The 134,273-nt window shown below is 51.1% G+C and overlaps 7 protein-coding genes across 8 annotated transcripts; 4 read left to right on the forward strand and 3 right to left on the reverse strand.

Moving 5' to 3' along the window:
• Nucleotides 1-22,387: 22,387 nt before the first annotated feature.
• Nucleotides 22,388-32,962, reverse strand: WDR93 (WD repeat domain 93). The gene is made up of 15 exons (XM_041418882.1): nucleotides 32,699-32,962; nucleotides 31,804-31,999; nucleotides 31,124-31,188; nucleotides 30,826-30,904; nucleotides 29,859-29,986; nucleotides 28,301-28,388; nucleotides 27,589-27,766; nucleotides 27,318-27,385; nucleotides 26,624-26,710; nucleotides 26,171-26,302; nucleotides 25,456-25,687; nucleotides 24,744-24,804; nucleotides 23,911-24,067; nucleotides 23,584-23,785; nucleotides 22,388-22,499 (listed from the first exon to the last, which is right to left on the reverse strand). The coding sequence occupies exons 1-15, from the start codon at nucleotides 32,960-32,962 to the stop codon at nucleotides 22,388-22,390; spliced, it is 2,049 nt and encodes a 682-aa protein (XP_041274816.1).
• A 785-nt stretch (nucleotides 32,963-33,747) lies between these two features.
• Nucleotides 33,748-39,150, forward strand: PEX11A (peroxisomal biogenesis factor 11 alpha). Its single transcript, XM_041418883.1, has 3 exons — nucleotides 33,748-33,865; nucleotides 34,360-34,475; nucleotides 36,060-39,150. The coding sequence occupies exons 1-3, from the start codon at nucleotides 33,810-33,812 to the stop codon at nucleotides 36,623-36,625; spliced, it is 738 nt and encodes a 245-aa protein (XP_041274817.1). The 5' UTR covers nucleotides 33,748-33,809; the 3' UTR covers nucleotides 36,626-39,150.
• Nucleotides 39,151-42,281: 3,131 nt separating this feature from the next.
• On the forward strand, nucleotides 42,282-48,326 carry PLIN1 (perilipin 1). 2 transcript variants are annotated; one of them, XM_041418909.1, is made up of 9 exons: nucleotides 42,282-42,372; nucleotides 43,001-43,059; nucleotides 43,682-43,880; nucleotides 44,011-44,093; nucleotides 44,459-44,711; nucleotides 44,896-45,248; nucleotides 45,737-45,883; nucleotides 46,544-46,777; nucleotides 47,261-48,326. In XM_041418909.1, exons 2-9 carry the CDS (start codon nucleotides 43,015-43,017, stop codon nucleotides 47,639-47,641), a joined length of 1,695 nt encoding a protein of 564 aa, XP_041274843.1. In that variant the 5' UTR covers nucleotides 42,282-42,372; nucleotides 43,001-43,014; the 3' UTR covers nucleotides 47,642-48,326. The 2 variants fall into 2 exon arrangements, with proteins under 2 accessions (XP_041274843.1, XP_041274844.1); XM_041418910.1 differs by having other exon boundaries at nucleotides 47,269-47,524.
• A 253-nt stretch (nucleotides 48,327-48,579) lies between these two features.
• Nucleotides 48,580-52,229, reverse strand: LOC121343525 (ras-related and estrogen-regulated growth inhibitor-like protein). Its single transcript, XM_041418770.1, is given in 6 exon segments — nucleotides 48,580-49,982; nucleotides 50,540-50,616; nucleotides 50,881-50,934; nucleotides 51,345-51,486; nucleotides 51,488-51,544; nucleotides 51,546-52,229. Coding segments are annotated over 6 exon segments (807 nt in total). The 5' UTR covers nucleotides 51,597-52,229; the 3' UTR covers nucleotides 48,580-49,556.
• Nucleotides 52,230-52,333: 104 nt separating this feature from the next.
• On the forward strand, nucleotides 52,334-63,256 carry KIF7 (kinesin family member 7). Its single transcript, XM_041418647.1, has 18 exons — nucleotides 52,334-52,634; nucleotides 54,039-54,239; nucleotides 54,859-55,270; nucleotides 55,837-56,368; nucleotides 56,664-56,801; nucleotides 56,947-57,171; nucleotides 57,586-57,785; nucleotides 58,079-58,185; nucleotides 58,490-58,645; nucleotides 58,949-59,151; nucleotides 59,262-59,459; nucleotides 59,661-59,786; nucleotides 60,260-60,436; nucleotides 60,690-60,905; nucleotides 61,110-61,316; nucleotides 61,785-61,983; nucleotides 62,075-62,224; nucleotides 62,424-63,256. Exons 1-18 carry the CDS (start codon nucleotides 52,334-52,336, stop codon nucleotides 62,789-62,791), a joined length of 4,116 nt encoding a protein of 1,371 aa, XP_041274581.1. The 3' UTR covers nucleotides 62,792-63,256.
• A 1,643-nt stretch (nucleotides 63,257-64,899) lies between these two features.
• TICRR (TOPBP1 interacting checkpoint and replication regulator) lies at nucleotides 64,900-82,184 on the reverse strand. Its single transcript, XM_041418944.1, has 22 exons — nucleotides 81,508-82,184; nucleotides 80,616-80,901; nucleotides 79,808-80,049; nucleotides 79,304-79,547; nucleotides 78,673-78,808; nucleotides 77,833-77,972; nucleotides 76,932-77,144; nucleotides 76,128-76,276; nucleotides 75,333-75,427; nucleotides 74,882-74,975; nucleotides 74,646-74,725; nucleotides 74,080-74,316; nucleotides 73,565-73,661; nucleotides 73,275-73,347; nucleotides 72,446-72,586; nucleotides 71,853-71,943; nucleotides 71,276-71,337; nucleotides 70,332-70,487; nucleotides 69,453-69,610; nucleotides 66,981-69,246; nucleotides 65,667-65,771; nucleotides 64,900-65,333 (listed from the first exon to the last, which is right to left on the reverse strand). Exons 1-22 carry the CDS (start codon nucleotides 82,144-82,146, stop codon nucleotides 65,215-65,217), a joined length of 5,823 nt encoding a protein of 1,940 aa, XP_041274878.1. The 5' UTR covers nucleotides 82,147-82,184; the 3' UTR covers nucleotides 64,900-65,214.
• Nucleotides 82,185-86,953: 4,769 nt separating this feature from the next.
• Nucleotides 86,954-94,825, forward strand: RHCG (Rh family C glycoprotein). The gene is made up of 10 exons (XM_041418945.1): nucleotides 86,954-87,156; nucleotides 90,544-90,730; nucleotides 91,183-91,333; nucleotides 91,672-91,819; nucleotides 92,191-92,357; nucleotides 93,032-93,169; nucleotides 93,525-93,661; nucleotides 94,244-94,368; nucleotides 94,548-94,621; nucleotides 94,717-94,825. Exons 1-10 carry the CDS (start codon nucleotides 86,970-86,972, stop codon nucleotides 94,780-94,782), a joined length of 1,380 nt encoding a protein of 459 aa, XP_041274879.1. The 5' UTR covers nucleotides 86,954-86,969; the 3' UTR covers nucleotides 94,783-94,825.
• The last annotated feature ends 39,448 nt before the right edge of the window (nucleotides 94,826-134,273 follow it).

Below are 134,273 nucleotides of genomic sequence, written 5' to 3' on the forward strand. Positions count from 1 at the left end.
GCCTTTAGGAGGATCAGACCCTTTGCACAGCCCCACTGCATTTTTGGGTGGCTGGATTCCAAGAGGAAACACAAAAAGACTAAGTTGACCTGGGTTCAAGTAATTTCCAGATTCAAAAATCACCAGTCCTGGCTGAACCAATTTGTATTTCCTCCTCCTGATGTCTCCTTTCTGAGATCACCAAAAGCTCTAAAAGCTGTACCACTCACAAGGGCAATAATAATTCCTTTAATATGTAATTTCAAACTACCCACCACACTCAGTCATTCAAGTCTTTGATACTCATCTGCTGCTTTACTGAGGCCCTTTGTTGAGGCACAATGGGATAGACCTGAAGCTCTCTAGGGTGAGCCAATTTTCACAGAATGTGGCTTTAACAAATTCTATGTAGCCAACTGGAAAATTAAAAACTGTCTTTTTTCCTCTGGAATTTATTAAGGTTGAAGTAGTCTTTATAAGTGTCTTCTCAACATGTCAGTGCTATCTAATCAATTGAAGAGAAATTAAGGGTTTGATCAGACTTTCTTTCACAGGAATTAACCTGATGAGTAGAGACAATACTTTGTGTGTTACTGCATCCAGTGCAAAAAGAACAAAAATCAACTGTACCCTGCTACAAGTGGCCAATTTTGGGTACTTGAGGCCACCTGACCTCAAGCATCACTCAGTACCCACTGCTGCCTAAGAATGACTGTACAACATACTTGCATTGCATTTGACCCTGAGGGATAATTGCCATAGCTATTATTTAAATAGCTTAAAATTAGGACAGCCTGAAGTGCAGCAGGGCAGACTGGACCATGAAAACCCAAGCAGTGGCACCCAAAGAGACCCCTGAGGTCACAGCAATGCCTCCTCTAAAGCCTTCTTGAGAGGAGAGACAAACTTGATATCTTTACTCAAAAAGACACCACCACAGTCTCTGGGTAGTCAGAGATCAGAGATAAAACCACTTTAAAATCACAGAATCCACAAAGGTTGGAAAAGACCTCACAGATCTTTGACCCCAGCACCACCCTGTTCACCACTAAACCACATTCCTCAAGTGCCACATTCACTTGGTGTTGAACTCTTCCAGGAACTTCCATTCCACCACTTCCCTGGGCAGCCTGTCCCCTGCCTGACCACCCTTTCAGTGCAGAAATTTTTCCTGACATCTATTCTGTAAATCTCCCCAGCACAGCCTGAGGCCATTTCCTCTCATCCCGTCACCTTCACACATCTGAATTCCCACTCCCACCATTTCCAAAACCAGGCAGGAAAAAGGCTGGAAAGCCCACATCACTCTTCTCTCCAGCCAGCTGCAGGGGCTGCAGAAATACCCCCACAGGGAGGGAAAAATCATCTCCACAGAGGCCTCTTTCCAGCACCCCAGTGCCGTGCTCCCATCCCTTCCCAACTGCTCTGCTTTGCTGTCCAGGAGCCAGGATTGCTGAGCAGCACTGGCAAACCTGCCCATATCCTTCACCCTGAGCTGCTTCTCAGGCACACAGAGCTGATGGCTGCCAAGCTCCCACACAGCCATAAAATCCTGAAACAACCAAGTATTCATTTCAGGGAAAATGTCAAAACAAGAATAGGAAAAAATAATCCACAGGAAAAAATAGCTTCCGTTTGAGTGTAATAGATGTCCTGGGAAGATGACAACCTTTGTTTTTGTTGATAGAACAAGCTGATGATGTGACTGGGCCACAAGAGAGGCTAATGAGTTTCTGCAGTTATTACAGAAGGTCTGCTCAGGAGAAGCTGAAGATCAGTGTATTGCTCAGGCCCAGGAATCCCAATTTAGGAAAGATCTCAGTCAGACTGAAACAGGTACAAAGAACCATACATGTTTAGTTAATCTCACAAAAGAAGATTAAAAATAACTCATTTCAGTTTGCAAATGAAAGTCTAGTGGTACAATTGCAGTCTTTGAATAGGTCAGGGAGATTACCAGCCTCAGACCCTGCCTATTTTTACACTGAGAGCTGGAGTGACCCCTGGCTCCACCAACAATGTGCAAGACAAAAAGCAGTATGGGCAGAAGAGGAATTTCTACATTTAATTTCCAGCACAAATACATTGGCTACTTAAATGTCTAAGTGTATGAGGGCATAGCTGGAAAACTTTCCCATAGGAGAGGAAGAAATAAGCACCCCTTACTAAAAGGATCCCACCTGCTTGCAAGTTCTCTGAGCAGGACTGGGATCCTTCCTTGAGCCAAGACACTGAGTTAAATTTTCAGCCACTTGCCTTCCTCCCTGACCCCACTCAAAAGCAATTTGAGTGGATACCAACAGCCCCAGTAGCATCTCCAAAGCTGTTCATGTTTTTCAGTCTCCTCGCCACTGAATATTTCCATGAAGCAGGTTTTTCAGAAGAGGGATATGGGGAAGGAAGTTTAATATACTGAAAAATTAAAAATTTAAGGGCAAGATAAAACTAATTGAATCTTGTGTTAAATTATACCACTGCAGGGATGCCAGTGCAATTTTATCATTCATACTTAGTCTAATAAAAACTCTCAGACCTTTAATTCATCTCACCTCCAGCACCATCCTGCACCAGGAAAGGGTTCATGCCAGAGAGCAGAGATCAGGCTGAGGAGCACCACAAGCTGTAAATACAGCAACTGCCTTCAGCTTCTTCCCCATGGGAATGACACCAGGATGCTCTTTTCTAAGGATAAATCAGAGACAAGAACAGCACTTGAGAGCTCTCTTGCTTTCATGCTCTGTACAACTGCTTCACTCTCAAAAGTGGCCATAAAACTATGTAAAACAAGGCTGGGGAGCCTCAGCTGGGCTTGGCCTCCAGCAGTGTCCCCCAGAAGGATAATTCAGAGCTTCTGTGGTTGTTGCTCATCAGGAGGAGAGGAGAACAGCTTTCCTTTCTCCAAAGCCATGATCCATCCTCAGGATTTAGGCAGTTTCCTCAGACCAGTCCCAAATTATTTGTAGAAAGGCAGGGCTGTGTACCAAGCAGTTGCCACATCTGACCCCAGCAGGCAGAGCAGACAGTGCTGGTGCTTGCATAGCCTGCAAAACATGCTGTACTTTTGTCCTCAGGCCTATAGGGATCTGTGACAGAGATTTTGTGCATCTTCTTTGTTAGAGATTTATTGCACAGTTGCCTGAGCTGAATGTGCCAGCTGCTCCACATTAGCCCCTTGCCCCACACTCTTTTGAAGCCCTGTTCTGAGTTGATTGTCCCAAGATGGGAACTTAGCAAGTTCTGGAAGATCTGTGTGGCTCCACCTGGGTGGACTTTGATTTCACATGAAGTTGCTCAGTGAAACCTTCCTACTCCACATCTATTTCCCAGCAGGGTTCACAGGACATTGCACTTGAAGGAGCAGTGATCCCTGCCAGCCACCCACCCCCCTCAAGCTCAGTCTGTGCACCATTCCCCCTAGAACAGGCAGGGTAAAATTTCCACAGTGCCTTTTAGGATAGTTTCAACTTTAAAAAGCCAACAAGAAAATGAACAGCTGACTAAACTCTTGCGTGGTTTTGAGGAATTATTAATTTCCCTTATTGGTACGAGCTATGCATTCATAAGCAGCTCAGAGCCTCACCAGACTCCTGCCAGACTGAATCATTCCAGCTGGAAGATGAGAAACTGCACAAGTTCAAGGTTGCCACAACAGCAATCAGGCTTTAGTTCAGGCTATAATGCTATAAACAAGTAAGCAAAAAGGCTCCCAGCCTCTAGATGCTGGAGATCCAATTCCATCTTACAGAGCAGAGATGCTCTGGAGGTGGGGATGGGAATTGGGGGAGCCCTGCAGTGGCCTCAGCCCAAAATGACACAGGAACACTGGGCTTTAGTGCCCATGGGGAGGAAGGCACCAAAGGGCAGCCTGGAGACCTCATCAATATAAAGAAATAAAAATTTTTTTGTTGCAAAGATGCCCTTCAGGCAGTTCTTTCAACTCCTAACCTATCCCAGGATGAAAAAGACCATTGGAGCATCTTCCCCAGGCTGAGAAAAACAACACAACTACTTTGTCCTCTGCAGGGATATCTCAGACAGCAACCTGTAGAGCTGCACTGAGTGGGTACATATGGTCAGGGACCACCTTCAAACGCAGCAGCTTTAATTATTCTTGCTCCTGTGCCAGACATATGGCATTTTACTTCAGTTTAAATGCCATCAGCTTCTATTCCCATATTGTTCCTTTCCAAAACTTGTCCCAGCTTTTATTCCCATATTGCTCCTTTCCAAAACTTGTCCCAGCTTCTATTCCCATATTGTTCCTTTCCAAAACTTGTCCTTTCTCCCCACTTTAATATTTTAAGCTGCACTGGAACTAGATTTTTTTCAAAGGAAAAGTTTGTAGCCAAGCAAATATGTCCATGTCATAAGATGAATGACTATGCAGCTAAAGCAGTGATGTTTTCAGGATTAATCTTGCCTAAATATTTCATTTCTTCATTTTGAATTATGAACATCTTTTTCATAAGTACTGATAGAGTTTATAGATCATTCCCAAAAGGAAAGTTGATTAAAAAACTAGAAAACCACTTGAGGAGGAGGACTTCAGTCTTATCTGAAGGACAGTTTTTTGCCACCCACTGAAGAGCCTATAAGAAGATAGGTCACTTGTTTTGCATAGAGTTTTTATTTTGAAAAAAAAAGAGTTATCAGAAGTCTTGTGCTACTTATTCATTGTTGGATTAACGTAACAAAGCCTTTGCTTGAGTCTCAAATCACTAGGCATTGCCAGAGAGTATCTGGGGCTCAGCACTCTGCAAGGTTTTGGCACGACGTGCACCTCCTTGTGCTATGGGATGCATTGAGAGCTGTCAATACACATTTCCTTCAGGAAATCAGGAAGCCTAAGAAACCTCGTGGCAGATAAGATGCAAGACTGATGAGCTGCAATCAGTATAAATTGGCACCTGCAAAGGATAAATCCAAGGCACAAGAAAATATCTATTATGACTAGCAGAAAAATTCCAGGTGCAACATGAACTTGAGACAGTCACAAGGTTGTTATTTACAGCCAGACCTCTTCAGCAACTGGAGCTGTGCAAAGAAAAAAAACCAAAACAAACCAAACCCAGAGCTGCTAAGATCTGAGACACCCTGAAAGTGGGTGTACACCCATCAGGGCACCATCCTTCCCAGCTCATGTTAGTTAACATTCCAGAACTCCTGGAAATGCTCAGCCCCCAGCTGGGAGGTGGTGGAGCGCTGGCTGGACAGGGAGAAGTGTTGGATCTGCCAGAGGAACAGTTCTGCAGGAGGTCACTTGTATGTTCTGTAGGAACAATAAAGTCCATTTTCCCCCATGCATTGCCGTGCAGCCAGGACAGAGACCTAGAGTGGGCAGGAGAAGATTTAACAGACCAAGCAGATGAGAGAAGGAAATTGGTGTCAAGGACAAGCACAGCCTGGCATCACCAGGCACCCCAGCAGGTCACACAAACCATCCAAGTTATGAATTTCATTTAGAGCTCCTTGTTCTTACTACACCTGCAAAATCCAGATACTGGTGTGTCGAACAGCATCTCTTAGCTAGGAGATAAGTACCATTAATTACCTGCAGGCCCAAGGAGATCTCCTTTCACTGCCAACCCACTCTGAAGTGCTTGGATAAATACGGAGTTTCCTCTTGCAGGGGGAGGGATCCTATCTGCAAAGTGTTAATGGCCTAAAGCCACTTTCAAGGTAGTCTCTACCAGCTGATGCGTTTATCCTACATCTCAGCACTTGACAAACAGCAGCTCCAAACACTTTTCCCTGACCAATTTTTCAAGATTTATATCAGATTTGGGTTCTCTGCTCCAGCTTGACTTGCCCAATATTTCAGCATTCTGTAATCAAACCCCGAGAGGCCCATGACTCTTGGGCATGACATCTTCTGCTTTTCAAGATGCTCCTCTGGTATGAAATAAAGAGGTAACTGTGCCAGGCAATAATCAGGAAGAAAATATTTCAAGAATACAAGAGAAATAATTAAAACTCAGCAATTTATTTGGGAACACGTATGTGCTTTTGTTAGCAGGAGGATGTCATCCATGGCTTTTTTAATCTTGGGATGCACTGATGTATTGTGACACTTTGTGCTTTTCAGTGCCCTGCATTTCCATCCATTTCCTTCCCTCAAGTGGGGCAGGCTTTCCAGTGGATTGTCACCATTTAGTAATTACAAATATAAATGTCACTGCTGTCAAATAATATAACACACCTCACGCATCAGGACACAAGCTGTTTAAAATCGAGCTATTATAGCAGAGCCACCGCTGTGTGAACACGCCTTGATTAAATTCATAGACATTCATCATTTTAAATAAAAACTGAATTTTGTCGAGGCAGCAATGAACTTTCCAGAAGATATAGGAGCGAAGTGATGCTTCCAGAAGGCAGTGTTCCTCCTGGCATTTCTTTAACACCGGAGCACAGTTGGAGTACATAATGCATAGCTGCAAAAAGCAGTTTTTAAGCACGAGTTCCATGGAGCAGTTCAGGACCACAAAACCCCTGAGAGCTGCAGCCCCCAGCATATGGCAACTGCTCACCTGAGCACCAGCAGAGCCATCACAATCAGGAGTGCTGTCTGCACAGGCACAGCCCCAGCGAGCCGAGACCAGGGTCCAGGGTAATTGGTTTTGCCACGCTGTCAATCCCACCCCCAGGAAGAGGTTTCCCTGCCAGCCTGCTCAGTGCCAAGACTGTTTCTATTTTCCAGACTGTCAGTCTCAAATCCTATCAGATTTCAGGCTGCAGAAGATAGATTATCTGGGCAGCATTATGACAGATGCACTGCTGAAGATGCCCACTTACTCAGAGAGAAAAGGGAAAATTTCTCCCCCTGCTCCTTTTCTGTCTGTGTCAGACCCATCTGCCATCTACTGCTGGGTTCATCTTTGTCACTCCCAGGAACAACTACTCCACCAAAGGGTCTGCACATGCATTAATTAGGATGAAACCTAGTTTGATGGAAAGATTTCGTTTCTTTATCTTCCCAGAGAAGGGATATCCTGGGAAAACAATCTATGATTATTCCCCTATACATTAAAGGGGTTATTCCACATAGGGATCAAATTGCAGTTGCAGAGTGGAACAGCCACTTGGCACAATGACAGATTGCTGTATCAGTCATACCTGCAAACCTTATTTACAGCAGCACCACAAAAATATTTGAGCTGGCAGCTGTTCCATTGTGAGAGCAAATATAGCTAAAAAGGTTTTCTATTTTCCAGAATTTCCAACCCTTTAAAAAAAAAAAAAAACCTGCATGTACAAAACACATCTCTCCTCACTACCATCCAGCTCTTGCCCACCCCTTTTGATGAAGGGTCTCCTAAGTATGAAGCATTTGCTAAAATGCAGACAATGATGCTGCTGTCACTATTCAGTCTACTTACGAGAGTCCAGCTCTGAGATCAAGAGCAGATGAAAGAGCAGAGAAATCTCATTTGGAGTCAGATGATGCTCAGCCCCAGCTTGCTGCATGTCCAGCCAAGTTTTTACTCCATCACTCAGTCACCTTGCACTTATGGTTTCCCAGGTGTGACTGAGCCTTGCCCAGTTTGGGGTGAGCAGACACTGGTGCCAGCTACAGGGACAGCAGAAGACCCCCAGGGCCATGTCAGAACCACAGCAAACCAGAATCTGACACCAAATTTCTTACCCTTCCATTTCAAAAGCAAGGAGAGCTCAGTGCCCCCACATGAACAGAGCAGAGCCAACACACAGCCCTGCTGCTCCCTCCCCTGCCCTCAGCCCTGCGCTGCTCCCTCCATCGCCCAACCTCAGCTGTACGTGCAGCTGGCACAGCAAAAGCAGACTGAGGAGCTGATCTGGGCTAAAAAAAGAGGCAACTCCTTGCAAATGAACCCTTAAATTTAGCTTCAGAATTTGCAGCACAACTCTCCTTGACTGAGGCTGGTGTTCTGGGAGTGAGATGCCTCCTGGCATGGATCCCAGCACGCTCAGCTCTTCCCTGGACATGAGGGATTTCTCTGTGCTGCTCTGGGACACTCCAGCATTGTGCACGGCCTGTGGTGCCCAGCTCACCCTGGGCAGTCCAGGCACAGCCTCACCAGACAGACAAGAAGCATTGCAATGCCACTCACCCAACTTGAGGTGCCAGGCAGCATTACCACAAATCCTTAAGCAACAGTAAAGCCCCTAGATTTTGGGGTTTGCAATTTTTTTAAAGCTGAAGCATGCATGTATATGTTCCAACTCTTTGTTGCCAAAAAGAGCCAGACAGGTAAAACACAAAAAGGTAAAGTTTGTTATAAATGTGAAAGCCAGAGCCCACAGCCCTTTCCATCCTATCCCTAAACCTGAGTCAAAAACATTAACCAGCTCTGCCACTCAGCCTCCTCTTCCTGATATAAATGTATAACAGAAGGGAACTTGTGCCAGGATATATTTGCCACCTACCAGAGTCAGCACTGCACTTCACACCAGAAAAAAATTCTCCTGGACACTCACTTCAAACTCAGGTCAACATTTGCCTCCCACAGCACCAAGCAAAGCAGCTCTACTGAAAGCTGCTTGAGCTACCCCCTCCACCTAAACTTGCACCCTGAAGAACCAGAGAAGCTCACCCTATCCAAGGAGATTTGCTTTCTCTCTTGCTTTGCCTGAATAAAAGCCCTCTGCTGCTCCTCAGCAGGAGATTGAGCCTCAAACAAAAGCAGCTTTTCCAAGCCCAAGAAAAACCACAGCAGACACCACTTTAACTTACCATCCAGCCTCCCAAGCAGCTCCATTTCCCACAGCCATCCTCTTCCTTTGCAAAGGCACTTTATCCTGCAAACTTCCAACCCAAACACTCCCACTCACCCACCCTGAGCTCGGGAAGAATCTTTTATATTCATGGCCCTTAATGATTTGTCAGGTGATCTGGATTCAATGGATTCAATGCACAAAAAAACCTCATCTTCCCCACCTGAAAGTTTTTACCCCACTCTCCTGGATTGCCCTGGAAGGAAATGTGTGAGTTTTGTGACAAAGCATTTGTGTTCCTTCACAGGGGACAGAAGACAGGCCAACCTTTTTCCATTTTGGCACAAATGGAAAAGTTTGGTGTTTGGGGCTTTTTTTTTTTTTTTCCTCTTTATGGATAAAGAAAACCTTTTCTATGCAGAAGAACTGTAAATGTGTTAGGGGTCAAATCACCAGCAAAGCACACTAAGAAAAAATACGTTTGTACAGATATAATAAAAGCATCAGAGCCTTGCTCTGCTCTTGAGCAGTGGAAAAACCCCTGGACTCCTCTTTGCCTCATAAATCACTGGCACAATTGTCCTGTGCTAAACACTCACTGCAGCTGGGCTTGGGGCGGCAGGAAGGGCAGGGCTTGGTGCTGTCACCCAGGGCAGTGGCCAGCAGGGCAGGTTTGCAGCCACAGCCTGTGAGAATGAGGCCTCAGACTACGGTGTGCTGTCTTGCCCTTCACTTTTCAGCCCGTTTTTAGCACACAGGAATAAATTCTTTGCATTGGCTTCAGAAGCAAGAGCATGTCCCCAGCACGACACACCTGAGAGCACTTGCTGCTGGGTGCAACGTGACATCCCCTACTCTTATCCACATATCTTGAATGAAATTCAGAGTAACAGCTCTGCTGTACAGCCGAAGGGAACCTTCTCGTGGACCACTGCAGAAACGATTCTCTGCAAAACATGTTTTTTCTTTGCACATGCAGAAGATGAGCTCACTCAGACCACACAGGCGCTGGAGCCTAAAAACCCCGGTGTGTGGCCAGTGGGATGGGGTGGGTTGGGATGGGATGGGATGGGATGGGATGGGATGGGATGGGATGGGATGTGGGCTCAGTGTGGATTCTCCCTCCCATGGCAATCCCAGGAGCACAGCACCCTACTCAGCCCATGAGCCCTTGTTCAAGAGCAGGAGGAGGGAGCAGTGAGGGCTGGGAGGGCTCCAGAGGTACCACAGTAGTTTTGCTGAAATCATGGCCACACACAGCAGTGGCACAGACACAGACCTGAGCTCTGACCCCCACAAACAGCAGCCTTCTGATCACAGCCTGAAACCCTCTAAAAACCCCCTTCATACACCTCAATTATTTTAACTGCTTAACCATCACGTTCCAGTATTGATTTGAACACAGATGAATTATTTAAGTCAATTGCCTATTAAAATTCATTTTCGGTGAAAGGTCAAAGCTGAAAATTGAAACCAGATGCAGTACATTATGTCTATCAGTACTGTGATCTGCACACAAGTTCATTATAATGTTTCTGCAGAAGTAATTTCTCTTGTCAAATTTTGCTCTGTAAGCCACTGTGGCTATTACAAGCTCTATTAATTAAGAGGCCTCTTTATTCTTATTAACAGAAAATTTTAAATTTTGCAGCCTCAAATAAAGATACGTAAAAAAGCAATAGGGCTTACCCACCTTATAGCATGCTGCCCCTGAAACTGAGAGAGAAAGGAAAATGAATTAATTTTGTAGCTGGAAGTGTATCTTATTCTGGTACAGGAGATCTGAGGAGCTTTTGGACTCCCTGCAGTGACTAACAGTGACAAGTAGCACCTTCCCCTGAAGCCACCAGCCACATCCCTGCATCCAGGACTGTGTTGTTTGAAAAGTGCAGTGACTTCTGGGCAGCTTTTAATCCACTTGAAGTCCATCAAGAGAAAAAGGCCTCTCCGTGTCACCTTGAAGCCTCCACCGACTCCTGATGAAAGGCAGCAGAAGCACAGCCTCTAAGTGTATACACTGCTCTCCTCCTCAGCAGCCAGAGCTGGGAAATCCCACCCTGACTTGATTTGGGTTGCATCTGCTTTTGAGTTCCTAGAAAAATAAAGGCCAGTTACTCGTGGCTTGCTCTGCCACTGCTTGCATGAATCCTGCCCCAAGACGAGCACTGCCCTTTGTGCCTTTCTTTATGTACACGTGGCTTATGCAGCAAAGGGGGCACTGGAACACAGAGGGGAACATGGCATTTTCTCCCAGTGGCAGAAGTGTTTTGTTGTCTTTGAGACTGACCCTGTAGCTACTGTCCCAAGAGAAAAATTAGCTTTCTTCCAAAGTGAAAATCATTTGAAAGGAAGGCTGCTGTTCCAGTGGGAAAATGAAGGTGCTCCTCTTGGGAAAACTGAAAACAAAGCAAAATGGAAATTTTCATTTCATTTTAAAACGCCAGCTTGAAATAGGACATTTGTATTTCTGCCCTCCAATAGCAGGCATGTTGTTCCTATTAAGATGTTTATAAAAAGATTGTGTTTTGGTAGAAGGAGGGGGTGTTTGATACTTCTGATAGGGAAAGCTGATCTCTGACCATCTCTGAACATCTGAAAGTGTTTTGAGCTCTTTGCAGCCTACATTGACATTTCAGAGTGCTGAAAGTTGCACAGATCAAGTCAACAAATTTCAGGCATCTTATGAGTAATTCAGTTCATAGAATCTCTCCCAACCCAGGGAATCACTTCACTTGCTCGTTGCACCAACACAGACCAAGGATGTACTTTAGTTACAGCATCTTCCACAGTTCTTCCAAGAGTTCTTTAAGACAATTGCCAGTGAAAAGTGAGACAGAAGAGCCAAGAGAAGAGGAACTGCCAAGCATATTCAGCAGTTCAGCAGACACACATAAACCCGTTTTTTCTTTGCCAAAAGTTAAACCTTTTCTTCTTAAAGTTTTCTTGTAAAAATATTTCTTTTCAGTGAAACTCTGTAAAATCTGTCCAATTTCTTTATACTGTGTTTTATGGAACAAGGAACCTGCGAGTCCCCAGAGGGTCACCCCAGAAGCTGATGCCTTAGGATTTTAGCATTTATTTTTTTTAAATCCTGTACTGCTTTAGGGTATAATTCTAAACTCCATATAGAATGTTAGTTAACCATCTTCACATTTTGGTCAGACAAAACAATCCCTCTAGGCCTGATCCTGATCAAAGTGACTGGAAGCTTGCGGGTGTCCCAGGGAGGGGGCATGGGTGTGTGCAGGGGCTGCACCCAGAGCAAATGTCTCTCTATGACACAGCTCATGGGAAATGAGAGTGTTTCCTCCCTGAAACTGGGATCATTGTGTGAGCACCCACAGAAAAAGGGCTGAGGATGGGAAAAGCATCAAAAGCAAGAGTTCTGTTTGAAGAGGTGCAGTGGTGGTCCTGCTTCTGGTTGGGTTGGGCTTAATTCCTCTCTCTCTGAAGGTATTTGAAAATGACTCTGTGGACACAGCCTCTGGGAAGGAGCAAGCTGCTGTCCCAGAGCCCAGCAGGTTCTCAGCTCAGCTGCAGAGGTGGCTGGTCTGCAGGCAGGGCAGGGCCTCTCTTGCAGCAGGATTTGTGACACAGGCACAATCCCACCGGGAAGGGAGCGGCGTGGCCAGGCCAGCAGCACTGGCAGATGGTGAGGATCTTCCATCTCAGCAGAAGCTGCAGGGCTCTCTCAGGAGGAGGGGAGGCTCACACCTGCTCTTCCAGTCACACATGGCTCTGTGCAAGCAAAGGGATGATCCACGGGCAGGACATGCACTGCCCAGGGTGCCTCCAGGCAGCTGTGGCTGCTGAGGCCATGGCAAGAGCTCTGCAGGGTCGTGACTTTTGGAGATCTCCACTGTTGTTTAAAACTGCTCCTTTAGTCAGAAGAAATCATGGCAAGGGCTAGTGCTGTGGGGCCTTGTAATCCAGGGGTTAAACAACAAATTCCAGTATCATTTCTCCACCTCTCTTCCTCACTTTCATGGAAAAAAGATAAGAGCCCAGTCCTGGGCAGGACTTCACAGTCAGTGGCAGGCAGGTCTGGGCTCTCTGATTCTCAGAGGGGAGGCATCTCAAATGAGGCAACTTCCAAATGACTAACATTGAGGGGTTCTCACCATTTGGCTGAGCTCATCCCTGTGCCAGTGTGAGCCATCCCAGGGCAGGGTGCACAGCTGATGCAGAACTGATGCTACTCTTGATCTCAGCTGAAAGGCCATTACAGAGGAATCAGAAGAGACTGGCTAAAAGCAATTTATGGGGTTACAAAATGATGTATTACATGCACCATGGCTCCAGGTTTGCAGTAATTTAGGCTGGTATTGATTGAGGAGAGACTGGGGCATATTCCACCACCTTTTTAATTTCAGTCTGATTTGGCCACTACTTGCAGGTCAGCAGGCAATTTGATGAGACAAAAACAAACGAAGCATTAGAGCAGCCTAAATCACATGCTTTTAGAAGTACCTTGTAAATAACTTTTAAGGCTGAACAAGGAGAACAAAATGAAAGAATTGGCTATTAAGGAAATCGAGACTGAAGTTTCAGGCTCAGAAAAAATGGTTTCATGGCACAGCTAAGAAAGAATATCCCTCACACCTACCATCATTGCCTGCCTGCATTTTCCCAAACAAATATGCTGTCTTTTTCCTCATATTATGGTGCTAATTCTGATTCAATGTGTTCTGATTAGATACCAAAATAAAGCCAAAGTTCCTACACTTTCTTACAAAGGACTCTAATGATATTATTTCAGCAATGGGATGGATGACTTGGTAGGATTCCAGATTATTCAAACTGTGTAATGGTGGAGTATTTTCTCTGCACTCCAAGGGAAGGCTGTAAACCTGAGTGTAAAACTCCTGTAAGGGTAAACCTGAGATTATTTTTGTCCTGGAGGTAATGATTACAGTATTAGTACATGGAAGGGCACCCATCAGTACTTGAGGTGGGGAAATTGCTCAGTGACTTCCATCAGGGAAGAAAACTTGTCACATACCATGTGATACTGGGGAGAAAAAGCACAGGCAGAGGAAGTGGGAGGGAAAGGTTATTCAATTCTTCATAATTTCCTTTTGATTCTAGGGTTGAAGAGGTCCTCTCCTCGCAAAATTACATTAAAGTGCATGAAATTCCAGACCCTTTTCCCTTTCCCTCCTAGGAAAGTGCCCTGTGACTTATCAGGCACAGCAACAGTCTCACAGGGTGTGAGGATGGTGGAGGCACAAGGTAAAGGGGGAACTGTTCCAAACCATAGAGTGCATCCCACTGCAAACTGCCTGAATTCAGCCCCCAGCTCACCTCTGCTGTGTTTGCATATTGATGTTGTGTAGGACATGGGCAAAGGTCTAAGCAAAGCAGATCGATTATGTCACTTACACCAGCCATCAGGTGTGGCTATAAATGGATTTTCTAAGTTTGCTGTGACTATCAAATCTTGAACTCTGATGTGCACAGGTAAAGAGAGACAGAGGAATCTCTGATTGGAGTAATTAGCACTTTCCTGCAGAAGGCTTCTCTGATCTCTAATTGCATGTTCATTTCAGTCTTTTAATAGCACACTTGTGAGGTGCTTTTCTACTTACTGCAGGTAAAGGGAGACATGACCTCGTATTCCATCGCACCTGCTGATGGAGCAGATGGGATGTCCAGACCAGCTGAAGCTTGGGAGGGAGCTGGAAAAATTCTGAATTTGCTTCAAACCAAGCAGCATCTGAGGACCCACTTCTTTATTTCTGGCTAGCAGGGAGTTTGTTCATATGCATACCAGGCAACATGAAGTGCCACTTGATGGTTTGTCTCATAATAAAATCAAGTTGAGTGGTGTGAGGCAGGATAACATCTCCTTCCACGGGCCTGTAGGAAATGGTAACCTGCTCCCAAATATATACATATGTTGGGAAGGCCAGCCAGGCCCTATGGACTCTCACAAGCATCACAGAAAGTGCAGGGCTCAGCTGCCAGTGAACTTGATTCCACCCTTCTAATAATTCATTCACAACCAAAGGAAACCACCTGAGCATCTTCCTTTGTCTCAACTCCAGAAGTGTCAAACACCTCAAAACTTATTGGCAGTTTTAATTAAAACTAGCTTTGAGACACAGAGCAACCTATAATGGTTATGGCTCATTCTAGATAATACTCTAATAACCTTCTCTCATATTAAATATAGCAGGAATATTGTTCACCAGAGATGAGGACATTAGCACAAATAATCAGCCTCACTGTTGTGGGGAGGGCACTGAAGCCAAGAGGGGGTCGAAAATGATTGCATGAAACACATTTGCTCCTGAAAAAGAGACACCCTGCAGCTCCCTGCACTCATCAGCATCCTTCCCAAAGGCCCCTGAATTTCCAGTAGATTTAGTTCAATCCCCCCAAACTATCTCAGCGACAGTGAGGTTTCCAGGTTCCTGCCCTGCCCGGCCCTGGCTGCATGGTCTCTGCCAGGCTCACTCACAGCAGCCCAGCCCAGAGCTGCAGCAGGAGGGCTGTGGCCTCAGTGGCTGCAGATGTGCTCACATTTCAGCCCCATTCAGCTTTTCTGATCCAGCCCAAGGGGCTGCAGCAATCAGGGCTCAGCTGGGAGAGCTCTGTGATGTCTGAGCAGGCTGACAAACAGAATCACTGCTCTGCTGCGTTTCAGAGCTGGGGGTCCGTGGCACTGCAGCAAAGGGGGTTTGGGTGGAAGGCCGTGAGGCTGTGCCTTGGGCTGGGGTGCAAGAGAGCAGGGCAGGTTATCACACCCTGGTTCTGAGGCACTGAAGCCAAATGTCTCTGCAAATGCAGCCCTAGTGCAATGCCTGAGGCATGTATGCAGGCACCTGCCTTCTGCTCACCTACAAACCTCAGCATGCTGCACTTAACTGAAGTTCCCTCCTGTTGATCTATGTAGGAAATAATTATTTTCCTTTTTTTTTTTTCTGGTTTTTTTTTTTTTTTTTTTTTTTTTTTTAAATAAGTGCTGCACTTAACTGAAGTTCCCTCCTGTTGATCTACGTAGGAAATAATTTTTTTCCTTTTTTTTTTTTTCTGTTTTTTTTTTTCAGTGTAAATGCACTGAAGTCAGCACATTCAAGGAAGCCAGAGGAGTGAATTTGACCCAGGGCAGTTCAAGTCACACACTCAGGTGTCCATTGAAACTGCTCAATGGCCCTTGCAGCTTCAGCCCAGTGCTACTTTAACAGGCAGTGGAAAATTTAATTGTTTCTTCACATGCATGACAGCCAAATCTTCAGTGCATTTTCTAGAGAGATATCTTAGGTTCATCTGAAAATCTCAAGACATTCTGATTTGATTTGAAGGAGGCCTTTGGAGGACAGTGAAAACAGTCCATTTGAGGAAACTCTAGTTGAGTACATGAGGTAAAGGCATCCAAAATCATTAATTTCTTTGGCAAACCACGTCTCTTCTTTCCTACAGTGCTGAGGATGTGCATGAAAACACTGAAACAAGTTTTGCACAAAAGACCATTTCAGTGAAAAGGATTGTCATTTTTTAAACTAATGAAACAAAATGCAGCAGTGTTTCTCCTTTGAGAAAAATAAAAAAAATAAACCTTCTTCCTTACAGTTCTTATTCCTTTTTCACCCTGTGTGTGTAATTAGATAATAAAGACAAGTGAAAAAACAGAGGAGTTGGATTCAAAATTTGAAACCCACAGGGTTCTTTACAAACTTCTTGGGGAAATGTTTATCTTTCTGATAGATGATACAAACCTTACTTATAGAACCATAAGCTCATGCTAACTTCAAATCCCTTACCTATGAAATGCACTTCAGTGGCCATTCTGCTCAGGAACAGCTCATCCTTGGGAAAACATTATTGCTGGAATGCTACGTGAGTCCACAGCTCAGAGCTGGAGGATGCATTTAAATTCTCTAAAGAAGCTTTAGGAATTCATAACAGCACTTGATCTACCTTTGGGGGAGGGAATATGGGGGGTTTTGTGCTGCAACAGCTGAAAGCATTAATTGGCTGATCTTTTCACCAACAATTCATTGTATTTCATTACGTGCCTTTTATGTTTCTGTTGTGTTGCCCCAGTGCCTTGCTAAATATTTCCTAGCTGCAGCATGGCATCTTTGAAAGAGGGAGAGGGGCTCCAGCCATCACTCTGTTCCCAGAGAATGAAAGCAAAGTCAAAATTAAATGGGAAAACAACTGTCACCACAATGATAATCAAACTGCAGGCTGCATTAGTATTTTTCCTGCAGAAGCTCTGGTATGAGGCAACACGATGCATGTCTTTCCACAAAATAATTATGCTGTAACGAGACTGCCTTAATGCATTCAGAAAGAAAAAACTGCTGTTAAGGCTGACTAAATGGAAGTACAAAAGAAGAACAGGTAACCTAAATGGCAGCTAGGCTTTATAGTTTCTTCCCCAGTCTGGAAGATTAGGATTAGTGTGATCATAGCGAGATGCAAGTGTAAAATCCAGATCTGGATTTCAGGTTTTGCCTCAAGAGGTGGAGAATATACAGAGGAAGGCTTCTGATTCAGATTCATTTTGTAAAGGAAATGTGTAAGTCTCTCTCTGTTCATTCTGGTTCCAACAAGTAAATAACTTCAGCCTCTCTGATCCCTGAGGAATGATGATTTACAACGGGTAATGTGCACTGAAGAAAAATACAACTTGTTTCTGAAAACCACTGATTAAAGTGATCATAGCAAAGCCAAATAACTCACGGCTCCCTCCTTACCTGCCTTACCCCTTGTTACTCCACTCAGCAGCACTGACTCTGATTTGATCTGCTGGAAGGGGGCTTGTCTGCAATGCTGATCAACACAATTCAGCCTTTGCAAACATTTGCCAGTGCCAAGGGACCTTCTGGCAATGCTTTTAGCAGAAATAATTTTAAGAAAATGAATTGCTAAAATATGAACTTCCAGAGAGATAGGACCAGGAGAAAAAATTACAAAACCATAATAGGCACTGCCTGCTCACTGGGAAGCATGAAGGATACAAGTTATTGAACCAGGAGGGAAGTACAGCCTAGCAGATCTGTTTAGTCCTGTCTCATTCACCATCGCTGCCCCAGTCTCTGCCAGGACTCTGTCATGGGGGAGATCCATAAAGAGCAAAAGCTGCTAGTGATGGAACTGAACATTCCATTCCCATTTGGACAATTGCAAATATTTTTTTCCTGGTTTGTAGCCCTGCTCCTGGGGTGCCTCTGCACTGTCCTAGGAATTGTGTGAAATGTTTTTCTCATTTCCTTCTGTATGTTATAGCCTTCAAAGAGAGAAAGGACCCAAATGCAGAATGTGTGGGAAACACTTCAGGAACACAGTCGATTTCATTTCTAGAAACTGAGAATCACTGGGAATCTGGGCTACAAAGAATTCAAGAGTACCCTCTGTCCTCCTGAATCTCCCTGGCCAGGAGGATCCCTCCACTGATGGATGCTGCATGACTCCCCAGAAATCTACACTTATGCAGCCTCCACAGCCAGTGCAGATTTCCCCTCCCCTCAAACCTGAACCCACTGCTAAGGTTCTCCATGGATACTGGAGCCTGTTCAGTCTCCTACACCTGCTTTACACACACACATGGCTTCTAAGTCCCTCCAGCTTTTCCTCCCGGGCTCTTCCACCTCCCAGAGACCCAGCAAGCTGGAGGCTGGAGCGTGAGCTATTCAGATCAGAAACAGGGTGCAGATTTAAACAGCACAGGTAGTTTAACAACTGTGACACCTGACCACAGGCTGTGCTGGCGTCAGCGACGGGCAGTTTAAAATTAGGATGCCGGATGTTTTTAAATGATGGCTGTGTTTCAAAAAGGAATTAATTCAGAAGCATCCTCCATTTAGTGTTTACCCTGTATTACTGTGCTATATTATCCTATAATTGGTTGTTAGGTCAGGATTGCAACCTAGCAGGTTCCTCTTCCTTGCCTAATTAGCGTATATTCCTCATTGCTCGGTGCAGGACTTGTTGTTTTCCCCCTACACATCTGCTTTTCCTATGAACACCCTCCCAACAACACAAATTTATTCCCTCTCCCTCCGACAGTCCAGCCCTTCATGTGCAGAAGAGCTGCTGTTTGCCCCAGCAGGCTAACCTGAAACTTCTAACAAAACGAGCTGCTTAGCCTGAGGAGCTTGAGGCAGTGGAAGTGTTTCAAACTTGGCAGCACAGCCAATTCACTGCTCAGACGCTGTACATTTCCCTCCTGTCTGATCTGCAGCCCTGCAGTGACATGAGTCATTCTCCTTCCCCTTCTCTTAGACCATGGACTTTGCTGGGGCCGAGGCAGCACACGGCCCTGCACAGAGGTGTGCCACGTGAACACTCGGTTCCTCCAGGACACGTCCCCCCTACAGCACAACCAGGCTGCTCCTCCACACCCCAGCCCAGCACTTGGCTTGTGTAGGGTGTGAGCTCCTCAGAGCACAAGCACTGTCTGTCCTGAGCTGCATGGAGTGCCTGTAAATCCACGGGCCAAGAGCCAAAACACAGCATCACCCTCGTCACCGTGCAAATCTCTTCTCTCCCCAGCACCCTCAGCTAAGCTCAGCCAGCCTCATCTGAATCTTGGCCTTGAAATCGTGGCTCGTTTCTCATCCCAGCCAATTGTCCTGCTCTTGCAAAATCTGGTGTCAAGGCCAGCAGAATCTGGCTCCCCGTGTGAGACCACACGTGAATATGCACAAGGTCCTAGACAGATCAGCACAAGAGGCACTGTGCACCATCAAACTGGAATAGAAACAGGCACAAACTGGAAGGGTTTGCAGAAGCCCAGAATTAAACCAGACTGAGATGGCTGGCACAATGCATTAGGGAAGATTAAAAGGGTTGATCTGCATGGCTTGGCTGAACAGCACAATCCACCAGCCTGGGCTCAGGGGATGATGAGAAACTGCATCCTGCTACAGGGAACTGGCATTAGAGGTAATGAGGCAACACTAGTTTGGACAATGAGAGCTATTTCAGAAATTAGGAATGGGATGCAGTACTTAGTCTACCTATATCTAGACACAAATTAATAGAGCAAGGGGGCAGCTTGACCTTCCCTTGCTACTTCCAGAGCAAACCAAGCAATTGCTGGGGCTGTCCTGCCCAGGCACTACTGCATGTCCCACAGTGTCTTGCAGGGACTTTATTTCCCCCAGGTAGGACACAGGGGTCTCTGCATCTTCCTCCTCAGAATGGCTTCAGTTTTATGTGGTGAGACACTACAGGATATGTGGATGATTGCATTAAAATTGGCAACACGGGCAACAAGGAGTGCAGATCCCAGAGCACACAGCACTTCAGCCCTTCCGAGGACCGAACTCCATCCAACAGACACAGACGTGCCTTACCCAAACAGCCCAAACTTTTGCTGGCCCCAGGAGCAGGGGAAGCAGATCAGATCAGCCTCTGATTTCCTCTGCCTTCACAGCACAAGCAAGTATGCAAAGAAGTAAGATGACATTTGGCTTCTTGCAGAGAACAGCAGATAATTTAGCGAGATTAAACGACAGCCTCGTCTCCCTTCTCGCGGAGAAAAGCCATCTCCGCCCGGCTGGGCAGGACCTGTCTCTGCTGGAATGATGCTGCTCGAGCGCCTCTCTGTGGATCTGAGCTCCTCTTCCTCCCTTACAGCCTTCTCTAGCCATCAACTGATCTTTTAACTGTCTTTTACTTTTTTTAAAATACAGAGCCAAATTGCTCCTATTATACCCTGAGCATCTCTGAGTTCACTGAACTTGGCACTGAGCTAGGAGCAGGCCCAGCCAGAACTGACAATTTCATCTTTTGATGGTGAGATACACATATATGATACTACTCAAGGCCTTCCTATAGCTCCCAGCAGCAGAAATTGGAACAGACCTACATCTGCCTAGGGCTCACAGAGTGACCAGGAATGAAGCGTGGCTGCCAAGGGCATTGTCTTTGAACGAGCAATCAGGTGCCTGTGCTTGTCTCCAGAACATGCTGTGGAGCTCAGCACAGAGCTCCATCACTAACACACATGTCAACACACTGATCATGCCAATTTTTCTGTATCCGTCGAAGAAGCAGGAACAAATGGTCCCCTGCTGAAATCATGAGTTAAAACAAAGGCTCTTCATCAGCCTCCTGCAGCTGCTTGTTGTTTTCCTTTCTCTGTGGAGCCTGCCAGCTCCTAGTTATCTTGGCCAAGCACATGATTAGAATCTTAGAGCAAATTCTAACTGCAAAAAAACAAGTATGTCTTGAGAGGAATACACAAATTGGTCGATGCACAGTACATCTAACTGTTCAGCAGATCCTGTCCTGCCTCTTCTGATGCCAGGCAAGCTCTGCTCCTCTTCTGGATGAAAAGCAGATGGAGTAGGATTAATGGCACAGATCCCCAGGCCCTTTATATTTGCACAAATAGCAAGAACTAGACCCAGTGCTGCTCAAAGGGCCACTTATTTGTTGTGCTGGCTTTCTGCAGCATGGGAAGCAATGTAGGAATAGGAATTCCTGCCCTGAGTAATCCCCAATGCCTGACTATGGCAAAAGGTCTATTGTTTCTGAAAGCACCATAGAAACAAAATAATTAAGCTCTATGGCCACCAGAGCAAAAACAGAAGGAAGGATCAAGGAGTGCTCCTTGTTCACTTCAGTGCTGACCCAGGTGGCTGGGTTTAAACAGGCACTGAGGGTGGTTTGGGCTCACCCACCCAGCTTTGCACTGAGGCAGATGGCAAGAGCTCACACAGCCCAGTCCCAATATCCGTAACAATCAGATGAGCTGTGAAGCCGTAATCTGTGGCAGATGGAAAATGACAGCACAAAAGCTTTTACTGCAGGCCTCAGAGCCTTCACAAAGGTAGCAAATAGGAAGGTTTAATTCAAATAGCTTGTCCTTCTCCAGAGTAAAGCCAGGCATCTGAGTCTGTGAAGCAAATGGAATGCTTCTCCCTTTTCCTACCTCCCCAACAGATTGGCTGACTTCATTTCCAGGGGATGAGCTGAAACCCACCATAAAAACTCAGCCCAAAGCAAGACAACTTGCTATGAAAAACTGAAATGGGACCTTGGATGGGAGCGTCTACACAGCACAGTCTGTGCTGATTCCCTGGCACCCTGCATTGGTGCTCCCTGAACCTTTGTGGGAGGCACTAGAGGAGGCACTAGAGGAGGCACTGGGGGGGGAAAAAAGTCCCCTCTGCACACAGACTGGAGTTATTCCTAGGAGATTTGTCAGATTCCTTGTGGGTTAGACAGTCATCCCAGAAGCACCATCAGTTGTACGAGACTGAAGGTTTCTCATGGGCCTTCCAGGCTGCAATTCCTAAGCAGTCTTATCCCAAAACTGCCTGCTTTGAAGTCAAGAGAAACAACTGCAGAACATCCTGTGTCAGGCCTGTCACACCCTGCAGTGTCACTGCTGCTTAGCACTGCTATGCTTTGAGGGAAGACACCTCCAAGGCAATTTGCTGCCTCCTTTGAAAGGACAAGGTTTCTGGTTAAGCACAAGGATGCTGATGGCTGTCCATCTGGGTAGGAACAGAAAATGGTGACCTCCACTGGTGAGCTACAGCAACACAAGGACAGAAAATCAGAATCTGACAAAATGCCAATCCTATGAAGAGCAAGAGACTTTTAATAGAGGAAAGGCTTTATTAAGGTCCACCCTATTATTGTAACATACCAGATTGCTCTGATGCTCCACGTCTCTGGGAGAGAGATAATTGCAATAGAAGGTCTACCAAAATGTCAGTGCCTGGCCCTCAGCATGCAAGGCTGGCTACTGCTTCTTCTCTCCCTTCACTTTCTCTCTCTCATTGTCCATGGCAGCTGCCTGTGCCTGCAGACAATCCCAGTATTCCTGCTTCTCCATTTCCAGCAGTACCTGCTGCCTAAAATGGTGGGGAAAGAGTGGTTAAAACAAAAACAGTCCCTGACATTCCCCCGGAGCTCAGACAACACCCCCAAGGGCCCCTGGGGCTCACTACCAGTTAAGCAGTTCTTCTTCCTGTGTCCAAAAATCTCAGTGATTCCCTTATGCCAATCAATAGTAGAGTTCACTGCTCCTGACAGCAAGGACCTCTGAATTTCTGTTGTCTCTACATCTCTGCAGACACAGGTCCCACTGCAGTTTTATTTGCACTACTCTGGCTTCAGCTCTCAATTCCCAGGAAGTAAGATATCCCTGGAGCTGGTGACTCCCCAGTTTTGTGGTATAAGGCAGACAGGAGTCTCCAGCATTTTGAGAAGGAGGGACAGAACTGCTGGCTGGTAACATAGGATGGAACTTTTCTGCACTTAACCAACCAGACAACTCCACAGGATTCACCTGGAGACAAGGAATTAGGGAAGGCTACCAGGTAATAAATATGTGCTATAAGGTCGCACCTGCACCCACCTGTTTCGTTTCAAACTGGAAAATTAAAGCATAGTGAAAAGAAGATACAAAATACTGACACAGATCTAGCTCCAGGTTCCCAGCAGAATTCAAGGCAAAGGACCCCAAAAAGAGATGTCACAGTGCCATCTAATGATGGCAGCGGCGCGATGCACCAGGAGAGGCTGAGGGGACCTGCTCCAACCGAGGAACCTCCAACACAAACCACTTAAACACCACATGGAGCCGGGAATGCGGGGGTCGAGAGAGGCACAGAGAGATCCCGGCTCTGCCTGGCTGTGGGGTCTAAAGGAGGACGCAAACAGTGAGGATCATACTCCCTGACAAGCTTGCACAAACTGCGTTGCACAAAAACATTTTAGAACTTGCATCCTGACTTACAGCTGAAGCTGTTCTAGGAAGGACAGAAGGGAGAGGGAGGGACAGTTCTGGGTGGCTGTCAGGAATCCAGCTGCCTGAACACCAACGTTACTCAGACACAAATCTCTCAGAGCACACAAAACAACCCAGAAGCTCCAGGGTGAGACCCTGCATGAACTCAGTGACACCACAGCTGACAACAATGCAGGTGCACTTACCTCTCAGGCAGAAAGCGAAACCTATCTTGTAAAAAAATGTTACATCTCTCAATCCACTGCAGTTCCTGCACGGGTTTGAGGGACAAATCTGGTTTCTTTGGGAAAGCCTCCTTCAGTGGGTAGGAGTTGAAGTCAAAAAGGAAGATGGTGCTGTGAGTGGCTTTGCTCTGGACCAATTCATCTGCCTGCTGGTGCTCATCTCCTAGACAGAGACAAGAACAGTGAGCTACTGCATCAGGAGTCACCCAACAAGAGCAATCAAGGACCAGTGCAAAGCTGAATGCACCCATGATGGTGTACCTATGGCCACCTCAAGGTGTCACCCACCTCGGAGCAGCAAGCAGCAGTTCTCACTATCCACTGTGAACACTGGCTGCCAGGCAGGTGCTACAGCATGAGAAGGTGGAGTGCAGAAGTAGTAAAGAGTCTGTGATGTGTCAGTGTTCATCAGGGACACCGTGCCATCCCAGCAGAAGATCAGGACCTGAAGCAGCAAAATTGACAAGTAGGGGTAAAACAAGTGAAAAAACATTTTCTGTAAAGGACTTGAGATGACACCCAGGACTTCACATCCCTAACTACGATGCTGTTTTCTTTGCCTGCCCCATAGTCATAGGGTGACAGAGATGAAGAACAGCCCTTGCAGAGAACTTGGACTGAAACTGCTGGAGGTTTAGATTGGAAAAGGGCAACAGGGTACACTAGAAATGAGCTAGATCCAGCCTTCTGCATGGCTGCTATGGTGAGTGGCTTTCCTCTCCTCCCCATGCCTGCAAACTTTCTGAGGCCACTTGCAAGGCTGTGTTTGTACCTTCCTCCCCAGGAGGCCCTCTCATAGTTGACCCTGATGCCTGAGGCTTCATGGCTGAACCCTCCCACCTTCACCTGTCCATGTGCACCCCAGTTAGAGGACACAAGTGCAAGGGGACACTGAGTAAGATCATGGAAGATAAATCCTTTGAGCATTACCAGCTACACACAGACGTGTAACTGGTGCAGGAAATCTTCACACCAAAAATATTTGGAGGCTGGAAAGGATGTGAGGATGTGAAGATCTGATTGCCCTGCTCATTATCTCTAGGCACCCAGTTACTGTCCTTGCTGGAAACAAGATCCCAGCACAGCTGGACATGAGTTCCCACCCAGTTGTTAATACTCACTGCACTGGGGAAGGCCAGGACAGGCATCACTGCACTGACAATAAGATTTGGATTTTCAGGCCTGTGAAAGAGACACAGGTTTATGCTGCTGTTGCATGTACATGGCCATGTACCTGGCACATACTGAGAGGCTGAGATAATGCCAGTGGCAATTTGTGGCACACTGACTGCAAATAGTCCCAGCCAAGCTCTTTCCTTATAGAGACAAAGCCTGTCTCCTCCCAGGCAGTAACCCCCGAGGCCCATCCCTGTGCAAACCTGCCTGGGAACTACACTGGAGATACAAATCCCTGGCTGCCATGGAGGCATGAACCCAGAGTCTTCAGAGCAGGGGGATAAGTGAACACAAAAATGATAGAAAGATGGCAATAAATGCTTATTCTGACTTCTAGGGGGATGGTATTCTGTTAGGGCAGAGGAGGGAAGAAAAACTTCCCCTGGGTATCCAGCAGAGACACAAATAGTTCAGCACCAGCCCTGGAGCTGTGCTAGAGGTATTTGTGTTCTGGTGCACAGAAGAACCCAGCAACACCCCTAATTCTGACAAAACATTGAATTTTAGCACTACCAAAACCACACTTGCTGCTGACAGCAGCATGGCAGAGCCATCCTGGTAAAAACAGCAGGAAGTTCTCTACTTCACAGAAGTCTGGGGTTCTCTGTCAGACTGGACCATTAAAACCTTGGCTTCTTTGGCTGGAGTCCACCTCACCTGTCTGCCAGGAGTGTGATGCTGGATTTTCCAGCCTTGGGTGCTTTCACCAAATAGAAAGAGCTGTCTGTACACAGCACTAGAAGCTGTATGATGGGACAGACAGGATCTGCACCACAACAGACAGGATCTGCACCACATGTCTCATCACTGGCAGCTGCAGAACCATACAGAAAGTGGATACTACGGATGAAACGTTCCTCTAGAATGGCAGTCACACACAGGGGGTATCCTGAGGAAGGAAGGAAAGAAAAAGGAACTGATCATTTATCCAAGCAAAGCTTAGTTTGGAGTGTGGCCCACTCAGAGGGAGAACAAGCAGATGGCAGAAGGAGATTCTTCTGCCAGGAGAGTTCCTCCATCATGGCAGGATGACACTAGCACTGATGGCAGCCTGAACTGTGGTGCCACAACAGTCTCAAAAGTGACCTTAGAGTGCAGTGGCAAAGCAGTGACTGTGACTGTCTCAAGCCTTGGGGCAAGACTGATCAGTCCTTGCTGAGCAGCTCCAGCCCCTGCATTGCCCTGCAGGGGCCAGGACAGTCATGCTGTGCTGGCAGCTTCTGGCCAAGCATCCAACAGATGACTGAATTCAAAGTATTTTCAGATTTCCTTTTAAACTCACCACCAGCCCTTTATTCACACTCAATCTCCTAGGCAAAGGTGCAATTTATGCATAGTGATCCCAATACAGAGTCCCAAAGGGCAAGCTCACCTAGGTGCTTATCCCAAATAGTTATTGTTGCATCTTCACCTGCCAGTGCCAGGTACCTGGAGCAGGAACTGACAGCTGAGCATGCAATTGGAGATGCACACGGCCACACAACATCAGGTTTCAGATCAGAACCTAAACAGAATGGCATGAAGAGAAACAACTGTAAGAAGGTGCAGAACATTCTCTCACATAGTACTGGCATCCATTTTCCTCATCAAACATGCACCATTCTGCCACCTCCTGCCAGAGTGGCTTCACTAAAAACACTGCCAGTCTGTGCAGCACAGAGCCCCACAATCCAAATGCCAGCCTAAGCCACAAGACATGAGTCAGCTTCCCTGCCAATTCCTCATTTCCCTGAATCATGAAGACCTGGCAGAGTGAGAGCCCCTGGCCACAGAACACTCCCACTCCCCACAGAGTGCTCTGCTAGAGAAAGCAAAACTTTCTTACCTGCTTTGTCCTTGAGTGAATGGTTGAGTAAGTACAAGCAGAAATTGTGGTTTCCATCCCAATGCACACCGATGCCAACTGGAATATCTGGTACAGAGAAAGGGATGGAAAAAAGAGAAGAAGACTGGGGACAAAGAAAGGAACAATTTGGGACACCAAAACACCATTAGAAAGCTCTCATTAGAGCTTTCATGGTACTCCTGATAGAAATTCTGCTCACACAGAAACTAAACCAGAACAACCTCTCCCTTTGTTGGTTTTGGGTTTTGTTTTTTTTTTTTAATCCTTACGATATGCCTCCTTTTTTCATTTTTTGGGGGGATTGTTTTGATTTGAGGTTTTTTTCAGGGGGAAGATTGTGTAGTTTTTTTAACATGAAGATAAGTGGTTTTTTTCTTTACAATATGCCTCCTTTTTTCATTTTTTGGGGGGATTGTTTTGATTTGAGGTTTTTTTCAGGGGGAAGATTGTGTAGTTTTTTTAACATGAAGATAAGTGGTTTTTTGTTTTTTGGTTTTTTTACTCCATGCCAGTAACTGACTTATAAGTCTTAGGGCTGACAGGGTTTTTTTAATGTCCTTGGAGATGGAACTTAGAGTGGATGCCAGCCAGACCCACTGAGCTCTCACTGGAGCTCAATGTCATGCAATGACTGTGCTTCACAGATTAACAGCTTTTTGTCCCTCTGGATTACCTGGCTGTTCTTTCATTTCTGGTCCCATCAGGATCTGGCTAGGAAGGAGGAAATGAAAGGTAGCATATCTGAAAAAAAAGGAAGAAATGTATGTAAGAGAAAGGCTGTGATAAGTAAGCAGCACTATGACAAGACCTGGAATGGCTCCAGCCCCCTGCCCTGAAGCCTTGGGATGAAGGAAGCAAAGCAAAGACAGAGGCTTCCATCTACACAGCTCAGTGCCCTGTGTGGATGACTCATGGACTGAATCCTGGCTGGTGCTGCCACTCACCTGGGGATCTCCTCCTTGGTCACACCCTCAGCCTCCAGGTACTCCTGGTAAGTGCTAGAGAAGATTGCTTCCTGCAGCTCCCACTGGGAGTCCTTGATTAGGTGGTTGTACCCCAAGCCAAGCATGCTGCCATCATCCACTTCCTTCAAGGCATCCAAAGGACCTTTAAAACTAGTGCCTGGATTGGGAACACGAAGGGAAAAGGCAGTCCTGGAGAAGCAGAACCCATGAAGCAAACACCATGGAGGCATTTGGGGGTGGCATGGTCTTGAGGCAGAAAACACTTTATCTGGTGTGAGACTTTCCATATCACAAGTTAATTTTCCAGTATTTGAATGCAGGGATTAGGGCAAGACTTCTGAGCACCCCACACACCTTGCCTTTCTGTGGCATTTTCCAACATAAAGTCTGTCCCCTCCTCATCCTTGGCATTTCTCTATAATTCCAGGACTCAGGAGTGCTGCTAGATCTAGGAAGCAGCCTCCTCCCTCCCCAGTGACACCCACTCTGAAACGCTCTAAAGCACTCTGTGCTGGCAAAGGTGACATGTGAGATGGTCTGGGAGGAAGCAACTCCCACATGTAACTAGACAGACAGGTCAGGAAAGGACCAGGGATCACGTTACTGAGACTTTCTGACCTGTTCTGTATTTATAGGGGCCATGCTGCCTTTGCCACCTGAACCAGGCTGCACATCCAGACTCAGTCCTGACCTGTAATGGGTTTGGGTGGCCTCACTGTCAGCAGCAGCTCTGGGGGATCCAGCTTTACATCAGCCTGGATGGCAGACACAGGAAGCTCCTGCAACAGAAAAGTGCCCACCTGAGAACTGTGGTGTGTGCTACACTGGTGAGTTTTCACCTGTTCATGGGAATCAAGTGGCTTCCTAAAGAATTTAGGAAAAACTCCTTTGTGTATGCAAAGGATAGCTGGCACTATCTGGGACATACTGGGTTTGGGCTCATTCTTCAGGCCAAAGCACAGGAGCTTGAGGGCATCACTACTTTCTCAACTACATTATAAGGGTGTCCTGCCCAGACTCCTGCCATCTCTCAATTATTCTTGTTGCAGCACAGGCCTGTGTGAGTCACAGCAATGCTCAGAAAATAAAGGGGAAAAAAAAAAAACCCAAAAAAAAAACACCAAAAAAGAAGCAAGACTAAAGGATGAAGAATGTCTCCTGACAGCAAGAACCAGATTTTACTTCACAGAGCCCAGGACTGGAGGAGGTCACATATATGCTTGGCTGGGAACAGGAAATTGTAACAGGGGGCCAACACCAGTGTGTGCCCACCACCACCACCCCATACACATTTACACTGGACTAAAGAGAAAAGGTCTGGCTTAATCAGCCAGTCTGAGAAGGAAGGGGCAGGCATTTGGATATTTTGCACAGAATCAGCAAAGGTGGAATGCTTAAGTGTTTGGTTTTGGCTAAGTTAAGCAGGGTGTTTGCCCTGAGGACAAGGCTGAAAGCAGTGCCCTCTTAAATGTCCAGGAAAGTCTTTGCTGAAGGAAGAGGAAAGAGTTGGGAGGGTGCTATGACAGAGGGTTGGTTGAAGGTGCTGGGAAGGAGGTGTCTGTGTGCTGAGAGGTGAAATCCCACAGGGTGAAAGTGATAAAGGGGAGGGTTAAGCACTGAGTCAGCACTTAAAATTCCCCATGGCAGCTTAGGACAGTCCCTGAGGCCAGAGACCATCTCTGCAGAGCTGTCTCCACGCAGCTCCTCAGTCCAAAGAACAGAGCTGACCGTGGCTAGTGCACACAGGCAGAGACTCTGCCCTGCTCAGGTGGGTGAGGCTGTGACCCCACCAGGCTCTCCTTGTATGTAATCTAAAACACAAACCCTGCTGCAGGGCCAGACTCCCAAACAGAGGCATCCTGCCTGATTCCCACTCCTCCTTCCCCCAGTAACACACGGGAGAAGCCCTGTGGGAATACCCTTACACATGCCCTCAGATGGAGCAATACTTCTGAGAAAGGAGCTGCCAGTTTCAGGGAGGGGCGGCAAGAACACAAACCCTGGGACCAGGAGAATCTCTTCAGAAAGCCTGTCTTGGGAGGGTAAACATGTCCCAATAGCACAGAGGCCTTATGAAATGTGGGATGGGCAGCTGCAGCAGCTGCAGACACACACAGCACCCCCTTGGGCCAACAGGAGGGTTCAGGCTGTGCCTTGCTGTCACTGCAGCAGCAAGCCTTGGGGGAAGAGCTGTGGGCAAAAAAAGCCTAAGAAAAAACAGCACAGAGGGAGATGGAATTGTTTTGTACCACAGATGAGCAGCTTGACCTCCTGTCACTGCAAGCCAGCTCTTCTGCAGCTCCTGCGTTCTTTTCCATCTCTTCCAGCCAGGAATCCTTAGGCAATTGGTAGACCTCCAGCCAAGCTTTTGAGCTGTCTGCATTGGGAAACCATGTTAAGCAATTGGAAATGAAGAGGAAAGGTCTTTCAGGCAAGCAGCTTCTGTTATCTTTTATCCTTTATAAAAAGATTTGTGTATTTTTTGAAATATAAAATCTCTGTGAACTCCATGCAGCCGACCTCTCCTCCCACTTAAGGCTTGACATGCTTGATTGAGACTGACACCCCAGCCTCCAGCTCAGTCCTCAAGGTCCCACATCCATCAAAGAAATTCCATGAAGCTACTCAGTCAATAACCTGACGTGGAGCCTCTGAGTAGCAGAGGAGAAAGTAGAAAATGAGGCATGGTCTCACATTAGTTCTCTGCTACATGACTCATTCTCAGCATGTGTCCAGGCAGATCCCACCAAACACAGGTCCAGAAAACCTGCCTGCCATGGATTCAGCTGCCATGAAACAGAAGAACCTTGTAACAAGGAGTTTCTTGCAGTGTTTTCAGAGGCTCTCTATGCTCTCCAGGCTATACCTGCAGAGAAAATTCTTCAGGTCTACATCTTTTCAGTGTAAAAGTGAGCCATAGCAAACCAGAGGAAGAACTGAGTTTGGTACTTCTGGAGAGAGGGAAACCTGCTTCCACTGAGCCTCCTGGGAGCTGGGGACTGCACTGACAGCTCCAGACAGCTCGCTTTTGGGATCAGCCCCAGTGTTTTGGAAGGGACAGGGAGTGGCAGGGGCTGATCTTCAAGCTGGAGGAGAACTGGGAGGATTAAAACAGGATCCTGGGTACCCAGACCACTTGCAGCATTCTCAAAACACTGCTGCTGCCTCTCTGTTAGGACACAAGAGTCTCCAAACACAGCGTGTTCCTGCACTTGCCTTGCAGCAGGATTCCTGCATAATCACCTCCTCGGGACAGCACCACCTCCACACAAGGGCTTCGCTGGCTGATGTCCTCCTGCCAAGGAAAAACAGGCTGATCAAAGCTAGATCACTGATTCAGAGAGCTCCATGCCCTCACACAGCTCTCACACAGCTCTCAAAAGGCTGAAGACTGTTGGGAGAACAAAAGTAAATACTGGGCAGCAGTCTTGGAGAGCTACTGCCTATGAATAAATTTCTGAGGGCAACTGGTACTTCTCATGATTGATTACTTCCCAATTAGCTCAGCACTTACCACTTCATTCAGGATTTTAATGAGCAGGAAGCTTTCCTTGTGAAAGCAGAAGAGCCAGGCAAGCCCTGAAATAGAAATACAGAAGCAGCAGAAGGAGGGAGAGAAAAGTGAATGAATGTTAGCCATGCTCCTGGGGATGGCTGTTACAACATGTGCAGGAGAGTGAGCAGGATTACATTACCTCCTGGGCCCAAGGAACAGTATGCCACTGTTTCCAGCACTAAACTTTTGCTGGCTTCCTTATGTGAGCACCAGTAAACCTTTGGTTGTGCACAGAGATGGATAAGCCAGTCTGAAAAGTGACAACTCTCAGATGCACCAACAAACTAGTACAGGTGCAGGAGCAGCTCACAGGCAGGAGGCCATTCCGAGCAAGAGCTCTTTCTGCCCAGCCCAAGATGCTCCTAAACTTCACTGTGCTTCACCCTCAGCTCTGCACCTGCCTCTGCTGTGCCAGAAAAGCCACCAAAGCCACAGCCCCTGCCAATCACAAGGCCCTAAGGCCACTCTGCCACCCTGCAATCTGCTAGCCGTCCAACGCCCTCTCTGCAGGGCTTTCTAGGAAACTTCTCAGCCACCCTAACGCTGCCCCGACCCAGCAGTGCTCTGTAGCACCGCCAGCTCAGCTCCAGAGCACAGCTAATCCCCAGCTAGGGCAAGGAAATCCACGGCACACTGACCCATTTCATCCACAGCAAGCAGGACGTGGCACTCGCTGCCCAGATCCGAGGCATGGATGGCACAGATCTCTGTCTTGGCTGCATCCCAAGCACTGACATCCTTGAAGTCACACCTGTTGAAGGCAGCCAGACCCACAGACAGACCCACAAAGACGTATTCTCCAGACACTGCAAGGCAATTGGCTCTTTCAGTTACCTACCAAGAAAGGGAAAAGATGAGTGTACCCAACTGCATTCTCATCAGCCATACTACTGATATATTCCTGGCCTTTTCACCAAAAAATGCTGATTTATTCTACAAGGGAAACCTTTTGACTCATTCTTTCCCCACAAGAGCAGGGCAGGGTCTCTCATCTCTGTCACAGAGATTGGTCTGTGTTAGGAATGAGAAAGTTTTCTCCCATCTTTCCCCTTCCCACAAACAGAAGGGGCTTTAAAGGCCAAGAGCTCAGGAGCATCCCGCCCTTCCCTTCCAGTGCAGAGCTGTGACGGGATGCTGAACTCCTCCAGGCAGTCACAGAACACCAGCAGACACCAGAGTATCCTCCTGGACACCCCCACATAAGCACGGGGAAGGCAGCACTGTCATCCTGCTCCCACTGGAGGATTCAGCAGAGCACAGAGCTGGGCTTGCCCACTCGTGTGCCACTGACTAATCACCTTCTCCTCAGCAAACAAGGGTGGAGCCAGCCTGGGAAGGTGAATTTAGTGTTTAATACCTAGAGAGGTGTGATAACTGGGTGGGAAGCAGAACCTGTCAGACAAGCTGAGAAGCTGCAGGCTTTAAAACTGAACCAGTGAGATGGTGGTGGCATTCTGAGGAAGGTCACGAACAGGAGAATGACAAGATCTGCTCTGGTGGTTAATGCTGTCTCTGCTGGGAGAGGTTCTGTACCTGGAATTCAGCTGTAGGAAAGCATTTTATGGGCTGGACCTTTCGTTTTTGTGCTTCTCGGAGCATCTCCCGTTTTTCAATGATTTCCACAGCACTCTCAAAAACCTGCATCACCAGTTTGTTGATCATCCTGAGGGGCTGCGGCAGCACATCACGCTTTCGATCGGGATCCAGCAGGAAGAAATCTTCCTCCTCTTCCTTTGGCCATTCCTTTCCAGATGGTGGGGGAATCTCCAGGAGATGCTTCTGGGTATTCACTGCCATGGTTCTCCCTCTGCAGATGCAAAACGAACCACGGATGCAGGAATCACCCTGGATGCAGAAGAATAAAGAGTCCTTCAATACTTTCTCTCATGAGGTAATGGGGGAAAACTTGATTAATGATGTCTAAGGGGGTTTCTTTTCAGTTTTGATAGCCAGAGCAACCCTGCTCTGCACAGCTCAATTCTCCTTGTATCGCCTGTGTCTCCCGGGGGTTTTGTCCTGCTCTGGGGATCTCAGCCACATAGGGATTTGCAGGCTGCCCACAGGCAAAGAGAGCCCAAAAACTTTGTCACAAGCGTGTATAAGAATTATGGCAAAGCATTCAAAAGTATTCAAAAATATTATCTTGTTCTTCGTTAATTACCCAGGACTTATTCTTCCTGAGTAAAATCCCAACGATTAACTTTGAGAGCAGGTGCTCTCACTGGAAGTTTTGTACTCCATTTCCAAGACACCGGGTGGTTTCGAGCTTCCCCTGCGCGGGGGGGCCGGGCGCACCCCACCGCCGCCAGCCCTCACAGCGCCTGACCTCGGAGCGGGGCCGGGGGCCGAGGGGCCGTGCCGGGGGCCGAGGGGCCGTGCCGGGGCCGAGGGGCCGTGCCGGGCTCCTCTGGCTTTCCCGGGAGGATCCGCCGCAGCTCAGCCGGCGGCTCCGAGCGGGGGAAGCCTTTAGGGGTGACACCGCCGCTGCTCCGTTGTTGACGGTTGCCGTGGTAACGACCCCTCCGTGCCGCAGCCCGGCCGGGAACGCGGCGCGCAGCGGAGCGTTCCGCGGCGGGGCGGGGCCCGGGCGCGGCGGGGCGGAGCGGCCGCGGCCCCCGCGCTGCTCCCGCCGTGCCGCCGAGCCATGGAGGGCTTCGTGGGCTTCACCAACCGCTGCCAGGGCCGCGACCAGCTCTTCCGGTGAGTGTGGGGGCAGGCGTCCTCCCCGCGACCCCCGGCACCCACCCAGGGCCCGTCAGCGGCGCCGCTCCCGCCGGGCCGCGGCCCCTCAGCCCGCCGGGCCGGGGACACCGCCCGCTCTGCCGGAGGGTGCTGCCGGTCTCCTCCGGTGCCAGCGACAGGACGAGGAGCAGTGGCCGTAAACTAAAACATAAGTTTCACCTCAGCTGAGGAGGAACTTGTGCGCATTTTGGGTGGCGGAGCGCTGGAGCAGCTGCCCAGGGAGTGTCCCTGAGGGCCTGGAGTCTCCCTCTCTGGGACACTCCGAACCCGCCCGGACGCGTTCCCCTGTCACCCGCTCCAGGTGATCCCGCCTGGGCAGTGGGGTTGTACTGCATGGTCTCCTTCCAGCCCTGGCAGTTCTGAGTCTGTGGAATGAACCTGTCCTGCTGCTGCCATCCTGTGATTGTCTGTGTCTCACCTGTGTCCCCCTCTCCTCGTTTTTTCCCTTCCAGAGCCACTCAGTACACATGCATGTTGCTTAGCTATTTAATAGAGAATAAAGCCGATAAAAAGAAGCTGGTAATGAAACTCAAGCAGTTGGAATCTAGCATGAGCTCTGGCCGGAAAAGTAAGTACCCAGTATCTAGAGGGATAAGACCTTCACTTGCTCCTTGCACTCCCAGCTCCTGCCCTTGTGTTTCCTCTAGTTAACCTACCCTGAGCCACAAAACCTCTTTTAATACATTTACAAAACTGTCAATAGACTTATCCCTGCCATGGCTTGCCAGGCTAGGTAGGGCTAAATAGATTTTTTTTTTATTTTACTTCTTCAGCCTCCTCTTCAGTTAGACAATCAGAATTACTGCTGGAAGGATGAGAGGAATAAGTTCACAGTCAGCTGTTGCTGTAGAGGCCAACCTGACACTTCTGTTCAAGGACAGACCAGGGTTATGAGGCAGGGCTGACTCACTGTGTGCTCATTAGTCCTTCCAGCTGATGGGTTGAGACAGCCCAGTGCTGAAAGATCATCATCCCACAAAATCACCGCTGAAAGATCATCATCCCACAAAATCACCGCTGAAAGATCATCATCCCACAAAATCACCTCTGAAAGACCATCCTTCAATATGGTTTTTATATCCTACTTAACATATTAATCTCTTCAGCGTTTATACCCTACTAAATCACATACCCTTCCATGCTTATAGCCTGACCATTTGCATCACTCTGGTCTGTGTCACGGTTGCATCCACGATGATTACACTGTTACTATGTGTGTATCACTGGTTTGCAGCTTGGTCTTCCACCCACTTGTCAATTGCTCAATCCTGGAACAACTGCAACCCATGAGACAAATATTCTAGTCTATCGGATTGCCATGGATTTGTTTATTATTCCATTAGCTGTAGAGTTATGGTATTTTCTAGTGGAGAGGCCAACTGGTTTATCAGCATGGGCATAATTCTTGTGCTTCTGCTAAATGAATCACTAATAGACACCAGGCCTAAATTCAGGGCTCTTGTAGTTCCACCAGGCTTGGGTGCTGTCAACATCTGTCACTGTGACAAGGCAGCAGGGTGTAAAAAGTGTTTTCAATAATATTGTATTAACATTCAGGGGGCAAAACCCAAACGGTGCAGCGGGTGAAATCAGGTTTGCCGTATGTTGCAGCTTGAAATGGAATACAGTGTTCCACATGGTTTGCAGGGAGCTGCTACATGTGCCTCTGGCAGATTCCTGGCTGAGGAGGGACTTTGGTCTCTGTGCTCAGCACGTGAATCAGCGGCTTTCACAGGCACAGAGGCAACCTGTGTCTCATGGCTGCAGTAGGATTAATGCAGAAACATCTTCTGTCCACAAAGTGAGGTAAAATGTACAGCTGAAATTAGAGGCTGTTTGTGTTCTTTGTTTGCTGGCACTGACTCCTGCAGAGCCGAGGGTGATATTGGTCCAGAGGGCCCCCAGGTGCAAGAACGGAGTGGCAGGAGAGGCTGCAAGTCCTGGCTATTGACCAAACCTGTGTGCATGTCCTGGGCTGGTGATGTTTACACAGAACTGAGACGTTTACACCCCTTTCCTCACTAATCCTGGGAAGTGCTCAAGCATACAAATGCGCGGAGCCCTCCAGGCCTTGTGAAAGTACACGCGCACTGCGGCAGGCCGAGCTCTGCGTGAGGCCGGGCCGTGCTAACCTGTCTGGGGTTTCTTGCAGTGTTCAGACTGGGCAATATGGTGCACGCCTTGGTGGCAGCCAGGAGAGCTGCAGAGCTGCCAGAGGTGGTTCCTCGCCTGTGCCTCACAGCCTCCCACCTGAGCCGGGCCCTGTACTTCGTGTGCGACGCCGTGCTCTGGCTCAGGAGCGTCGGGCTCCAGCCGCACGTCGACAAGCCCAAGTGGCACACCTGGGCTACCAAGTGCTACTACTGCTCCCTCCTGATGAATCTGGCCAGGGACTGCTATGAGATCTCCTGGAGGCTGGAACAAGCTGCACTGGAAGAAAAGACAAAGGAGAATTCCGTCTGGCAGAAGCACAGCGAGGAACTAAACGGTGTGAAAAGCGATGGTTTGCACAATTTTCTCTGCCTGCTCTTTCAGATACTGAAAAGGAATCCTCCTTTGCTGCTGGACTTGGTGAAGAACCTCTGTGATCTCTCAGGCCCTTTGGATACGCTGGGAATCTACAAGACCAACCCAGGAGTGATTGGTTTCTGCGGCGTCCTGTCCTCCCTGGTGGGGATCCTCACATTAGCAAGCCCACACCTGAAGCTGAAACAGTGACATGAAAGGAGCTGCATAGTATAAGGCTGCAGCTTTGATCCTCTGACAAATTTTTATCTTCATATAGCACTTTCGAATGAACATGTCTTAAAATAATCTCAAGATTAATTTTGTCCTCTGAAGAAGTGAATTCTGCCACTTTTCCTTCCCTGTGCCTTTGCAGATGAGTTTGGTGCCATGACACACTCACTGATGGGGTGGAGAGAGGAAAAGGCTGAGTAATATTTCACAAACAAAAAGAGGACTTGGAACTTGGCTGCTAGATAAGAAAATATTCCTTTATTTTAATACAGGGTTGTGAAATAACTGCATAAGCAACTGTAATAGGTATTATGATTCATGACTGCACTAATCATGTTTACACTGGAACGTTTCAATTCACTAATCCAAGGTCCCTGCAGTCAGATTGCCTCAAGTGGGCTAAGGTGGGTTAGGAGCTGCATTAGAGCAGCCTGAAGTCAGGAGTGAGTGTTCTGATGAGTTTGGGTTGCTGGATCCTGTGCCCTGCAGGCACTGAGCACACTGTGGTGGTACCTGGAAAGGGTCTCTGTGGTGTGTGCACCGGTGGTGCTGGAGCTGCAGTCTAGTGAGTGCCAACTCCTGTCCCAAAAAATCTGCACTTTCTTTGTTTCCTTTGATACTGTGAGCCAGGGACTGTTGGCCAGTGACTCTGACTGCTCCAGCAGGCCACAGCTGAGGGCTTTGGTGCAGGACAGTGTATTAACTCCCAAACCCCTGTAATTGCAAGCACAACTATTTTCCATTAATGATATCGTGATAAGGAGCTTGTTTTTCTCTTTTAATTTTACATGAAAAATTCCAGTCTAATAAGGAGTTTGGAACATGCAGTTAAGGAGAGAAGCCTGGCTCAGAGCTTGTTGAGTCACAAAAACTGCAAGGACATGTTTGTAGTTGTGTAAGCTCCAGGAGGAAAGAGAGTGGATTTTGTCGTGATAACATCAGAATCCCGTGTGGAAGAAAGCTTTTTACTGGATTTGGGCATTCATGGTTTAGACTTTCTTATCTGGTGCTCCCTGTCCTCCCTGCTCATGAGCACATGATTGCTTGTGTGTTCCCTCCCTGGCTGAATGGGTTCAACCATTTGAAAATGCCTCATTTTGTTGCCCTGCAACTGTGTTATTGTTCATCACTGACCTCACTGGCAGTGATGGCTGGCAGTGTAACTGGGTTAAAAGAGAATTGCTGTGTCCAGCTCTCTAGCATGGCATGCAGTTTTTGCTGCTCCTGACTTTGCAGAGTACCAGTTTGACACCATCTGAGACAAAATTGCACATTATACAGGAGATAAATTTAACGTTTTTCTTCATCAGAGTTAGGCCTGTGTGTTCTGCTGCTTCATGGTGTAAGAAGTCCTTGTTTAATCTGTCAAGGAGATGTGAACAGACTAACCTGGACCAAAGTTCTCATTTATTATTTCTGATGCTATCTAAAACCAGAAAATTAAAAGGTGTGGGTCTCCTTTATTAAAAGGCAAAGGATGTGGAATTAAGTAAGCAGGTAAGGCAGTGCTCCAGTTTACCTGAAGTTGTGCTTGGGCTTGGAATTACTTCCAGTTTGAATATGAAGTGATAGCCTGCCAATGAAGTGTTTGAAAAGAAAGAGGTTGCTGGGCAGGATAATTAAGTGTGTTTGAAGATCAGATGTGGCCTTCAGCAGCTCTTCTTTTCAATATGGAAATGAGTAGCACTAAAAGTAGGAGCATACTGGCAGCTCAGGCCAAAATGGAGCATTGTGTGTGGGATACATATTGTAGGCTATATTCTAGGCTTCCTCTCCTTTATAACAATGGATTTGTTTGTTTGTTTGTTTCTCCATTTGTTTCATCTCCTGGCAATGTGGAAGCCATCCCTACCTTAGTCAGAGTTGATCATTATCCCAGTGTGTGGCAACCCCTAGAATAAAGTAAGAGGAGTCTCTATCATCTGACAGTGGAGGTTTGATCAGCTTTTGCCTACAGAATTCCATCTTATTGCTGAAAATGTGTTTTCGGTCCCACTCAGGGGAGCTCTCAGATGCAAAATACTTCACAAAACACTTTCACTGGTTTGCCAGCTGCTTTCACTCTTATGCTTTTCAGGGAAAGCCATTGATACAGCCCAATCTCCACCTCCCTGTGCCCTGCAGGCAAACACTGTGCAAAGCCCTGAGCCAGGCTTTGATGTTTCTGGTAGGGCCTGATGTGGATTAGCTTGTACAATTTTATTGAGGGAAATGGGAGTGAGTTTTCAGCCTTCCTCAGCCCGGCCTGTCCCATTCTCCATTGCACAGGCTGGAACACACAGGAGTACCTCTGTTTACTGGATGTTAAGCACTAATATTTGCCTTCTGCTCCCCAGCTGGAGGCTGGTGATTTAAGGTACCTTAACAAAATGTGACTGAAGCCATAGGATTGTGATCATGTGGAGAAAATCCGTTTAGTGCCTTTTTTTGTGTCTGTTTCTAGTACAGCACTTGGAGTAAGAACAAGTTGTTTGAACATAAGCAATAAACTGTGATGAGTGTGACGCTGTGTCTGTGTATAACTTGGAAGGTGGTGTAAAGAGATGCTGAAGGAGGGAGAATTCCTCCCATCTCTGAATTTCATGACGGGTGACACTCTTAAAGAGACATTGCCTGTGAGCGGGTTCTAGAGCTTTTGTTTTGCAGTACCCACTTGGCAGCCAGATTCATCCAGCTAATTTAGAGTCACAATTTCAGCTGCAAAACCATTAAGAAATACCTGAGTATCAGATGAAACTGCATCCTTAGAATGCCCTGAAACAAGGAGGTGTTTTGGGAATTGCCATCAGCTGCCTTTGAGTACCAGCAGTGAGGGCTGGAGCCTTATGGCCGGTGTGAAAGGGACAGGGGCACCTGCATTTCAGTATCTTATAAACAGCTTTTCATTTGGATGGTCGTGGCTTAATGACAAATGCCACAGGGAACAAAGGGTGACATCTTGGGCAGAGGTGGCAAGAGATGGAGCCAGGATAACCATTAAACTGAGCTTACTGTTAGCTCCTACCCCCTGCAGTGAGAGTTTTGCAAACTTGGAAGCTCCAAAATGTCAGCTCCTGAACAATGTATAAAGTGTGGCATTCAGGAGTGCTTTAGCAAGAGTTTCCTTCTGGATTAGTGGCCTCATACCCATTTTGTAATGGAAACAGTAGGAGAGTGGTCATCTTCTCTTTTGCTTACAGACAGGGCCTTCCTAACATTAGCACTGCTTGCCATGATATTTCAAGGAATATGTGAGCCATTGGGGATTCCCAGGTGAGCATCAAGAGCAGGCAAAGGTTAAAAACCAACATCTCCAGGGAGATACCAAATAAAGCAGTTCTGTAGAGGAAGTGTCACTAGGGGAGGGTGTGAGTAGTATTCCAAGTGTCTAAAAGCTTTTCTGCCTAGAGCAAGGCAATAAATTGGTCTCCAGATCCAGGAGATCATATTGCCACAAAGAATTAAATTACACTTTTTTTTTTTTTTTTACTGAAAGTAAAATAAAAATCTAAATAGCTTGCCTAGGAGGGCATCCTTAAAAAGAAACTGGGCAGACTGTCAGCAGTGGTTATGGGGTAGCTGATCCTGCATGGAAATAGATCAGATACTTCTCCAGCGCCTTCCCAGAACAAAGTATAAAGGTGCCTTGCAGGGATTTGGGGATCTGGCTCATCCCCTCACCATGGTATATTAAGGAGTACGAAGCAGACTGCAGAGTCAGGGGTGTGAAACTGCTTCCCTGCACCCTGTGGATCTGTGAGCTCTAAACATTGCCTGCAGGAGCACAGGAGGTGCTTCTGGTGGAAGCTGGAGTGGTGGGGCAGGGAGGCCGTGGTTCCTTTGCCCTGCAGAGCTGGGGCTGGCACAGCCTTTGCCCCAGAGGAAGGGGAGGGGATGAGCACAGGCGTTAGTAGGGCAAGGGCTGTGTTGGCTCCTGACTCCAGCCAAGGCAAGGAGGAGGTTGCTGTGCCCTCTGCACTTTCAGCCAGGCCAGCAGGGCTGGAAAATGTCTCAGTGCCAAGAGAACAAACTTCCAAGCAGGCTGGTGCCCTTTGTCCCTCTGTCTCAAGGGCAGTGGCTGACCCCAGCACCAGCTGGAGGCAGCCCAGCACATTCATGTGCCTCTGCACCCAGCCAGCAAGGCAGGCACAGCCCCAGGCTGCGAGCAAACTCTGGGCTCTTTGGGAAGCAAAGGAGGATTTTCTTTCCATCTGTGGCTTTCCCATGTCCCAGAGAAGCCTCCCACCCCCATGCAGGAGTACTGCAGCCACAAACAGGGAGCCATGGAACTGTGCTGGGTGCTCACCTCCATGTGCTGAATGGGAATGCTGGGCAGCTGTGGGCATTGTGTGCCACATGCCAAGGGGCTCCCTGCCTCACCAGCTGATCCAGGACACACAGCAGCCCTGGACTGTTGCCTTGTCCTCTGGCGTTTGTCCTCTTTCCACCACACTGTCCTGGTCTCATCAGTGTGGCTCATCTGTAGTCAATAACCAAAACTTGGCATAGCCCCACACAGGTGGTGTTGTCTTCTTTTCAACCAGTACCACAAATGGATTTGTTAATGATGGTGTGAGTCCTGAGTGTGCCTCCTGTGCACTGAGGCCATGGAAGAGCAGCATTTTAGTGAGGGCACTGCTGGCTGGTCAAGGAGGGCAGTTGTTCCTCTACAAAGCATTTGTGAATCCACATGTGGGGAACCACGTCTTGCTTTGGTTCCACCATCACAGGAGACATCTTGGATAGTCTGTCAGAAGATCACTGAGAGGGTAGGGCATTCAGGGGCATGGAACACAGGCTGCACCAGCACCAAGTGGGGCACAAACTCTGCTCAGAGGTGCACAAAGCAAGAATAGGAGATGTCAAGTACAACGAAGAAAATTCCAGCTGGACATTAGGAAAAAATAGTTTAACCATTAGTATGGTTAGCACAGGATCTGGGCCCCAGAGAGAGGGGAATGCTCTCACTGGAAGTTTTTAAGACTGGATATGACCTAGAGCAACCAGATCTGGCTTTGAGGGTAGCCCTGCTTTGCGCAGGAATTGAATGAGGTGTTCTTCAGAGATCATTTCCAAACTGATCTTTTTCTCCATCTACCCCAAATGCCTAAAGCTTTCCTAATATAGTGTCTGCCCTGACCCTCAGCTAAAGCCTCCTCATCAAAAGTTTCATGAATCATCTTAGAAATTGCAGACCTGGCCAAACCAGATTGCTTCTAGCAGAATATGTCCCCCACATCTGCCTTCTCCTCCTTGTGCCCAGTGAGCTCTCCTGAGGAGAAGCCATGTTCCTGGTCTGTGTTAGGTTTCCCATAGCAGGGCTTACAGAAATACAGGAAGGTTGTAATCTCTTAGGAAACCCTGACTCTTCACCTTCTCCCTGTCTGCTCATGGATCTGTTGCTTTCGAGGTGCTGAGGTCCCAGGGCAGCTTCTTCTCATCTTCTGTGGAAGGAGTGGTGTTAAACCCTGGAACGTTTCAGACGTGCTGCGGCTTCTGGACTCTGCAGGGAAGGCGGCAAAGGGGATTTTCTGCCATCATCTGTTCCAAATTACGGTGGTTTCAGGGAGCTCCTTGGCCCGTTTCCACCACAATCCCTCAGCTCCCGAGCCCACGCAACTGGAGGTGGGGCCTCGTGGTGGTGGTAGTGGCCAGAGCACGGTGCATCACGCTCACAAGACCAGGGTGAAGGGACAGTGCAGACACCACTCTCTGCTCCTGCTCTGCTGGGGACAGGCTGGCTCTTGGTGAGTAGTCTGTGCCCACTGGGTGCTCCAGGACAGCTTCAGTGGGAGCAGGGAGTGAGAGCAGGGATCACCCATTCTCTCTAGATTTCTAGAATTTCATCTGCTGCTAAGAAAAAGAGGTCTGTGCTGGGGCTGGAGCTGTGTTTTCACCAGGATGAGTGTTGGCATTGTGAGCAGCAGATACGTGCAAGGGGGATGCTGACCTCAGCTGGACATCTCACCATATCCCTGCCCCCCACTCTTCTATCTGCTCCTGTCCTGCCTTCTTACCCCTTCTCAGCTGAGTCTATTCTCATGCACATCTGTTAGCATCCTGGTTGCTCTGAGTTTGCTTTGCCAGCATACTTTATCCTGCCTTTACCATAACTTCTCTAAACCAAATGCCTCTCAGCTAATTTTTTTGGATCTTTGGGTGTTAAGGGACACGAGCAGGGCAGGGCTGCATGGAGGCTTTGGTTTTACAGTTTAACTGGTAAAAAGTCAAGTGTTGGGCAATGCCACGTCCATTGCACCCACAGTAGGTGTGTGTCAGCCCAGCTGCTGTGCTTGGGAGTGCAGGATTGAGGGGGGAGCTCAAGCCCAGCCCTGCTTTCAGGCAGAGTCTGCGGTTCCCAACTTTGCTTTGCAGGTGGATGCCCCACAATGACTGTGAAGAAGACTCAGGCTCTTCAGGATGGAAGTGCCAAGGTGGGTAAAGGGAGAGAAAAAAGGGCAGAGATGTGCCAAGGGGGCCAGGTAGTGTGTATTGACAGTGCTGGATGAATACCAGCCACACCTCATGCTGTCTCACATGTCCCATTTTCTCTTTATATGGATCTTTACCTGCAGTAGTATGGAGTATCATCAAAGGGAAAGGACAAACCTTTTTGTTTGCTTGAAATTAACTACTTCAGATTCAAAAAAGTTAACCTTGAGCTGATACAAGCACTAGGTGATAACTGCCAACCATACCTGTCCTTCGTCTGTGCCCCATTTAGTCCCCAGACCTCCAGCACGGAGGTTTCCACAGGGTGGAAAGCCAGAGGGAGCATCTGAACAGTTGGGCTTGGGATACTGGAGGAGTGGAGACCGACCCCATCAGACACTGCCTGCAGTGTCCCTGCTCCCTCAGTGGCAGCAGCCAGCCTGCCTGCCCTTACTCAGCATACCTGGCAGACCCTCAGTGGGGCTGGAGAAACAGCCTCCTCCTCTCCCCATGCAAGCCAATCTCCTCTGGTCACCGCGACCCACCGAGAGCCAGCAGTGTGCAGGCAATGGGGCGCTCCCCAGGGAAGGGCTGCTGGCTCAGCCGTGTCCATCCACCCTGCAGGAGAACGTGCTGCAGAGGGTGCTGCAGCTGCCCGTGGTGAGCTCCACGTGCCAGACGCTGCAGCGCAAGTACAGCAGCACCAAGGAGTCGCACCCGCTGATGGCCTCGGTGTGCGAGGTGTACGAGCGCGGCGTGCAGGGCGCCGGCGCCCTGGCCATGTGGGGCATGGAGCCCGTGGTGCGCCGGCTGGAGCCGCAGTGTGAGTCCGTGTGCTGGGGGGGACGTGGCAGGGGGGCCCAGCAGAGCTTCCCCTGGTGGGGCAGCGCTGGCACAAGCACGTGCCTGGCACGGCCCAGGGGTTTTTCTTACCATGTTTTTGCCTGAGGCAGTCGCTGTGGCCAACAACCTGGCTTGCCGGGGTTTGGACCACCTAGAGGAGAAGATCCCTGCTCTCCAGTACCCTGTTGACAAGGTAAGTCACAGGCAGGACAATGTGGGACCCCCCAGCCCCTCTGAAAAGCCCACAGTACATCTCCTCTAGTCTTGTTTCTGGATGGTGACAGGCTGCTGGCTGGGAAACAAGGCAGTAGCTCCAAGTGAGGGCTCCTCCAAGGGATTCTGCAGCCTAAACAATGGTTGGGGCTCCCAAATACATGTCAGCAATGCCCTGTGTCCCATCCCTGCCAGCTACCTCCAGCCCAGGTTGGAGAGAGCTATTATGCCCCTCTTGGAGCTGTTTACTGGCAGGGACATGGCTGGTGTCCCTGTGGTTCCTCTGGCTGTCCTATGCCACCCCAAGCACACCAGGGGGGCTGTTCTCCATCTCTCTGCCCACAGCTCGCATCTGAACTGAAGGACACCATCTCCTGCCCCATCCAAAGTGCCAAAAGCACCATTGGCAGCTCCATGGATAAGATCATCGAGCTGGCAGCAGAGGGCTATGAGGCCACCAAGAGCACGGTGGAAACGACAGCCAAGTACACAAGGAAGAACTCAGTGACCCAAATGGCAGCTGCAGGGGTCGACACAGCCCTGGGAGGGCTGGAGAAGTTGATGGAATACTTGCTGCCAGAAGAGGATGAAGAAGCAGGTAGTCCTGATGCCCAAATCCCCCCTGAGGGAATCTGGTGACACCTGGCCGGGTGGCTTCTCAGTTGTGGGGTGCATGGGGCAGGAGGTAGCCCCTGGTTTTTGGCATAAGGCTGCCTAGGAGGGTTGTCCCACCAGAATGCAACCTTCTCACCATTCTTCTGCCTGTACTCTTCCACCTTTAGATAAGAAGCCCAAAAAGAAACGTCTGTCAACACCAAAGGTGTCCCAGCAGCAGCCCAGCACTACCACCACTCCCAGTGCTGCCAGTGCTACCAGGGCTCCCAGTGCTCCCAGTGGTACCAGTGCTACCAGGGCTCCCAGTGCTCCCAGGGCTCCCAGTGCTCCCAGGGCATACAGCACAACCAGCACTCCCAGCACTCCCAGCACTCCCAGCACTCCCAGTGCTCCCAGCACCCTGGGCCGGATTGGCGCCTTGGTCAGCACCGTGTCCCACCGCGCTTACCAGCAAACCACCCAAAGCCTCCAGCGTGCCAAAACCAAAGGGCAGGAGCTGGCATCCTGGATCCCCATCCTGGTGAGTGCCAGAACCCACCTGCTGCTCCCCCATATCCTCTTTTGAGCTGATTTTGCTTTCAGACAGGACATTTCAGGCTCCTTGGAGCAAATCTGAGCAGAGTTCACTTCCCTGCTCAGCAGGACAAGCTGGGGCTAGCAGTTCCTGCGTGATGTTCACACATAACCATGTACCACGTTAGTGGGACAAGCTATTTTTATCAGGTTCCCAGCATGTAATTGTTGATTTATGGCCTTGACATAACATCCTTCCTAAAGCAAAAAGCCCCTGCAGAGACACAGAGGGGTCGGGGAGAAGGTGGTACTTTTCCTACCCTGTGCTGCAGTGGGAACAACTTCCCTGGCCTGTGCCAAAATCCCAGAGCTCCCATCTGCCCTCAGGATTTCTCCCAAGATGCACAAATGAACTCCCTGTGTACCTCTAAAGAGGATGGAGTGGATGGGACCAGCCAGCTCCCTCTGAGTGGTGCCTTTTTGCTCCCCTTGCAGGGAAGCCTGGCCAAGCCGAGTGCCCCTGCGGCCCCTGCAGCCTGCAGTGACGGGCAGGGCAGCGCGGGCTGGCTGACCCGGCGGCACAGCAAGGCACCGGAGCAGAAGCAGGAGAAGGCAGGCAAGAAAGACACCAACCACACCAAGGTACGGAGAAAAGCAGAGCAGTGAGCTAGGAATGCTCCAAAGCATCTCTTACCCATGGAACATCGAGGATGTCCCCCATACCTTTGGGGACCAGGCCCCTATCCCTGCTCAATCCTGAAATGCAGCTTGGAGGATGCAAGAGCGGGTTGGCAGTGGGGCAGCCCCAGGAGTCACCTTCCCTTTCCCCAAAGCTGGGAGCTGTGGGCAGCCTCTCTGCCTGGCAAAATCACCCTGGCTTGTATGTTCAAAACTCCTTTGGAGCTGTGGGATGTCAGCACTGAACTCCCTATTGAAGCTCTGAACAACCCTGAAAAATCCCCAGCCGTGGTCCCAGCAGGGAGGGGTGGTCTGAGCCGGTGGGGCTGGGAACAGTCCCCTGCGTGGCTCCGCTGGGACCTGGGGACGGGAAGCAGCAGGTTGGGGTCAGTGCCCTTTGCCTCTGCCTGCAGCGGAAGCACAGCCTCGAGCAGAGGGTCCCCTGGGGCCCGGAGTGGGGGGAGCTGGCAGGGACAGGGAGAGACCCTGCTGCAAAGAGCTGCGGTGGCTTTTGCAGAGCAGCGAGCAGAAATCTCTCAGGCTTAGAGCTGGGGAAACCAGGGCCACCCCTCTCCTGCCTGGAGGTGGGGCAGCTCCAGGAGTTGATCTGGTTTCTCTGGGCAGGCGGGACAGGACCCCGGGCTCGTGGGCAGCGTAGCTCACAACCTGCAAAGCGCCTGCGCCTCGGGCATCTCCAGCGTGAAGAAGGTCCCAGCCGTGGCCTGGGATGCGGCAGAGGGCTTGATCCTCTTCACACCCCGCAGGCTGTCCAGGGCCATGGAGACTGTGGATGCTCTCGGGGGGACCCTCGTCAGTGCCCCTAAGCATCTGCTGGGCACCCTGTACAGCTACGTGCCGGTGAGTTTGCCCCCAGCCAGGCCCTGTCCAACTCCAGCAAACTCCATTTTGCTCACCCTCCTGCCATGAGCACCCCACAGCTGCAGGCAATGTCAGGGGGGACCAGACTGGGGAGATGGGGTGCCATGAAGACACCTCAGTCCCACCCACCTCTTGAGCATCCCCAAAGCCATGACAGTGAGTCCCCCAATAGAACAAATGGATCAGACAGCGGTGACACCTTCACACAGTTCATGCCCAAGCCAAGGTGTGACAACGTTCCTGGGAAGGTGAAAGTTCAGGCTGAGACCCTGTTTTCTCTCCTTTACCTCAGCCTGTTTTTCCCCTGGGAGCATTTCTCCACCACAGCTGCTCGAGGACACCCACTCCTCTCCACTCTGGGGGCAAACTGACTTCTCCTGAGGTTCTCCCAGTTTGAGGGGGGCTGTGTAGCACAGATGGAGCGGTGGATCCATCTGGCTGGGCGCTCACCACATCTCTCAGCTCCGCAGGCAGTCGGTGAAGGAAGAAGAAGCATCCAGAGGCACCAAGACCAACGCGGAGAAGAAAGAGAAGAAGGAGGAGGAGGAGGAGACCAAGCCTGCTGCCCCCTCCACTGAGGATAAATCCCAGCTGAGGAGTGACTGGCGGCTGTACCGTGGCCATCACCCCCTCTCCTTCCTGGGGCTCGAGGACCCGCTCTTCCTGCGGCACAGCTACTACCGCAGCCCTGCCTTCGACCCCGACTACCCATTCCCGCGGAAATCCGCCTTCTCCCCCTACAACAGGCGGGTGAGCGAGGGCTCCTACCGCTTCAGCCCCGAGTCCATGTACAGCCGCGCCTACTACGGCAACCTGTACACTCCTGTCTTCAAGAAGGACTGAGCCAGCGGGCGGGACAAGCACATCCCAGCCCCTCTCAAACCCCCTCAGCACGCTTTGCCTGGGCCCCTGCCAGCTTCCCACACACACCCCTGTTCCAGGACAGGAGCTTAAAGTGGTAGACAGGCCATGGGATAGCTTATTCTGGAGTGCATCAAGGCCAGGATGGGGGAATAAAAACAACCAAAAGCCCTGCTGCCAGAAGGAGAAGGCAGGGGAAGGTGGGACTAGGAAGGTGAAGGAGATGTGGAAAGAGCAGTGAGACCAGAAGAAGGGACCACCAGGGCTGGCACTGGGCTACCTTGGACCCTGCTCAGCAGACAGGGTGAACTTAGATGGGCTACACATTGAGAGAGAGAGAGGGGAGGATGGCAAAGCTGTCAAACACCACCACAGAGAGCCTACTTCCCCATCCTTCCTCCCTCCATCCCCCCTTGCAGGACCCATCCCTAGGTACAGATTGATCCTCCATGGAGGTGCTGAAGATCCCCACCAACCAGCAGGATTCATGAATGGGAAAGCCCTGGGCACTTCTCTCCCAGCTGGTTGTGGGATGGATGGTGGGGTCAGGAAAAAGAACAGGTGGAGCTCCTGGAGCCCCTCTCCCACGGGATCACCTGTCTTCCCACGACACCTTGTTGTATCTGCTGCAATAATAAACCTGCAATAATAAACCACCTGCCGCTCACCCCATCTGCTCAGCTTCTTTGTGGCAGTGAGACACCAAACCAAGGGAACACAGTGGGGTGAGACCCCCAACTCAGGGCCAAGGGCGTGGGTGCAGGAAGCATCCTGTTACATTCCCTGTGGGTAGCTGCCACTGGGAGAGTGGGTGTTCATGCCCAGCACTGTACGTGTCTCTTCCCATGCCCCAAGTACAAACTCACAGCTCCAAGGAGCCGGGGCTTCCTGCCAAAGACAATTTATTGCATTTCCAGAAGAACACAGCAGAGAAATCAGTGTCCCTACAGCACGCACAAACCCTCTTCCAATACACTGCTTTCCCAGGGCACAAAGAGAAGGGTTTGGGAGAGGCAGGGAAAAGCCAGCCTCCCAGCAGCAGAGGGTTCAGTGAGGAGCCCAGCGACCCCTTTCCCCACCTCCTTTCCTCCCCGGGGACAGGCAGCCCTACAGAAGGAGTGGCTTGGGAAGGCGCGTGGTGCAATTCCCATCCTGGGAACGAGCCCCGCGCCTGGCTTTTCCCAGGCACAGCCTGTACAGCGCTCGCCCGCACAAGGGAAGCGGCTGTGATCGCTGAAAGGCTGTGGGGGAGAGGGCCGTGAGCACGGCTGTTCAAAAGCACGGCGGGGGGATGGGAGGCACCAGCCCTCACCAAAGTCCCCCAGGATCACCAGTGCCCTGGGCTCTGGGACACTCTCACCCGGTGATACACAGGTGGGAGCTACCAGTGCCTCCCCACGGAGAAAGCCCCACCTCTCCAGCTCATGGGTGCTCCAGGGTTACTGAAGAGAATCCTGATGAGGGTTAAACAGGAATAAAGATCCCAGAGTAGGAGTGGAGAGACAGGGAGTCGTGTGCTGTACAAGAGCAGGATATCCTCCCTAATTGCTGACAGCCTGGGTAGCTCCTGCTGCAGGAGCTGGGGATGCTGCTGCCTGGAGTTTTGGCAAAATCCCCCCGTGGTTTCCAGTGTTGGAGGATGGACGGAGAAAGCAGGAGGCACCTAAAGAGCTGGTACAGCAAAGAGATGAGACTGTCCCATGGCAGAGCCAAGAGTAACCCACCACAGTCCTCAGCTGCACTGGCTGTGCATGGCAGGACACCCAGACCCTGGCACTAGGAGGACAGCAAGGAACGCGTCATACTTATGGAAAGACACACACATCTCCATGGGCACCCAGCGAGGAGGCCTGGCCCAGCTGGGCAGCACAGAGAGCAGCAACACCCGTGCAGGAGCTCAGAGGGAGTCTGTTCGCTTTCGGCCAAACACAGCCGACATGGTCTTGACGATGCCACGGATCCCTGTGCCCTTCTTCAGGGCCAGCTTGGTGTCTGGGATGAGCTTGGCCAGTCCATGGAAGACCATGAGGGCCCCGTGATAAGCCTCAGCTGCAGAGACCTCATAGAAACCACAGTCTAAAGAGAGGGCCAGGAGCCGCCCCTCCTCGCTGGACACCACCCGCTGGTGGTGCAGGTCCCGTTTGTTGCCCACAATGACAATGGGCACCTTCTCCTGACTCTGCCCCTCCTTGGCAGCCTTGATGAACTGGATTTTGAGGGGCAGGATGTTGAAGCTGGCACGGTCACAGATGCTGTAGACCAGGACAAAGCTGTCTGCCCACTGGATTCGCTTCTCCTCTGAGGAGCCATCCTCTGCCTGCTCCTGGGGAAAGAGAAAATAAAGGGTTGTTTTATTGGGCTCCCTCCCTCCAGGCCTGCCTGATAGAAGAGGAAATCCTGAGCCTGTCGGAACAGGGACAGCTAGAGAACAACAAAAGGGCAGAGAGAAAGAGGAGTACTGAGGAGGGCAGAGCAGCACCTGGCAGAACTAACCAAGGGGGGATGATTCAGCCTTCAGCATCATAGCCTAATCCTAACCCTCACCCAGCTGCCAAGCACTGCAGGCTGTAGGTGATAACAGTGTGGGGACCTCAGAGCAGCACCTCTACCTCTTTAGCACAGTGCTTTATGAACATCAGAGCTTCAGCTCCAGTGTTCCCAGCCAGAAGGCCATGGGCTACGGTAACTATTGCTATCCTGTCAGCAGCATTGCTGTCCTGTGCTTGGCAGGTGAGAAGAGTTCAGTCACTTATGAACCCTCCGATTTGAAAGCCTTGCTCAGCTGGACCTCCCAGTCTGTGGTTCCCCATAGGTAACTTCCAGTAAAGGAGATTTTTGTCCCTGGGGTAGAAACAGGTGATAGGAGTGGAGCCCTCTCACCTGGGAACTGGGGACGTCCCAGATGTGTAAGAGAATCTCTCGGCCATCCACAGTCAGGTTGTGGCTGTAGATGAATTCTGTGCCCCCAAAAAGAAAAAAAAATAGTCATCTTCATGGTGTCACCAGCTCCCACCCAGGACCTTTTGCACCCCAGAGAAGCAGCTCTGGAGCAAAGAGATGTGTCACTGAACAAATACAACACTGAGCCCCTGAGAGCAGGCAAATGCTCTGGAGAAAGGCAGGAGAGGATGGGCTGCAATGAAATCCCACAGGCAGAAGCAGGGTTGTCTCTCGACCCCAGTCCCTGCTGGGAACTGGCCTGGCCCTGGCCTGGCACTCACCCATGTCTCCATACTCTCCAATAAAGCGCCGGGTCAGGAAACGCACGGTCAGAGCTGCAGACGGAAGGACGGGAATCATCAGAATAACCCAAAACCTGGAGGATTCTCCTTTCTAAAACCAGAGCAGAGTGAGGCACCATGCCCTTGTAAACTCCTACAAGCAGCAACGACCTCTGAGTTTCCCCAGCCACCAGCAGGTCTGTGAGTGCAGCAGAGGCACAGCACGAAGCAAAGCATCTGCACGATCTGGACCACCTGCAAACTGCAGCTCAGTGGAAAATACCTTCCCCTGTCATTCCCCGGCTGGCTACAAGGTTGTGCTCAGCTTCCCCACCTTGAATCACAGCAGCACCCCAGGGCTCAGCTCCATCTCACCAATTTGCTCCCCGCCACTGGTTCTCTCCAAACACCGCTGCAGTTTTCAGCCTGCGAACCCCCTGTTCCAGCTCACGGTCAGTTCTCACCTGATTTCCCCACGTTGTCTGCTCCCATGACAAGGACGTTTGCTTCCATCTTCAGCGGGGCAGTGGGGCCAGGCACCTCCATGAGGGCAGGGTGGTCGGGGGTGAAGCTGGTGCTGCGGCGCAGCGGGAGCCGGAGCCCCATGCCGAGCGCGGCCGAGCCCCTCGCACGGTCCCAGCCGTGTGTACAACTCGGCTCGGCACAGCCGACAGCCCAGCGCTTCCCACGGCACCCGGGGGACCCACGAGGCCCATACCCCTCCCCGCAGCCGCAGGGGCGGTGCGGAGGGAACTGCAGGCAGCCGGATGAAAAACTTTGTCATCGCTCAGATTGTCCTGAGCATACGTCAGCGGCTGAGCCGGCCCTGCCAGCCCCCAGCACGGCGGGCGGCCGGGAAGCACCAGCTGCCGGCACCGGCTGCTCCGCAAGCTGCATCCCAGGAGGTGCCCACGCCCCCACCTCAAAGCACTTTGTGCCTCGGCAGGGCCACGGAGCCCCTTGTCCCTTCCCAAGGGTGACCGTGGGAATGTCAGCCGGGGGTGGAGCAGTGTCACCGGCGCTGGGGTGCCTCGTCAGGGATGAAGCAGCCGATGAGAGACGTGAGTCCCCCGCCACTGACGGAGCCTCTCACGGCTGGGGGAACTCTGTTTCACCAGCGATGGAACACCTCGCGGGTAACGCAGCGCTGCCTCGCACGTGACGAAGCACCTCTCGAGGGACGGAATCCCCTGCGAGTGAGTGATGGAGCATCCCAAGAGCGATGGAGCATCCCAAGAGTGATGGAGCTTCTCTGGAGCACCGGGGAGCCGCCGCGCAGCTCCCGCAGCCACGGGCGTCCCCCCGCTGCCCCCGGCCGCTCTCCGCGGCGTGCAGCGAGGACCGGCCGCATCCTCCCGGCCCTCCGCATCCTCCTCCCGGCCCTCCGCATCCTCCTCCTCCCCGGCCCGCCGGGAGGAGCCGCTGACGCCATCGCGGCGCGCCCGGCGCGGCCATGGCGGCGGAGGCGGCGGTGGTGCGGGTGGCGGTGCGGGTGCGGCCGCTGCTGCCCCGGGAGGCGCTGCGGGGACACCGGCCCTGCCTGCGGAGCGATGCCGCCACCGGCGAGGTGGCGCTGGGCCGCCGCCGGTTCCGCTTCGCCGCCGTGCTGCCCGAGGCGGCGGGGCAGGCGGCCGTGTACCGGGCCTGCGTCCAGCCGCTGCTGCGCGCCTTCTTCCGCGGCTTCAACGCCACCGTCTTCGCCTACGGACAGACCGGCTCCGGCAAGACCTACACCATCGGGGAGGCCAGCGTCGGTGAGTCTCGCCGGGACTGGAGGCTCCTGCCCGCCAGCATCCCTGCTCCGCCAGCATCCCTGCTTCTCCAGCATCCCTGTTCCTCCAGCATCCCTTTCCTGCCAGCATCCCTGCTCCTCCACATCCCTGCTTCTCCAGCATCCCTGTCCCGACAACATCCCTATCCCACCAGCATCCCTGCTTCTCCAGCATCCCTGTCCTGCCAGCATCCCTGCCCCACCAGCATCCCCACTACCTCCCTGCCCTCCCCACCAGCCCCACATCGCCACCTCCTTCCATCTCCTTCCATCCCCAGCCAAGCCCACCCACACCACCATTATCCCAGCCATCTTTCCCAGCCCACCAGCCTGGTGCTGCTGTCCACACCCATTTCAGCACCTTTGCTCTCTTTACCCAAACCCAACTGCATCATCATCGTCTCCATCACTTCCAGTTTCACTCCCAAACAATGCTTCCACCCTGCCAGCCCCTCCAGATCCAGCCAACCTCCCCCCACCATCCCACCACCAGCAGTCTTTCCTTTCCCCCTACCTATGTTTCTGTAGTCACCCCCCCAAAGGTGTGTCTCCACACCCTTAAGATCACAGTGTCTAGGTTTCTCCTCTTTCACTGCAGGACAAGTGACAGGACCTGGTCCCCCACCAGCTCTGGAGGTGGTGGTGATAGCCCTAGGTTCTGAAATAAACCTGAAGGAGAGGGAGGTTTGCAAGTGTTAATCCTGTTTGTTTCTTTATATGAAGGAAATGAGGAAAGAGACAACTTTTTTCATTCTGGTTTAATGGCATTGTGATTTCTTACAGAGGATGTACTGTAAACATTTCAGTCATCTTTAGTTAATAGCATCATTTGTAAACATTAAATTGTTTCATAGTTTTAATGTACATCTGTTTTCAATCTCTCAGCTCAGGCTATCATTGCACCAAATTAGAGAATTGCCATTTTACATGGCTGTTGGAGACAAAAGAAAAAACATTTGAAATTCAGGCAGTGGAGTGCTGTGGCCAGATACAAGCAAGCTACAAGCACAAAAATAAATAAATAAACAAATAAATAAAAGCTTCTCGCAGTTGGGAAAAGTTGTGGAGTCATGCTGGCTTCAAAGGACAGCACACTGCAGCTGCAGGCATGGTGTTGGATACTCACTGAAATGCTGAGGTGCTTTTTCCTTCTTGAGGAAGGACTGGAAACAAGCAGCTTAGCTGGAATCCAGCACAGCAGTGGGATAGGATTTGCCCAGAGCTCTTGTGGGATGTTTAATCCAGGCTGCTAGGGCTGAGCTGTGGGAGTTGTGAGGCTGCTCCTTTCCAGCTGATGTGTGTTGCAGGCAGGCTTCTGAGCTCAGCTCTGTCCCCAGCCAGCATGGGCTCCCTGGGTGCTCCATGAGTGTGTGCCTCTCTTTGCCAGCTTCCATCAATGAAGATGAGCAGGGCATCATCCCACGAGCTATGGCTGAGACCTTCAGGCTCATCGATGAGAATGACCTGATTGACTACACGGTCCGAGTGTCCTACCTGGAAGTGTACAAGGAGGAGTTTCGGGACTTGCTGCAGGTGGATACAGCCAGCAAAGACATCCAGATCCGGGAGGATGACAAGGGGAACATTGGTATGTGTGTCTGTGCACAGGCTCCTTTTCTCCCCATGTTGTAGGCCAGAGCTGGGTTGTCTATCCATGAAGGCAGAGCCAGGTCTTCTTCCTCCATCCCTTTGTCTCCTGCAGCAGTTTGCTGTTCTTAATTTGGAAAGCTGGTCTGGGCAAGGCCCAGTACAGGCAGGGTAGCAGCACCAGGCTGTGCAGAGGAGCTGCATCCTCGGGCAGCCCATCCCTTCCAGCTGTGGGATCCACATTCTCTGAACCTGAGAGAAGCAGAGAAAAGAATGATCAAAACAATTCTTATCTCATTCGCTGCTCCTGTGTCGTGCCAAAGTAGAATGCAATGTGGAGATTGTTTACCCAGATGATGGGGTTTTGTTTCCTTGGCTTGTCAGGGCCAAGCATGTGTCTAGACTGTCGGTCAGGAGACAGTCACAAGATTTTGTTCAGTTGAGTTGAGTGCTTGTGCAGTTTCAGTTTAGATGTAGTGTAATATAGTGTAATGTAATATAGAATCTTATAAAGTAATTAATTACCCTTCTGATATCAGTGGAGTCAGATGCATCATTCTTCCTTCGACGGGGGTCGCCTGCTTTTACAATACCCAGCCACAGCTGCCTTTGCTTTGCAGTGCTCTGCGGGGTGAAGGAGTCAGAAGTGGAAGGGCTGGACGAGGTGCTGAGCCTGCTGGAGATGGGGAACACAGCCAAGCACACGGGAGCCACCCACATCAACAGGCAGTCGAGCCGCTCGCACACCATCTTCACGGTGACCATGGAGCAGCGGCGTGGCGCTGGCCGGCTGCCCCTGCACCACCACGCCCCCGCTGTGCCCGCCGCCGGACAGGTCCTGGTGTCCAAGTTTCATTTCGTGGACCTGGCGGGCTCAGAGCGAATTGTGAAGACGGGAAACACAGGGGAGAGGCTGAAGGAGAGTATCCAGATCAACTGCGGCCTCCTGGCCTTGGGCAACGTCATCAGTGCCTTGGGAGATCCTCGGAGAAAGACCACCCACATCCCGTACAGAGACTCCAAAATCACCAGGTACCGGGGGGGAGCAGGACCCCCCACATCTCACGGGCTCAGCTTACAGGTCTGCCCTCTCTGCAGGTTCTCATGTAGGGCATCTCAAGGAGCAATGAGGCCAGGATAGGAATGCAGGCCTAGCTCATTGCAGTGCTGGAGACAGTGAGGCTTGCATAACTTGTGTTGCTAAAGCTAAGATGAGGTGTTGCTGTGGATTATCCTGCCCTTCCTGCCCATCAGGGAATAAAAAATACTCCCAGTAGACTTGTTTAATGGTCCACAGTTAGTTCTTAGCTTGAGCAGGCGGCCTTTGCAATATCCAGCAGGGCCCCTGGCAGCACATACCTAGCAGTGATCACAGAGTCAGGGAGCTCCCAACTTCAGGAGTTATTTGGATAGAGACTTGCCATAGTGCAAACTGTTAATCCTCTGCTTAATGATGCCATTCATCTCACTGATGCCAAGCCAACTACAGAGCAAGGAAATAATTTTCCTTGGGCTTAACCTCTGAAAAGGGTTGAAAACGTTCTGTTTCCTGTGTTATTTTGTATTTGCACTATTTTAATCCCTGTGCTCTTCCTTAGGATCCTGAAAGACTCCCTGGGGGGGAATGCCCAGACCGTGATGATAGCCTGTGTCAGCCCCTCATCCTCTGACTTCGACGAGAGCCTCAACACGCTGAATTACGCCAACCGCGCTCAGAACATCCAGAACAGGGCGGTGGTGAACTGCCGCAAGGAGACGGAGCACATCGAGGAGCTGCACCTGCAGATAAAGAACCTGCAGAAGGCGCTGGAGCAGCGGCAGCGCTCCGAGACGCGCACCATCCACCGCTCGGGCAGCGCCAAGCGCGGCGCGCCCGACGCCGCGGCCCGGCTGCTGGCCGAGTGCGCCCATTACCGCACCTGCACCGACGCCGCGTACCGGCTGCTCACGGAGCTCCAGGAGGACAGCAACCTGACCGTGGAGCAGATCCTGCGCGTCAAGGAGTGGCTGTGCGCCGTGGAGAGCGAGAGGAGCGAGCTGACCTCGGCCGGGCTGGACAGCGGCATTGAGAGCACCTCCATGGACGACCAGGGACCGGAGGCACAAGGTTCAAAAGGGGCGAAAGGCCAGGTAATGGTGGGGTGTTACAGCTCTGAGGTTGGGTTCATCTCCTGGCCACAGCAGCCCCAGCACAGCATGATGGAAGAGTCAGGAGAGGAGGGGGAGGAGAAGTAACCTGTCCAGGAGGCCCTGGGAAGGCAGAAGGACATGGTTCTCACAGCAGGCAGGGAGAAACTAGATTCAGCTGCAACTGAGAGATTTATTGCATAGGAAGAATCTGGGTCTGCAGAGTTGTTGTGTCCTTGCAGAGATGGGAAGGCAAGGACAAATGCTGATGCTGTCTCTCTTTTACTTTGGGGAGCAGGTGAGCACTGAGAAGAAGTGTGAATCCATCAAAGATGAGCAGGTGGCCAAGCTACAGAGGCAAGTGGAACGTCTGGAGGAGGAGAACCGTGATTTCCTGGCTGCCCTGGAGGATGCTATGGAACAGTATAAGCTGCAGGTATTTATGGGCTCTGCTCTCTTTGTAGGGACCTGCCCCACTCCTCTCCTTCCTGCCCAGGGGTGCTCAGCCCAGCTTTCAGGTTCCTCTGCAGTGGGTCTCAGATCAACATGTATGTAACTACATTTTTCTCATTGCTTCCTAGAGTGACAAACTGCAGGAGCAGCAGGATAAGATCTCAGAGCTGCACGTGCGCTTGGAGATGGCAATGCCAAACCTGTGTGTGCCAGGACTGCTGGAAAATCTTCACCTGGTCACTGCCAGCCAGAGACCTCACACAGCCCCACTGGATGCTGCCCTGTCCCATGGCTTTGGTGGGGTTCCCTCGGGGCTGCTTCCTGAGCAGAGTGGAAGAGCTCTTTGCAAGAAGGTGAGAGCATAAGGCCGTGCCATTTGAAGAACTGCTGCCTCTTCACTTGGCTGCTCTCCACTGCAGGAGAGCTTTTGCCCTGCTGTTTAATGTGATCCTTGTCAGAAGTGTAGTCCAGAGGACTGTGCTCAGTGTTCAAATCCAGAGTTTTACAACTCTGGCAAAAACAGCCCAGCTTCAAAACTGAGGCTTTTGCTTTCATGTCGTGGGTGAGTCCCAGAATTGTTCAGTATTTGAGCAGCAGAAGCACAGGCAGCTGGGTCTGGCAACACACTGCTTCTCCTGAAAATACACTCAATCCATTTTGTTGCTTTTATGTGTAGCAGTGATGCTCAGCTGGGAGCTGCTTTTTCTAACACTGGCTCTCACACAGCTTGTTTCCTCACTTTCCCATTCCTCTCTTTCTGTGCCCAGAAGCTCAGCAGCAGCTCTTTGCAGAAGGAGGAGCTGGCAGGCTGGCACCCGAACCACGCACAGCACCCCACTGGTGATCCCGAGGTCAGAGAGGTGGTGCTGAGGAGGGAGCTCAGCCAGGACTCAGAGAAGCCATCAGAACTGTCCTCAGGAGAGGAGGTGGAGGAATGGGAACAGAAGCAGTCCCTGTCCCAGTGCCGGTGAGTTGGGGCTGTCCCAACCAGCTGTCTCTGTGCCATGTCCCTGTCCCTGTCTGTGACCCTGGCTGCCCCACCACTGCAGCTCAGCTCTCATGTCTGATGCAGGGCAAATGCCTGTGGGGTCAGTGATGCTGCTGATACACCTTACTGTTCCCTGGGGAGCTCATTACCATCATTCCTGACCACAGCTATTGTTTCCATCTCCTTCTGGAGCCTGTGGATCATGAGGGTCCTTACTGAGAACAGCTTTAGCAGTGCCCAGACCAAACTGATTAATTTGCTTCTCCTTCTAGAAATGGGATCCAAAATTTGAGCAAGAAAGAGATTTTCAAGTTGGGTGAGGAGCCAAGTGGAGGCAATGCCCACTCAATTCAGGAGGAGCAGCTGGAGCTGTCAAAAGGCAAGTAGCATCCGTAGGTTGTTGGACAATCTTCCATGGGCTGGTGGTGCTTCACTGGGAGATTTTGGTGTACCACCTGGATGTGCCCAGAGGACAAAAATGGAGCAAAAATGGAACCCAGCTGCTTTTGTTAGGGAGAAACTTGAACTCTTAGGGTCTGGCAAGGGTGTATGTTATGGCAGGAGCTTGAGGTGACTCTGGGCAATTCTGTGCCAGACTCCAGCTACAGCTCCAAGATCAGATTGTCCTTCTGTCACCCATCTGCTAAGATAGGACTTTCCTGACTTGGGAATCTGTGTTCCAGAGGTCTGTGAGAAGCGGGAGTCGCTGCTTGGTTCCTGGAAGCGCCTGCCAGGGAAGGACTCTGAGTGGAGGCTGGTGCAAGCACAGCAGAAGATCCGAGAGCTGGCAATCAACATCCGCATGAAGGAGGAGCTGATCACGGAGCTCATTAAGACAGGTGCAGAGCTACTGGCAGGAATATGCACCCATTTCCCATGAAACCTCCTCCTAGTTGTGGTGCTTAGTCTCTTCTTCCATCCTCATCTTCTCACCCTGTGTTGCTTGTGCTCAGTCTCTTCCACTATAAGCAGCAGGGCCTTGTTTCTCCATCCCTCCAGCTGACAGAAACCCTTCCCACTGGTTTGTTCCTTCTCTGGAGTGGCTGAGGGAAAGGGAACATTCAGTCTCAGTAGCCAAAAATACTTGGGGAGAGGGAGGAAGGGTCAGGATCCTGGCTGTGAGAGAGGGGGCTGTGTTGCAGGCAAGGATGCCCAGGCTCTGAACAAGCAGTACAGCCAGAAGATCAGTGAGCTGGAGCAGGAAGCAGAGCAGGTGCGGGCAGAGCTGAGCGACAGCCAGAAGCAGCTCCAGGAGCTGGAGGGCAAAGAGCCGTGGGACCCTGGGGAGAAGCGCAAGCTGCAGGAGTACCGCACACGCCTGGCGGCCGTGCGGAGCAAGGCACAGGTGAGGGAAAAGGGCTCTGCCCACCCTGCTGCTGAGCAGGGGCAGAGCTGGGGGTATCTCTGCAGAGAGGGGAGATGCCGAGGCCAAGGGTGGTTTTCACCCCCTGGCAGGTTCTGTGCAGGAAGAAGCAGGCGACGGAGAGGCTGGTGTCGCTGTCGGCGCAGAGCGAGAAGCGCGTGCAGGAGCTGGAGAGGAACATCCAGCTGATGCGGCGGCAGCAGGGGCAGCTGCAGCGGCGGCTGCGCGAGGAGAGCGAGCAGAAACGGCGGCTGGAGACAGAGGTGAACAAGGGACAGCACCGAGTCAAGGTAGGAGAGGGCAGGAGCAGCTGTGCTGCTGTGGGGCTTGTGAGGATGACAGTGGGTGGGCTCTGATGTGGTTGTCTTGGAGAGCATGGAGACAGCTCTATCCGAAGAGCTAGAGGAGAACATAACCTGTCCCTCAGCCCCTGGCCATAGGGCAAACACATCCCACTCCCCCCATGCTCACGGCTGCTCTTTCACATGCAGGAACTGGAGCTGAAGCACGAGCAGCACCAGAAAATCCTGCGCATCAAAACAGAGGAAATTGCGGCTTTCCAGAGGAAGCGGCGGAGTGGCAGCAATGGTTCTGTGATCAGCCTGGAGCAGCAGCAGGTACAGACAGCAAGCCTGCCTCTGCTTCCCTGTTCAGAGGGGATGCTTGGCAGACTGCAGGCTGATGGGAGACATGAAAACAGGAACCTGAGCCCATCCCACCCTTGAGATGGACTGTCCGTAATGTCATTTGTATCTGGTAGCAGAGGACTTCAGATGTTTTCTTACCCCAGAAACAGGATCTCATTCAAATTCTAGCATTAGTAAAGAAGTTTTGAAGTTTTGTCTGTTAGCAGAAGGGTGGTGAGAGATGTGCCCTCCAAGAACTCCTTGACAGCTGGGAATTTAGTTTAGCTCTGCCTCTTGGAGGAGCTGGAAGGATAACACCGGCGAGGTCTGGGCTATGGGGGTTAGCAGAGATGGAATAAGGACCTTTGTTCTGATCTCAAACCTGCTGCTCTTTAGTCCAGCAGTCCTGGGCACTGCTGCTGCTGTCTGCACACACACATGCCTTTTGCTTCTCCCTCCATCAGAAAATTGAGGAACAGAAGAAGTGGCTGGACATGGAGATGGATAAAGTTCTCGAGCAGCGCCAGGCCCTGGATGAGCTGGAAGATGAGCTGAGGAAGCGGGAAGCTATTGTGGCCAAAAAGGAAGCCCTGCTGCAGGAGAAGAATGGCCTGGAGAGCAAACGGCTGCGCTCCAGCCAGGTAAGACACCTCAGCCCTTTGCTTGATTTCCAGCAGAGGTGGACCTGGAAGACCTGGGTGCCATCCTGGCTCTGGCTGCAGGCCAGGATGAGGTGGTGCTGGGAGGTGGGTAGGAAATCTTGTCTCTGTGAAAGAGTCTGAGCTTGTTGGTTTGGTGGCCCTTGGCTTATGTCTGTCTGGGGGGGTCACTTGACCTAGAGAGGGAGTAGAACGGGGCTGAGGAGCAGACCCCCTTGAGCATGCTCTGCTGCAGGCCCTGACAGATGACATAGTGCGCGTGTCCAGCCGCCTGGAGCACCTGGAGAAGGAGCTGAGTGAGAAGAACGGGCAGCTGCGCCACGGCAGTGCCCACGACCAGCAGCAGATCCGCCAGGAGATCAACAGCCTGCGCCAGGAGAAGGACCAGCTGCTCAAACAGAGGCTGGAGCTCGACAACAAGCTGCGTCAGGGCACGCTGCTGTCCCCAGAGGTACCTCTGCTGGGGCTGGGGAGCAGGAGCTTGTAGGAGACAAGTAAAGACTGAGCATGAGGTTGTTGGCAGATTCTTCCCCACATCCCAAACTCTGCATGTCCCAGCTTCTCACCAGCACCACTGGCATGACAAACAAGGCTAGGGCAGGGTGAGACAGAGCAAACCCTTTGCACCCCGGTAACTACAGCTCTGCCCTGGCAGGAAGAACGGATCTTGTTCCAGCTGGATGAGGCAATTGAGGCTCTGGATGCAGCCATTGAGTACAAGAACGAGTCCATCACGTGCAGGCAGCGAGTCCTGCGGGCCTCGGCCAGCCTGCTGTCACAGTGTGAGATGAACCTCATGGCCAAGCTCAGCTACCTCTCCTCCTCTGAGACACGAGCTCTGCTCTGCAAGTACTTTGACAAGGTGGGAGAGAACTGCCCTCTGTGCTGGTGGGAGCTGTATTTCATTTACTGGCTGTTAGTGATTGCGTTATTAGCCAGCCAGAACACGTAATAAATATAACACAGCTTGAACACACTTGTTAACACAAATTATGACCTGACCACACTCCTGTTTTCCTCAGTTTCAAGCTTTCTCCTTGCATTATATTGTAGTTTTCTCCTGTAAAACAAGGCCACAAAGCCTTAGCACCGTGACCTCTGCTGGGAGAAGGGCTTAACTAGCCATGGGATGCATGGATCCCTGCAGTGGCTCTGCCACATCAGTGCAGCCACACCTTGCTCTTCCCTCCACAAGGCAGCTCTGACATCCCAGCACTACTAACCTTTGTAAGCTGTACCAAAAAACTAACGTGACCGGGGCTCGGTGGGGCAGGAAATCTTCCCAGGCACGAAGGAGCTGAAGTGTTCCTTGCTCTTGGGCCCTGGCCAGGTGGTGACACTGCGAGAGGATCAGCACAGGCAGCACATTGCCTTCTCAGAGCTGGAGATGCAGCTGGAGGAGCAGCAGCAGCTGGTGTACTGGCTGGAGGCGGCCGTGGAGCGGCAGCGCCTGGAGATGGACCGCCAGCTCACCCTGCAGCAGAAGGAGCACGAGCAGAACATGCAGTTACTGCTGCAGCAGAGCCGTGGTAACCCCCAGCTCTCCAGATGGGCAGCAGTGCTACTGCTTTTGTCTTTCACAGGGCTCCCAGGCTGAAACAGCCTTGTTTTTGCTTGTAGAGCACATGGATGAGGGGCTGGCCACCAGCAAGCTGCAGTATGAGGCGAGGATTCAAGTGCTGGAAAAGGAGCTGAGCCGTTACATGTGGGCAAACCAGGAGCTGAACCAGAGACTGAGTAACATGAACCTCCATCCTGGACAGACCAAAGGTGAGAGGAAACCCAGGCCAGAGCTTTGCTGTTCCTGCCAAGTTAAAAGGGAGGTTGAGTTCCCACACCTGGCAGTGAGAGCTTGGAGCAGTCCAGAGCAGTGCATGCATAGGTCCTTCAGCAACTGCTATACCAATTTTGATGAGGAAAGTAGAGATCCTGATACTCTCCTCACCGTACCCTCAATTTTTCCCTGCAGGGATGGAGAGAAACATTCATGGGGACAGAGCTGCCCCTGAGCTTGGCACCTGTGAGGAATTCATCCTCAGGGATCAGCAGCCCGTGCCTCCAGCTGAAGAGAGCCCTCGGGCCAGGGATGAGAGCAGGGACCTGGTGCACGCCCCTTTGCCCTCGACGTGGAGGCGTTCCTCGCTGCCCAGCGACAGCCCCGGCGAGCCTCGGCAGCGGGACACGGAGCACAGAGCGGGGCAGCCCCACGAGCCGCTCGCCCCTCGGGGCCTGGCTGCTGCTCCCAAAGCCCGGCGGGAGCTGCGCAGAGCCAGCCTCAGCGTCAGCCCCGTGCCTTACCACCCAGCCATGATAGACGTGAGGAAAAACCCGCTCTAGAGCCAGGCTTAACGCTGGCCTGGCACAGGTATTGCTGACCTGAGCTTGAGAGCCCTCCTGCCTCACACGGCAGCCTGGCTGCAGCCCTGTTACGTTTCAGAGGCCTGAGCAAGAGAAAGATGTGACTTGTTGTCGTGAGGGAGTCGCGTGTGAAAGGTGTGGGAGCACCAGCCTACGTTCTCCATGTTGCTGCCAGTCGAGGCAGCAGTGACAGGAAGCTTTTCCTCTGCTCCCTCAGCAGCTTGAACACTGTGAAGCAGGGGACACCTTGCTTCCAGGCCTCTTAACACTAAAAACTTGTTTACAATGTGGAATTCTCAGCTGAAGAGCTTGCTCAGCCCTGGCAGCCTCAGAGGGAAATGCTCTGCAGTCCTGCAGAATTTGTACATAGATTTTTGTAGTAACTTTGGGTTTTTTACATTTCTACTATAACTTTTCTAATAAAGCAGAGTGAGTTTTATGAAATGGTGACTTGTCAGAAGGGCTACTTACTCCAGGTGTGTAGGAAAGGAGTTGTATTTAAATCTCACTGCACGGGAAGACAGCTGCTGTCATACTTTTGGCCCAATGTTTAAATATGTTTTAAGTAGTCCCAGCCACATCCAGTAGGCCTCCTACATTAAATTGCCACAGGAAGAACACATCCAGCCAGCAGCAGAATTGTCTGAAATGTCCATGATAAAAGGAACTCTGGTTGTTTTTTTCTTGCAGCCTCTAAGCTGCTTTAAGCAGGGTTTTCATATTCTTGAGAGAACTTCCAGTCTGGATTTAAGAGCGGCTAAATGCAATCCTGCAGCTTTACACTGACAGCTCAGGAAGGGGAACCAAGTTTAACTCTAGCAGAGCAAGAAATGAAAGCCCAGATATCTGCTTTAAGAAGGGCAAGGGGCAGGGGCAAAGGGCTGCTTGACCACTTGATCCTAAAAATCAAGCCACTCCTTCAGCCTGAAATGAGAACAGCTATCACAACCACTACTTAAGGAGTAACACACCAAGTTAAAAGCCAGCATTTGATACAAGAACCATCTTCTGATCTCCTACATCCTTGGCCTTGCCTGCAGTGGTGTGACAGTGGCTATTACTGAGGGCTGTAAGTGGCTGAGCTACACAAGATTAAGTTCAGACACTTTATCTCCTGCTGTTGAAAATAAAGACCTTCAATAGGAAAAATAACAATCCATCCTCTTTGGAAGTAAGTAGTAGATTTGGAGCTCCAAGCTTGTGCCACTCCACATCCTTGAGGCAGGTACAGCTCTCCCAGAAGCAAAACAATCACTGTAAAGGACAAATTCCATTCCTCTTCCCAGTGGGAAATTAACAGCTTTCCTGCAATAGTGTGTCCAGGAAACAAGCTTCACTCAATCCCATCTAGCCCCTCAAAGCCACCTACCAAACCTCTGGTTTCCCATGCCTTGTTTTAGGATCACCTTACATCATCTTCATAGCTCTCCACCTCCTGTGCAGTCAGTAGACACAGTGGTGTGAGTTCCCTGAGATCCTGCTATGCACAAACAGCTCACTATCTCAAGGGAAAAAAAATCAGCCCTTCCAATATTATGCACAATTTTAGCCTCTTGTAGGCTACATCTCAGGCACTGAACCACAGCTCCCGCTCTCTTCCACAAATGTGTCCCAGGGAACTAAATTGCTATTTAATCCATGACTCAGTTTGGTAAAGAGTAGTCTTGAAACTGTCATTTCCAGTTATTCCATCCAAGTTTTACTTCTCAAGGACATTTCCCCAGCCAATTCTCTCTGGCTTACTGCAAGTTTGCAGAAAAGGACAATGAAGTCACTCCATCAGCATCTGCTTATCCAGCAGTAGCCAGGAGCGGATACACCAAACCATTCATGATATACAATGTTCCCAGTTAAATTATCTTTCCCCTTTTCTGTACTCTTGGCACTTGGCTAATTAATTAATCTGCTTGTTATTTTGCCACTAAGCTGTGGCAAACTGGAAGCAATTAACAGAGGGATGCATTTAGTATCAGGACAAGACACAGCAGGAGCACGCAGCTTGTTCTGTACCCATTCGCCCCCAGCATCCTCCTTCCTGCAGCCCACATCCCTCAAGCCAAATACAGATTTTGGATTAAAGGACACAATGAAAATTCAAATTACTTTATTTTACAAGAGCTGTAGAAAAGTGACAATTCTCCCTCTTAACCTGGGAGAATTGAACCTTCACTGAAGAACTCACTCTAAGGTTCCACTAGCAAAAAGACCAAGCTAGGTTTTGAATGGATGGAAGAAACCATAAATTTTTGGAGTGGTCCTTATTTCTACTGCCATGTGCTTGCATCCAGTGTCCTACCAACACAAGGCAGCTCCAGTCTAGCACCAAATACCAGTCTTTGTTAAAAGGTGTGTTGTACAGCTGGGATAATACGAAGTTTCCCATGCTGGCCTGGCTCCAAACTTCAGCTGAGCAGCTTTTTCCGTGAGTAAGTCCTGCTAAGGCGAGGCCTCCTAGAAATCATGATGTGGAATGGAGACAGCTCCTGGTTGGCAGTAATTTGGACAGCATCAGATTCCTCTTCTACAAAAACAGAAAAAATACATGAAAGCCACAGTTTACCAAAATTTACTGGTGATTCCAAGAAGCCAAGTGGAGAGAACTGGGAGTTGCACTTCCCATGTAGCTACTCTGTCTTCATTCTTCAGCTACTCTCTTCTCCTTCCAAACTTCCCAGTTCACGCCAGGTTTCTTGTAAGCATGTGAGATCGAGACACTGAACAGAGCAGTGGCAGATACAGGTTTCCTGCCCAAAGCCCAGCCCCCAGCACAGCATGACTTTGTTCTCATTAGCTGGAGGCAAGCAGAGAGCACAGGCAGTGTGCTCGAGCCCAGCCTTTCCTCTCCTGTGCTTACCTTGAACGCGCCTCCTCTGAACCGGCGGTGGGGACAGCAGGGGAGACTGGGTCAGGGCTCGGAGGCTGCTGGCAGAAAGTCCACTCTTCAAGGGTGGAGTGGAGCCTGGCAAAGCACAGAGAGATGCTGCAGCAGAACTACTCAACAACTCAAATGTTAAGTCTCACACACAGCCTTTATGCTACCTCAAAACTGACATCAGTGTAAGTGATACTTTGAGTGTATCTGAAATAAACTCTAGGCTGTGACAGTGGTGTTTTAACATCTGAGAAAGGTAAATGGCAGTCTGGAATCAGCTCTTAGCACATTAAGTTTTCTTAGCTGGTTTAGCAGAAAATCACTTTACTTGTCTTCAACACAGGTAATTCACATTTCCTGGAAGAAAACTGTTACAACCACAGTGATATAGAAATACAAACACAAGGTGTGCAGGTACAGAAAGTCTCTTACAGGACCATCATAAGTCTTATTATTTCATGTTCTGAATATGGATTAATGTTGCTTCAAGGTTTGGCCTTTTTTCTGTGATAATGTTGAGTAAGACACTGGCTCTGTATACAAATCTTTCCTTGCAAGAGAAAACACACCAAAGCTTAGTGCAATGACTACAGACCAACACCTGCCACAGCCCCCTGTAATTTCTACAACAATACTGGATTAAGTATTTGAAATTCCCAAGGCCTTGTTAACAGAGCTGAACAGCCTGTTTCACCAAGGTCAGCTGAATTGTCTGTACCCACAGCAAAAGCAGAGAGGCAGCTTAAACCTATACACCTCCTGATACATTATTGCTAGCAAGGGAATGATTTCTGGTAGCACTTTCAAGGTGCCCACCACCACGAGCAGAGACAACTGGAGCAGCAATAAACACCAACATCCACAGGACTAACCCCCCCAAGACTCCAGTCTGAAGCACTGAAACAGCCAAGCTTTATACTTAAGATTGTTGGCTTGTGTTGGCTTCAGAGCTGAATGCTGGGCAGAAACAGGCAGTGGCATCAACACAAACCTGAACAAATCACCAGCTGGATGCAACAGGGATCCTCTCTCCTCAAATTCTCACACTTTCCTTTTAGTTCCTCCAGCTTTCTGCTCTTTCATATTTCTCTGATCTCTCTTCCATCGTCAATACTCCTCATATCCAGTCTGCCTCTCCACATAATTACCTTCCACGTCATCTACAAGTCACTCCCCTTTCACCTCACTCTCACTCAGATAATTACACAGGAAACAATTGTGTTCTCCTTTTAGTCTAACCCCCATTTTTAACCACATCTGAATTTCAGTGAAATGTCTTTCATGCCATTTAATTACCTGACAAAAGGAAGACATCATCATCCCCTAGACAACTGTGCTGCTCCAGTGTTTTGAGGGCACATGCTCCTGGTTTCTCAGGAAGTACAGAGTCTGTCCTTGATTTAATTCTGTTGCCCTCATCTGTGGAAAAGCCAGTGAGATCCAAGCTGCCCCTATCAGGACACGATCTCTTGGCACTGTGGTTCTCCTCCTTTTCTGGTGACAGGTAAGTAAAGACCCGCTTCCGAGATTTCAAGCCAAAAGTTCCCATGGCAGAGTCCTCATCAGCCCTCGGTTCAGAGTCACTGGGAGATGCCTGATCCTGGAGCCTGCAAATCCCTTCCAGTTCAAATTCCCCAAGGGTATTTGTCACTTTGCTGCTGCAGTGTTCTGAGATCCTCATGGCTCTCTCTCTGCCTGCTGATGCCCGTGTCCGATCGTCGGCACTCCTCTCGCTCTGACCACAGCTCACACTAGCAGTGCTGCCTGCTGCTCTCTTCCTCCGAGGCCAGTCGTTGATGGCATCAGGAGTAGTCTTCCCCTTCTGCTTTGGAGAAGGTGTCTGGAGAACTCCTGCTTCCAATGGGAATGGGGAGGTGACAGCAGAGGCGCAGCTTGTTGGGGTGTATGACTGGCATATGTAGGTTTGTCCTGCACCTTTCCCAGGTGTACTATGGAAAGAACGGCAGCAGGATGGGGAAACACAGGCAGCTGCCAGTTTTCCTGGGTGCTTGCTGCACCAGGTCATAGCAAAATCACTGAAGGGACTTTCTCCTCCCCTGGGTTTGCTGGCACTTGCTTCAGGTTGAACTTCCAAGGACGAGCAAGAGCCAATTTTCTTAATGCGAAGCTTGGGCAGGCCTGAAGCTTGCATTTCGATTTCCACCTCGTAGGTCGGTGGGCTGGCAGAAGGAAGTCTGCCATGGCTTTCAGGAGACGAGAACTTGGCAGCAAGCTGAGGCTCTCCCATGCGAGCTGCAGCCTCCCGCTGCCTCCTGTCTGCAGTGCAGCGTAAGGAATAGGCAGGAGGAGACTTCTGCACAGGGGGGGAAGCATTCAGGGCAAATCTGGAGCGTCTCTTGAGACTTGGAGTCTTCACTCCCATATATTCTTCCCTCAGCACAGTTCTCGCTTCCAAGTCGTCACTAGCTGTTTGCAAATCGCTTAGGAAGGACTCACAGGTGTTTGCACTGCGGTTCTCCCCCTTAACTGATGGCTCACAGTCTCTCTCAGCATTCTGTGCATGTTCCTGCCCTCCAGCAAAAGGCTTTGGAGACAAATGGTTTTCCAAGTCCTCCCTTGAAGGAGACTTTTGAGACACTCTATCCATCTGTTTATTTTTCTCCAATACAGAAGTATTTTCAGTAACTTGGGACTGATGAAGCTGAAGGCTTTCCACAGAACAGTTACCACCACTATCATGACTGTCCTCATTTTCTGTAAGTGCTGCACATGCGAGGCTCTCTCCACTAGAACCTGATTCACGTTTGGCCTGCTTGGATGTGTGAAGCAGGGACCTCACTGAGGTGCCAGTAATACCTGGAGTCTTTTGAGAAGATGGTTTAGATGCACCAGGTTCCTTGTCAGACTCTGTGTGGGAAACAGAGCAGCTTGTCACAGTGTTTGTGGAACTTTCACAGAGTGGAGAACTGCAGAGAGGCTCGGGCCTCACAGCAAGCTGAGGTATTTCTGTACTCAGTGGGCTAGTACATAACTTTGAACCTGGATCTTCAGGTTTCCTAGGTGTCCTTTTAGGTGCTTGAGATAACTGATCTGACTGCACCTGAATTTCCTTTGTGAGGATTTGCCTCCGAGCACTAACTGGAGATGTTAATTTTGAGAGGTATCTCAAGGAACGTCTTGGAGTCTGAAGTTCTGTACAACACCTTTCCTGGGTGGCAGAGGGGGGAGGAGAAGCAGTTGGATTTGAATCTGTTGGAGGTAATACAGAGGCTGTGAACCCTTCACGTTTTGGTGTTTGCCAGCCAGGCTCTCTGCAAGGAGGGGAAACTGTTAGAGCTGCACACCAGTCCTCAGCAGTTACTTGCAGTGAGTGAACCCTCCTGCCGTCAGTTAGCACAGATGGAGACTTGACCCTTTGTGCAGGAGGAGAAAAGCACTTTCCCAAACATTTAGCTACAGTCTGCTTAGCTGCTGGACTTCTGCCAGGTGTCTTCTCCAGCTTCTGTGGCGTCCTGTGGACAGTGCGAGGAGATCTCCTTGGGAGCTTACTGGCAGAATTTATTGGCTTCTGGGCAAATTTACGAGGTGTTTTCCTAGGAGTCTGCAGGGGAAAAATAATATATTAAAGAATCATGCTTGTTCTGCTCCAGGAGTATTATCTATCCATCTCCTATTTACTTCCCAAGACTTGAAACATTAAAAACCCATTGGATGAGACTTAACGAACACTAAATTTAAGATGCTGATGAATGGAGGAGAAAATAAGGATGGGAAGAAACAGAAAGGGAGGTAGATAACTGTTTCTACCTGACATGAGGTGAGCTCTTCTAAGTGTAAGGAATCTTTTCTCGTTCTCCTCCTTCCAGGTGACTGCTTCCCTGCAGGACTACACATGTCAATGACTGCACCAAAGAAAAACCTCTTGGGACTCTGGATGGGGGGGGTCTCTGAATGCTGGTTAAGGCCTATAAAATGGAACAGTACAATACACAAAGTAATGTGCCACAATTGTCTGAGTCACGTCAGATGTGTGGAAAAGTAGTGTAAAAAGCTCATATCCCTGGCATGTTCTTTTCTAACCAAGAGTTAAAGCTTCACCAGAATTATTCTTATTTCCCATTATGAAATTAATACCCATCTTTAGAAAGAGTGCTCCAATGGTAAAAAAAGGTATAAAATACCTCGGCCTCTTATTCTATTTATAGCTTGTAGCTTTAGATAGTTCTGGTTCATGACTAAGGATTCTAATAAGTAGAATATAAAGAACTAAGTGTCACCATTTTTAGCTGATAATCCTACTGAGAAAGCCTGCAAAGAAGATCCCATCAGTCATTGCTTTATGCTGCCACAGAGTAAGCTACAGGATTTCTGTCCCACATTTTACAAGGATTTCACTGCTTTTAAGGAATGCAGACTGACAATCAGTGGTATTCTGTTAGATGGGCCTGACTGGTTTGTTAAGTTGGCAGTGAATTCATCATAGAAATAGCTGCCTTACCATCCTCAAAATTCAGATTACCAATTAAAAAATAATTACTGAGGATGAATTTCTGTCTATGGAAGACATTACATGACAGCTCTTAGCTTCTTACAGTCTCTCGTAGAGCCAAATCAAATCAAACTCAGAGCTATCCATGCCAGCTTTTCAGATCAGCAGTATCAGTCTGTTCAAATCCTGCTCAGTACCTTCTACATCCTGCAGTTTACAGCTCTCCTTTCCTTGTCCCTGGTGGAGGTGCTGTGAATTTTTTGAGCTGGGCTGTGTAGTGGAATAGAAAGCACCAGAGCAGGTCCTGTTCAAAGACAGCTGTTTGATGCGTGGGCTTCTTCTCAAACCTGCTTCTGAAAAGGCAAGGACATGGGAGACTGAGCCTTCTTTCCCCCTCAGCAATGGCACATCATCAGGAACAGTTCACAACTGCAAGGAACATACTCTCAGAAGAAACTTCTCCAGATACCTATCTCATCCAGGAAGGCAAGCAGGTGAAGCAAATGTTCCGTTTTCTTAAGGATTTTGAAATATTTATGCATTCAAATCTCCTAAAGTATGATGCCCCTCCTCTAACTCATTATTAGTCTCATTCCTGTTTAGCAATTATGGAAAGGAATGCTAGAGAAACCATGTTCAATGCAGGTTACATCCAAGTTAAAAGACGGGTTAACGCTCTTGTCTCTTTTCACTAACAATTTCATTTTCCTGCTTGCCCAGACATGCTGGTTTTTTCTTCCCTTCTGGGGAAAAAGACCAGCAGTAGCCAACAGAAGAGACACTCCCCAGAGCCAGGTGGCTGTCTGTTACAGCAGAAATCAGAGCAGGGTCACAGCACAACATGGTGAAGTTACATTAAAAATAAGCATATGTGCTGGTTTGACAGTAATTATAGCAGCTCAGAATCTTGTTCACCCTTCAAGCCCTTCACATTTTTTCATTTAAAAGACTTACTATCTACCTCTCTTTCTTAACTTAAACTGTACAAAGCTGTTAAAGCAATGAACAGCAAGTGGTTCTGTCAGAACACAACAGTACAACACTTTTGGACTGACTTCTAATGAATTAGCCAAATCAAAGCACACTCATCTTACAAGCTACGAGACACACAAACCACCTTTAATGAAAGATCAGTGCTTACCATATATGGCCTTCTCTGGAGATTCTTCTACAACACCAGTGTCACAGCCTGGATCAGAAGACCTTGAGAAACAACAGACATTTTGGGCTTAGCATACTGAGCACATTTACAGGAACAGAACTTGCCACAGAGACTGAAAAGCAGTGCTCTATTCCACACCAATATATTGCTTTGTGGGCTACTCTAAGTGAGCAACTAGTAAGAACTTTGCCTCCTATTGACATGTAATTAAAGTATATGTAGCTCCCTAGATGTACAGGTAACAGTTCTACATGAAAGAAAATGCTACAATTCAGCCTGGAGCCCACAAAATACAGCAGGAGCCTTTTCTCCATAAGCCCTTGAATCAGTAACAACCTAAACAGACATTAGGTGCAGGAAATTAAACCCATGATGAAGCAAGCAGTATTTGCCCCCACTTAAGCAATGACATTTAGCCTCCACTGGTTCTCTTACTGCCTTAAGGGAAGATCATCTTTGACTGCAACGATACCTGGTAATTCTGCTCATAGCCATTAATTAGGCATCCATTAATTAGGCAGCCAATAGTTAGTGAAGAAATTCAGAAAGAACTCACCGGCCTTTGATCTGCTTGTGTAGGAGTCTCCTGGACACCTGCTTGTGTAGTGGTGTTTCTGCAACCCTCTTGGTCAATAACTTGCGATGATCTAAAAATCATGTAAGAGCTGTAACATCACACCATCATAAAGCACTTGGAACAAATAAATAAATACAGTTTTGTACAGGCTTCAGCTTAAGAATGACAATAGTCATTTTTAAGTCAATATAGAAGCACTGTGCTGTCTCCCAGCACTCACAAGCTATCATTATTTCAGCCCAGTGTCTACACCTCCCTCCCACTCCCTCAATATTGTACCATTGTCAGACATAGTTGACCTACTGAGATAACTTTCATTATTCATCTTTATTTCACAGATCCTTTTTCAACCAAGCATTTTTAATTTTCTTTGTGAGATGTAAAGGGTTCAGTAAAAATAGGTTTCAGTTTCAATACCATCATTATTCACCCTCTAAACACCACAGCAATGTCCTCCTTTTATCCTTTACTAAAAACAGATCATAATTGTTTCACAAAATTGAGAATGCAAAAATAGGAATTTTAGCACAAGCTCTTCCACAACAATCCTACATGTGCAAGTCATATCCTACCTTTGTTGCCCTCACTGGTGCATTTGTATTTTAGGCCTTCCACAGCAGACACTGACTGGCTTCTAAGCATCTTTTTCAGCGACCTTTTTGATGGTGAAAGTATCTCTTCATTGAAGAGATTCCTCCTTACCTTTGTAACCTCTGTGAGACAAGAAAAGCAAGAAAAGATCAGATTATAAGGAAAAGAGAAGAAAAAAAGAAAGGAAAAAAATACAAAGGTAATTTTGTCAGATGACATGGGATAGAACAATATACCAGCATGGAAAGACAACTTTTTAGAAGCTAAAAAGCTTTGAAAAGTTGTTTTTCCTGCTACTAGAACATGACCTCCTCTAAATCCATTCCAGCCTTCTCTTCTGAATTTGTTATTATTTGCATAATTCCAGCAATAAGCTATAAGCAGATGCCATAGCAGAAAAAGCAGTCAGTATCCCATGTGCAACATTAGGTGCACTACAAAATCTCAACCAAAGCACATCTTGGTTCAGAGAACACATGTGAGATTTATTTTTATGAAGTATTTGTGGGGACATATCCTATTTTCAGATATAATTCATTCTTGTCCCCATTCTCTTTTCCGGATAGAGAAGTTGGAAATAATTTCAAGAGTCAAGGTTTTCTTTTGAGGACACAAAATTTAAGTTTTCTGTGTATGAGTACACAGAATACCGCATATTTTTTTCCCCTCAAAGTTTTTGCACAATTCAGCAAAACTTCCTTCAGATTTCCAGCATGCCTCAGCATAATTTCATCATGGCTCAGTAAAATTTACAGGGACAACATGTGCTGAAGATGCACCTTTCCATGAACAAGCCAGAAGTCAATATACCTTGCACTGCCTCTTTCTGCAACAAAGGCATCTGCTGGGACTTCTCAGGGGCAAGGTAAGAATGCGAGTTCTCCTGAAACAAATGAGAAATCAGCCTCAGCAGCAGTGCAATGTTACGTTAAATACCAACGTTAACTACAAGCTCTGAACCACACTTTATTTCAATCTTTCCTTCAAAACAATTTGATCTCTGTACAGCTGATACGGGGCACACTTACTAAGGGAATACAGAGCAAGAGTTTTTGCAGTCAAGCATCACAACTCAGACAATCCTTCTGGGAGAATTTTACCTTTTTGATGGGGTTCTTGGCGACCCTGGGAATCTCAATTTGACGCAAGTTCTGTGGTGCTTCTGTCATGCTCCTGTGTCTGGCTAACACATTATTCCTTCAGAAAACACACAAAAATTAAGTTAAAATAAGATTAAAAGCACAGTTATCAACCTACTGACAATTAAACTCAGGTGTAACTCAAGAGATAGAAGTGTTTACCTAAATTCAAATTGCAAACTACGTTGATACCTCACTTACTACAACATTGGGATATGATTTGAAATATAAAAAGCTATTCCTAAGGTTGATATTGAAATTCATTCACAATTTGCTAATATGAACACAGAACTCCCAACACAGAGATCTCCAGTAAGTCACTTTAACAATATAGGTCAGCTACTGCACAGCACAGCATGCTTTTCCTCTCATGGAAGATGCTCCTGAAATCTACTTCTGCATAAGATACAAATACAGAATCAAGACTGTATTTTTTTATAGTCAACAAAAAGCTGCCTCCTGTTTGGAATCACTACCTTCTCTTTTTGGCAGATCTGGTGCGCAGCTCCTCCAGCTGATCGCTCTCAGTGCAAACAGCACTGGGAGTTAAGATAGATGATAAAGAGCGAGGAAGGCCTGGAGATTTGCTATCCAGGGTCATGGAGTCATCACTGAAGAAGTCTGAAGGCAGAACAGATGCTAGCTTCGGAGGTATTTGTGTACCCAGACCATAATAAATATCTCCAAGGGTCTTCGGTATAGAATTCATATACCTGGAGTACCAGAAAGAACACACATGAAATACAACCCTCCTCAAAACTTTGGTATTTCAAACCCAAGGTGTGAACTAAACCCTTGTTCTTACTTGTCCATTTAAAAACAACAAACTGAATATCAACTGGGTTTATATTCAAGTAGTTTACTTGCTTATCAACTACTGTTTCTTTAACCAAAATGTAAGCATAAGAAAGAGAACAAATGGAAATTTCTGAGAATTACAAAGATGCAGTAAATCAAAGCTGTTGGTTGCTCCCTACTCACCAACAACATCTGACCCAAACCATAGTCCCCAGCAATACATAAGTCATGCCAAATAACTTACACTTCTAATATTTCCTCTAGAAACTTTGTAAGATAGGCTGGGTCTTCAGTCAGACATAAGATGCGCAGCATATCTGTCACCTGGAAGAGAATGTCAGGTGGCAAAATGGATTAAGGTGTGACAGATGCAGCACCAGATATTTTAGTAAGGAATGTAAATTGTTAGTGTAAAATCAGGTTCCAGGTCCACATTTTTAGTGCCATGCAGAAACACAACCTGGTTGATGCTTTACTTGCCTCTTCTAACAGCTGCTCCATTTCCTCAGCGGTGCTTTGCAGCGAAGGGCACTGAAGGCACAACTCAAGGCGCAAAAACACCTGAAGTCGGCACCTAAGAAAACAAGTAATTACCCACCACTCTTTTTCTACTGGAAACAGCAGATTTACTGCAAAAGGTGTGCTCAAAAAAGCAATGGGAAAGGAAGTTGTTCCTTTTGACAGCAATATTTAGTTAGCATTTCATTTGGGTGGCAAGGGAGATACCTCACTCCAGATATAGGCTGCAGTGCTTATCACACAGTACGGGTATATTTGCATTTAATGAAATGGTTTTACTGCAACCAGAGATTACCCTTGAAATTTTTGTCCCAGGTAAATACTTTTCCAGTTGTACAAAAAAGCCACCATTAAAAACTGCTAACCAACTCCACAGTATCTCAGAAGCTGAAGTAAATACAGGGTCTCATACTCTCTGACTTTGGTCTCCTTCTGTGAGCCATGCTGTTGTCTGAGCATTTTGCTGGTCTTCAGGAGATGGTTTCTGACTCTTCCCACACAGGCCACCTGCAGACACATAATGACAGCAAGAACTTCAAAACTGTTCCCCATCTGCAGGGCAGGTTCCTCCCTTGTCCCCCAATTACCACCCCAACCTATTATTTTGGAAGTATAGTTTTTTCCTTTTATTTCAAAGAAATTAATTACCTTTTCCTTTCAGTAGCACAGTTATGACATAAAACAATTTAGAAATCACAGAGGTCTCTTGCTCATAGCTTCAGACCTTCTTCACTCTGGATTCATTTTGGATTTGTCTCTCACAGTGTTTTTACTAAATTAATCACAGGTTTACCAGTTTTGGTTTAAGATTATTGTAAGCCTATAAATAGTGCTAAAGATTGCAAGAAATACCTTGAACAATTTCTCTTCCCTGACAAAGCCAGGCCTAGATTTGCCATGTAATGCCAAAACAAATGTGTTTTTTAAATACTGTCTTTAAAATCAGAATTTGTAAAGAGGTCAATGTAAAGAAAAGACATCTTGCAACATTTAGCAAAGTTGTAAACTGATAACTGAAGTGGATTTTCCTACATTTTTTACAATCCAGTTTTTCACTATTGAGTCATCACAGATAGAAGCAGTCAGTGACCATGGTGCACCTCCACATAAAACCTCAGGGAACATGAAGGAAAGGTAGCCCAAAATAGTAAAAATTCTAACTTCCAGATTCCAAAAATTCTAACCCTGCCCACATGCTCTCACCTACCTCTTTCTCTTTGGCATCTTGTATTTTCAAGAACCTTTTAATGGCCATGATCATATTCTGGGCACACACAGATGAAGGAATTCCCTCAGCAACAGCCTTCTGGTAGCTTGAAGTCAGATGGGACTGCAGCTCCTCCTCTGTTTGGAAGTCTGCAAGGAAATGCTCTCCATTAACTAAAGGCATGTTCACCACACCTCCATGATAAAATACTCCCCCCAGCTGAAGCAGGGAACAGAGGAGGTATTAATAAATATTTCCTCCAGCAATGATGCATCCAGACCACAGCACACTAACAGAGGCTGTCCCAGGTCCAGGCCCATGACATATTATAAGATAAATCAGTCCTATAATCAACAAAGTTTGCTTACGATCAGCAAACTTTCAGCCTACTGAAGCAGTCAGGAAATACCCTTTATTTCTGCTTAATTAATAAATAGGACTACATTTCCAGTTATACCTTGATGAGTGCTTCCCTCTATTTCTTTTGGTTAAAAAAATTTAAAAGGTAAATCCCTATTGTTTTTTTCAGATGGATACAAGGCAAGAAATTAACCCCAGAAGCAGCTGTAACATTAATTTGTAAAGAATCAGAAACTAAATGGCAGAAGGGTGGGAAAAAATGTCTACTCTTTGCCATGCTGAAGATACAGAAACTCAAACACTGATGTGCTCCTAGATACTGAACATTCCATTATTATCCTTTGCTCTCCCTTCCATAAGAATCCTCTATGACTCCTATATTAGGATATCAAGAGTTCATATGGGATGTAACAAGACATAAAGATAACAGGACTTAATACACACCAATTGATATTTTAAGTGCTTTTGCCTTTCCTTCCACCTTTTCATCCAATCTTTTTGCTGAAAGCTTCTGTGGAACCTTCTCATTCACTGCTGGTGGCACAGCATCAGGTTGAAACTTCTGAGCTTTTACATTCAGTCTTGCTACATTGAGCATCTGCAGGGATCTGGGCATGGTCTTCATCTTCTGCCTGACTGGAGTTCGGGGAACCCCACCTGCAACGCCACAAGAGAAAGTTCTGCCATCAGGTACACTGGGGCAAGGAAGAAAACAACACTAAATTCTGTATTACTGTGACCTTAGTAACCTCCTAGAGTAAAATATGGCCCAAAAGGTTGGTATTTCTTCATGAAATCAACATATAGGCAAGGTAGCAGGCAGCTACTTCTCCAAATAAAAAGTGAGGTGCATATTGCTCTGCATAAGAACTTACACAGGTTTAATCAGAAGTTATATATAGGCAGCAATCTTATGTCACAGAAATAGAAACAGCTGACAGCAGGACTTGCAGATACATGAGTCTAAGGTAAAGTCAACTGTAGTTAGTGTAGAGAAATGCAATGATTAAACTCTTCTAGAAGAAAAGTGGTTTATTTTGCTAATTAGAACAAAATTGAGAAGTTGCAATATTTACTAGTAGATGGAGCAGTCCCTGTTTCAACAGCTAATTAAACTGCAGAGCTCTGCATGCTGCTTTTAACAGCTCTGTCACTCACTGCACAGCCCCGAATTACAATAATTTGGGTTCTACTACAGGACTAACCTAATATTAATAAGGAAATGAGACTGTCCCTAAATAAACAAAATATCTAAAGCATAGTGCTACTTAAGAGTACAAATCTCTGGAGTTCATGCATCATCTTTTACTGACAAGACACACATATAACCCCAAACTATACATACGTCTTTTTTTATTTCCTGCTCCAGCTGCAGCAGAGGTTTCACTGCATTTTCTCTGGTACAGCTCAGATAGACTTTCTGAGAGCTCCACATCAGATTGGTCTGCACCATCCTTCCTGTTAGCACAAGGAACCTGCAGGAGCCTGCATGAAAGAACAATACAGTTATCAAAAAAGGTGGGAGAAGGAGGCATATCCCTTCCTTCCTGTGGACAGAAACAAGGTTTTTCTACATTCCAGCCTGCAGCAATATAGTGTAAGTAGCACACACTAGTAACTCTTCCAGCACCTGCTACCCAACACACAGAGGAGATGCAGAAAACCCAAACCCTCTGAAAATGCTGGAAACAAGCATTGATGTGCAATGGCTATGGCACTGACCTGTACCACAAAACTAAATGAGCAGCTTTGTGCTTTCTAAACTACCCTGCATTAGGCTCTTGTGTTTCACTCAGCAAGCTCTTTGAAGAAAGCAAGCTTATTCATTCCAAATAAACACCAACTGTGAGAACACAACCACATCTTCAGTATCTTGCACTGGGATCTTACCATCCTGTGAAGCTAAAATTTGTCATTTCCCAAGTAGCTTAAGGTTATTTTAAGTGACCTTATAACTCCTGAAACTACCAAGATTTTAATCCATGCAATCTGATACCCAAACATCCTGTTCCCAGTTTCTTGTGTCTATATACCCCACCAAGAGATAAGCCACCAGTAATCTGAGTACAGAAATAAAAGCAGTAAAATCCTAGAACTCTAAGCAATGCTACAGCCATACTCCCTTAATAGGAAAAAAAAAAAGCAGAAATCCTTGATTATTGCTCAGAGACATTCAGAAAAATACCTGAATGACTCCATCAGATCTGAGCTTGCTCCACAAGCATTGGATGCAGGATACCATGCTTCCAGCACTGAAGGATGCCAGCCACCTGTATGGGACAGCTCCCGTTGGACCCATTCTGGCACTGGAGTTTCTTCTCCTGTACAGACACACACATAGCCAAAAATGAGAAAAGCTGAACTAAGTGGCAGAAGATCCCAGCCTCCACAGAAGCTCGAAGACAGAGGTTCACAAACTTTTGATCCTGGAGAGACAATTTCATAGACAATACATCAGAAGAAGCAAAGACTCACTCTAACACAAAACATGTGCAGCATGTAGTCCCACCCAAAGGCATTAGTGGCCAGGGATGGTCCATGTGACACATTTTAGGAAGCCTCCTTCTAAAAGCATGTCCTCAGGCAAATGTAGCTGTGCTTTATCTGCAAGCTAATGGAAACTAATACTTAGTAATAAACAGAATCCCATGCAGATTTCTTTCTGCATCACATCATAAGGCCTTAGCTACAGATGACACAATTAACAAGTCCCAAAATGAGACTCCTCAAGGACAAAATCAGTAACTTTAGGTTTTTTCTACTGCACATCTGGAGATGATCAAAAGATGGCAAGTTTTGCATTTCCTGACACCTACCCAGACTGGCCAGAGAATCTCCCACTGACATGTCAATTTTACTCAACACACTATTCACAATCTCTGGCAGGTGAGTAGCAGAGTCTTGGGAAGAGTCTTCCACTACAGCTCCTTCAAGGCTGCATCCCTGAATTCCAGCAGCCTTCTCAGGACCAAGCACAGTCAGAACTGCAGCATCCCCAGAAAGAGGTGACAGAACAGCAGTGCAGGGGCACCAAGTCTTAGACAGAGATACTTCAGCAATCTGCATTTTAAAAGGAAAGGAAAAAAAAAAAAAAGGGAAAAATAGAAGATATTATATTATCTAGAAATACAGAGACCTAAGGAGCATGGATACTTTACAAGCAGGTTGTAGAGTTACATGATTTTAAAAAAAGTTCTGAATTTAGCTTCAAATGAGCAATGTGCAGTGTCTATTACTGTCTTCACAACATGATACTGCCACCCCTTCTGTCACAGTTCATTTCAGAGCAGGTATAGTTTAAGGCAAAGAGAAAGATTTACCACATGCAGTCCTTCAGCCAGCAGACTCCTCAACAGCTGATGAAACAGAGACCTGCTATACTCTCCCTGCTCAGCCTGTGAGCTCTGCAGTATCCAGCTCTCTGTGAGGAAGTGGCCAGCCTGTGCCAAGCTCCAACCTGTCAAGCTTCCTTTCACGACAATGCTGACTGGGCAATGCAGCTGTCTTTGGCTCATGGCAAGAGGTTCCAGGGTCACAGCACAGCTTTCCTGCTTCTTCTCTCCTGTGCAAGGATAGGATAAAGAAAAAGTCTGAAAGCAACCCCTTTCCATCAGGGTGAAGACTTCAATGTCAAAAAGTGAGTTCCAAGATTAAACAGGGGATATACCCTACAGTGTGCTGCAGAACTGACCTCCTCCCCATGCTCCCAAGGAGCTGAGTGCATGGAAGCACCACTAAAGAAAGACCCCATGTATCCTGCATGCTGCTTTACAGCATCTGTCTTCTTTGGAAGGGGTTTTTAATCTGTGTTCTTATTTTAGCTAAATCAAATAATTGTATGAGAAAAGGGAGTACACCTCTACAAAGTGGGACCAGCAAAGAGCTCTTCATCCAAACATCTAGGAGCATGGCAAACTGAAGAGGCTAAATCAGAAACATGGGCTCACAGCCCTCAAGTCAGAAGTAGAGCACAAGCAGAACTTTAAAAGAAAAACACCTAGGCTTGTAAATATATGAAGTTACTTCTACACACATTATCCACAAAGGAAGCTCATCAAGGACCCTGCATGAGAGATCAGTTACTACCATGCACATCTATATTTTTCTTTTTTTTTTTTTTTTAATTACCAGGCATGCTGAGAAACAATGTTCCTTCTTGCTGAGGAAACACTGATCGATACAGGGAAGGCCTGGAGAACAAACAGTTCAAAGTCCCATCCAGGGGCAGAAGCGTGGCCCAAGGCACAGCCTGTGGCTCTGGGAACCCGGAGTCTCCAAGGAAGCCAGGAGCAGCATCTGCCCCGGGGTGACTCAAACAGTGCACCAGGGTTTCAGCTGGCAAAATGGTGCCTCCCATCTGACAGATCACTTCAAACATTGTCCAGTAGCCACCATGATCCGGGCATTCGATCAGCTGAAATAAAAGCAACAGAGAGGTCTCAAGTTAAGGTTGGCAGTGAGAGAGCTTTCATGCAAACAAATAAAGATTGCACTTTTCCAGAAAAGCTGGCACATGAAACATATCCACAGCATCTAAACATGGTACCTTCTGAATATTTTTATGGGCTTCATAGGAACCTAACAAAGTAAATATATTCCCAGGGAAATAAAAGCTAGCAATGTATTTTTATGGGCTTTATCAGCCTTCATAGGAACCTAACAAAGTAAATATATTCCCAGGGAATTAAAAGCTAGCAATATTTTCAAGCCGATTATTTTTTTTTAATCTGGTATCTACACACCTGAATTATCAGGCTGCTTATCTGCAATTCTGAACAACTGTAACACCCTTTTAAGTCAAAGCACAAGACATCCCATCAATAAAAACCGTACAGCCACTCCACTACAGATGTATCTCAGTCTCCATGTGGATGATTCCCCTCCAGATTTCAGTGCCTTGCTGAAGATTATGTGTCAGTGAGTGAACCTCGGCGTGCTTCCCTACCGCCCAAAGATTACTCATGCCACAAAGCAGCGTGGCAGATGTCCCCTAGAAAGCTGTGCCGTGTAACCCCGTTACCTGAGCCCAGTCGGCAGTGTCCACCCAGAACAGGCTGATTTTCTGTTCCACAAGCAGCTCCTGCACACTCTTGGGCAGGAGTTTCTCGGCCAGCTCCCGCGCCGAGGGCGGCTCTCCAGAGAAGGGGGCGTCGTTCCCCGACACGAACTGCCGGAGCTCCCTCCGCGAGTGCGGGCAGGGGGAGAACAGGAACACGGCGTTCACGAAGCCCTCGGGCGGCGCCTCCGGGGGCTCTCGGGGGGCCAGCCCCGTCCTGCGGCTCCTGCGGGGCGGCTTGGCGGGGGACGCGATCTCCGGGCGGTCCCACTGGAAGTCGAGCAGCGTCTCCTTGAGCCCGCTGTGCGTGAGGGCAGCGCGGGGCGCGGGGCCGGGCAGGGCGGCGGGGGCCCCGAGCCGCTCCGCCAGCTCCTCCTCGAAGCGCTGCCAGGCGCGGGGCCCCGGCGGGCGGAACCCACCGCCCCGCGAGGCGCCGCCGCGGCCGCCGAGCGAGTCGAAGAAGCGGAAGGCCCAGCGGAGGCGGGAGAGGCCGAAGCGGCAGCCCAGGAGGGTGAGGAGGCGGAGGGCGCCGCGCTGGAGCCGCTGGCGGCGCGCGGGGCCGGCGGTGTCCAGCAGGAACACGGCGCTGTGCGAGCACGACATGGCGCGGGCCCCTCACGCCGCCGCCGCCATCGCCCGCCCGGGACGGCCGCTCGCGCCCTCACCTAGCGCGGGCTGCCATTGGCTGCCGCGGAGCGCCCGCCACGCCCACTCCCCTCGCCTCCCTCTCCCATTGGCGGAGAACGGGGAGCGGGAGGGCGGAGCGGTGCGGGGGAGAGAGGGGTGCTCGCTGCCGATTGGCCAGCCGCGCGAAGAGCGCTGCCATACCATTGGCGGGAGGCAGTGACGGAGGGGGGCGCGGCCAGCGCGCAGACCGAGCCGATTGGACGCCGCCACCGGTTTAAAATTTAAAGCCGGCTGGGCGCGCGTGGCAGTGACGTCACTCAGTGTGTGTGGTATGACGTCACCAGGGCGGGGCGGCGGTAGCCGGGCACGGCGGGGTCCCGGGGCTGAGCCGCGACCCCGGCCCGGTCCTGCCCAGCCCGCACCCGGCAGGCTCCTCCGGTGCCGCTAGAGGACCGCGGCTGCCCGCAGACCGGCACCTCCCCATCCCCGGTACCGCCCCCGGGCAGCAGGGACGGGGTCAGCGCGGACAGAGCCTGCCCGGAGGGTCCTGCCGACGCGGCATCCTCCTTGCCCAGCCTCCCTGGAGGACAGCAGGGACAGCCCAGGGCCCGCATGGGGAAAATTCAGTTTTAAATTCAGATTACATATTAAAAAAAAAAAAAAAAATTCTGGTGGGGGGGTGAGGCATTGAAATAGGCTGGGCAGGGGAGTGGTGGAGTCACCATCCCTGGAGGTGTCCAGGAGGCATCTGGATCTGGGGCTGGGTGACGTGGTTTAGGGGTTACTCTGCTGATGGTTAGGCTTGATTGGAAAGGCCTCTTCCAAACTTTTCTGTGGAAAGGTGTAGGGTCAGGGCACCTGGACAGGATGCTTGTGGAGGACAAAGACCCTGGGCTGTCATCAGCTGCCTTGCCCAGGAGCAGCCCCTCCCTGCAGGGCTTGAAACATGTCTGTCCCATGGTGTCAGTGGTCACGGTGTGATCCCAGTGGGTGACAGCAGAGGAATCCCCACAGAGCATCCCCACCCGGGTGTCTGCTCCACCCTCGCCTCCAGAGCCTGAACACCCCAGCCCAAACCAGCGTCACCAGCAGCCAGTGGTATTTATAGAGCAACAAAGACAAGGGGCACTAAATGACCCATTCGGCTCTGCTGGTGACTGGGAACACAAGTGGGGTTAATGAGCTGGAACCAGGAGCTGATCCACCCGGCTGGGCAGGAGTAACCCGCCACCAAGAGCAAGAGAAGGACACCAGGTGTCCCTGGAAAAGTGCAGAGGGCAGCCCTGGGGATGTGGGCTATGGGCTCCCTTCTGCCCACGGCTGGCATCTCTTGCTGTTTGGCATCGCTGTGCTGTTTGAGCCCTGAAGAGGAGCCAGCCTCACCATGTCACTGCCGTTGTCCAGCCACTGGCATCTGTCCCAGCAGTCTGCTGAGGACACTTAGCAGAGTGTGACCAAAACCTGCCTTATCACAGTCCACCTGGGACCCGAAACAAACCCAGGGCAAAGGGGAGTTTCCCAGCAAAGGCTGACACTTTCCAACACAGGAACTGCTGCTAGCTACTCAAACCCCTTCTCCTTTCCTGCCCATCTCAGTGTATTTGCTCTGAAACCTATCCAGCTCTTGGGAAGGCCAGCAGAGGTGTTGGCTGAGCCCAGGTGACCTTATTTCCCAGTGTGACAGCCAGAGTTGCTCACACCCCTGCTTCTTGTGCTGTCCTGTGTTTTTGCTGCTTTCACAGACATTTGCCCTCCCTGCCTGCTCCACAAGGACACCACCTTCCCTCTCAAACAGTCCTTGGGTTCCTTCTGGACAATCATTTACTTGCTGGTAAATGCTGTTTCTTGGGAGGAATGAGAGAGCACAAGAAAAATAATTTATGAATTTGGCTCATGTGTGGTTGTCACTTTGATCCAGATTATTTTTTTTTTAGCTTAAAAAAGTCTCTATTTATTTTGTCCTGTCTCCAACATTTATCTCCAAGGGATACTTAATGGTGGGGGCTGAAAAAAATGATGAGAAAGCCCAGACCTAAGTGAACTCTTTGATCTCCCCTCATACCACCACTCTGTCCTGCCCCACTGGAAAATTTGTTTGCCCTTCTGCTGAGACAGCCTGGAAAAAAGTTTTGTTTTGTATTGACTCAGATGCTTTGCTTTCAGGTCACTCCTCAAGGACCTGCACAAGTAACAAGTCACCTTTGAAGTTGGGCAGTGCCCAGAGTCTCACTTGTGCTGCATCAAGGCTTCCAGGACTCCCCAAATCCTCATTCTCCAGTGCCTTCTCCACCCCATGTGCCCAAAGGCTACTGGTAGTGGCTGTTTTGAGCACTGATTCTGGGCAGCACCCATTCCCTCTATCCAGGGTGAAGCTGCCCCAAGGCCTCCAGGCAAGAGGGAGGGATTTCTGTGCTTTAGATTTTGTCTCTACATCTTTCAAATATATTTAGTGCTCATAAAAGTGAGAAACTGGGAGAGACCCAGCTGGGACCAGTAGTGTACAGCCCTCACCCAAGGTAACTGAGATCTGGACACTGCCAGACCTGGTCCCACTTCTCTTGAGCACAAAGGCGAATGTTCCTTCTCCCCCAGTGATATCCCAGAGATTTTTTTTTGGGAAACCTTGTAGCTCTTACAAGTGCTGGACATGATGGGCAAAACTCAGTGGTGGAGCAAGCTGACACCAGCCTGAAGTTTCCAACAGGACATTTAAGCACCCTGATATTTGTGACTGAGGCATGGTGAAACCCGCCCTGTGTGTCCTTACACCCTTGTAGGGTGGATGCAACGTGATCTAACCCAACAGAGGAAGTGCTCTGCCAGCAGACACATGTGCTGGCACAGCCCCCTCAGCCTTCCCAGTGCTATCCTGGCCCTGAAAAGGAGCCTGGAGAGAAGCTGGTCCTTTAATGGGCTCTCACAGCATGGACAGCCAGTGGAGCATGCCAGCCCTGATGGGACTGCAGTGACAAAGTGCTGATCTGCAGGCTGATAAAGAGGGGCAGTGCAGCAAGGTGAGACTATCAGGCCAGCAGAAAAGCCATTAGCCTTTGTTCCTGGCCTCCACACGTGGGAAGAGGGCTGGGGACAGCAGGTGGGACAGAACTGCTGCTTCTGGGGTCTGCACCAGGGCTTTGCAAGCTGCTTTTCCGGACCCTGCCATTTCAGTGATGCCACAGATTAGAAAAGCTCTGCAGTTACTCTTTTGCTGCAGTAATCACGGAGTGTAGCTGCTGGTGGCTACAGTACCTAAGCAAGTTCCCCTTTGTTTTAAAATGCTCCTCTGTGCTGCCTTTTTTGAGATGTCTAAAGGCTGCTCTAGGGCAGGGCAGAATACCAGTCTTACCACGTAGCTGGCACGAGAACATGCAACTGTCAACAGTGTTCCAGCAATCAGAGATCGAGTATTGTCTGGGGATTTCAGCTTCCTTCTAGCTGGAGATCTTTTGTATCCTGGTGTGTACAGCCCTGCAGACACCCTGTGTAATGGGAGACCCAAAAACACACCCTGAGCAGCATTGCTCGAGGGGGAGCTCGTCCTTCAGACAACAGAAAAATCCACTTGCTTTAGGTGTCCCCAAAAAGTGACCCCAGTCACATGGAGCTCTGCTCACGCAGGGTGAGGGCTAAGACAGATGGGCTTCTCTCTTCTTCCCAACACTGTCTCTATCCTGCTGCCTGCACGGGTTCAAATGAGGTTGGAGGATGATTTTGTGTGACCGTCAGTCTCTTCAAGACCATCCACAGCATTTTTCTGCCATCTGTCATTTTGAGAAGAAAGCACACAAGAAAAAATAATAAACTCAAATTATTGCCTAATCAACACCAAAATCAGTGCTGCTTGCTCAGCCTGCAGGCCACAATTAGATGCCATCAGCAAATTTGGGCAGCTTGCCTGGGCTGCAGTCTTTCATCTCTTGAAGACTGACAGGCAAACCAGGGATCTGCAGGCAGAGGAAGGAGCTGGGATCCGTTTGAAGGACTTGCCCGGCTCTTTGGGGAAAGAGCACATAATTCAAAACAGTAGGAAAAATGGACTTTTGTGTTTATGTTGGTTAAATAAAGGAAAACCATACCCGAGGAGGGGCTGTTTAGGCCTCCAGCACCATCTCACAGTATTGCCCTGGTTATGCAGCCCCAGCTCAGTTTGCCTTGCCAGGAGGATGCTCTGGGTAAATCACTTTGGGAAATTATGGAACATGTGTCACTTGAACATCCTTACAGCCTTAGCAGGGCCATCACGTGTCTGTGCAGGATCTTGGTACCTGGTTTGAAGCACACACCTTCCTCTTCCTCCTGTTCTGCACCCCAGCTGCTTTTCCAAAAGCCAAGAGCTGGAGCAAAGGGCAGTGCCTTCACCCACAGTGCCAGCTGGGGAAGGGTGAGCTCAGAGCTGAGGAGGGGGTGAGGGGAGCACCCAGAGGCGGGAGGGAGGGGACAGCGGGGATCAAGGTGCGTGGGACTGGGCAGAGCAGGGGGCTGGACACTGCGGCTCCCCTCCCCAGTCACACTGGCCTCCCCATCTGCTCGTCCCCGTGGAGGCAGGGCTCAGAGGTGCCCGGAGCAGCTCGGAGGAAAGGTGCTGAATCCTATCCCTCCTCCCAGGGAGGAAGGTGGGTTAGAGGAACAACCCTGCTGAAGCTCCAGTGCCCTGAAATGTGATCCTGCTGGAGGCACCTCCCTGGGCCCCACCTCGCCCTCTCCAAACCTATATACGTGACCGGCCCCGGGCGGGCGCGGGGCCGCGGCTCGCACAGCCCCCGGAGCCCCTGCGCAGGGACCCGCCGAGGCTCCAAGGCATGGCCAAGAACACCAACATGCGCTGGCGGCTCCCGCTCGTGTGCCTGCTCTGGGAGGTGGCCATGATCGTCCTCTTCGGGGTCTTCGTGCGCTTCGGCGCCGAAGCTGATGCGCACTGGGAGGAGGAGAAACGAGAGATGAACCTGACCAGTGACATAGAGAATGACTTCTACTTCCGATACCCCTGTGAGTACTCTGGAAGCCTAATCCGTGTGCTGGCTGGTCCCCATCCCATCCCATCCCATCCCATCCCATCCCATCCCATCCCATCCCATCCATCCCATCCCATCCATCCCATCCCAACCCGTTCTGTCCCATCCATCCTATCCTGTGCTGTGGCAGAACCTGTCAGAGGTGCTGTCTCACACCAAAAGCCGTGCTCTTGCCTCGAGGCTGGCTTGGGGTTCACCAAAGAACCAGAGAAAAGCCTCCTGGGCCTCTGGTGCCTTGGGGCTCTGTCAGCAGGGTATCGTGACGTCTTTTTTCCAGGAATAGGGCTGACGTGTTCCCAACACTCTGCAAGTTTCAGCTTTCTGCCCCCTCCCTCAGCTTTGGATCAGAGCAAGCCTTTCTGTGCACACAGAGGAATGGCTGTCGAGATCCTGTGACATCTTCCTCCTCTTCCTCCGTCCACCCCCTCACTTGTGAATTACCCTTTAGCTGCTGGCATTTCAGTGCCAGAGTCCTCCTAAGCTGCCAGGTTCCTAGGGTTCTCGGGTCTCTGCATCGTAGTGACACAGAAATTATTCAGAAGGTTAAAGCTCTTCTGGCCAGCCAGTGCCTCTGGGTGGCTTTGATCTCCAGGGCTGGTCATCTTTGTGAGCCTTTCAGAACAGCCTGCTTCTGTAGGCAATTGTTTCCAAGGAAGCAACAGGCCTGAGTCATGCATCTATTTAGAACATTTCCATTAAAAACACCTGCTAAATCAAAGGAGCTATAGCAACCTGTGGCTGCTGAGGATTAGCTAGTTGAGAAAAGGATTTGCTTACAGAAACCCGCTGCTCAGTCAGCCTCCAGGTTCATGTACGGTCGTGGCTGCCCTGGGGTCTCCCTGGACACCTGCCCTTGGGACCAGCCCCACACAGGCTGGTGTGAAGAGCAGCAGTGCCTGAGGGCTGCTCTTGTCACTGCTGTGCTGGGAGGACATCAGGAGTCCAAGAAAGAGTGTGTAGGAGCTAAGGAAGTGACATCTCTTCTGTCCTCATATCCCACTCCTGCTCCTCAGCGCCAAATATTCCCCCTCAAATGGCAAGATGGATTCAACACAGCTAAATCAATCTAAGGGCAACTGCTCAGTTTAGCTTTGAATTACGTTTCTGTTTCAGGCCTGAGGAAGAGATCACATGCCCAAAAGCACAGCTGTTCTTTCTCCCTTATCTAATCAGAAATTTTCTCTCTCTGCAAAAATGGACAAACATGACAAGGTGGCCAAGCCCTGGAATTTTAATCCTTGTGTTCATCCAGTGCTGCTCAGAAGACTGTGGTGGTTGATGACCGGAAGATCATTTGTACCAGCATATCTGTGATCACTGCTGTCCACAGCACCTGTCTGCAGTGGCAGTGGGATAAGAGTGAGAAATGAACAGGTCCTTCAAGCCAGAAGGAAGGCTTGGGAAGGCAGGCAGAGGGAAGTTGTCCTGGTTTCAGGAAGCCAATATGTGGTTGTGTCAGTGGTGCCCATTGCCAGGTCCAGTCAGTGTGACAATTCCTTCTTATTTTGGATTGCACATGGATATTCTGTAATCAGTGACTCATCTGCTCTCTAGGGGAAAAGCAATGAGATTTTTTTTGTCCCCAAGAGTATTCCCAAAGCCCAAACACTTATTCTTGACAGTTATGGCAATTGTCCTGCCACAAAAGCAGGCTTACAAAACCATTAGGGCATAGCAATGCCTATACTGCCTCTGAATGACAACAATGTTATTCTTACTAAGGAAAAACAAAGGCAAGGGTTAGAAAAAGGGTTTAAATTGGGTGTGGTTTAAAGAAAGATCTGCTCTTCCTCCTAAATTCATACAGGGTCTAACACACAGCAGGATCCTCTGGGTTTTTGGAAGGCGCACAGACCACAGCTTTAACTCTGACCTGTGTATTTCAGCTTTTAGGATGAGAGAATGAATATATGATGCAAATGGCAGCAGATAAATCTAGCTGTATATTGTGCTGCTTACACTGGAAAAGAGAGAGGGGAACCAAATACAGCTGCAGAGGGAAAGTCTGTGGGATTGTGTGGTAAAACCACAGTAATCTTAGGACATGTGGAGAAGTGCTTTGGAAGTGACCTCTGCTAAACAGTACCAGCTGCAGATCTCATCTCCTTCCTTTGTAAAGTGTGATTTCATAGACATGAGGGGCATTTTTGAAAGCAATCAGATTAGCTTGGCACTACATGGCTTAAGCCTGTCCAAATGCTCATCCTTAAACAAGTTGCAAGGTCTTCTAAAGCACAGAAGGAAAAACTCTCAGCTTCTGCAGAGCTGCACTTCACACAAGTCTTCACCCGCCCTCAGTGGAAATAGCAGACACAAGCCCTGTGGAAATGGACCAGGGGCTGATGGATTTCAGCACAATTTCAGGATAGAGTAGACTTGCAGCCACAGAATTTCCTTTGCCCTGAGCTTACACCCTCTCTGAGTGCACAGACTTTGCTGGATATAGTGGCTATAATGATTTGTGCACTGCAAAATGCAGAACATTCTGGTTTAACTCCATCACTGCTGTATTTATCTGCTCAGCAGCATGGTTTCGCTGGCAGAAGTCTCATCCCAGCCTTGGGTCTCCTGTTCTTTCCATTGGCTGAGTGGCCTGCAGTGTTAGGGTTTGCATGGTTCAATTTGTAAGTATGCAAGCGTTTCAGCTCACTTAATTGCAAAGGAATGCTTATCTGATAGAAAGGTGCAGCATTAAAAAGTACAGCAGGTTTACTGCACCAAGAAGGTCTTTCAAGAGGCTCACACAGGTCTGGTTTCCCCCGGGGAAGGGCATCTGAGGGGCTCGGGTGAACAGGTCTGACCATTAGTGGGAAGAACTGGGTCTCTCTGGTTTAAGCACAAAAAATCTCACACGGTGGGTTTCTGCTCTCAAGGGTATTTTGCTGCTGATTTCCAAAGCATTTAAAAATGTATTTGTAAACTTTCCTTGTTCTTGTGCTCTCCTTGCTCTGAGCCATCACCAGGACCCTGAATGGACCTACCCAAAATGACCATTTACGTGTTTTAACAAAACTTTACTGTTCATTTCACGTGATGGTTTCGAGTTTTTCACAAAAGGAGAAAAAACATTCTGAATAGAAAAATGTTTTCCTTTGTACACTCCATTACTCTCAGGTCTTCTTTTGCACACAGCTTTTAGTAAACATTTACTTTAAAGGCTTAGCCTTTTAACCAAAAGCCAGTTTCTAAAAGCTGAGCCATTTTCAGTCTTAGAAACATGTGGACATGAGGAAAACACATTTTCTCTTGAATTTCCCCCCTACTGCTACTGATGTAATTAGTTTCTTTTCAACATCAAATGCATGTGGCACTTGCAGCCCTGCTGTCCTCACAGAGCTGACACTCCCTTCCCTTTGCACAGCTTTCCAGGATGTCCATGTGATGATCTTTGTGGGTTTTGGCTTCCTCATGACCTTCCTCAAGCGCTATGGATTCGGAGCTGTGGGTTTCAATTTCCTCCTTGCTGCCTTTGGGATCCAGTGGGCTCTCCTGATGCAAGGCTGGTTCCACTCTTTCAAGGACGGGAAGATCCTCATTGGAGTGGAGAAGTAAGGAGGAGTTGGGCTCTGGGATGGCACCTCTGGCCTGGCCAGTGGAAGAGCTGGAATGAGAGCCAAGCAGTTGGCAACACCTGTCCCTCAGTTATGTCAAATAAAAATCGGTCTCTAAACTGTTGTTTTCCCTCCGCATACTTCTACTTGCTTTCCACCTTCTAGTCCAAAGGTACCTGTGGTGGTACTGCTCAAAGGGACACTTGAGATGAGTGTCACCCCTCAGGGCCGAGCCAAGCACCAGGATGTCAGTGCTGAGAACACGGATCATCCACATTACCTGAATAATGTGGGGGTGTAAGGATGGGAGGAAGGTCCGTGGGAAATCCAGGGATGTCCCTAATCACTTCTTTGTCTTCAGGTGGGATCTCTAAAGCTGGGGGTGGATAAGAATGATTTACAGAGAAGGTTTTCCTAATTAAAACACAATTTTCCTTCCCTTTTTCCAGCCTGATCAATGCTGATTTCTGCGTGGGCTCTGTGTGCATCGCCTTTGGGGCCATCCTGGGCAAAACCAGCCCCATACAGCTCCTTGTCATGACTTTGTTTCAAGTCACACTCTTTTCAGTGAATGAGTACATCCTCCTCAACCTTCTTCATGTAAGGCTTTAGGTAGTACCTTTGTTCTTCTCCTTCCTCTCTGCACCTCTCCAAACTGCCTCCCTTCGTTATGGCTCCACCAAGCCACTGCCTCCATAAGGATTAAACATGCAAGAATTCAGGCAGCAAAAGCAGGCAGATTGTGAAGGAGAGGGGCAGCAGCTCATACTTCCCTGGGAAGGGAGATCTTCTGGGGTTTTGTACATAAGCCTGGCAATTCAGGAGCACTGGGTCCCTCTGTCAAGTGCGCAGACAAGCTGAGCATGATGCAAATCAGGCCTCAGCTCCAGAATGAGTGGCGTTTGCAGAAGCAAACCTCTGCTTTCCCATGGCTGCAGGTAAAGGATGCAGGTGGCTCCATGACCATTCACACCTTCGGAGCCTACTTTGGCCTCACGGTGACACGGATCCTGTACAGACCCAACCTGGAGCAGAGCAAGGACAAGCAGGGCTCCGTGTACCACTCCGACCTCTTTGCTATGATCGGTGAGCCAGCCCTCATCTCGGGGTGCTGCTGAATGGGGAGCACACATCTGCACAGGGCTGGTTCCTCCTGTGCCTCTGGGAAAAACTGAAACCAGGATATGGAGTTGAAGAGCTCTGTATCCCAGAGGTCTTTCACATTTCAGAGTTACTCAGCTCCCTTCATCAGTGGCTGGGCTGAGATGGTGCCTGGGAAGATAAGGATGCATTTTGGCTCCCTTTCTCTGCCAGCCGGTCTCATCACGCAGGGTGTGGATCTGGGGAAGCAGGACTATGGGATGTAATTTCCCCTTGTGCAGAAGAGGGTTTTTTTCAATCCCTGTATTCTCTCTTTTTCCATTCTCTTCCTTATCCCACCTTCCCCATCCCACCAGGTACGCTGTACCTGTGGATGTACTGGCCCAGCTTTAACTCAGCCATTTCTGACCACGGGGATGCCCAGCACCGCTCTGCCATTAACACCTACTGCTCGCTGGCTGCCTGTGTCCTCACCACCATGGCCTTCTCCAGCATGCTGCAAAAGAAGGGCAAGCTTGACATGGTAAGATGGGAGCAGAGAGTCCTGTACTGCCCCAGGGATGTATAATGAGGTTGATCGAGGGTCTAGGAAACAACTGGCACTTGTGTTTTGCTGATCAGACACAGGGTTTCTGGGTATGATGGTGAAACCAGCATCCAGGCAGAAACTCTTGAGGCTATATTGAATAAGAAAGTGGGAATGGGTCCTGCAGGTCTTGAGGTGTGGGGTGATGCCCTGCCTGTGGTGGACCCAAGTCAAGCAGGGACTGGACTTGCTCCTGGACATGTTGCAGAGCTCTTTTTGGCAGTGCTCCCCATCAAACAAGGCCTGTGCAGCAGCTCGTGAGCAATCGGGGGGCTGACTTGTACGTGTTGGATGTGTGGGTGACATGTCTCTGTGACAGCAGAGCTTGCATGACACACGGGTGAGACAATTTCCATCTCATCACAACTCCCCACCCATATCTGTGGATGCAAAGAACGTGTGTGGTACGGGGAGTGGGAGTCTATGTGCACCTGTGCTACAGACAGAAGCTGCCTGTTCTTTTCTTGTTTTTCACCACCAAGTAGGAAAATGGGCCCTGATATTTCCTCTGGAAACATTTTCAGAGCTGATTCTCCCACTTTGCCATTTGCACCACCCCTGAGCAATTGCAGTCTCCCTGAGATGCCAAGGCAGAGTGGTTGCTCCTGCAGGTCCACATCCAGAATGCCACACTGGCCGGCGGCGTGGCCGTGGGCACCAGCGCCGAGATGATGCTGACCCCATATGGCTCCCTCATTGTTGGCTCCATCTCTGGCATCGTGTCCACGGTGGGGTATGTCTACTTCACGGTGAGTGCTGCTCGAGGGGTCAGCAGTCCTGGTCCTGCTAAGGAGACCAGAAATGGATTCACTTCCCTTTGACAATTCCTGCTTTCCAGAATCCCTTGTGAGATGCACTTCTGTCTCCTTTTATTGCCCCAAAATGCTCAGGAAGTTTCAGACTCCCAACTGGAGTGTGTTTGAAGGATATGTTGTTAGTTTATCTTGAACTTGGCTCACATCTTTGTCTACAAGCTCTTAGCTCTTTAATGGGACACAGTATCTCTCCTCTTTCTCTGCCTATCCCAGTCCTCCATGGAAGAAACTAATCCTTTCCAGGGCCACGCTCAACTCCCTGATCTCTCTCTACTTCCCTTCCCCTCAGCCTTTTTTGGAGTCTAGGTTGCACATTCAGGACACATGTGGCATCCACAACCTCCATGCCATGCCAGGCCTTATTGGAGGCATTGTGGGGGCCATCACAGCAGCTGCAGCCACGGAGGATGTGTATGGAAAGGAAGGGTAAGATGGCTTGAAAATCTTCCCTGAGAATAGATTTTACCTGAAGCTCCTGGGAGCAGGGAGCAAATAACTTTAGTTATATAGCTTTTGTTAATAGTTCAGAGTTGCCCAGAGTTATCCCTCAAAAGCACGGGTTGCACTGGCTCTGTTGGGCTTACTGAATTGTAGCCTCATCTTATGCAGCTGACTCTTGGTGGCCTCTTCAAGTGAGCCACAGTCCTGCTGTTTGGCATTATCCTGGGTCACAATGGGCAGGGAAGTGCTTCTCCCTCTCCCCTGCATTGTTTTGCGGGGTCAGGTAAGGCTAGAAATCTGAATTACAAAGAGAACGTTTATATTTCGGGCTCCTCCTTGTTAAAGCTCTGCCAGGGGTCAGAGAAAGAAGTGAGCGGTGTTTTGGTCATTGCAACACTCTCCTGGTCCACTGTGAAGAGGGATGGGGCTAGGGAAGAGTTCCCAGGAGAGCAGGGCAACATGGTTCCAGCGGAGCCAGGGAATGTCTCCTGCCAGGGGCAAGGTTCCAGCTGCCAGGGAATGTCTCCTGCCAGGGGCAATCACCACCATTTCTGCCCTCCTCGGCAGGTTCATCAAGGCGTTTGACTTCACGGGCGTCTACCAGACGCGGACACCCAGCATCCAGGGAGGCTTCCAGGCAGCCGGCATTGTGGTGTCTCTGCTGATGGCATTTGCTGGGGGAGCCATCGTGGGTAAGCCGGAGGGGAGCACGGAGAGGGGAGGGCTGAGCCAGCCTGCAGCCGAAACAGCGGCATCCATGTGCCGGGTGCACCCTGGGGAAACCCCGAGCGCCGAGCCAGGGCTGCGTTTGCCCCCTCGGGTGGACCAGCCGCATTCCCCCGTGCCCACCGCCCTGCCCTCCTGCTCGCAGGGGGCATCCTGAAGCTGCCCATCTGGGGGGACGCCGCGGCCGAGAACTGCTTCGAGGACGGCATTTACTGGGAGGTGAGGGGGCCGCGGGGCGGGAGCGGGCCGGGGGGCACGAGATGGCGCTGTCGGCCCGCGGCCCGGCCCGGGGGGCTCAGGGGGCTCTGCCGCAGGTGCCGGAGGACGAGGAGAGCGACGTGTACCACATGCACAACCCGGACAAGCCCGCCTCGCCCTGAGCTCGCCCCGCCGCCGGCCCGCCTGCCCCGCTGCAGGGCCTCGCCCCGCCGCCGGGCCCAAGGATCGTGTTCTCCCCGTGAGGACAGGGCTCTGGCCTACTCTGCCGCTTTTGTAACGAGCTGCTGTGGATGTAATAAAGTCGTGTTCTTCTTTCCGGGCCTGTGTTGCAGGGTCAGCGGCCGAGCGGGGTGGGATGTGCAGAACAGCAGCTGCCAGGAGAGCTCTTGGCTGCCCGGGGCAAAGCAGAGGGGCCGGGACACTCCTGGTGCCTTGGGGACAAAGTGGGGGCATGAAGGGTGGCAGCACAGGCTGGGTGTATTAGACATGTGTTAGATAATGCAGTCTGGGGAGATAGTTGGGTTGGGAGCTGGCACCTTGAGATGACAGCCCCCACGGTGGAGACTCAGCCCCTGTGGAAAGCACAGGCTGAGCTGGTTCTTTTTGAGGAGGGGATGCAGGTGAGCCTCTACTCATCCTGCCATCCACGGTGGGGTGAGGGCCATTGTGAGTCCAGCTACACTTCCACACGATGGCCTCTGCCATCACCTTCCCTTGAACTGCCCCACTGAGGCCTCCGTCAGCTCCTTGGGAACCTTGTCTGCATGTACAGCACAGGCTGACAGGACCCTTTCCTCTTTCTTGGCTTCATCCATTTCTTCCAGTGTCATCAGATGGCTCTTTCCACTGTCTGGTGCTATTCTGAAAGGAAGAGGACAGCCCCCATCTCTTAGCTGGACCATCGGGCTTCAGCCAGAGTTGGAGGAAACAGGGATGAAACCAGGCCTAAAATCCTGCGTGTTTTCCAGGGTGATATAGTATGAGGAGCAGGAAAGGAAAAGGGAGGGGGGAAAGGAGGTAGGAGGGCTGATAGGTCTCTTCACTGCATCTAGCTGTAATTCTTACACCTGAGGGGGGGAGTCAAAAGTAGCTATTCACATCCCCTTGGGATATGACACCCTCATTTTCCATGCTGGGTAAAGACAAAAACCCTTTACAACATGTTTCTGGAATTTGTCAGCGGCTGCCAGCAGCAGCATGTTAATTAAATGTCGGCAAAGATGGAAGCAAGAGGCTCTGCTCTAATTGGACACTTTGCTTGGTGGAGCTGAAAAACATTGTGACAGAGGAGGAGGTGCCGAAACACTGTGTTCCCCTGCCATGGCGGGGACAGGGACAGCCAGGCACAGGAGACGCTCTCTCCTTTACACGCATTGCCTCCATTTGTCCTGAAACAACCTCACCATTGAAAAAAAGAAGAGTAATAAAAGGCCTAAAATCCTCCATAGGATTGGTCTCAAGCACAGCAGCAGTGTGCTGTGCAGGGAAAGGGCTGACTGGCTAAGGAGAAATTCAGAAATATCGTAGCTGGGCCATCAGGAGCTCCAGCCTGCTTGCCAGCAAGTGATGTATTGTATATTTCTTTTACAATGGCAAAGGCAGGTCTGACAGGGGTTAGAAAGGGTCTCTGGAGAATGATCCCTGCAGAGGCTGAAGCATACATTGAGCTGCATCCTTTCTCTAAGACAGGGATGGGAAAATGTAGGGCAAGTGTTTTCCCTGTGCTGGGATCTGCTGAAGGAGGGAGATCTCATCCCAGCTTCTCTGCACTGGGAAAGGGATGTAACAGCCATTTTCTGCTCACAGCTTCATCCAGAGAGTGCAGCAGAACCACCTCAGGGATGTTTACTGACAGGCACCATAGACAATGTCATTTCAGAAAGGGAGTCCAAAACTTTTCCCCACGAGTCTGCAAAATCTGAAAGCAGAAGCAGACCTTTTGGGCACTGCATTTCCCCCTGTATGACTGGACTGGTGTCCCTTCATCCCACACCATTTAAGTTCTGTCTGTGTCCCAAATAATCTGTGTGTCTCTGATCTTTCCTCCCAGCAGCTTACAAGGGTCTGCGGGTTCAGTAATGGCAAAGACCGGGTGACCCTCATTGCTTCAGAAGGTGACCAGCCCACATCTGTGATGGGGCAGCTCCGTGAGCCTTGGGAGATGGTCCAGTCCCATGTCCATGTGCTGGAAGAAGAAGCCCTGACTCAATTCCCCAGCCCTCTGGGCTGTGCCTCCTCCTCGTGGGAAGACACCTAAATTGCCCGGGCTGCTGGGCAGCGAAGCGTTTTATTGCCCGTGCTCTTGCAGGGCTCAGTCTGGTCTCAGTACCTAAATCACTCGCTGGGGCTGGCCGTGCAGTTTTAATTCCCTGGCAAACAATGCCGGGGTCGGGCTGGCGCGTTTGAAGTGCAGTCGCGGCCCCAGCGGTGGACGGAGGGTTTCTCAACGGGGGAGCGTGGAGAGCAGAGGATTGGGCTGCTCCAGCAGGCGGGAGAACATGTGAGAAAGGGGCTGGAGATACTCGCGGGGATTAGGTGGTACAAATTGGCTGGGAAGCACCGGAGCCATTGACCAAAGTTGTCCTGGGGCAGGTTCCCATGGGGGGGGTGGCTGAAACAACCTGCCTTCAAGGAGGCTGGAAGGCCCAGCCTGGCTGCTAATCCCCTGGGATCTCTGTGGCATGGAGCAGAAAAGAGGTTAAAAAAAAAAAGGGAAAATCTCATGTAAAGGTGGTGGTTTCCCCAAGGGGATGATGTTAGAGAGAGAAGGGAGGAGGTAGGGGGGAGGAACTGCATAGTTTAATCCCTCTTTTAATAGGCAGGTGGTAGGCTTTGCTCGCACTCCTGCTCCTGCAAGCTGCTGCAGAGATTTTGGCAGAAGGCCTTTGCTCACCTCTGCTGTCCCCCACTCTTGGTGCAGTGGATGGTGGAGCCCCATCTGTGGATCTGCCCGGGACAAGGGGATCTACCTGCTTACTACATCCATGCCCATGTGTGTGCTGGTGTGCACAGGTGCACATACATGGTGTCAGCCCCAGATTTGGGCTGAAATGGGCTCATTGCACACCCCAGCCACTGGCCACTACATATCTGCTGCTGGCAGCGTGTCCATGTGTACAAAGCCCCACGTCCCCACAGCCGTGCCCTCAGCCTTCTTGACCTTGCCCAGCTGGCACACTGAAAGCCGTGCTGCAGGTGCTGCTGGTGATGCTCACGTGCTGTTGGCCATGGTGCCACCGTGCACGTCCTCCCACCTGTGCCACGCACACCTTTGGGCCAGCACGGGCGCCTGCGTGTCCGAGCCGCCGTGTCCAGGCCCGGCCTGGTGAGCACCGCTCCAGCCCCTTCTGAAGGAGCTGTAAATTGTAATCAGATTAGGGCAGCCGGTCGCTTAGGGCCCTTGAAAAGGGCATACGTCCCCTCATCAGTACCTAGCATTGAGTCACACAAAGGGTCTAAGTAACTCGGCAGGGGTCGGGCCCTCTGGAGCGCAGGGGAGGGGGCTCGCCTTTCTTTTCTCTCTGTCCCTTGTAATTATGTCAATTTGCTAGCCAAATTGTTTGCTTGAGTGGACAGTGGGGGCTTGCCCCCCTTCACACCTCCCCCCCACCCCTAACCCCATTCATGTGCTAATGTGGGAAGGAGTATGGCCTCCTGACTTCGGGAGGTGGCCGGCAAGGAGCAAAGCACAGGGGGGGCATGGGCCAGGAGCCCCCCATTTATGTGCCCATGGATGCCTTGGCCTGGCAGCCCTGATGAACCCGGCTCTCCTGGTTACTTTACTCCATGTCAGGGTGTGCAATGGCCGAGCAGCCCCAGCCAGCCCTGGCTTTCTCTGGCCGTCCCTCACCTGTGCCACATGTCTGCTCGGGCCAAGGCATCCCCAGGGCCAGGAGCCTTGCCCTCTGCACCGTGGTTTTCCCGGCACACCTCCCCACCCGCACACCTCCCAGCATTTGCATATATTCTGCCCGCAAATCCTTGTCAAGGGGACCCTCTTTATTGCCTGTATAGATCACAGGGTGTTAGTTAAGGGGCTTCTTTGTATTGCCTCAGACAGCTGGGGTCATCAAAAGTCCTGTGGTGGGAAGGAGAGACAGGAGGAGGGGGGAAGCTCTGACAATACAGACTGAAGGATTAAAGGAGCATATAAAGTTCCTATTGAGTGAGACAAGAGGCTGTTCACTCCCAAGATTGACAGCAACCAGGAGGCGATTCCCAACACAATGTCCAATTAATTCTCTACCCTCTTCGCTGCCGTCTCCTCCTCCCTCCTCTCCTGGGCTGGGGCATGAGCAGGGAAGGGCTGAAGCTAAGATCCTTGAGAAGGTAATTAATTATTCCTGACTAAGAGGAGCTTGCCGAGGTGAAGGCCAGTCCCCAGCTTGCTGGCATCCATCCCCCTCCTACAGGCTACCATCAGTTTGGGCCACTTCAGGGTATTTTCCTCTCTATCACAGAGCTGTCCCACCAAAGGTCCATCTTCGTGGCATGTGCTGGACAATAACCTGGGCTACTGCTGAGCCTGGAGAAAGATTTATGGCTGAAGCCAAGCTGACAGTGGAATGCAGAAGGACAAGGCAGCAGTAGGAAAGCTAGGGAGCAGGGCAAGGTGCATGACCAAGATGTATGGGCATGCAGAGCATCTGCGGAGAGGCAGAGCAGCATGTACCATGCCTGGGGATCAGATTTTACCTCTTTGTGCAGTAGCAGTGGTTAAAGTAGGTCTACCTGTCCTGGTTTTGTAGGCAGAAGTGGGTTTCTGGCAGTGAGGGTGAATTGTCACTGTTCCCTGGGCTAATCACCCACACTGGCCCTAGTGCTGGGCATAGCAGGACGGGTAGGAGATATTGTAGGATACTGCATCTCTTTGATGTACCCCATGTACAGAAACAGAATCTGGGCCACCATGTGAAATTTTTGCGAGCCACTGAGTATACAAATTGTCTGGTCTGGTTTTTCCCTTACAAACACCTCAGCCTAGAGGGAGGAAAACATCTTTCTCTGAGCTAGCTGGCCTTCTTTTTCTTGGTACTCTCTGCAGCAATGAGACTCCCAGACATGAGTGGCCAAAGTCCTTCAACAGTGACAAACATCTTCAAACCACCTCATCTGGGACAAAAAGCCATGCAACAGGATAGCTTGTTCTTACCACAGGGACATTTTGGCCAGCTCATCTTCTACTACTGACCCCTTTCTCCTCTGCCACCCCTGCCCATGGCACCGAGGATGGCCCAGTCAGCACGGGCTGGGGACCCAGTGCTGCCCTCCCTGCACACCTCAGGAGCAGGGGATGCCCTCAGGATGCCGGCATGGGGCTGCCAGTGGCTCGGCACCTCCTGCCCGCTCCCTCCCGCCGCACACGCTCCCAGTGAAGTTGTTTGAAAGTCTTCCGGCAGTTTTCACGGCCAGGAATAACAGATTAGCCATGATCTGATCAGCCCAGTATCTAAGCTGTATTCTCCCTGCTGACAAGTATTTGAAAGAGGGGAGGGGCCACTTTCAGCCCAACGATGAATCTTTCACCGACAAGAAAAGACCCTTTTTTCTCCCTGCCAGCCGCGGGCTGCTCCGTGCCCTGTTGCTAAGCGAGACCCGGGGCTGCTGCTTGCACGCGGCCGGCTCCAGCCGGGCCCTCGGGTTAGCAGGAGCAGGATATTCACACCAGACATCTTGGTTTTTAGGGAGGGTGTTTCTTTTCTCACCCACCTCTGCCTGGCAAATAACAGCTCGCCGGCGAGGTCCGGGGATGCTCCTGCTGAGGCAGAAAGGGAAAATGCAGAATTGGAGGGTGGATTGGAGCATTGGGGTCAGGCACTCAGCCCTAAATGTCTGGGCTTTGCTACCACACATGGAGCTGTCCCTCCATGCCACCCCATAGCCCCCATGTCCTGGTGGTTTTGGGCACAGTGGGACCATGGGGACATGGACTTGGGGGATGCTTGGCGCTGGTGTCTGGGAAAAACCTGGCTTGGCCTCATGCAGGGGAGGCTCTGGGTGTGGTATTGCAGGGAAACACATGGCAGAGGAAATAGGAGGATAATCTCCAGTTTGGGGATGCTGTTTTAGTCCCCAATGGCATCACTCTACTCCCGAGCACCGTCTTATCCTGTCAGCGCCAGCCGTGTGACCCTGAGAGAAAGAAGGGAAAGCACTAAAACAAAGGCTTCCAGGCTATTTCTGAAGCTGCCAGCATGAGGTGCCCTCGCCTAAGACATGGTGCTCGCATCTCCCTCCTCTCCTGCAAGGCAGCGGCACAAGCAGGACTGCAGGCTGCCAGGGCCTGTGCTGGCACCTTCTCAGAGCCCTGCCTGCCCTGCCTGCCCTCGCTCGCAGGCAGAGTGTGGCAGGAGGAAGGAGGCTCTCAGTCCTTCGTGTACCCCTCCAGGGACTCTCCAGTGCTGCTGCCGAGCCTCCCTCACCAGCCCCGAGCAAAGGCATCCCAGTGTTACTGATGCACGGCAGCTCAGGTTCTTTGTGAGCAGCCCTGTGCAGCAAATCTCCCTCTCCAGTGCTGTAGAAAGCCTGGAGAAACCCACTCATTCCTGCCTCAGCCCAGGAAGTCTTGCTTGACTTCAGACTGCTGCAAACCCTTGATTTCCTCATAGAGGTGACCAGGGTTCATTCCACTGACGTGCAGGAGTGTGCAAGAGACACGCAGAGAGGCTGTTTCCTTTTCCAGGGGAAAGATAAACTGCTCTGGCACAGCATCACAAGCTGCTCCCTCTCCTCAGGCCATGCCCTGTGCCCAGCTGGTGCAAAAAGCCCCAGGGAAAGATGCCAGAGGGGATGTAAAAGTTACTGCTGCTTTGAGCAGCACAAAAAGGAAGGAAACCCTGAATCTCCTGGTTTGAAACAGAAAATGCTGGATCCATGGCTGTGATCGAGCCCCTTTCTGGATCTTTAGCAGCACAAAGCAGCTGACAGACTGGCGTCTCTGGCCCAGTGAGCTCTTGTCCAGTTTGTGGAGGGTCCCTCAATGACTGAAGGGGCAGCACCAGTGCTGATGTCACGGCCACCTCCAGTGCCATGGGCAATGGGACAGCTTTCCCAGTACCTAGAGGTTGTCCTAAGTCACATCCAGAGGCATGATGACTTTCTCCTGTCTTCCCAGGAACAGAGGTACCTACGTTTGGCATTCTGGAGGAAGGTGGATTATGGGTGCAGGTGCTCTATCAGTTTGTGCTTGACATGGGCAGCAATGGCTGCATGGACTGTTTTCCATTCTTTGCAGAGGCACCCACCCCAAATAAATTCCTTCTAGCCAGCAGCTTCTGAAAGATATGCTAAAATCCGTCTAGGCTTGAGCCAGCAAAGCACAAGCAAGGTCTGCTGACTTTTGAAGCTCTCACACAGTCCTACCTAATTCTGTTACCCTTTTTTCCTGGCTGTTGGCCATTCTGGCATGGGCAAACTCTCAGCTTTGGGACCTTAGCAGTCCTGTGGTACTTCAGGCCAGATTTCTCACTCTTTGTGTGTGTCTCTGCCAGCCATGAGTCATGCTCTCCACTGCACAGACAGGTCTCCTGCCTTGCTCTGCAGCCAAGAATCACCTGTGTGAATGAGCAGCGAGAGAGCTGGCTGGGGGCTGGAGCACAACTCCTTCATCCTCTCCTGGGGAGGCTGAATGACTTCTGACATACATCTTAGAGCTTCTTGGCCCATTGCTTGGTTAAACCTGCAAATGGCCTCTGTTCCTCTTGGATAAACTCTCTGACTCATTGACTTCACCGTCTGCAATACAATGACCCGATGCTCACACCATGGACATGAAGACCCATTTTTGACTGCTCCCAAATTTCACACTGTCATAGCACTGACCAGGTTTTTAGGAGCTCCACGTGCTACACACATCAAATCCACAGAATCAGAATTAATTGCTCTTGACTTTATTCCTTTTGTCTCAATTTTGTCTGCTGGCTTTGCTTCCAAGCCTTGGCTTTGCCTTGGATTGTGCTTGGCAGGTGCTGGAAGGTGCTTTGTGGATGAGAGCAGGAGCATCCCATATGGCTTCACTTTTCTCTGGGGAATCCTGAACCACTAAAACCAATTTATTCCGTAACTCTGGGTAGTCTCTACACTGGAAATGCTTTATAAATCCCTTGTTTGGGAAGGATGTGGTCTGCAGAGAGATTTGACTGTCCTCCTGATGGTCTGATCATCTGCAGGAGAGCACGAGGGCTTTTCAATAGCCAGGGCTGAGCAGCACCATGTCTTCCTGAGGAAGAAAGGAAAATTTGCCTTCAAGAACTAGCAGGTAAAACCTGATCTGAGAATTCATGTCCCAGTGATGAAATAAACCATTGTGCAGCAAAGAATAGTACACAATGTAAGCACTCAGGAAAGAAGAAAATAATTTTTTCCTGATTTCTAGTGTCTTCCTGGCTTGTGAGCACCCTTCCACACTCACACATGTCAGCAGAACACCACGGAGATATATTTGTATGAAAATCCATTTGTCTCCACAGCTATCTCTAGCATTTCTTTCCCTGCCCTTAGCTCCTGTGGCTGTGGGTTGGGTTTGCCTGTTTGGTTCCAGCGCCTGGAGCATCCCTGTGCAAAGGGACAGCATCAGCACCCTGTGTCCGAAGGAAACCAAAATAAAGAGCCACCATGGGACCAGAATGGGAGCTTGGATGGTTTGGGAGCACAGGGGGAGCCTTGACCATTGCAGCATCCTTTTCTGGGGCGCTGCTGGCGGGGAAGGGGGTCTCCCCACAGGCCTCCCTGCAGACGAGGGCCCCCGCTCAGAGAGAAGTGGCGGCACATCAGTATGCAGGAGTGGTCGCTGCTCGCCAATAAATTAGCATAAACCACTCTAGGAGGTAAATAGACATACAAGGCGCCAGTGTGTGCAGCGTGGGCTGTGGCTTTGTCTCAGCCCCACTATTGTCACGGCCCCTGCTGCACACTGACCGAGTGGGGCCGGTGTGGTGGGCTCTTACACTTTTGACTGCTGGATAAAAGGGGGGAACATAAAGAGAGGGGAGAACTTTTTTTCGGGGTTTTTTATAAGTCCAGACGAAGTTACAGACGTCTGTTAAACGTCAATTACAGCTGAATAAAGACGTCTGCTTGAGGCTTAGTTATGGCTCCTTTCAGCCACCGAGATTTTTCCAGGGCTGGTCCAGGATGCCTTCGGCAACCTAATTTGGAGATTGTAACTCTATAAACAGGCTCTGGCATTAATCAAGGCTGGTGAAAATGCAAATGATGGCATGGAGGGGGCTTGGGGACGGGACGGGGTCCTGTGCCTTGCAACTTAGGGCAGGGAGTAAAAAGAAGGAAGCAAAGAGGAGGAAGAAAGGGGCCATGCAGAGGAGTAGGGATCCATAAATAGAGAGCTTGGTGGGGTTTGCTGACTTTCCTCATGGTGCCCTGGGAATCTGGTCTCATCAAGACTCATCTGTATCCGACTCTGCTTCCCACTGATTAACCCTTGTGGTGCTCCTGGCCATATAAGCCTGGCTGCCTATGTTTTTCCCAGACCAAAGCCAAAACAGCAATAAACAGGCATGTAATGCTTTAAAATCCTGGAGGATCACTGGCTGTTTTGGAACATCCGACTATGTGAGAGAGGATACCAGGACAGTTCAGAGCCTGCAAGGAATGATTCGTTTTGGAAGAGCAGCTCATGCTCTCCATGTCTCCCTGTTGCTTATTATGTGGCCTGTTGGTGTTGTTTCGATTTTGTCATGGGAAAAAGGCCTCTGAGCTCTATCTGGGTGAGGGGGGAATGAAGCCCCTGGTCAGTGTTGTCCATGCCACTAAAAGACCTGCTAGTGACCACAGAGACCAAAACACACTTCAGATGGACAAGGTACATAAGGACCTTCCCTCGGGGATACATCCATGTCAAGAGGCCAAGGGTGGAGAGATGGAACTCGCCTTGGCCTCATTGGCAGATTGTCTTGTGCTCTGGGGTCGGTCAGTACCTGGTGGGGAGAACCATGTCCTATTGTATAGCCGTGTCCTAGCCAGATGTTGCAGCCTAGAATGTGAGGGATAAGCCTGGAAGTCAGAGTGGAAGCAGTGCAGATGCTCAGGGCTTGCTGTCTGATGTGTGCTGTGGAGGAAGCTCACTCCTCACTCCCTCAGATCATGGAGCATCCTTCCCATGCTCTGTCCTGGGGCTCAGCATTGTGCTGGCCCAATGTGCCATGCAGTGACTGTGGGATGGATGGTCCAGAGGAGCTCCAGTCTCCATCCTTCCCCCAGATCTTCTGGGAATCTTCTATTTTGGAAACATTTGAGAGGAGAGTATTTTAGAGGTGACAGTGGCATAGGAACCCCTTTCCATTCCACTCCCTCTGGAAAGCATGTTCTGCTCTCGTTTCCATTCTTTGGGGAACATTCTCTCCCCATCTTAACCCCACTTCTTTTACCCTGCCACTCCCTCTTCCCCCTCTCATATGAGCACACCCTTTCCTGTCTCCTCTCTGTCTCCATATCAGAAAAATCAAACAGACAGAGAGGCACAGAAACCAGAGAGTCCCTTCTCTGATTTCTTGGAGAAACTCTTGTCCATTTTCAATAGATCCAGAGTACCAGGTTCTTCCTTGGCCCATGGGGATGGAGGCTGCAGTCCCATTTATCTTACAGACCTGCCGTGGGACTGGCTTGAGGGGCTGACAGAAAGGGGGATTTATTGCAGAGCACTGGCACAGAAACGTACACCCCAGGTCCTTCCCCTTTGGGTGATGATTAGGAAGGAGCCTGCCCCTCCCAAACCATTATTCTGACACTGCTGGGGACTGAAACCTAATGCATTTTCCCCAGTTTTTTTTCCATCCACCCATGGCTTGAGAAATGGGCTGAAAAAACAGCAGCATGCTTCTGGAAAACACCTGAAGGGTACCCTCCAGCCCAAATTGAATCTACAGAATGGATTTAGGCCAGAAGACGTTCTTTTGATTATGGTTTATACACAGCTGAGCAGTTTTTCTGGTGAAGCATCCTGAGAAATCTGTAGTTGGTCCTGGGGAAGTGTGAATGAGGTGCTGTGCCAAGGCTGTGGAAACCCCTTGCAGGAAAGTGGCACATGTTCATGGGTGTCTTTTGCAGGATTTGATTTTTTTGCAGCAGGATGTGGTTCAGAGGAATGCCAAGGAAAGGACAGGAGGGTGCAACCTCACAGGACTGCAAAGACTGGCTTAGGCAGAGATGCAGAGCAGCAGGACCTGAACAGGCACCTGGTTGTTATGGGCTGAACAGTTTTTCTAAGGTTGATATTTCCATGCACTCACATCCTTTCCGCTTTTCACCTGGGAAGAGGGGTACAGGCAGATTTTTGGGGAGCTTACAGCACTTCCAAGGAAAGGAAGGTCAGACCTTGCAGTGACAAAGTGTCACTGAGCCCAGAAACCACGAGAGAACAGAAAAAGAAGGGGTGGAGGTGGGAAGGAGGATGAAGATGAGAGGATGATAAAGGGGGATGTGAATCAGGGCACAGAGCCAGCCCGGCGGACAACGCCCAGGGCTTCCCGAAAAAAATGGAGGATGGGGTGGACCAGCGACAGCTGGAAGATTTAATTGCTCCTCTCCACAGACCTGTTCGGCTCCCTCCCTCTCAGATCTGCATTTCAATATGAGAGCAGCAGTAAGTGGGATGCCGCTGGAAGGGGTTAGAATGATTAATCATTTAAAAAGCAAGATCTTAATTACAGGGTGCAATTTTTGCTATTTAAGGAGTCCATTAGTTTCCAGAAAGGAAAAAAAATATATATATACATTCATATATATATATATATATATATATATACTGCAGGTTATTCTCCTTTTGAAGAAAATGGGAGGGGGGGAACCGGGGGGCCACAGCACCCAGGCTGGCGTGGCCGCCCCTGCCTGGGCGAGGGCGTTGGTGTGCGAGGATGGCGAGGGGGAGGTGGTGTCATTTGTTCCCCGAGTGATATTTTTGAAGGGTGCTGGCTGCGAGCGTTCGCCGCGCTCAACCACGCGTTGGCACAATCTGTGCCGGAGCAGGCAGACGGCTTGTGCTCAGCCTCCCCCGGCACGGCTCCTCCTCCGCCGGGAGCACGGGGAGGGCTCGGCCGCTGTCAGCACCGCTGACCCCTCGGCCAGAATAGCTCCCAAAGGATGTTTTGGGGGGTAATTGCCGTGATAACATCTTGTCTGCCGGGAGCCAGGTTGAGACCTCGGAAGGCTCATCTTGCCCGCGGCTTGGGGCAGCTCCGATCGTGCCGGGGGGGCTGCGGAGCGCCGTGGGTCGCAGCGCTACCCCCGATGGGTGACACGGGCTATCGGGGCACAAGGGGACATCAGCTCAACTGGTGCCGGGACCGGCGGCTGCGGGCTCGGCCCCGTCTCACCCCGCGCCGCAGCCTGGAGGGAGGTGACGGGGGTTAATCGCCCACCGCCTCCCCTCTGACCCCTCTGTGGGTTTTTCTCTTGTATGGTCATTTAGCCGTCCCCTGACACAAAAGGGAGCGATTAAACACAGCTCAGGCCCTTCATGCTTTAGTGGATTAATTTGCTGATCCCCCACGGATTAAAGGTCTCGACAGGATCAGCGGGAGCAGCGGGGCAGACCCCGGCGGGAGGAGGCCAGTGATAGTCCCGGGCAAGCTCCAACCCGCAGCAATCCCCCTCTCCGGGGACCTCGCGGTGTCACCGAGCCATGTCAGGGTTCAAGGCATCGGAAGCTCGCCTAAATAGCGCATCCCCAGCCCTCCTGCTCGCTTTGCCGACAGCCGAGCGCTGCGGAGCCGCCGGCCCGTTCGCCCCGGGGAGCGGAGCCGCTTCCCGGGCACCGGCCGAGGTGAACGGGGCAAGCGTGAGCGGCTGTCCCGCGGGAAAGGGGGAGCTGCGGTGATTTTGGGGGGCTGCACCCAATGGGGGGGAAGCGTGGTTACCACCCCCAGGCCTGCGGGAAGCAGAGATTGCATCTGCCTTTAATTACTCCCTCTCTACATATCAGATGCTCGTGCACCTTCTGCACATGAATGCTGATTAATTGCAGGGTTAGGCTCCGAGGCAGGCCGGACCACATTATTTCTGATGTTTGCTCTTTTCACGAGGAGAATAAATGCCATGAATCCACAGTAATCAGTGGCTTTTAGCTTGTCACTCTTATGACACTCTTTACTTAGACCAGGAAATGGCAAATGTGGTGGAAATAAGAACTTTATTATCTTTTTTTTTTTTTTTTTCTCCCAAAAGGGAGGTGTCTGGTGAGGAGGGGGAAGAAGGTGGTAGGGGCATCTCGAGGGAGAGGGAAGAAAGCGGCTCCATTTTCCCTGTGCCTGAGAAGCTGAGCTTCACCCTGTTCAGTGAGGGAGAGAGAAAAAGCAGCAGCATCTTCTTTGTGAAAGGAGGCTCGGGTGGCACACCAGACTGGGGCTGTCCTGGAGCAGTGGTGGCATCCTGGGGACAGAGAGCTGGAGGGCAGCAGGATCTCTGCTACCCTCCGTAGCATCTGTGGCCTTGCCTGAAACGCTGAGCTTGGGCGTGCACCGTAAAGCCGCATCCGGGCACTGATACCCACGTGTGCTGCATCCAGCCCCGGAGACATCCCATAGCCTAGCCGGAAAGGAACAAGGCTGGGGAGAAACCCAGTGGGATCGTCGTAGAAAGGTTTGGGTTGGAAGAGACCTCAAAGATCATCTAGTTCCAACCACCTCGTTCCAAGGATGCTGAGTCTCCTGGCGGGGACGAGCTCTGGGGTTGACAAGCAGCAGCACCCACAGCATCTCCCAACCCTCACCCTCTGCCTTCCCTCGCCGGCAGGCCCCGTTCTCCTCCCAGCAGAGCCCCATCGGCTCAGGTGGGAAACCCTTTCACCGCCTCCCTCAATGCCCTGCTAGCGATCTCATTGCCACCGCTTAGCTCAGTGCGAGGGCAGCCCTCGCCTTTTCAGCAGCGAACATCTGGCGTGCGGCGGGCGCCTGGCCACGGCCGCCCCGGCCCCGGCCCCCTCCCCGCGCCGCCCCGCCGGGGTTGCCCGCAATTAGGCAGCCCTGAGCCCCTGGCCGCGGCCCCGCTCAGGTGAGCACCCGGTTCCGAGGATGGAGGTGTAATTAAGGTTAATCAGGGGGCCGGGGATCAGGGCGGTGGTGGGGAGACCCAGTGAGCCTAATGGCGGCCGTAATTAGGCAGCTGTGGAGAAGCGGTTAATGAAGACGGCAACCGTTAATAAAGCTCTTCCTGAGCAGCCTTCTGGCCCGGGTAATTGAGGGATTTGCAAGTGCCATCTCCCCCTTAACCCTGTAATGAGCAGACCCGTGGCAGCCCGCGTTAACCCTTCCGGGGACGGAGGCGGTGGCAGCGGGGCCGTTTGTCGCTCTGCGGGGACGTGCCAGCAGGGCTGTGGTCGTGAGATGTGGGTTTGAGCATCTCCCCTTGCCACCGGGTCCCCAGGGCTCCCTGTGCCCCGTGGCTTCCCCCGGAGCCCTTTGAGCCATGCTCAAAGCGGCTGGCAGAGACTTTTCTCGCAGATGCTGTGGTTTCCCACGCCTGCCTCGGCATTATGCAATCCCCCCCAGCCCTCACCGCCCCCCCGGCCCCACCACCCACCAGCGCCGGGATGTCATCATCAGCCCAGGCCCTGGGAACCCACATTGTTAGCTTAGTAAATAGAGAAATCCCCACTCAAGCATTGCAAATGAGGGCAGAGGGGGAGCCGGGGAACCGCGCCGGCGGGCCGCAGGGTCTCTCCCCTCTCTCTCTCTCTCTTTGAGTTGTCAGATGAATTCAGTGGTTAACAAAGAGCAAGGGAGGGAGCTGAGCTGCTGTCGCAGCTGGGCAGGGCGGTAAGAGGAGGCAGGACTGCAATGCCAGCACTCCAGCGAGCAGCTTTGGCCCTGCAATACCTGCTGCAGGTGAGCAGGAGCCGGCATACCCCCAGAGCTGGGCCTGCCAAGTACCTGAGCATCAGTAACTCTGCACCCTGAGGCTTGTACTGCAGCAGGGGTGACAGCCAGGGAAAAAGCAGGGGGGCTGGGGACACATCCCATCCTTGCTTTGCTTCTCTGCTGCTGGTTGTAGTTGCGTGGATGCAATTCCCCAGGGAATCTTGGGACCTTGCTGAGGTATGGGGACCCACCACACCAAAATGCTTGTGAGCACCCTGAATGTGTCAGTAAGGAAGTGAGGCAGATCAAAAGACACTGAAGTGCTTTTATTTTCATCTGAAATAAAAAAGAAGCACAACAGAGCTGCTTTTACAGAGTGATGGTTCTGCTTTTCTGAGTGGGGCATGAAAATCTCCTGGTGAGTGGAGCTCCCAGTGCTGGTTCTGGCAGCAGTGATGCTACTTAGTCTGTAGCCCAGCAAAGCCTCTGTTGGTCCTACCAGGAGTTTTCCTTCACCTCTCACCAGGGTTCCTCCTGTTTCCCTCTAGTTCTGGGTTTCTGTATGTGCAGGGAGGTGTTGGGGAGGGTACACAGCCCACTCTGCAAGGTGCACAAGGGCAAGAGCTGAGTTCTCCCACTTGGCACACGTGTGGAGCCAGAATCCATGCTGAAACTGCTGCCTGCTGACTCTGCCCTGCAGCAGACAGGGCAACTGGGAGTCTTTAAAATCTTTATTAAGATGTGGAGCTGTGGGTGCCCTGCTCTCCCAGTTGCCTCGGTCTAGAGCCAGAAAAGGTCACGGACTTTGTGGCACGGTGAGCAGCGATGCTGTTCCTGATGTGAGCAGTGCCTGAGCTCTCCCTTCCTTCCAGAGTGCCCACAGAGCTGCTGTCCACAGCAGCCCCAAGGGTGGGCACAGCCAGAGGGTCAGGAGGAGCCATGAGCCAGCAGCTGGGAGTGGGCACCCAGAGGTGAGCGGGTGAGAAAGGAGCACAGATTCAGGGCTGTTCTCTCTCCTAATAAAAAGCTTTTGCTTTTTTTGCATCCGCCACTGGATGGTCAGAGAAATCTGCCTGGGGGCACATTTTCCCAGGCCGTGGTGATTTACAAGGGGTTGAAAGATCTCAGTCTTTTATTTCTAATGCTAACCTGGCTTCATTGAACTGTTTTGTTAAGCTCTTCAAATTGTGTGTTTCCATTATAATAACATGTTTGGTTTAAAATAAAAAAGACCTTTTTAAGATGATAGCAAAAATGTTTCACTCTGCATCTTTGCCCCTGGTTTCAGCTGCTGCAGCTGGATTAGCAGTGGATGCTTTTCCATGGATGGAGGCTTTGGGAGCCCCTGAATTCCTGCCAGGGTGTTCATCAGAGCACTGGCAGCTCAGCCACCCTGGTAACTTGTGCCATTAGGTATTGTCAGGATCAAATCCTTACCCCAGCATGAGGGGCAATTGCTATTGCAATCAGGCAGCCAGAGGCAGAGCTGCTCAGATCGTGTACTGGGAGTACTCACATTCTACCCCATTTTGGGGGTACAGCTGGCATCTGGCACCTCCATGCCATGGGTGCCAGCCCTGTGCCTGTCCCCGGGTAGGGACAGTCTAGTGTGGAACACCAGCCCTTATTCCAGGCTTTGCAGTGTGTCACATGCTGCTGCAGCCTCAGACTTGCTCACATTCTGACCTCTCTTGGACTCTCTTAGGTCATTCTCATAACCAGATTTACTGCTGGTTATACTGGGGGATTGGAAGGAGTCAAAACCCAGCCCCATGAGACAAACCCAAAGCATGGACAGATGTTTGTCCTGCCCTGAAAGACAGTGTGTGTGGAGGGGTGGGGAAGAAGGTCCTGTGATGAGAGAGAAGCTTGGAGCAGTGGTTGTATTCAGGAAAAATGATGAAGAAACCTCTCCTTGCAGCCCTGCAGTTTCAGGGCCCAGATGCTTCCTACCCGTGCCAGAAAGCAACCATGCTGCAGGGTCAGGAGAGCTCCCAGGATTTCCCAGGCACACACCCACGCACCTTGGGCAGTCAGTGGTGGCTCAGCCTGTATCCCTCCCTCCCTCCCTGGTCACAGGGGCTGACCCTGTAGGGACACTCCCAGACAAGCACTGCAATCCATCAGCTCCTACAGTGCAGGGTCACCAAGCCAGGAGTCACAGGTGAAAAGTCACTTCCAGGTATTTGGGATGGATTTTTCCTTTTTTTTTTTTTTTTTTTTTTTTTTTTTTTTTGAGAAGAGCAAATTCCTATTAGGACATAGATAAATAAAGGGAAGAAAAAGACTCAGCAGAGACCAAGTGGGTTTTACAGCTGGTGGCTGCTGGTGTTGAGCATCTCCAAAACAACCTGATAACAAACATATCCTCTCAGCAGCAAACCTGCTTTGGCAGATCCCACATCAAATAAAATATGTAGATTTTTCATGAGAAGGTTTATTTTTTTTTTTTGGCTCGTTGCTCTATAAAACACATTTACTCAGTCACATACAAAATACATTTATCCAGTTTCTTTAAAACAAACAAAATAACCTCTCCTCTCCATCTGGCCCCTCTCTCTGCTCCTTTCTAGCCTGGTCTGCTTCCCTATTCCTCGCAATATGGAACATGACAGGGTATTTTCAATGCTATTTTTGTCCGTTGTGTCATAGCTTATATTTAAAATAGCATTTAAATCTGCCAAGTAGTGCGGTGTTTTAAACTGCTGTCAGACTGAATTTCTCCTCCTACATACCACAGATTTCAGCTACGACTTAAAGACAGCTGAGGGAAGCTTTTGAGGAAGGGGGGAGGTGGAGGTGGTTGGGGACCAGATTGTCTGCAGGTGTGAGGACAGTCAAAGGATATTAATAGGGTAAAGGGATGCTGGAGAGGGGACACAGACCCAGAGAAAACCAGGGAAGGTGCATGGCAATGAAATTGCCTTCCCCAAGGAAGCTCTTGCTTGGGACAAAAGGCTGTGATGGTGGGACCAGGAGGCTGCACCCAGCAGCTGTGGAAATGGGAGGGTCTCTGTTCTAAGGGTGAAAAGAGAGAACACCATAACGGGATGTTTGCTCTGCATCTGGAGTTCACCTTTCAGATCCCAAAAACAGGATCAGTTGGGCCTTTAGTAAGGGTAGCCCTAAGGCAGGAGGGGAGGTTGTGCTGCCTTGCTTGCACTGGGGTTTATTCCCCTTTTCTTCATCATTTAATTTTTTGGGACATGGCTGACATCTGAAAAGCCCTGAGGTGAAGTAGTATGATCATTGTCCATGATCACAGGAAAGGGCCCCTTCCACCTCTTTCTGCTTTTGGGGATCTAAAAGTCAGCTGGTCCCTTCCTTCCCCACCATGAATAAACACTGCAGCCAGCCCCAGCAGAGCTGGCTTGGTTGCAGTCACGCTAGAAACACCATCCTAACCTTTCCCAGGCAAATCCTGAGCCAGTTCAACACTCACAACCCCTCTGAAATCATCTCCCACTGAAGGAGATGCTCCAGGTATGGATCTTCTCTCCCATGTGAGCCCAAACCACCTTTGTTTCACACGTTCAGTCTTCACCCCTTTCCTTTAGGTGCTGTTGTGTTCCCTTGGTTCCCTGTTGTCCCTTTTGCATTTCCCCTTCTATCCGTGGGCACATCCCAGCAGCGTGGTGGGTCCTGAGCAGCATCTCCCACCCTCATTTCTCTGCTCTGCACCTTCCCCAGTGCTGATGGGACCCATGCCAGCTCCTGATGGCTGCTTGATGCTTCCAGATGTCTGGAGGGATGGGTATTTCATAAGGTGCCCCCAGCCTGCAGGTGACCCTGCTTTCCAAAGAAGGTTTGGGTTTCTCTCCTGCAGCTGTCCAAGGCTCATTTCTTGCTCCATCTTTGTTGGTGTCTCACCCTCTCCTGGGACACCTGTGCCTGCCATTGAAATCTCCTACCCATCTTCTTCTGTCAACACCACCTAAGAAAGGGACAGATTGAAAATTTAGCAATGTGTCCTCTGTGTCAATAACTCCCCCTCGTCATCTCCTGGGTGGCACAGAGCTCTGCTCAGCCATCTTCTCCCTGCTCCACACGCAGACTTCCTCTCCACCCTCTCCCCCTTCACCTTCCCCTTCTGCCTGGAGTTTTCCACTGCTCACCGTTGTTCCCAGAGGGAGAGGTGACACTTCCCAAAACTCCTTGTGGTGTCCTACAGTGTCACAACCCCTCACACATCCCTGTGCCCCAAAACCACCTCTGTCACCGGTGTGCCAGGATGGCAGAGGCATCTCTGCTACACCCCTCAGTTTTCTGGGCTGACACAGGGCAGACATCAGGATCCCTTCCTTTGGGATCACCTCCTGCCTCCAGTTCGGTCCTGTCCTCTAGCTCAGTTCAGAACAGGATGAGGCACCGTGAGTGGGGGTGCCTGGTTGGGTTTGGTTATTTATTCCCCCAAAAGGCGAGGCTAGGGAAGGGGTACGGCTGGCTCCACGCTTACACCATGGCGCGTTAATCAGCCGCATTAAAATTCCGAGACAGCTCCTGCCGAAGTGGCTGCGCGCCGTGCAAGGTGGCTGGGAAACGCCGGGAGCCGTGACAGGCAGGCGAAGGCAGACAAAGAGCTCGCTCCGTCACTCCGGGTCTGCTCCGGGAGGAGAAAACCAGCGCACACACACACACCCCGCTCCCCATCACCGCACAGCCCACGCCGCCCGGCCGCTCGGATGCTGCCAGAAAACCCCAAGCGAGCGGCGTGCAAAGGCCAGCGAGCCTGCCGGTGTCCCAGCCCCATCCCAGGGGATGTCTGGGCTGGATGAGCATCCTGGCTGACCCCGTGGAGATGGGTGGTACCCGCCACGGGGGGCTGCGATGTCACCGTGGAGGGCACCACCGGCCGTTCAGCCCCCGGCATCCCGTCCCTGCGTGGCAGTGTCCCCGCGGGCTGTGAGCCCCCGGGGCAGGGCCCCCCAGGCCGTGTCCCCCTCCGGAGTCGCTGCCAGCTGTAGTAATGCGTTTTGCCACAGGGTGCCACTATGGCAAAGCTGTAAGGCGGCCGAGCCCTCAGCCCCGTTGTGTAAGGATACCTGGCGTTCCTCGCGCTGCTCGTGGTTTCCTTCTTCCCCTCCGTTCCCATCTCATCCACCCCGCAAGGAAACCGCGGCAAGAGCTGTCCAAATATTCATCCTAAGGGGACGGTGCTGCCGGGTGACCCTGGCACTGCAGGGCAGGGGAGGGGATGCTGCGGCTGCTCTGAGGTGTCCTGAGAGTGACACAGTGGACACTGACATGTCATGATGGCATTGCTCTGTCTCCATCAGATCTGGCAGGAAGGAGAGATTTTGGAGGTTTTGTGGACCTTGTGCCGTGGCAGTGAGTGCGGGGGATGCTGTGTAACACAGATGTCCAGGAACAATACTCCAACCATGCTCCTCTCCTGCATTTGGGGTGTTGGGCTCTGGGGATGCAGCTCCCCACAAAAGGGGGTCTGGCTCCACTGCTAGGGAGCAAGCAAAGGGCCTGGCAAGGCTACAGCCACTCATCTCCTCCAGCTTTTCTCCAAGGATGGATCTGGCCAGCCCTGTCCTCCTGCAGCTGGGCCTGTGAACTGCCTGAGAGAACGGGGATGCTGCAGCTGGGGCACCCCATCCCATCCCATCCCATCCCATCCCATCCCATCCCATCCCATCCCATCCCATCCCACTGTAGGAGTGATCAGGCTGGGTCCCACGCCCTGAGCTTCTCTTCCTCTGGCACCTCCAGTCCTTTCCCTGCCTCTCCCCAAAGAAGAGGATATGCCAGGGGCAGCTCAGACCTGCACCCACAGCAGCTCCTGAGAGCCCCACTCTGCAGCCACGCGAGGGGAATGGCACGGCTCACTAGGAAAGGCAGCTGATGAGAGCTGTGCAGGATCAGGCCACGAACCTGAGATTTTTTAGGGTGAAAAGTGTTCTGCAAATGGCAGGCAGTGGGATCCCGCGTGCTGCATCCGCCGCGGGCGGAGAGAGAAAGAAGATTCTGTTCTTCCCTCGCTAATAAAGTCTGGCTGAAATGACACAGTATAATCAGTGTTTACCTGGGAGTTTACATATGGTTTGTTGTAATTATAGTTTCAATTCCTGCTTTTGCCTTTTTTTTTTTATTTTTTTTCCTAACATCTATTTTTCAATCAGTAAAAGTAAATACTATTTTCAGCCCAATGTAATTCTTCCACTCCCATGGCCACAAACACAGCGAGGAGAGCGATTCCATTTGCGCGCTGTGCAATTGAGCAGAGAGAGGAGCCCGGCGGCTGCGGAGCATCAGCGAAGCCACGGCCGAGCGGGGACCTGGGGACATGGGGACGAGCCTCCCCTCCCCACCACGAGTCCCCCAGGGCCTCCACCCCACCTGGCAGGGCTACCTTTGCTGGTAAAAATCAGCACCAGGCCCAGACGTTGCTTCTCATCGCGTCGGCATCGTTAAAACCCCAAAGCTGCCTGCTCGGAGGCAGTGGGGAAGGGATAAGAGCCATTAGGTGAAGCATCATTTATTTCAGGGTTGGCAAAGCTTTGTTCCAGCTTGGGGATTGAGTTGGCACTAAAAGCACTGCGATCCCCAAGATTTAATTTCCCCCCCCCCCCCCCCCAATTTTTATGTGTGTGATTTACAACAAATCAAGGATGCTGGTGTCAGGTCCCCTTCTTCACCCAACTATTGTCACACACACACACATGCTGATTAAAACCACCCATTCCTCCTTGTCCATCCATCAGCTGCTCCGGGGACAAAGTTAGACATCCCACTCCTAGCCCACACCTCCATCCAAGCATGTTCTGACACCCTGGCTTCACACCAATATTGGATATTAATTTGGTGTGCACATACCCACCTTTAAATATATATAAATAGGTGTATTTATTTATACCATGCACCTAAATCCCTGTAAAAACAAGTGGGAGCTTTGTCTCAAGGAGGGATTGGGCATTATTGGGATGCAGAACAAGCACGTTGCCCTAGAGACACAGGGAGTGTTTCTGACTCGGCCACTCCAGTAGAATGTTTGCCGGTTCGGGCGCGGTTTGAACGCGGTGCCAAGGCAGAGCCTGAGGCGGGCGGGCAGCTGGGCAGTGCTGTCGGGAAGGGGATCCAGAAGGGACCCTTCTCCTTCCCAGAGGGTCTCAGCCCCTCAGGGGAATCCAGCAGAGGCCAGAAGCCCTGCCTGCACCCCATCCTCATCATCCTCATTTTGGGGTTAAAAAACAGGCGATGAGGATGTGTCTCCCAGAGCTCTCTTTTGGCCTCCACTCTGCCACATGCCCTGCTCCCCACCAGGGCAATTACTGCCGTTTTTACCACCTTGAGAAAAGGCTTTTTTCTCCCTGGATGCACAAACTATTCCTCTGAATATCCCTGGGAGCCAAGGGGAATGTTGCAGAGAGGGTTTTGGGAGGGGGCCCTTGCCCCCAAGGCCCAGCAGGGCAGGCAGGGAGCTGGGGCTGGGGCTGTGTGGGAGCAGAGCACCCCACGGCAGCCGGGGCTCCCTGCCCTTTGGAGTGCGGCTGCACCAAAAAATGCCTGTCCCAAATCATGGGCGGCTGCGCCCAAATTTAATTAAAGAGGTGCTGAGTTTGAGTTTTCCAAAATAGGAGGGAAAAAGGAGAATATTCACCGGGTCAAGAAAAGCATCCCTCTCCCGCCACTGTCTGACACTGAAAATAAAATTAAACCCAAGCAGTTTTTTTTTTTAAATACAATAAAATAAAATTGTTTTATTTCTCCCAAAAAAAAAAAAATTGTTTTTTTTCTCCCAAAAAAAAAAAAATTGTTTTTTTTCTCCCAAAAAAAAAAAAATTGTTTTTTTTCTCCCAAAAAAAAAAAAATTTTTTTTTTTTTTAATACAATAAAATAAAATTGTTTTATTTCTCACAAAAAAAAAAAAATCTCTTCTCACCAATCCCAAACACGAATATATTTTCTTAGTATATTTCTTAAAAGTCTACCACACTCAACCTTTTTCCCCCCAAATTAAGAATGAGCTGGTTTAAATTCTCACCCAAAATATTTATTGCAAGGAACAAAGATATTGGAATCGTCTCCAGTGTTGGATTTCAATTCTTCCTTTCAGGCTTTTATCTTTTCAATCCAAATTTCAGTGACAATAATCCGATTTTGATTGACATTAAAATTATTTATTGTCACATTGTAGCTGTTTAATAAATTGTGCCTGCTTTATTTTTTGGCTTATAAATACTGTATCTTTACTACCTTGGTACTTAATTCAAGGGAAGAAACCACTTCTGAAAGCAGGCAGCAATAGTCTTAGCTCAGGCAAGATATAAAAATGCCTTTTTACACACATGAACTTGAGGAAAGAGCTGATTCCACCTTTTTACTAATTTATATATTTTAAGTCTCTCTGGTTTATACTATTTTACTTTATTTTCCAATGGTAAAATATGCATCTGTGAGCTACGTGTAAAACGAAGATTATTTTAATCTCCTTTCAGATACAGAATAATTATTTGTAAAGAACATTTAAAAAATCAGGAAAACAATTCATTACAGTTTCATGATCTAGATTTGAGAGATTTTTCACCATTCTGGGAGTGAGTTCATAAAAAAAAAAAAAAAGGCAAAAAAAACAAAGCCAGGCGACATCCATTTCAGAGTGCCATTTAAATCTGGGTCGCGTTGCAAATGATTTTCTTTTTTTTTTTTTTTTTAATTTCCACAAATTACTGAAAGTTAAAAGAACCATCAGCCCATTTTACTATTAAAAAAAAAAAAAAAGAGAGAGTGAGAGAAAGAGAGAGAGAAAATTAAAAAATAACACGGAAAAATCTATCCCTTGTAGAATAAACCTAAAGCAGCTCCTTTGCAAAAATATTTCCCTGAATAAAAAATTTAAAGCCTGTGTCCCACATATTTTTTTTAGCAGGGGGATCCTGCCTTTTTGAGCTGGATGCCAGGGGGGTGCCGAGGGGGGCTGGAGGATGCCAGTGCCCCAGCGATGTTCTGGGGACACAGCATCTCGTTCTCCTGCCTGCAGCGGGCAGAGAGGCTGTTTGCCCACTGTCTGAATGCCCTGGAAGCCTGTCGGAGATAAAGGAGGGATCTGCCAGGGGACAGCAGGTCTGTTCCCTGTGCCTGTGACTGTGCGAGTCGGGGTGGAGGGGCCAGGACCCCAGCTGGGCTCGTGGGAGCAAGGGAGGGATGCAGGGCAAGGCAGAGAGCAAGGATGCTCTGCAGGATTCAGCCTTGGGGCTCCCCTGTGCCCACTTCCCAATGCACAGACCCAATTCCACCCACCAAAACTATCCCAAAGCCCAAATCTACACCTTAAATCTAGATGGGCTTGGTTCCATTCCATTACTGATGCTGCTGTTTCAGGGCAGTGTTAGGGTCCCGTGGAGAGCCCCCAGGGAAAGGTGAGGCCTTTCCCGCAGGGACACAGGGTGGCCTTGGGGACACAGACACTCGCCCAGTGCCAGAAGGACAGTGGGGCTGCCCTGGGTCTCCCTGCTGATCTTCTGCGCTGCCTCTCCCAGTGCCAGGCGGCCGCAATGGCTCTGGCAGCCACATTTGTTTACGGGCTGAATGTGTATTAAAATGGTTCATTATTTTCCTGACTGGCAGGTTTCCAGGGTCTGTGCTAGTTAATAATTGCTGCCAATTAAACCTTCGCAAAATATGCATTGCAGGGATGGGGATGGGGGGGAAACAACACGCGAGGATTTCTCCCGAGCCCACGGATGGCTCGTGCTGCTGCGGAGGAGCCCCGTGGTGGCCTGGGGACGCGGCGTTGGATCGCTGCTCGCCATGGGAACTTTCCAGGGATGGGGCAGCTGAGCCCCCCAAGATGGGGATCCTTGCAGGGCTCTCACTGAAAAGGAATTTGTCTCTTTATGGGGCAAAATTTGCAGCTGGTGGAGGGAACGGAGTAGGATCCACCCCAGTGTCCCCCTTGACCTTGCAGGAACCAGCCTGCCCATCCCAAGCGCTGACCTGCCCACTCCCCCTGTGGATGGGTGCTCCCAGGGTGGGCAGCCAGGGCCTGGGACATTGCTCCAACCCTGGGCATCCCACTGCAGCTTCAAGAAGGTTTCTTTTCAAAGGACAGCTCCCTCTTTTCCTGTTTTTCCACTTGTTCCCTTCCGCTGCTGGAACACCCTCTGTCTCTGCAGGCCAGCAGAGCATCGCCTCTGAATTCCACCCCGATCCCACTCCGAACCCAGCTCCAGGCACAGCCTGGAAATAAAGCTTTTCTCAGCGGTGAAACATAAGCAAACCTCCATTTTCCAAGACCCACCTAGGGCTGGGTCTGCCCAGCTCCTTCCACCTGTGACCTCGAGTGTCTTTTACAAGCCATAAAGACGTGAGCGCGTTTCCCGACCACCGATTGAAAAGCAGCCAAAGAACAGGAATAAAGAATCATTATTTAGTGAACGCTCGCCCCACTCTTTGAAGCTGGGAAGCTCGGCAGAAAGGCTGGGTGTTCAGGCAGGCTGTGGCTATGGGAAGGCTGGGGGGAATGTTTCTCAGATGCTAAAATCGCTCGGAGAGATGCGGGAGCGGGACTGCGTTAGTGGGAAGGACGGCTGACGGGGAACCGCTGCCTTTCAGAAAGGCAAATAATCGCAGCCTAGGTTAGCTCTTCTGTCGAGAGAATAATTGTGCTTCTAAAGGCTCTGATATGATGAGCAGCACTGCTTTGAAATAGAAATAAATACATAAATAAATCAGAGATCTTGGACTGATTAAGGCAATTGCTTCCCTTGCTTTTGCAACCCCTTTGGGTCCTGGTTCCCAGAGCCAATTACATATTTAAAAAGTTTCTTTCTGGGAAAAAAAAAAAAAAAAAAAAAGAGGACTTGCAACTCTAAAATAAAGTTTCTTTGTGGTTGCCTAATGAACAGCAAGGGCCAGGACAGTTTACAGTTATTAATTGGTTTTAAATTGCTCCAGCTCTGTCTTGAACCATCTTTTTGAGCTGGCCACAATATATTTGTGCCCTCCTGACTGCCCCACACGGGGTCAGGGCATGCTGGGCACTGCTGGTCCAGGCCCCTTTGTGTGGGTGAGCAGCCAGCTCACCTCCCTTGTGGTCTCTCCTCCTCCTCCACCCCATGGTCAGTCCTACAAAAGCCCCCCAGGATCTGCCGAGCTCCCACTGCCTCACACAGGGTGCAGCCGACGGGGAGACAAGCCAGGGAGGTGCTGAGGGTGCTCAGCCATTACTTTTCCAAATGAAATCACAATTTCTCCAGCTCTCTGCTCTCTCCTGTGCGACTACAAGGGAGATTTGCTTTGCCACCCACTCCCCACTTTTTTCCCCCCACCTTGGCACACTGCAAACCCCTCTGTGCCACCCAAACCTCAGCTTATTTCTAGGCTCCACATGGCCAGACATGTGGGAGCTCAGCAGCCGGCACGAGCCCAGGGACTGCCTAAGCTTCTCTTGGCACACCACACCTCACACCACTGAGCACCTCCAGGCACCGAGCAGGCAGAGAAAAGGCTCTATTCTTCACCCAAAAAACTCCCAGGGGGATTAATTTCACAAACAGCTTCCTTGCCATAAGGATAGGTGAAATAAATCTTTCTCCCAGCCCAGGGAAGTGCAGAAACGTCACCCCTAAAGGGAGGATGGGCTCGAGCCATGGGCCTCCTTGAATGTCTTCTCCCTGTAAACATGCATTATTGATAGCAGAAATTATGCTGGATTGGTTTTGGGATGTAAGGAAACGCTGGAGAATATTGATATTTTCCCGAGTTGCTTCCAAACCTATTCTTGGGCTTGAACGCGTTGCGTGTGTCATCTCCAATGAACAGTTTTGAGCTTTAATTCAAAAAATAGCATGATGTTTATAATACTATATAAGGTTTTCTCCTGGCTGTACGCACGGGATTATATATGTGTCGGTGTGTGGGTGCGGATGTGTGTGCAGGGATGTAATGAGACAAACAACTCAATCTGGAGCCGGTGGGGAGGAGGAGCTGCACACGCAGCCCTGAGCAGCGGCTGGTTCCCTTTGGTTCCAATTCGGTTTCTTTCCTACCAGCCATCAGAGTTGTCTGAACAAACACGTTATCATCGGGGCCGATCCGTAGATAAACAGGGGATGATGTTGTAGGTGCAGGAATACACCTGGGGGTGCGTGGGGGGGTTTGTTCTCCAGCTGTTGAATGCTGGAGATGGGCTGGTGCATGACAAGATGCCAGACGCTTTTCAGCACATCAAATCCTCATCTCAGCACTTTCCACGGAGAGGAGAGGAAACAGTAATTAAGCGACAGGACTTACAGCACTTCCTCGCTGCATCCCTCTCAGCCCTGTGCACGTGTGTGCCGGCGGGCCCCACTATTCCAGGTGCAGCCTCACCCCTTCTTAAGCATGGTCCTGATGGGCTTTTTTATAACAGATGAATTATTCAGCAGAAAAAGTGTTTCCCCCGTTCCGGGATTTTCCTGCTAACACCTTATTGGTCATTTCTGTTGGTCCCTGCCCAGCTCTACTGGTTTTGTAAAATGCTCTGGAATAATACTGGGAATAGCAGCGTGTGGGAAGGAGAAAGGTTTTTATCTGCATGGGGTCTTCCATCTCCAGCTCTGTTTCTATGGATATCTGAGTGGAGTTTATATTTATCTTTCTCGTTTGAGCCATGTGTGCAACTTTGGAGGAGAAGGAGGAAGCCAAAAGCAGAGCCGCCCTGCTGCTTGCTCTGCTGAACCCTGACTCCTTTCGGTCAGCGGTGAGAGCATCACCCAGGTGGTCAAAATCAGCCAAAATGCCACTAAGGTGAGGGGAAGCCGCAGAAATACTTGAGCTAGAGCTTAACACAGCAGCAGGCACTGTGTCCAGCAGGGAAGTGGCCCCTTTGCCCACCCCCAGACACCGGTCAGGGATGGCAGGGCAGGAGCATCACTCCTGGTCCCCAGTCACTGGTCCCCAGCCCCTCATGCAGCTGCCCTGTAAATGGCCAAATTTCCTGGGAGCAAGGGATTTTCCATCTGTCACAGTGTCCTTTGCTGTCAGGAGAGAAGTCGGCACGGCCCTGGTGCCGGGGGGAGCGTGCCGGGTGCCGGAGCAGGTAGGAGTGGGAAGGAGAGCACATGACTCGGCCTGGCCCCGGCGCACCAGCTCCCAGAGCATTACCATGATGGCTCCATCATTAATTGATCAATCACTGGATGACAGTTAATTAAGTAGAAAATAAAGCTGCTCTGCCCAGCCTGGCATTAGTAGGCAGCGGCATTAAGATTTCTGGAGTACAAGGGGGAAATTAAAAAACAAAGGCACAGCTGGAGGAATAACCCCATCGCCGGTGGCTGGGGGTGGCAGCCTGGCACGGTGTTCCCTGGGTCAGGATATGCAGGCAGCCCCTGCACAGCAGCAATGGCCGGCTCGTGGCTTCTCCCCTTCCCAAGAAACTGAATTTCACCTGCTGCCCACCAGGCATAACCCCCTTTATCCATGTGCCACTTTCTCCACAGCTCTGGTGCTCTGCCCAGGCACTGGCCGCTGGCCACCAGACCCTCGCCAGCACACAGATCTACAGAGGGGCTTTTCCTCTCAATCCTGTTTTCTCATCTCTCAGTCCTGCCTTGTGAGCTAACCCACAGGCAGGGTGGGGAAAGAGAAAGCCAGACAGAAAGCATCCTCCTGCCCCCCGTCTTATGTGCCCGGGATTGTCTTGATATGAAAAATTATGGTTTTTGTTAAAAACTATTACTAATGAGGCGTCTTTCCTGCCCTTAATTGTTGCCAAGGCGATGACCCCAGCCAGCCATCTTTAATTAACTTAGACTAGATCTCCTGAAATGAGTTCCTCGGATAAATTGCTCACCACAGCTTTCAGGCACGGAGCTGTGTTTGCCAAGGCCACCCGCTCCGGCATGCTGCCACAGCCACCGGCAGAGGTGATGGCACAGGCTGGTGTCCCCACCTCTGCCTCCCCTCGCCACCGTTTGGCAATCCCAAGGCAAATCGGTAGAAATTCAGAGTAACGTGGGGACGAGGATGGAGTGACTGATGCCTGACCACAGGGAGTGGGATGAATGCGGGCTCCTCCATAAAATGGGAATTCACCCTGGCTGCTGGCTTCTCCCATCGCAGGGGCTGTGGGACCGGCCGCGCGGTGGCTGGCACCTCTCCAAGCGAAAATCACATTTCCTGCCTGACAGATAACGTCGGTCAAGAGAATGCCAAGGACGATTCCTGAAAATGCCATAATTGTTTTAATCTGATGGCGGATAAAAGATAATGATGCTAACAATATTTAAACGTAATTATAGTTTCCTGCGGCTGTTGGGCTCTCTGAATCCTCTCCACTCAAGTGGCTTTGTTTACGAGCGGCTCCAATAAGGCAGGGCCTGCTTTCCTCCTCTTCACACCTGCACCTCCATCAAGGCAGAGGGTGGACACGTGCCAGGGGGCTGGATCTCCTCAGGGACCAGCACTGGCCAACTCCGCAGCCCTCTGAGTTCTCCTGTTTTGGGCCCATCATCATCCATCCTCTATCTCCTGGGATGTGATGCCTGTCTTGGAAAAGGGACTGGGATATTTGGATCGTGGCAACCGCCAGAAGAGAGGGATCTGTGTGGGGAGTTTTAGGGAGAGGTGGTAAATCCCCCCATCAGGGTGGGGCAGGCATATGGTGGCTTGTTTCTACCAGTCGCCCATGTGAGGGCTGTGGCCCCCTATAGCCCCCAGATCTCATCCTCAATTCCTCTCCAAGGCGAACTCCCCAGCATTGACATAAAACAACAAAGCAGGACAAAGGGAATTTCTAGGAATGGTTTGCTGATGATAAACAAATAAAAAGCACCAAAGGTGGATATCTGGGGGCTTGCAATCTGCAGAGAAGAAAATAGAGGAAGAAGAAAATGGTTTGAACCCCTACACTGAAGACCCTCCTGCACTGGATACTGTTCCCATCATCCCACAGAAAATCTCCCAGTCTTATGGAGGCCTGGATGCCCTGGTGGCCCCAAGAGCAGGAGGAGAGGTTACAAAACATCTTGATCGAGTGTACAGAAACAGGCAGTGAGAAAAGATGGGATTTAGGGGAGGCTTTGAGAAGAAGTTAAATATGAAATGGCTATTTCAGTAGCTGTAGTTTAGCCTCCTGTGTGAATCGGTCTTTGTAAATAGGAATGGAGGATAGCCAACTTCCCCAAAAGGGCTCTACGGGGGGTCCGGAAAACCACAACGTCCTGAGTTTAATGGGGAAAACAGATAGAAATGGTAACAAAGAATGAGGAGAAACAGCAATAAACCTGATTGTTTGGTAAATAAGGCTGAGCCTGTTGCCGAGAAGGGAAGTTTGAAAAGCAGCTGGGGAATGAATAACCGGTTAAAAGTTAGGAGACAAAGTGGCATAACAAACCCGAGGGGTTCCCAGCTCAGAGCAGGCAGTGCCGGAGCCCCCGCAGCAGACCGGAGTGCGAGCCTTCAGAAATGCCAGGGAGGAGGGAGGAAGTAGCAACAGGACAATATCCACTGCTGCTCCAGCATAAGACCTGGCACTGTGTAGAGGGCTGTGGAAAGGAACTCATCGTGCTAATGAATCTGGCCTTCAGGTGGAGGAGGAATTCAGTGTTGAGTGCAGAGAAAATAAATCCATTGCCTACATGGCAAAGAAACAGCTACATCCATGGAGGAAGAAGGCTCCAATAAGAACGGGTATTGAAAAGATTAACCTAGGCACTGGCAAGAGCCAAGAGGCACATGGCATGTCAGGAATGACTCAGGATAGACCAGAGAAGAGGGCAGGATAGGTGAGGAGCAGGCTCACCCTGTGCCATGTGGTCACTGCCTCACTGAGGGCATCCCACAGGGGCTGGGGAGCAGCAGGGCAGGGCGAGGAGGCACCCTGGAGTTGTGCAATAGCTGCAGCCTGAGGAGGAATTAAATAGAGTCCAGCCTGCAGAAAGAGGGGCTCGGATGCTCCAGCTGGATGCCTGGCACAGGAAGCTGCTTTGGCAGCCACCTGGGGTACTGCAGCCACCAAAAGTTTGGAAGGGTTGGAGAAGTAACCGGGGAGAGCAAAGAGCTGCCTGGCTGCTGGAAAGGCAATGAATGAGCTGGGGCTGAGGGCTCTGCAGAAAGTAGGGCAAGAGCAGGCAAGAAATTGTCCCCTCCCTGTCACTGTCCTGTGCCCTGGCCTGGCCTGGGACACCTCTGGGGAGGGAGACAGTCATCTCCAGAGCTGACATTGGTTTGGGAGTGGCCCTGGGTCCTCCACTTGTCCCTGCAGCATCTCTACCCTCCAGAGCCAGGCATGAACCTCGGGAGCGGACTTCTTTCCTATAGTACCAGGAAGGATCTCCTCCCTCCCAAAACGCACCTCCAGGTTTCCCAGCGTCTCGCCCCCACCCCGCCGGGACGGATTGTCACACTTTCCCCGTTCTCCATGGAAATCCACGCGAGACACACAGGGACAGCTCTTTACACGGCACACATCACAGCGATGAGCATCCCACCCTTTTCGCCCCTGCAATGACCCAGACGCCAGTGGCGGGGCTGGGTCCCGGGCAGGTCCGGCCCGTGCTCTCTCCCGGTCCTGCAGCCCACGGCCGCATCCATTAACCCGTGGCCGTGGCCACGCGTGGCCGGCGCAGCGCGTCTCCACGGGCTCGGCACAGCCCCGATGGGGCGCGTTGACATCTGTAACCAAACTCCGGCTCCGGCAAAGGCAGGGCTGCCCGGCCAGGCGGAAAATTAACACTGACATTGAGTTTAATTAAACAAAACAACCAGGCTGCGAGCTGGAGCGGGGACGTGGCAGCAGCTGGAGGAGCCGGGCTGGGCGCGGTTCGGGACCGACACCCGCCGCCGCCCCGCCGGGACGAGCCGGCGTCGGCCTCTCGGAGCCCGGCATGGCTCGGGAAACCGAAGCTGGATGGGCGGCCCGGCTTCCCCGCCGAGACTGCCGGCCAGGGCCGGGAAACAGCGTTTTCCTCCCCCGTTTTGCCCGTCTCGTTACAAAAAGACGCGCGGGGCGCAGCTGGACGGTGGAGGCCCACGCGTGTCCCTGCCCCGGCGTGGAGCAGAACGGGTGCCCGGCGCTCTGAGGTGCGGAGGGGAGGCGAGGGACGCTCCAAGGGGCGGATTTCGTTGAGTGGGATTTGGGGAGATGCTGACCGGCTGACGGCTACCCCATCACCGGCTGCGGCCCCGCGCCTGTTCCCGGCCCTAAACACAAGAGGTGGGAAAAGGTCTGATCCGGGCAGGGAGACCCCGGCAGAGCCTTTCCCGGCCAGCTGCTCCCCGGTGGGCACCAGTCGCACCAGTATCACCAGTGGCACTGGCGCTTGCCATGCCTGGGCAGCGGGGCTCCGGGCAGCGCCGGCAGAGGCGAAGCCGTGCCCGGAGGGGCCGTGGTTTTACGCCGCTCGGCTCCGAGATCGGTCGTACGAGGCAGAGCCGTCCTGCCCGTTGCCCTCTGCCCGCTGTCCGCCGCTCGCACCGCGAATTCCTCCGCGGGAGAGCTGAAAATAGCGCGCAGCCCAGCGCAAGGCGAGCATGGGGTGGCCTCCTCCGGCCCCCCGGCAGCCGCAGCGCTGGTGCCCGGCTTTGGGGCTGTTTCTGTCTGAACCCCCCACAGCTCTCTGCCCCCCTCCGGGAACCCCCTCCAGCATCAAAGACCTTCGTGTTCTATCCAGCCCTCTGCGTTCGGGTCCTGGAAGCTGAGGGCTGATCCCTTTGCCGTCGGCCTCCTCCTCCCAGCTCCCAGTCCATAGCTTTGGGGCTTTTAGTCTGGCTATTTTATTTTATTTTATTTTATTTCACTTTTTTTTTTTTTTCTGGGGGGAGGGAGGGCGTGTGAAATGTCGGCTTTGAAGGATATTTGTAATAACATAACCAGCAAAATGAATGTCATATTTTTGCTCCAATGAATTGGATTTCCTGAAATATTGTCTCCGTAATGATGCCTTTAGGCTCCTCTGGATTAGATAACTCTCCAACCACATCAAGAAGGCTAATTATCCCAAAGCCACTTTCCCGGCGTTTCCCCATCTATTTCGCACACCTATGTACATCTACATTCAGAGGCGCGGTGCTCTCCCGGCACGGCCGCTCCGCAGGGCCGCTCCCGGGCGGGGACCGGCCCCCCGCGCCCGCCGCGTCCCCGCGCCCGGGGGAGCCCCGTCGAGCGGCCGTGACGACACCAAGCCCGACTGTCCCGCCAGCCAATCCGCGAGCCCCGAGCGCACCCGTCAGCCCGCGCTGACCAATGAGGGGCGGGCGGCGCGCCCCGCCGGGATCCCCTCGACGGCTCGGGGCTGCGGGGGGCGCTCCGGGCCCCCCCGCCCGCCGCTCCGGGGCCGCATCTCCCGGTGTGCGGGACACCCGGGGCGCAGCGCCCGCTGCCGGGGCTGTCCCGTGGCGTTGGGTCACGCTGTGACAAGGGCGGGCGTGGGAGGGGGCGAGACCCTCACAGAGGGGTGGAGGCGCGAGGAGGAGAGCCCCAAACAAAGGAGGAGCGGTTGTCCCGGTGGGAGCCAAAGCCCAGCGCTCCGGGGGTGCGGGCAAGGCCACCCCTGCACGCTCGCGGGCGGAGCGAGGCAGCCCACGCGTGGGTGCCCCCGCCGCCTGCCACCCCCCTGCCCCGCCCGGCGCGGCTCTCTGTCCCGGCTCTTTGCTTGGGCCGGGCAGTCTGTACTTCGGGATTATTCAGCTCCTGCAAGTTTTTTGTTAGGCGGCCCTGAAAGGCCTCAAAGGCTGGGAACACCATTCTAATTACGGGGAAGCACAGCTTATTTAGAAGATAAAAAGAGACTTGTAGTCTCATAACAGCTTCTTATATCCGTCAAATAAGGATCTCTAATGACGGGGTGAAAGCCAGTGAATGCCTAAAACAAACTAAAAAAAAGGAGTGAAAATAAAGCAGCCAGGGGCTTAAGATATATTAAATTACCCTGATTAGGAATTTAGGCCGTGGCTCGAGTCTGCTGGAGAGGCTGGCGAGGGGGGGGGGACGGAAAGTGCTGCTATTCATTTCTGGGGAGAGGGGTCAGTAGGTCGGAGGAGTTCACAGGGCCTGGCTCTATTCTTATGCTAACAGAGAATACAAGCGCTGGCCTGGAAAATAGAAATGAATTTGCAATAATCCGAGCCCCTCTGTTTGCAAGGCGAGCGGCTCTATAGCTAATTGCAGCCCAGCCTCCCCCGCCTCGCTGCGGACAGTTGTAACGATGCATGGGAGATTAGAGCCCGAGGGGCTTGGGGGGGGGGGGGGGGGGTGGATTTAAGCCGTCTTCCCCCCTCCCTTCCCTCTGCCCGACGGTGAAATATTCCGGGGCAGGCGCTGGTGTTTGGGCTGGCTCTGCTCGGAGGGAGCGGGGCCAGGCAACTTCTTGAACTTCCCCGGAGCCGCGCAGGGGAGCGGCCGGCGGGCAGAGCGGTGTGCCGGGGGGTGGGGAGGGGGGGCCGGCTCTGCGCGGCCCCGGGGCCGGCGGGGGCGGGAGAGGGGGAAGGCAGCGTAGGTCCCGGAGACGGGGGGACCCCCATTGAGCTGCCGGTGACAAGCAGTAAATCGGGGAAGAATAGCGCATGGAAACGCGCCGTCGGGGCCGCTGGCCGGCCCTACAGCTGCCGGCCCGTCTCGCCGCCGTGAGAGCCACCGTCTCCTCGGTGGCATTCCCGCTCCCGCCCCATACACCGACGCCTCCCGCCCCGCACCCGAGGAGTCCCTCCCCGCAACAGAGGGGTCCCACTCGCACCCCGCGGGGTTCCGCCGCCCCCCGCCCCGAGCCCGTCCCGTCGGCTGCTCGGCGGGCTCGGCGGCCCGGGCAGTTTCAGGACCCTGGACAGGGGCGGGGCCGCCGTCGGGGCGCGGCGCCGCCGGGTCCCCTCGCGTCCTCCGGCCACGTCCCGACGGGCCGAGGGAGGAGTGCTCCTCCCTGGTCCGGCCCGATCGTGAGCTCTCGCCTCCTTTTCCCCACGTTACCGCGCTGGGATCACCCGCCGCAGCGGCCGGCAAGCCTCGGGGCCAAACCGTGGGGACGGGCCGTGGTTTGGCCCCGGTCGAAGCCCACTCCAACACAAACACACCCGCCAGTGCGCGGAAGTCGTGGGTAGGGGACGCCAGTGCAGCCGAGGGGCTGTTTTAGTGACTATCGAGCGGCTCGGACAGCCTCCGCCGTCCTCGTCGGCATGCGGGCTGCTCCCGCTGCTGGGGACCGTGTGGAGTCCCCGCCGTGCCCCGACGGTGAAACGGGGTGGCAGAGAGCCGGGGTTGCCCTGCCCGGTCCTAGCGACAAAGAGCCGGCCCTGCTGCCAGAAATGCAGCCCTCTTTCGTTAACCGCGTTCCCCCCCGCCTGTGGCTGTCCCAGAGCCTCAGCCAGAGATGCCCCGGGTGAGGGCTGTGCCTGGGCTGGGCAGCACGAGATGGTGACAGCCCGGGACCGAGACCGGCACCGGCTCCGCAGAGCCGGGCCGGACCCTGTGCCCCGCACAGCCCTGGCAGCAATCCTGCCGAGCGCTGCCAACTTCGCCCGGCAGCTCAGGGCTGTCCCTGCCGTCCTGATCCTGCAGGAATCGGGCACAGGGGGATAGAGAGCGGGTTCGGGGGCTGCTACGGGCCGGGGCCGGGGCTTCCGGGGCTGCCCCAGCGGCCGCAGGTCTCAAGGTCTCCATAAATCACTTTTTCAGACTCTTGGAATTCTCTCACTCGAGACTGAAATTAAAAGGATGATTTCCGTAAGTGGCACACGCCGGACAGAGTCATCCCCGCTCGGCATTGTCCGTGCTACGGGGCTTCTCCCAGAACCTTCGCCTAACACTTTTGTCGTTTTAAAAGGCAGAACCTCCGAATTTTATCCGAAGTCCTCTTCTGAAAGGCTGCTTAAGCTTAAGAAAATTATATTTCAGGTTTATTTGGAAAAAAAAAAAAAACCCACACCCAACCCCCAAACTTAAAAAACCCACTACACGCAAAACAAACCATACACATAATAATAATAAAAATAATAATAAAAAATAATAATAAAACCAAAACATCGGTGTTTCTAATTTGCAATTGTATACTTAGTCGCTGAAAAAAAAAGGCGGCATTATTTGTAATCACAATCTATTAACCGAGTTTGGGAGGAATTTTCAGCAGAAAAAAATTCATTGCGGGGCTTCTCTATGAATTTTGTCTCCCGAGGACATACGGGCAAAGGATATACTCGGGCTTTTTAAAATTGTGTTAGAAAACAAATTCACCGGCGCTTTTATCTCCTCTGTATTGGGACACGGAGATGAGCCAGGGCGATTTAATTTCTCAGCGCCTGCAGGAGTTTGGGTTCTCCCCTCCCCAAAACACTGTCCGGTCCGGCCCCACGTCCTCTCCCCGCCTTGTCTTTCCCGGCCAGAAATAAACCACCGGGGCAGAGAAAAGCTGGCTTATTTGCTAGAATTGAAAAAAAAAATCGGGTTTATTTGCAAGATTTTTTAAAATAATATCGTTTTTATTTGGAGGAATGAAAAGTGTGTTTCTTTGCAAGAATAAAAATCGGGTGTACTTGCGGGACCAAAAAGCCGGTTTCTTTGCAGAGGGAGGAGCCGCTGCTCTGGGAGGTGTGGGACGGGGGCTGTGCCGTGTCTCGGGGACACGCAGAAGAAAGGGGGTGCCTTCCCGGCCGAGTGCCCCCCAAATGGGGCTGGGGTTCATTCCCCAGCGGGTCCCCCCGGGCTACGAGCGGCCGCTGCCAGGGGCGCCGGGGGCCCGCACCCAGCCCCGCGCCCGCGTTACCGGGGCATTTCCTCGCTCTCTCCCCGCAGATGTGCGGAGAATTTGCGGGGGAAGGAGGGAGACACAAAGGTGCCCGGGAAGTGCCCTCCTTTTCCCGCTGAGGTTGAATTGCCACTCGGATGCGTTTTCCTCGCCCCGCGGCCCGTCGCACGCTGTTCGCCTGCCGTCCTCGCCAGGACGGGAGAGCTGTTCCCCCTTCAACGAAAACCCGGAGAGGCGACGCCGGGGACCTCTGCGGTGCCACCCTCGCCGCAGGACGGCCGGCACGGAGGGCAAGCCCGGCCGGGAGGGATCCCTCATCTCATCCCTTTCCCCGCACGCCCCTGGCCGTGGGTGCGGTGCTCGCCCGTGGGAGAAATGCTCCGGAAGGGTGCCCGGGGCGTGTGCGAACACCCTCCGCTCTGGTGCACACACGCGTGAGCGGGACACGCACACACACCCCGCGGATGGTGCCCGGCCGGTGTGACACACCCACCCGAGTGGGGACACGCGGGGGTGCAACACGCGTGTGCGGGCACGCACGGGGCGGCACTCGCCGAGGTCGCGGACACAGCCGTGTCCAAGGACGGACACAGCCCCCAGGTTCGCATCCGTCGTTTGCAAACGCGCTCCCGCAGGGCGCACCCCGGCCGCTGCCCAGCTCCGGCAGCCGTGGGGATCCCCCACCCCCGCTATCCACTGCCCTGCACCTTCCCTCCCCAAATTTGTCGGCTTTGTCACTTCCTTTCCCCACTCCACCCAACCCACTCAATTAAGGGCGGTGGTGGGAGCGGGGCTGCAAGAGGCGGCGGCCGGAGTCTCCCCGCCCGCTTCCTTCTCTGCACAAGGTGAAAGAACACGAAAAAGGTGAAAACACAGAAAGAGCCCCAAAAAGAGCCGCTTCCCGAGGCTTGGCTTTATTTATCCCTGCTTATCCTTGTGCCCTGCAGCCCCGGGCAGGCTGGACGAGCCGGGTGCCCGGCGGGACAGCCCCGGTGTTGGCTCGTGGGGTGCCAGGGGGTGATGGGGTCCCAGTGCCCGCGGCGGGGGGCGCGGGGAGCCGCAGGTGCTGCTGGCGGGAGAGACCCGCAATGGCTGTTTGGGTGTTGCATTAAAGCACGCTGCAGTGCGCACACTGCGGCCCCTCCCCCCACAATCTGCCTGTATGCTAATGACATGCAAAGAGACTCATTTGCATGTTTATCTCTGTCAATGGGCAAGCGTGGCGGGCGCGGTAATACGTTTCCCACCGTGGCGTGGAGGCCTTTCCCCCCCCCCCCCCCCGCGCCCCTCACCGCCCCGCCGGGCCGGGGAGGGTCGGGCAGGGCTCTGCTCCGGCCCCACCGCCCAGCCCTGGCACCGAGGCAGGTACTGCCACAAAATGGCTGCCGGGGGGGCCTGCAGCCTCCCGAGCACCCACCTCTGCCCCCAGCAGTCCCCGGCCCCTCCGCGCCCCCACCCCGCAAACCCACCTCCGGATTTTGTGCTTAAGCAGCCAATCGGGGGCGCGGTACCCTTCCCCCCTCTGTCCCTCCTTTCTCCCTTCATCCCTCCTTTCTCCCTCCATCTCTCCTTTTCCACCCTCCATTCCTTCTTCTTCCCCTCCATCCCTCATTTTCCACCCTACATTCCTCCTTCTCCCACTCTATATTCTTCCTTCTCTAGCCTCCATCAATTTCTTTATCCCACCTCTATCCCTCCTTTTACACCCATCATCCCTCCTTTTCTACCCTTCATCCCTCCTTTTTCACCCTCCATTTCTTTTCTACCCTTTATCCTTCCTTCTCCCCCTCCATCCTTCCATTTTTCCTTCTCCCCTTCCATCCCTCCATCCTCTCCTTCAACTCTCCATTCCTTTTCCACCTCCATCCCTCCTTTTCCCCCGACTTTGTCCCGCTTTCCCTAAGCCCAGACCCCAATCTTCACTGTTTCCACGCACAGGGATATTTTTGATTTCCCACCGAGCGGGGGAAAATCTTTTCCATCCTTCCAAGGGGTTCTGACTCCCGCCCGGGTGCTGAGCCCCCGGCAATTTGTGACCTCTGTGGGTCCGCCGGCACCGTGTGAAGTCCTCGGTGGGTGCAGAGCCGCGGGTGGGTGCCCGGAGGGGCTCGCCTCTGGTTCCTCTCTCTGCTGCGGGGGGCGAGAGGTGTCCCCAGGCACCAGTGGGGAGAAGCAGCCGTGCGTTCATTCACGCGTGCGGGCCCACGGAAAGGACGGGCACTGGAGGCACTGGTGCGAGTGTGGCTTTTTGAAATAGCCACCAAAAAAAAAAAAAAAAAAAAAAAAGAAAGCGCGGCCTCTCCCACGGCGCCGGGGTGCGCCCAAGCCGCTATTTTCAAACACGCACGTGAGAGAGAAGGGCTCTGTTTTGCGGAGCGGGGAGTGCTCTGTCCCCGCTCTCCGAGCGAGGATGCGGCCACCCCAGCGCACCCTCGGAGGGGACACAGCGCGACCTCCCCACAGCCCGTGGGGCGCTGGGACCGGGGACGGCTCCCGGCTGCAGCGCAGTGCAGCGTTATATGCGCTCCATTCCATCCGTATATAGAGAACACCTATGTCCTTATGTTCCGCTATCATTTATGGCGCCGTGTTATACTACACGATGCTGCGTGACGCGATGCGACGTGACAGCCCTCGGCCCTGAGCACGGCGCGGCCCCGCCGGTGTCCCCGGGCCGCGGGGCCGCCCCGCCCCGAGCGCCCGCGTCGCTGCGCTGGGCTCGAGGACGGGTTTCGGGGGATCCCCTCCTGTCTCCCCACCCGTTATCCCTCCTCCTGCCTGTCCCTTCTCAGCCTCTTATCCCCTCCTTTCTTTTCTCGCTCTCCCAAACCTTGCTCACTTCCCCGCTGAAGGTGTGTTCGCTCCTTGCATCCGTTATCTGTATTTTAGCCCCGGGAGGTGGAGGGGCACGTGTGTTTATCCTCCCCTCCTTCACCCGAAATTGTCTTAGAAAAAAATTACATCAGCCGAAAAGCTAAATCTGCACGATGCCCCTAGACTCGCCCTGTCCCGACCAGTTCATCCCAGCACCACCCAGCCGCAGGTAGGGGAAGGGGTTTATTTGTGGGGTCGGTCAGCGCCTCCCTCGGTCACGCTATGGCCTCCCCCGCCCCTGTCATCACACCTGCGCAGAGAGAGGTGTGACCCAGCTGGGATGGTGCCGCTGACCCTCGGCGGGGA

This window comes from Onychostruthus taczanowskii, unplaced genomic scaffold (genome assembly GCF_017590055.1).
Source record: "Onychostruthus taczanowskii isolate IOZ18803 unplaced genomic scaffold, ASM1759005v1 scaffold6, whole genome shotgun sequence".
NCBI lineage: Eukaryota > Metazoa > Chordata > Aves > Passeriformes > Passeridae > Onychostruthus > Onychostruthus taczanowskii.

What these genes read in the sequence shown, in the direction of transcription:
- WDR93 (XM_041418882.1), bottom strand. Translation starts at nt 32,962, where the DNA reads ATGGCAGTGAATACCCAGAAGCATCTCCTGGAGATTCCCCCACCATCT. An exon ending in GCCACCCAAACCCATTACAG is followed by an intron (nt 27,767 to 28,300) that starts GTCAGGACTGAG and finishes TTCCCAATCCAG; the next exon opens with GCACTAGTTTTAAAGGTCCT. An exon ending in TCCTGGCCTTCCCCAGTGCA is followed by an intron (nt 24,068 to 24,743) that starts GTGAGTATTAAC and finishes TTGCTGCTTCAG; the next exon opens with GTCCTGATCTTCTGCTGGGA.
- KIF7 (XM_041418647.1), top strand. Translation starts at nt 52,334, where the DNA reads ATGGCGGCGGAGGCGGCGGTGGTGCGGGTGGCGGTGCGGGTGCGGCCG. An exon ending in CAGTCCCTGTCCCAGTGCCG is followed by an intron (nt 57,786 to 58,078) that starts GTGAGTTGGGGC and finishes TTCTCCTTCTAG; the next exon opens with AAATGGGATCCAAAATTTGA. An exon ending in GCACGCTGCTGTCCCCAGAG is followed by an intron (nt 60,906 to 61,109) that starts GTACCTCTGCTG and finishes CTGCCCTGGCAG; the next exon opens with GAAGAACGGATCTTGTTCCA.
- RHCG (XM_041418945.1), top strand. Translation starts at nt 86,970, where the DNA reads ATGGCCAAGAACACCAACATGCGCTGGCGGCTCCCGCTCGTGTGCCTG. An exon ending in TGGGGTATGTCTACTTCACG is followed by an intron (nt 93,170 to 93,524) that starts GTGAGTGCTGCT and finishes CCTTCCCCTCAG; the next exon opens with CCTTTTTTGGAGTCTAGGTT. An exon ending in GATGTGTATGGAAAGGAAGG is followed by an intron (nt 93,662 to 94,243) that starts GTAAGATGGCTT and finishes CCTCCTCGGCAG; the next exon opens with GTTCATCAAGGCGTTTGACT.
- PLIN1 (XM_041418909.1), top strand. Translation starts at nt 43,015, where the DNA reads ATGACTGTGAAGAAGACTCAGGCTCTTCAGGATGGAAGTGCCAAG. An exon ending in GCGCCGGCTGGAGCCGCAGT is followed by an intron (nt 43,881 to 44,010) that starts GTGAGTCCGTGT and finishes TGCCTGAGGCAG; the next exon opens with TCGCTGTGGCCAACAACCTG. An exon ending in CATCCTGGATCCCCATCCTG is followed by an intron (nt 45,249 to 45,736) that starts GTGAGTGCCAGA and finishes CTCCCCTTGCAG; the next exon opens with GGAAGCCTGGCCAAGCCGAG.
- TICRR (XM_041418944.1), bottom strand. Translation starts at nt 82,146, where the DNA reads ATGTCGTGCTCGCACAGCGCCGTGTTCCTGCTGGACACCGCCGGCCCC. An exon ending in ATTGTTTCTCAGCATGCCTG is followed by an intron (nt 80,050 to 80,615) that starts GTAATTAAAAAA and finishes ATCCTTGCACAG; the next exon opens with GAGAGAAGAAGCAGGAAAGC. An exon ending in GATCTGATGGAGTCATTCAG is followed by an intron (nt 77,973 to 78,672) that starts GTATTTTTCTGA and finishes TCTTTCATGCAG; the next exon opens with GCTCCTGCAGGTTCCTTGTG.
- PEX11A (XM_041418883.1), top strand. Translation starts at nt 33,810, where the DNA reads ATGGAGGGCTTCGTGGGCTTCACCAACCGCTGCCAGGGCCGCGACCAG. An exon ending in GGCCGCGACCAGCTCTTCCG is followed by an intron (nt 33,866 to 34,359) that starts GTGAGTGTGGGG and finishes TTTCCCTTCCAG; the next exon opens with AGCCACTCAGTACACATGCA. An exon ending in CATGAGCTCTGGCCGGAAAA is followed by an intron (nt 34,476 to 36,059) that starts GTAAGTACCCAG and finishes GGTTTCTTGCAG; the next exon opens with TGTTCAGACTGGGCAATATG.